Genomic DNA, 144179 nt, shown 5'->3' with positions numbered 1-144179 from the left:
TGACAGTTTTCTAGTATTTTAGATTTGGTCAAATTAAACTGACATGTGATGTTGTCTACATGTTAGGACATGTCAGTTCATGAACATATCAAATAATGTTTGCATCTCTGAAAGATTGCAGATTTAAATGTGAGACAAATTATCATCACATGCAGTGTCTATGTCAATGTAAACATACATGTACAGGATAAGTTTTGGGGTGTGTTTTGATGACTAAACTACCATGTACATATGTATAATAATACCACCAACACCCTCAATGCCCTCTCACCCCAATGGATCATAACCCTCATTCCCATAACCCCAATTCCCCTCACCCCAATTGACATCACCCCCTCCCCCCAAATCCCTGCTAACCCCAATTGACAACAACCCCAATTCCCCTCACCCAAACTGACATCAACACCCAATTGCTCATCATCCCTAGTTGACCACAACCCCAATTATCCATATCTCTATCCCCAAATAACATCACCCCCTCTTGTCCCTCATCCACAATTATCCCCCATCTCCAAATGACATCACCCACTTGCTCCTCACTCCCAATTAACCAAAAACCCCATTCCACCTCACCCAAAATTAACATCATCACATCTAAAAGTTGCCAGAATACAAATTTACTTTCTTCTACACATTTTCTAAATCTAAACATGTAGGTCTAACATTGAATATTATAATCAAATAATACTAAAATCTTAATTAAAAAGGTTGAACTTGTTTGTTCAATTAGTTGTTTTTTTTACAAAATGACAATCAACCTTGTTCAGACTTCAGATTAATTTCTGCAGACATGCGTCTGTGTGTGGATAATCTCTGTATAATATCATCAATAAAGTTAAAGCTATCCCAGTAAGACAATCACCACAAAGGTACGTACTCATCAAAATTAATTAACATTGGCTATTTTTAGACAGAGTTCAAAATTGAAGAACACAAATATAATAATATTTTCTGATTTAATATCTTTTGATTGTCATAGAATCCATCCATTCACCTGAGCCCCCAATACAGACTGTACCTGTCACGTCAAAATTGTCAGATTGTTTAAAAATATATGTTGGTCTGATAACCCTGGACTTTACTTTCTTCAGATCAACTAAAAGTGACTTTTTCATCAGCATCAACATACGATACCTAATTTGTGTTCAATTTATTCTGCTTTCTCTAAAGCAGGGAGGAACAATGAAAATGTCACTGAAAAAATATCTGGTTACTACAAAGATAATCTGGTCATCACATCTTTCAGCTTGTCTTCTTATACACGTGTGCCTGTATCTAAAACTAGATTTGCAATCAGTTGCACATTCCAGGGTAACAGAATCAGTTGTACATTCCAGGGTAACAGTTCACAGGAATACAAGTTACACTTAAAAATTCAAAACAGGAAGTTTACATCTTACAACAGCTGTATTTTATAACAGAGATCTGTAGTTAATAGTTGGTCTGGGATCTATGCCTCCTGTGAGTCCTAAAGGCCATTTCATGTCTTACAATATAACAACATAGTACATGTCTAATCAGAATAAGATATAGTGGATTCCCAGCTACAGAAAATTTCCACCCGATACTGCATCCTATAAATTGTTTTTTTTTTGCTGTGACGTATACTATAGAACCAGATAGCCAGGATCACAGACTTGAGAATTTATCACTTGGTATAAAATTTTAGACTAACATATTTATAAATATTGATGTTTTGAACGTGTTAAACACATGGCAATAAATTCTACAAAATACAGGTCATTTCAAATTTATTAAATACAACACGGGCCATTTCACAAGTCATGGTTTATATTTTAGTACAAGAGGGATAAATATTACTTAACTATACACATCTCAAGGGACCTATAATTTTAGGAAAATATTTGCAAACATTGAACCCCAGATGACTTACCCTAGTTTTGAGTCGCATCTTAGTTGTACTAGTAAAGTAGTAAACTCCCAGGTCATTTACAAAGGATGTCATCTCCACTCTAATTAGCCGTACAGTACCCAGGGACACACACAGTAAAGATTACAACAGCAACAACACCAGCTGCACAACACACTTCCAACAACATCAAATTATACCACCAGTGGTATAAGACATAAGCCATGTTTTGACATATATTTGCCATGTGGTGTTATGTTTTAATAACAAATATTAGTTTGTGGTCATTAAAAATAATACATGACAGTCTCTAGTTACAGAATTTAATATTTTCAATCCCTCATAAACAGACCAAATGATGTTGCTAACAATTCAACCCTTACAATACCAAGCTAATACAAAAACTAATATACATGTAAGTATGTACATTAAATCCATGCAAATCATTTCTCTGTCAGAAACAGTAACTCTTCACTTTTTAACGATTCTTCATATTTTTGCTGTTAGTAACTGTTTCAGGTGAGATTCAAATCAGTTAAATATTGTTTACTACAGAATATCTGAGAGTAGATGTTTTTAATATCTATTTTTCTCTTCAATTTCGGAGGATTATTTCACAAAATGTAAATAGGGAAATTGCAGGGCCAAGAGTTCATACAACCATTCAATATGCATACACGTACATCTGAACAGCTTGCAATTAACAGTTTTGGGGATTAACATTAGTGTGTATGATTTTTACAAGTAAGAATATAATAACTTCAGCAATGGATCTGGGTAAATGTAACCAGTAGCAATCATTTCTACTCCTTCTCTTACTAGATTATTCATTCTTCACATATTTTTGTTCCATTACTTCACTAAAAAAACTTAGAAAACAATGAAAAGAATCATGTCATAGTAATTGGTACCTGCCATCCCCTTGGCAATGTTTGACATCTGTGTCTGGAACAATGAATGCCAATGTATGTACATACATACATACATACATACATTACTGAAGAAACTGTGGTTTCCAACATACAAAGAAAGTCTAATCTCATTTCCCATGATGCAACAGTGGGACTTGGTGGATTTCCATATGATATTGCACGGGTACAATTTTTATTTGTGTGTGTATTTGTGTGTGTGTGTGTGTGTGTGTGTGTGTGTGTCTGTGTTGCTTTATTTGTTTGCTGTTTTCAATTGTTGACAGCAATTACATCTTACCTGATCAACCCACTTTCAAACACATTAACACATACATGGTAGAAATACATACATGTATATACTTTTATCCTGAAATTGTCAAATAGTACTTCTAATTATCCAAAAGGACAACAGACTTTGATACAGAGATGACCAGCTATACACACAAACGATACTATTATCTACACCTGATCCAAACATCATTTATTTGGAGACTTGTTTTGGACACACATTTTAAAGTGTATGTTTTGTTTGAGTTCTCTGATAAAGATCAATATGACATCACAACTTTGTAGTCTTATTCTGGCTATTAAAACTGGTAAGTGTGACTGTCTACATGTATGTTTGTGACAAGAAAGAAATCTCTGTCACCATTCAACTTTCAAAGAGATGATTACATGTACCTTTAATACTTTGTCTTGATGCCTGTAAACAAGTTGTTGCTACTGAAAGAGTTCTTGAAAACACAACACTATTCAAACCACAGATAGGACAATGAAATAGAATTTCAGAAAGGACTTGCAATGTAGTATTTAGCAAATGTATGTTATTTCAGGATCACCCTAGTTCTAACCATTGCATGGCTAACACTACTTTTTGGAATGGCCAGCATACCACATACAATCCTGGACTAGCAACCTGATCATCTTAACACTACACAAGAAAAGTCATAAAGTCAGCAAAGCCTATGTATTCACACGGTGTTATTGGGGAACACCATCCCTGGTTGCACCTCTTGTTTCATCCTCTTTGAAATACTGTTGACACAGTCATGAAAAGACAGATTTTCTTTGCTTTCATCTTTTGGTCGGTGATTTCTTTTGTTGTGGAAATGCCCATACATTAGTGTTCATGCTTCACTTGCTAGCTGACTTTGCCTTCTGTTTCGGCCTCAACTTGCATTCAACCATTTTGTTTAGGGTTATAAGTATTCATGACTACTTGTGGAACACACACATACTAAAAATTTGGAATTTCTCCACTCATGTTTACATACACAGCTCCATCCCACTACACAAACCCTTTGTCCTAAAAACCTCTAACTTTTATCTCCTGAACCATATTTCCTGTCAACATTATTTGAGGGGAAATCTAAAGAAAAATAGAAAGGTTACATTTACTTTGTTCCTGTAAAATTTCAGTTTTATTTTACAGTACATTTTCCTGTTTACAATGGTATTCATGCAATCAATAAGCCTAAACTTGGGCAAACAGCAGGAAAAGATTCATAGTAAAACTGTTCCCAAGGCTGTGTAGTCTTATACCTAACCTAACCTGACCTGAATGATATACAATTTACAGTGTGGTATAACACTAAATATTTGAAATTTGAGTGTCACTAGATTTTTCTTTAACATGTAATTTCTGAGTGGGGGTATCTTTGCAGTGGTCTATGTGGAGTAAATGTTTAGGTATCTTTTCTCATTTATTAGTTTACTTCTTCTTAAGTATGACATTTCCCTTCCCAATACTTGTCAAAAAACCATTCATCATTGCAGCAAAGTTGCACGTAGTTCATTTCAGTTCTCTGAAAATCAGTATTTTTCAGTACGAACACACTTACAATGCAACATGGTTATCTCGTTATTGGCTAACAAATAACAGCTGCTAAAATGTGTAGCAATGAAATAAAGTGAATTAGAACACAGTCACGTCACCTACAGCTGGTATTTATAAGTGCATTCTTGTCATGATTCACTAACAGAGAATTTTTAGGGAAGAATATCACTTCTAAAGTACATGCAGTAGTAGGAAGTAGAAATTAACAAGTAGTGAATCAAAACAACTAAGATTTCAATCATTATTTCTTCTCACTGTCACAGCGAGATGTCCTAATTTTGAGGAATATTCTTTATTGAGGAATAATAATATTATACCCCTGAAGTGTCATGTATACATAACAGGGAAAAATAATGATTCAATGACTCTGGGTTTCAAAAGTACATGAATTGAGGATGGCAGTGAAAGCCCCTCCCCCCTCCCTCCCTCCCCAGGGGAGTGAGGAAGGAGGTTGTGTGCTTGGCCATGATCACAGTATATTGCAATCCTTGAATCTCTGCCAGTACCCAAAGCACAAGGTCAGAGTAATGCAAAGGAAACAGTGAATGTAAACTCAAAATGATTGATTCTCTGTGAGCACTGTAACCTCAGTTCTAACCTACTTTCCTGGGGGTCTTTCATTTATTTACCCTTTTCCATTGAAGTGTTTGAGCCAAGGTCCTTGATCAGAGTTCAAACTAACATCTCTAGAAATGCATAAAGAATGCATACACGTGATCTTCACTAGACCTAAGAGTGGACAGCTAGTGTCGACAGCTTGAATACAGAAAGTAATGAGAATTGACAACGCTGCATTCATTTTACTGAGTAGCCATGCCACTGCCTACCTCATTAGCCAGGTACAGGTGCCCATTTACAGTTTCATTTCCACAACTTTGAGTTGCATATAAAAGCAGTGATTGATGTATACTCATGATAAAGTACATGTATGTAGACAATAAAGTCAAGTTTCTTGCCTTTGTAACACATACTTGAAATGAGAAGTCACTTTCATCTTTCACATTCAGAAGTATTTTGTTTTCCATTCTAGTAAACTATCTATAGTCATATTGATATTGTCTTTGTCAACTAAGACACATCAAACACTCTAGTCTAGTAAGAATCCCAGTAACGTTCACATTACTTGTACTGGAATATGATTTTATTAGATAACAATGTCCCTGAATGAGAAGTGAAAATCATGCATTAATACCAGTAATTTCACTTGTATGGTGCATGGTGCATCCATAATACATGTAATAACATCCATTATGTATGTAATAGTAATAATGAATTTATAATCCTGGAAAAAGTCACTTTGCCTGGGTTGGTCTAAATACATATGTATTTAGCATCTTGTGATGCCCGTATCCTGTATTCGTATTTAGATTTACATTCTAACCTTTATCCATCACTCAAATTCCTGGAAAATTACAACCACATCCTGGGTTGGTTTTAAATTAATATTCTTCTAAATATTCACCAACTCTGCTTGCCAGAAAATAACAGGCTGTAGCTTGAATCTCGTCTCATTTCTAATTCTAAACTCAACAAGCATTCTGATATTGACAAACTTCCTGGACTTGTTTTCATATTAATATTCAGGTCCATATCCATAAACTTATATTTTACCAATTTCCTGAACTTATCCTCTCATTCAATCATAGTAGAACACATGGCCATAAATCAAGTATCTCTTCAAATGGAACTCGTTTCCAGGTCTGATCTTTGAATTTGTATTCAGGTGTATATCCCTAAACTTTGAAATATAACTCCTTTCCAGATTTGGTCTCTGAATTTGTAGTCCAATACACACCAATGAACTTTGAAAATCAATGATTGAGAAAACAAAACCCCACTCAATGACTCATATGAGTGATAAAGATGATCAGAAAACATATGAGGAAACACACTATGTGTATGTGCTTACTATAGTAATAGTATGACCCTAAGTTTTCTGACAATTTGTAACAAAACCAAAATCTAGAAAACATACAAGAATACTATCAAGTTTCTATCATTATGACAACAATAATTCTACCAATACTGGCAGCAGTGCAAATGTAAAAGACAGAAATTTTCTTGTCCTTTATTAGTCAGTTGCTAATCTAGTAATCTAAAACCTGTAACCTTGGAGTCATTTCAAAGTCTCTGTAATTCTCGTATTGCATACACCTGTCATATATAAATAATATAGAAATTATTACTCTTTCGTGCTCTATACTACAAATACTTACATCTTCTCAGTCAATTACCCTTTGACTGCTCTGTAAAGTCAATGTCTAATCAGTCCGTCAAGGAGATCCAAAGGACACTAAACGCCATTTACAATGTAATGGACCCATGTATAAATAATAAAATATGGTGCCAGTTTTCCTCATTAAAATGACCAATGCAAGTTTGCATTCATATCGCCAGCAGATAGAATATCCATAAAATACACATTACATAGCTTGAGCTCACTCATGGGAACGAACAAATGTTTCAAACTGAGACAAGGACCTCCTTCTCACAATGGATACCCTGACCACCTCAACAGGCTCCCACTAGCTCCACTGTGTTTCAGCATAGCACAATGATTATAGCAAATAAAAGGAGGGGGACCTACAACATTGTTCTAATAAATATTTTTTTCATTTTTTGTTAATTTCTCCCTGTTGTAAAATATACCAAACAATTGATGGGAAATGTTCTAATTATTTAAATTATCTCTCTACTGGTCATGGATGGTACTATAAACCCAGATATTTCCACCACCAGAAAATTTTGCATTTTTGTAGTCTTCAGCTAGTTTTCAAATACTAATTTTTTTACTAATTACCAGACAGGTACATTGTGTTCATGTGCAAGAAGGCATCTTAGCGACGAGTTATTTTTGCGTTTTTGTTTTTCCTGCAAAATAAGTGAAAATATGTCCTTCATCACAAAAATTCCCAGGTTTACAGTATTACTAGTATGTTACTGTACACTAACTTGATGTCTGTTGTAAATTGGACATGACCTTCATTTTTTTACCAAATTCTAAAGTTATGGAATATTGATGTACAGTTAAATCTTAAGGTGGTAATGCACGCTTTGAACAGCAAGTACAAAAATAAAGTCAAGTCAAAAATGGAGACAAAAATCAACAAACGTATTGATTCTAATTTCAGGGACTGGGTCTTCAACTTGAATAATAAGCACCAATTTTTTCAAGGCTTCTATTCTGACATAAAACTATTAATAAAACAGGGAAAAAAAATTGACATGATGATTTAGATGAAGGAGATGAAAATTACAGGAATGCGCGTGATTATCAAGAAAATGAGTTTCTCATTTAATTTCAGTCTTTTTAGTAAATCATAAATGATGCAAAATGAGTTTTACATTTATGAAATGACAACAAACGGAAATATTTAATCCAGATTAAGTTTTGGTAACCTAGAGACAGAAAATGCTTTTAGTCAGTGTCAGAGTGAATTGGTGATCAGACTTCTAACATGTAATTGTTGTGGTACATTTATATGTAATGAAGAGAGTGCTCAGTGGGTCTTGCATCTGATCAAGTCAGTCTACAGCATAAGCCAGCTGATGTATTCAGACTGACATGATAAATTTATAATACATATCTTCAACCTCAGAAATTAAATTCATCTTCATCTGTTTATCAACAGACAATTCTTATTTCAATAAATATCATCTTTTATTTATATTAATCATATTACAGTGCATCACTTTTATGTGCAATGTACTTCTCTATATTAAGTTAATACAAATAAATGCCATAATCCTAATTCTTTCTTTAGTTACACCATTTATAAGAAGATTGACTGACAGAAGGTTTTATCTAATTACTATGCACCTTTTTAATCAAATCTCAAATGTGAATTTGTTTCAATTATTCGATGACATAAAGTGGTATATTTCTCTTGTACGTCTTTTACAGTCCGCCGTACAAATGACATCTCAGTTTATTCCAGGGTTCCTTCACATCTAAGGTTGTTTCTTTTTATCCTTACAAAACCAGGTTGATTTTATTACCACAAGTACAACAATGGATATCTCCATATATTATAATTTCTGACACACAGCTATATAAAGTGATGATCACAAGTGACAAGAGGCAGGACTTCAAGGATTCCATCTACATTGTACCTATTGTGTTGTGTTCACACATTCTGAGATCTGTTGATACAAATCTATGCTTTGATTGGCACCTTTTCCACAACAATACATGTAGCAACAAAGACACTTTAGTTCTGTTTTATGCACAACAACAACAAGCTTCATACTAACTTAATAGAAGTGCTCATGACTTCAAATATCCATATCATATATATATCACAACCCTAGTATTTCCACCACTACTAGAAAATGGTGCAATTTTACAGTCTTCAACGAGTTCTCAAGGACTAATTTTTACAAATAATTTTAGCTGGTGCACTGTTTATGTACAAAGAGGCATCTGAGTCACTACTTGAACTTCTTAATTATTATTTTTTTGGTTTTCTAGTGAAATAAAAGAAAATAAACCAGTCTTTACTGCAAATTTCCAGGTTTACAATAATATAGAGTACACCTTTTCATTTCATTACTATTCTATAGCAACAACAGGTCAAACATACATATTCTGCAACAAAATGAATATATTTCCATCAGTTCACATCCTCTCTTTATTTTGCACCTTTTCTTATCACCAAGCAACCAAATATCCTCTTCTCTAAGTAGAAGTAACAATTTCAATGGAATAAGGAATACAGTTGGCGTTACAAACAATGACTCCATCAACAAAACTTCCTGCCTTAATGGATCTGTTTTAAAAATAAACTCTGAAATATTGCCAAGATGAAATTCACACTTCTGATATCAGTAAGAGGCCATTCTGTTCGTACATGCCAACAGCGGCACCACTCTCCATAAATATAGTCTACCAGCTGGTATGATTATGAATAATAATCAGAGTATATTTTTACTTTTTCGTCTTACACAGCTGATCTATGATAAATTGCTGGGTGAGTTGCTAGCTTTGTAACAAATAGCTCCCAAGGGAACCTCACACTTTTTTCCCTAATACCAATAAATCTGACAGTGAAACTATGTTTGTTACAACAAGGTTACTGAAAACAACTATCTCCACATGTTGTGTATAATCTTCCATGTTTTTTGTCCTTTATTCTACCACACAAGTTTTACAACTCAAAAGCAAATCTGACAGCCTCCAAATAATTAATATGATATGTACAATCTGGAGAACACATTAACCTCCTACAAGTCCATGCTGTCTGATTAAGACATTAAAAGTCATCACCATGATAAAATGGGGCTCTGACCACGAACCCAATTAATTTTCAAGTCATACAGAGAACCCAAGGAAAAATTAATGATTTCATATCTCGTGACCTCGTCACTTTGTGAGACTGCTGTCTGTCAAAGTGGATGAATTTTTAATGCTGTGTGTACCCATTCTTTGGTTGGCAGTGTCAGTAAGAAATATTTCCACACGTCCCAAGTAATAGTTTATATTGTACGACTTATCAACTGTCCTGGGATCTATTCTCTATTGAAATCAAGACTATCAGTAGTTGTTTTACAAGGTTAATATTTTCACTGTGTGATTTGATTTGAGAAGAGGAACATACAAAATGTACATTGTATCAAGTGTAAAACAAGACACTTTCCTCCATTTTTTCCCTTTTCTGCGGATAAGACATAGCAAATAAAGAAACTTGCATTGTATTTAGTTATATAGTTATCGGCAAGGATTTGACACATTTATCCCACGTTCTGACATTAATGATATACACTATAATATCAATGGGGCAATCAGGATTACATAGGATCATTATTTTTCAATAGCTTTACCACACAACAGTTCCTCAAACTTGAAATTTTATTATAACCCGAGTCTTTAATCCAAGTTACCTCACGATAATCTGGAACCACAAAGACTCACTTTCTATCATGTACTAGTATATGGGGTGTCTTCTTGTCACACAGAAAATAAACAAGTTGAAACATGAGAATTCAGTCAGACTGTCAGTATTTTGAACCTTCATTTATGTGACAAACTATGCATATCCTGAGAGTAAATCACATTCCTTTGAAGCACTAGATCAGTGACACACTGTTTGTGTATCATTTTCAGTCTGCTTACAGATTGCAATCTCATCTACATTACATATCTTCTGTAGGCCTTACATATTTGTCTCTATTTTCATCATATTTGTTGTCTGTTGAGTATTTCATAAACAGAAGTGGACAACAAAATACTGGCACCTGATGATGTTAAAAATCTACTACATGGTATGACCAATCCCAGCTGGTGAGAAACTCCCATTGATTATACTGTATGCTGACCCTTACTCAGTTCCTTATCAAATAAGGAAGGAATTTGACTTCCGTTTTTGTCTGAGATGTGATCATGAAAATTAAACTGCTGTGACAACACACCAGTGTTATATTTAACAATAACAATGACTTTTTCTGTTGACACGTGGACGTTTCAATCAACAATATATACTACATTCATTTTTGTTGAAGAAAACAGAATGCTCATCTTGAACATATAATTCTTTGCAGCCTTTTGTTATGTCATATCTTCATTTTGTTTCACATGAATTGTGCTATCATAGGCCTTAATTAACGGTTCCCACCTCACCACACTGGTCACTATTTTAGTTACCTTAACCTTCAGTTTGACTCAGCTAGCTAAGTCGAATGACACACATCTGACTGTTCTCATGACTCAAGGAGGTCAGGCCTATCACTGCTATCATCTCCTGACAGTTAAAATCCCCCTACCCATTCTTAGGTCTCACATGTATGCCCTACCATTAAGAAATGTCATTAAAATACCACAAACACACCTATGTACACAAGACTTGATAGTGGTAAAAACCCTTGGCAATAATGTTACTTCATTTTTGTCTTTTCTTTGTTCCCATTAGCATTACAGTGTATAACAACTGGTTACTTCAATTACTTCATTACATTTCATAACTCGTCATTTACATTCACTTTCATTAAATTGAGTAGTCTGCGTTATTTGATGGGATATTATGTCAACATTAAACACTCATTTTAAATACTAGGTCATTCGCTCTTCAGCAAGGTTTATAATATATGTCATGTTCACATATGCAAGTGACCTTAGCTTATGAGCGTTCATACATAACAACATTGAGTCTGTGGTTGGTAAGCATTCTTTGAAATCGTCATCTACTACTGAAGTTCTACTTTTCAAATAACAGGGCTTCGAGTTCAGGAAAATATTTTCAAAGACAATGGTGTATGAACACATGTCAGTTTAACTAACGGTTAATATTGTATTTTGACGGTCCACTTGACAAACAAATTCTCGATTTGTACACAAACACCACACGGTCAATGTGCTCGATACTTCATTTGTTCCTCAAGTCACAGTTACAATGAACTCTACAAATATGAACGAACCCGAGCAACTCGTGTTCTCGAAGTCATAAAAAACCAGGAAACTCGGTTCCTTTTATTTTTTCGAAAGTAAACTTCAACTTGATGGTTTCGTTACTGAAATTGATGGTAACTGAAAGAAAAGAATGTTGTTTTAACGAATTATAGGCACAGCGTTCATGGAGGCGGCCATCTTGGATTAGTATTGGGACGCTAGTCAGAATCGACGAGGCGAAAAACTGAATGTACGATACTTACCAAGTCCGAATAAATCACTCCTACAACTCCAAGAAATACCCATAGACGAAGAAAAAGTCGCATTTTCACATTTATAGTAGTATTCCAAGTCCTTTGAGTCTAAACAAACCAAACGAAAAAGACGTAAAAAGTACACGAAAAAGTTGTCCAACTCGACAGCTCACGATGCGTTATCCTCTGTTGTTTCCACTTCCCACCGCTTCACTAATCCCACAAATCCTTCCGCCGCGCAAAGAAGTAACACGGACAAGGTGGCGACAAAACTTCGTTCTGAGCAGGTAACTCTTATGGAGTAGAATAAGGTGTAATTGTATTAAATTTAAGTATTGTGTAAGTAAAAGAAAAATTGCTTTTAGTGTGACTTTTAGTACGGTGGCGCAATAAGTGCTCAGGTCGTGACGTAATGTTATGCTTTAAACTTCCCCTCTTCACGGAATGTCGGCCACACGCAAACGGGGACATAACCTCGTGTCAACAAGCCGTTTATAATAAAAATACACATTAATTCCAGGTTCTGTTCAGAAAGTTTGACAGAAGGGATTTTTCTTGACGGCTTTGTGTTTGAATTGAGAAATATCAGCGATATTCAAATGTGAAAACCAAAGCACCAGGTACATGTAGTAGTGAGTAAAGGAAACTTGGACCCACCTTTATTTCGAAAAGGTGTGACGTCATGGAATAAATGACGCAATATACTTGAAAACAGAAGGGCAAGTCCCATTGAATATGTGCCAAATACAGAAGGGCAAGTCCCATTGAATAAGTGTCCAAATAATGTATCTGAGATTAGATACATGGGTTTTACCAGAATTATGGTACCAATCTCAAAATGTCTGAAATATTACATTTATGCTAATTATAGTATACCTGGTATGATATGAAGTGTTACTGAAATTTTGTTCTAGAACTTCTAGTATGCCGGGATCGGTCATTTTCTTTGGTCGGAGCTTGGAGTAATTATGTCTGTATAATTACTCCAAGGTCGGAGCGGGGTTTGGTAGATTGATAGGGGTCACCCTGTTTTGGAGGAGGGGGTCATCCTGTTTTAGAAATTTGAATGGGGGGGGGTGTCCGCTGTTTTGGATTGTGATGGAAATAGATGACCTATGCGTGTCTGTGAACTGTAGTATTTTTCACGACAGGGTATTATTTTTACAAATCAATATCGACAAAGTTTCTATGCAACAAGAATTACAATATGTTTTCCTATGTGTGAATGATCACTATTGTCAAACATTGCTTCCAGGAGAGAGTCCTAGAACCCTAGATGAGTGAGGGGGACTTTGATAGTCAACGAACAATCAGATGCATAATTAACCCTTCACCATGGCGTAGAATGCTGCCAACATTCGCCTTTGCTGTATAAATGCGCTGTCACAATGTTTAAGTTACCTTGAACATTTCATTCCTACGAAGGGCTTATAAAGATTACAATGCAATTGCTAATCTTAGATGAAACTGTCTTTTAATTGTAAAAGCCAAAAGGCTACAGATAACCTAAAATCGCTTTAAAAGACTTCACTTCGGGTAAAAAGAACCTCTCCAAATCTTCCCTTACCAAAGACACAGTCATAAGGTGAGCTGACCATATAAAGATGTCATTTAACTTTTTAAGAACATATTTCAACCCTATGTACATAGAATAGTTTCTGATACATGATGCTGTCTTGTAAAGCTGTAAAATTATTACCTGAAAGATTCTGAATAACCTAAAAATTAGTTTCTATGGATGTGAACATATCCCGTCTCACGCTTTCCCTTACCTTTTTAATTATTGTCAAAATGCTATATTTTTTATTTGATTTCAACACTAATTATATGGTGCTGCTGCCTAGTAAAGTATATACGTTGTATAGATATTGTAAAGTATACATTCTGAGTCACTATGACAATGAAATACTTGGCATGTCAATATAATATGGGGGGGGGTCATAACACAGGGACCTCAGGCTAAGTTAGCTTTGTTTACAAATACAAACAAACAAAACAAAACACAGACAGATAAATAAACAAATAAATAAACAAACAAACAAACAAACAAACAAACAAACACACACACACACAAACAAACAAACAAACAAACAAACAAACAAACAAACAAAATTATAAAAAGTAAATAAACTGATAAATGAGTAGATGAGTACATGAATAGACAACAACAAATAAACAATGGCGATTTGGTGACTATTTGGAGGGCAGTGTTTGTTTGTTTGTTTGTTGTTGTTTATTCATGTATTTATCTACTCATTTATCGGTTTATTTGTTTCTCTTTTGTTTGTTTGTTTTTTGTTTGCTTACTTGTTTATTTATTTGTTTGCGTTTTTTTTGTTTTCTTGTTGTTTGTTTGTATTTGTAAACAAAACTAACTTAGCCTGAGTTCCCTGTGTTATGACCCCCCCCCCCATATTATATTGACATGCCAAGTATTTCATTGTCATAGTGACTCAGAATGTATACTTTACAATATCTATACAACGTATATACTTTACAAGGCAGCAGCACCATATAATTAGCGTTGAAATAAAATAAAAAATATAGCATTTTGACAATAATTAAAAAGGCTGAGCTCCCTGTGGTCATAATATGGGGGTCATCATGTTTTAGAAACAAGGATGAATGATCAACTTGTTTTGTGTGTTAGATATAGAGGGCGGATACTTTCTGTCATTCCGATGGAAAAATTCCCACTACCCCCCACCCCCACCCCCCACCCCCACCCCCGTCGGAGAAAAAAAACAGTTTAGTAAGCTTACTTATCACAGTACATGTAGTTATACTTATCTCCGTTGTATCTACATTATTTCAACTGCATGTACTTCCAATTCAGGCAAACTTTTCACATAATACAAACTGCCAACAAACTTTTCACACAATAAAAACTGTCAACAAACTTTTCACATAATAAAAACTGTCAACAAACTTTTCACATAATAAAAACTGCCAACAAACTTTTCACATAATAAAAACTGTCAACAAACTTTTCACATAATAAAAACTGTCAACAAACTTTTCACATAATAAAAACTGTCAACAAACTTTTCACATAATAAAAACTGTCAACAAACTTTTCACATAATAAAAACTGTCAACAAACTTTTCACATAATAAAAACTGCCCACTAAACTTTTTGAATTATGAATGAAATTGTCCGCAATATCCAACGATTACACAAGGGCTCATACGCCTTAAAGATTGCACCTGTTCTTTAAAAAAAATAGTCCATACCTTGACCAGGTGTATCGCTAGCTGTGCACCTCTCTATTCAAAGCCTTGCACTGTGACCACTTCATTACAAAATTGATAACTCAAGGTACACTAGGGTTGCCATAGCTACAACAGAAAATGACCAATATTCTCAGTGTATGTGTAAAAACGTAAATAACTGTTCAACTTTGTACTGTAACTTTGTTACAGTATGAGTCCTTGCCTTGTCATATGCTACATTTATTGAACTTTCTCTCCCATCTATAAACAAGATGTGACCTGTTGATATTTATTTACTCATTCTCAATCCTCATCCATCTCGAAGTCAATAAACAGTAAACACTACTGCTCCTCCTCTCTCTCAAAGTCCCTCTTCTCTCCCCATCTATAAAATATGAAGGGGTAAAATAACACGGGTTCCTTGGTGTGTGGACTTACGCAATCCTAGGAACCCGTGTTATTTTACACCCTTCACATGTTATCGGCCAAACACGTCAATAGTATCGATATTTTATGATATTTATGATATTCAGGTAGACGTGTCCAGGCTAGAATATCCGGTCTGATATTTAGATATTCTGTGTATAAACGCTCAATACAAGTGGCGTCAATCTTCGCTGAAGTCGTATCAGTTGTATATTTTGCCGGGGTTTCATATTGCCATACATAGATACCACACTGTGATTATACTCTGGTGGTATCAGTGTTAACTCCTGTTTATTTTTAGCTTCCTTCGTTATGGTGCATTAGCCGTCAGTAAACCCAATCCTACCCTGTAAGTAAGAAAAATGTTGGCGTTTTCGTTTACAACACTACTGTACTGATAACCACGTAGTCTGTAATCCAGAACATTCCATGTAGCAATTTGATCTTATTATTTTTCATTTTTATTAATACGTAGTAGGCTGAAAGGTTAAACTTGGTAGTTTATTTGTGGATTGACGCTAGTTTACACACGACATGTAAATATATGATTTTTCCCCCATTCAGATGTTTATCTATGTTAATATCTAAGTCTGTCTGTCTGTCTGTCTGTCTGTCTGTCTATACTAGTATATTGTTGGCTTCAATAACAGACCTATAGCTATATCATCTTTTTGTCAATATTTCAAGTTTGCAATCTTTGTACCAAAAACTCTTTTCAGAAAACACGGCGTAGTGTTTAAAACCCCGTATAATACATAGGTTTACAGTCAGAATTTGTATAATTCTTTGAAATAGTTTTGCCTATTTTTTTTTAATTTTTAACATATTTTTTCGTATAGCATATATATGTATGTATGTATGTATGTATGTATGTATGTATGTATGTATGTATGTATGTATAATGGATTATATTTGGATTCCAATTTTATCATGCATTCTGGAATTCAATCATATATAGATTTTATAGAAAAGTATGTGTTAGATGATAATAGTACTATCTGTGATACGAGTGAAACTGAGCAGTTCAAACCCGAACTACTTTCTCTCAGAAGTGGCGCTACTAGAAGTGTGCTCATGCAACTTGTATAACTATATATGCATGTAGTCACTCAGGCTAATTGTCTTCAGCTTGATAACATTGATCTGTTCTGGTCACAGGGAAACGTGCTTCAATCAAGCATAGTTCCGGGAAACAAAGACGCACTGAGAGGTTCAAATTAGTGACGTCAGGGAGTTGTTAGCTGTCGCCATTGCTTATGAAGCTAACTGTTGCCATGGATACAATGTGACATTAACTGTACTGCTTTAGTTGCTACGATCATTATTTCGTTGTAAGTCAGAGTCTTGTCCTGGGAATCCTGTTGTGAAGCAAAGACTATGTGGATATTGTTAATAACAGAGTATTTTCCGAAAATGATCTTGGTTTTATTTTCATAATGACACTGGGCGTGTTTCAATGCATAATGCATTTAAAATTGTGTGGTTAAAATATGAAAAGAGGTGAACATTTACAGGGATAAAGTAAAATGCTGTATTTGGAAGTGTTGTAACTTTTTGTTTTACCATACATATACAGTGGACCTACACCATGTAGACACTGTCTATGGGTTCACTTAAACTGTCTTTTGTGCTATGGTCTCAAGTCTATTAATGGTCCCACCGTTCCCTCCCTACTGCATTACCCCGCGGTCCCATCCCTACTGCATTACCCCACGGTTCCCTCCCTACTGCACTACCCCACAGTCTCCTCCCTACTGCACTACCCCACACAGCCCCCTCCCTACTGCATTACCCCGTGGTCCCCTACCCTGCGGTCTCCTCCCAACTCTCCTACCCCACAGCCCCCCTCCCCCCACTCGCCCCTTCCACTCCCATACCATGTAGCACATCCCAATAATAGTTATGTTACAATAAATCTTTTTTGTATTTAATAACGTTTTTATTGGGCATACTACAACTCTTTTCATGGATAGAAATCTTTTACATTTTGTATTTTGTATACCACAACAGATACTTGATATGAAATACGGTATTATAGCACCACAACAGATACTTGATATGAAATACGGTATTATAGCACCACAACAGATACTTGATATGAAATACGGTATTATAGCACCACAACAGATACTTGATATGAAATACGGTATTATAGCACCACAACAGATACTTTATATGAAATACGGTATTATAGCACCACAACAGATACTTGATATGAAATACGGTATTATAGCACCACAACAGATACTTGATGTGAAATACGGTATTATAGCACCACAACAGATACTTGATGTGAAATACGGTATTATAGCACCACAACAGATACTTGATGTGAAATACGGTATTATAGCACCACAACAGATACTTGATGTGAAATACGGTATTATAGCACCACAACAGATACTTGATGTGAAATACGGTATTATAGCACCACAACAGATACTTGATATGAAATACGGTATTATAGCACCACAACAGATACTTTATGTGAAATACGGTATTATAGCACCACAACAGATACTTGATATGAAATACGGTATTATAGCACCACAACATGTACTTTATGTGAAATACGGTATTATAGCACCACAGCAGATACTTTATGTGAAATACGGTATTATAGCACCACAACAGGTACTTTATGTGAAATACGGTATTATAGCACCACAACAGGTACTTTATGTGAAATACGGTATTATAGCACCACAACAGATACTTGATATGAAATACGGTATTATAGCACCACAACAGATACTTGATATGAGATACGGTATTATAGCACCACAACATGTTCTTGATATGAAATACGGTATTATAGCACCACAACAGATACTTGATATGAGATACGGTATTATAGCACCACAACATGTACTTTATATGAAATACGGTATTATAGCACCACAACAGATACTTTATATGAAATACGGTATTATAGCACCACAACAGATACTTGATATGAAATACGGTATTATAGCACCACAACAGATACTTGATATGAAATACGGTATTATAGCACCACAACAGATACTTGATATGAAATACGGTATTATAGCACCACAACAGATACTTGATATGAAATACGGTATTATAGCACCACAACAGGTACTTGATATGAAATACGGTATTATAGCACCACAACAGGTACTTGATATGAAATACGGTATTATAGCACCACAACAGGTACTTGATATGAAATACGGTATTATAGCACCACAACAGGTACTTGATATGAAATACGGTATTATAGCACCACAACAGATACTTGATATGAAATACGGTATTATAGCACCACAACAGGTACTTGATATGAAATACGGTATTATAGCACCACAACAGGTACTTGATATGAAATACGGTATTATAGCACCACAACAGGTACTTTATGTGAAATACGGTATTATAGCACCACAACAGGTACTTGATATGAAATACGGTATTATAGCACCACAACAGGTACTTTATGTGAAATACGGTATTATAGCACCACAACAGATACTTGATATGAAATACGGTATTATAGCACCACAACAGATACTTGATATGAAATACGGTATTATAGCACCACAACAGATACTTGATATGAAATACGGTATTATAGCACCACAACAGATACTTTATATGAAATACGGTATTATAGCACCACAACAGATACTATGAAATACGGTATTATAGCACCATAAAAGGTACTTTATATGAAAAATAAGTAATAAATAAAATGATGTACTTTATATAAAAGGTAATTTTACCTCTCCAATTACTATTTGACGGTTGTCAAAACTTACATTCAATAGTATAATACACACTTTTCAGTCACTGTGATGGAATTTATAAGTGATAATGCAAGCATTTGAACGTATTCCCTGTATATTTCTAGTGTATACCCATACTTTATTTGCAATTATGAAATCTTACACGTTCTGCACCTGTCAAGCTACTGGGTTACATTGTTCGTTGTGAAATATTACACTTTCCTTACTGTTCCTATCTTGATAACCCGGGGGCATTCTTTCTGTAGAGTTGTTTGGTGGAAAAGTGAAATCAGAGACGGCCGGAAACGAGAATATATCCCCCGGAAATCAACAGACACGGCCAACAACTAAGATTTCTACTGTTCCCGTGTAATTGATCCGTCTTTACTTTCCTGCTTTCTATTAGACATTTGTTGAAGTTCTTTTACATGTAGATACAAATGTCTCACACCGACCGTTATCACATCAAAGTGTGTTGTTAGGAAATGTAAGACGGACAGAATACTCATGACCTTTCACCCTTCTCCGTCGTTCGTATCACAGCATCTCTTGGAATGTGTCTTCAGAAATGAGTCGCCCCTTCCCGCCATCAATCAACCTTTAGGTTTGAAACCTTATATATTGCTCAGTTTCGAATTGTTGTCAAAATGTTGGCAAGGCAAATGAGCCAGTTTCCCACATATTTTAAATGCACTTTATATTAGTATTTGGAAGCATGACATTTCTCATTTTCGAAATTTCGTTAAAATATTGGTTAGAGAAATCGGTCATCTTCCGGCCATTTTATACGCATCTATTTTTAGAAACGTGAAATATTCATTAACTTTGCATTGCTAAAAAGTTGGTTACAGAAATTGGTCATTTTCAGCCATTTTACACAAATTATTAGATATCTTTGTTTCTATTGGTTTTACTTTAAAAGTATATGACACTGCTTTACATGTGGTTTACATGTGGTCACAATGATACATGTATTTGTTTTACACATACCCTGTTATGTAGAGAAGGGTTTACTACTAGTCACGAATCTTACACCATGTTTATTTTTACCGTATATATATATCTGTAGTCGCTGGGTTTGGTTTTGTTCACTTCAAATGTTAGAGAAATAACTGACTAAACAACGCCATTTGTGAGTTTATCAATACTGTTACTATGCCATCGTGATTCCAGCCTCTGCAAGCTGAATGCAGGATTCACAACATAACCTCATTCCTATCAGGTCCCTAATTATACAGCCGGGTTTGACTGGGGCACAATCTTGGTTCACATCGTGTTCAAGGATTTCAGCCTTTCGAAATAAACGGCAGGGACAGGGCTCCGAGTCGAACCTGCAACATGCAACCTTCGGCTTTCAAGCTCATCAGTCTATGACAAAACCCCACCGACGTCGACTGAATGTGTGATCCATCCATAACAATGTCCACTTCTATAGGTACACTATAAGTACCGTACCTTTCATTCGTCACCCCGAAGCCAAAAATAATACTAAAAAGGTAAACACAGTGTAAACACCATGGCTTTGAAAGAAACCTGTTATACGATCGATTTGATCTTTGGTTTTATAACTTAAGTAAAGGTGGAGTGAATGTGAATTATTAAGAATGAACAAGCGATCATCGTGCAGTAGTTCTTTAGGGAGCCACCATTATTTACGACCGGGGGGGGGGTCGGCGGAAGAGTTAGGGTCCAGTCAAAAATTGGGGAGTGAAAGGGGGGGGTACTCAAAAACAGGGCAGTGAAAGGGTGGGGGGGGGGGCTACTCAAAGTTTTTGCTAACACAAGTATAGTTAGAATTTTTCAGTGCATATTGCATATACATAGCCCTTATGAAAATACATAATCCGTATGGAAATGCATACATATTTGACATATGCATGTAGTTTCTGAAGCCAGTACAGTGGAACATAACAATCTGTAACACAAATTGATCAAACCGATACTAGTACATTGAGTTCTGTTACATGAAACAAATCATTAATTGATAAGGTAGTAAGCGGAATAATCTGGTTAAAGAAATAAACACAGGAGGGCAAAGTCTGACCAAATAGGATCAACTAATCTAGAATATCATGGTGTAGATTATATGTCAGTCATTGATAGCATACCAGATACTGGGATGATATGGTGACTTGGTGAACTGAACATCTCTGACAGGTCTCATTGCATAGATATTTATAACTGGTAAATACTGATTATAAATATTAAATGCATGTTGAAAACAAGGAACAAAGAATATGGTAATATTAGCTAAATTTTAAATGCACAGATATACTAGTCTAGTACATGACGTTCTGTTACATAAAATGACTATTTAAAGTATACTATAATTTTTCCTAATTAAAATGGTATGTATCGTGTGTTAAGGAGGGGAGTACGAAACAATTTCAAGCCAGGCAGGGGGGGGGGGGTTACTGAAATTTGTTGGATTTTCAAAGCAATTCTCAGACCCCCACCCCAGGGCATACATAATGACAGCCCCCTTAGTACCTCGCTGCTTGAATTCGATTACATCTAATCAAGTCACGTGGGGTAGTCGAAATCAAATAGCGAAGGTCAAGGTACTGTAGTAGTGTCATCGTGTATGTTATATGGCCACGGTAGATTCTAAAACACATGACGAGTATATTTTACAAGTAATTCACTAGATATGCAATCACGTGTCAACTTCATGTCATATATCTGTTAGACTTGTCGTTTGTTAGGTCAACAAATCAATTGAAAATACCCCCTACACAGATGACAGCCCCCACCACACAGACCACACAGTCAACTTTGGACATGTTTATACGTAAATATTGATATGCACCCAGCGATGAAACTTGGCTGATCAAGTGTCTCTCAACAGGACAGGAATGTATAATATCTCGTGAACTTTGTGCATATAAACATAAAATAAAAAAAATGTTTGCAAATCCATGCACATGATTTAATACTTTTAACTAATAAATAACAACGATCTTTGATAATTCATTGTTGGTTGGTTGGTTGGTTGGTTGGTTGGTTGGTTAATCTTATTTGGTTGTTCTAACCTTTAATTCATTTACTTGTTCCAATTCTAGCTGTAAAGAACAACACCAACCAAGAACTACGTAATGCGAAATTTCTGTATCACGTGTCTCTTGGACAATCGTGTACTATCCTGACAGCACGTACTTACAAGTAAGTATATTGATGTGCAATTTAGAAGGGCATGAGACTGATAAGGAAATGCCCTGCTGAACTCAGAAGTGTGAATTGGCGTGAACGTTGTCGTGTATAACCAGTAGAACACACATACATAAACTGTGTAGGGTTGAATCATAGCTGATAACAAAATGTCCTAATCGTTTGCACAGTTCACTTTAAGTGCACATACTTGCCCAAGTTGATTGATGTTTTAATAGCTGGTAGTATGTAGGTAGGTAGATAGGTCGATAGGTCAAATTCAATCGATGGTTTGTTCATTTGTGAGCATATTGTTTGCTTGTGTAGAACATGGTACTAGTACTACTTCGGAAATCAATCAATCTATGGGCAAATTACGATAGATACAAACTAAAACTATACGTGTAGGGTCCATGTTACAACATACTTCTGAGTATGCTATCAATGGATGTTGGTGTAATTACACTCACAGTAGGGTGGCATCTTTGATAGCAAGTTCTGCTCAAGTAGCCACACATTCAACCTTATTCAGTGTTTATACTATCTTGATTACAGGGTGATTATAGCTTCATATCCATCTTACAATACTACAGTATGCGACAATAATATGTATGTCTTAGTTTGCCTATAGCTTGATTTCCAAAGTAGTCAATGTGACAGTCTATACATGATCCAGTCGTCGTGTGGGGTCGACGTCACATGACTGGATTTTATGTTATGAATGTGACGAAAACATGTAAAGCCGAATCTCATCTTGTGCCGTGCTGTCCTTATTCAAGCGATGCCACAGGAAAACAAACAATCGACCAGTCTGCGAGGAGCTTATAAAATGCTATCCAAATCGACAACAAATTATAAAAACAAACAAATACATACATAGAATATTAAAATATTAACAAAATAATCATACAGACACAAGACAAATAACGTGGACATTGTCAAAGGAGAAATGAAAAAATGAAACACGACTTCAACTCGTTGTGGAGATCGTTATGTACGTCATGATTAATATAGCTCACGTCTTCTAACCATTATCAGAGTCATTATGTTTGACCTCGGATGACCTTGCTCTAACAAGAACTGGTAGAAAGTTTGACCACGTCGGAAATTGAAGAGCGAATGGGTGAGTCTTGACTTGGTTGTCCTGGCAACGAACGTTGGTGGGAGACATTTCACCTACAAGTCAGATGTGTGTTTACAAAACGAAGTGATGATTGACCTGAATTGACCTCAATGGCTCCATTGCCTTGACCTTTAAAAAAAAACAGATGTCTGTCCGGACCAGAAGAATGATCATACGGATAATAGTTCCTAAGTATGTAATTCTTCTGACTCCACTGATAAGATAACACTAATGTGATAACATGGGAATTACTTTAATTCCTGGCATCTAAACTAGATCACAACTCGGATGGTGAGGCGATAATATTTTTTTTTTTTTATTTATTTACATAACTGGTCTGTCAAAACTATTTTACATATCACAAGCAAACTGGAAAAAATAAATATACATACAACAAAATAGTTACAGTTCATAAGAAATAAATATAAATTAATCCGTCAAAAAAGCACTGCCCCCGAATAAAAGTGCTTGTCATACTGAAAGCAAATACAAAGGTCAACAATAGTGCACTCTCAAAATAAGGCGATAATATTGACTATGCGTAACTTCGACTTATTTCCGACCCACAGGCTACTCTATCAAGGCCGAAAGATTAAGTTTCAGCTCGAGAGTAAATCCCCATTACATGACGAACGTCGGATGTTATTTTCGCTTTTATGAGGAAAGTAAGAAAACACTTCAATTGGGTATTAAAGCTTATCAACAACAGCTATTGACAAAGTCGAGTTGGACAACTTTATGAGATACAACACTTTAGAAAAAAGTGTCCCACTTGTATGATAGCTTCAAGAAAGTTTTTAAATGTAGTGTAGGTAGGTTGGCCTGTTCTAATTAAGAATACTGGAAGCCTAAATGATCAGTGAATTTACTTTTCAAACTTTGTTACTATGACCTCTTGACTGGCCTTGACTAATACTAATCAATAGTACCACAAATTAATTAAAAAGACAATTGCACTACTAGCTTTGGATAAAGATTAATTATGGTAATATGGAACAGAAAGTTTATGTCAATATATCGACAAAGACTCATCGAAAGCTCAATGCCAGAACTACTTGTGCGTCTCGTTGTACATGTAACCTCTGTAAGTCATTTGATCTACCATGGATGTATTAGGCCCTGACGATGCATCCATGATCTACCATGGAGGTCTCCATTGGTCCTATACCTCCATGGCGTTACCATGGTACCAAGCTGATGGACATTCTAGTCGTTGTAACCCATCAACATTTATATAAGTATTGTTACCAAGCCTGGTTCATACATTGAATACGAAAAACTAAGCTATCTTTCCCCAGATTTGTGTCAAGGCACCATCTCTCCCCAGATTTGTGTCAAGGCACCATCTCTCCCCAGATTTGTGTCACGGGCCATCTCTCCCCAGGTTTGTGTCAAGGGCCATCTCTCCCCAGGTTTGTGTCAAAGGACCATCTCTCTCCAGGTTTGTGTCAAGGGACTATCTCTCCCCAGGTTTGTGTCAAGGGCTATCTCTCCCCAGGTTTGTGTCAAGGGACCAACTCTCCCCAGGTTTGTGTCAAGGGCTATCTCTCCCCCGGTTTGTGTCAAGGGCTATCTCTCCCCAGGTTTGTGTCAAGGGACCATCTCTCCCCAGGTTTGTGTCAAGGGCTATCTCTCCCCAGGTTTGTGTCAAGGGATGAACTCTCCCCAGGTTTGTGTCAAGGGACCATCTCTCCCCAGGTTTGTGTCAAGGGCTATCTCTCCCCAGGTTTGTGTCAAGGGACCATCTCTTCCCAGGTTTGTGTCAAGGGACCATCTCTCCCCAGGTTTGTGTCAAGGGCTATCTCTCCCCAGGTTTGAGTCATGGGCTATCTCTCCCCAGGTTTGTGTCAAGGGACCATCTCTCCCCAGGTTTGTGTCAAGGGCTATCTCTCCCCAGGTTTGTGTCAAGGGATCAACTCTCCCCAGGTTTGTGTCAAGGGACCATCTCTCCCCAGGTTTGTGTCAAGGGCTATCTCTCCCCAGGTTTGTGTCAAGGGATCAACTCTCCCCAGGTTTGTGTCAAGGGACCATCTCTCCCCAGGTTTGTGTCAAGGGCTATCTCTCCCCAGGTTTGTGTCAAGGGCTATCTCTCCCCAGGTTTGTGTCAAGGGACCATCTCTCCCCAGGTTTGTGTCAAGGGCTATCTCTCCCCAGGTTTGTGTCAAGGGATGAACTCTCCCCAGGTTTGTGTCAAGGGACCATCTCTCCCCAGGTTTGTGTCAAGGGCTGTCTCTCCCCAGGTTTGTGTCAAGGGACCATCTCTCCCCAGGTTTGTGTCAAGGGACCATCTCTCCCCAGGTTTGTGTCAAGGGCTATCTCTCCCCAGGTTTGTGTCAAGGGACCATCTCTCCCCAGGTTTGTGTCAAGGGACCATCTCTCCCCAGGTTTGTGTCAAGGGCTATCTCTCCCCAGGTTTGTGTCAAGGGCTATCTCTCCCCAGGTTTGTGTCAAGGGACCAACTCTCCCCAGGGTTGTGTCAAGGGACCATCTCTCCCCAGGTTTGTGTCAAGGGACCATCTTTCCCCAGGTTTGTGTCAAGGGCTATCTCTCCCCAGGGTTGTATCAAGGGACTATCTCTCCCCAGGTTTGTATCAAGGGACTATCTCTCCCCAGGTTTGTGTCAATGGACCATCTCTCCCCAGGTTTGTGGCAAGGGCTATCTCTCCCAAGGTTTGTGTCAAGGGACCAACTCTCCCCAGGTTTGTATCAAGGGACCATTGCGTGTACAGTAAATCACATGCATGGTTTCCGGTTGTGACAGACTAATAGATGTATTGATAGTCCGAGTATCAAGATCGATCAAGATGAAAGCGTTTCTGACTGTACTGGTTGTACCACCTAGGTAGCTTGGTATCCAGTCGTGGTGGGATTTTGCTCTCAGTAGGGGGAACGAGTGGATTCCAGGCAACCACCAAGACTGTGGTCTTCTACAACTACTTCAGAAGCCCTGTCCTAGTCCCAAAACAAGTAATAGGTTAATACGATCTTAATGAATCACTTCCTGTTATGCCATCTGTACGATTACATTGTCCCTAAGTCAACCCTAGTAAATGTTAAGAGGGATGCTTTGGTTGTCATATGGGCCACTGTTTATTGGATGGAGATATCAGTTCTGCGTCATTAGATACGGGTTGAATAAAATCACATCCTGTGGCTGACCGCTTTGACCTACTTACAACAGACTAGGAAAACAAGTGACGTGTACATGGTGGTGGTACTATTCTTGTGGGTTCCAAGGAGTGGCATAGTACAGTATGCCCGGCCTATCCTGTAACATGACCAGTGTGCACGTGGAATTCATACCAATGCTACACCCACATTCAGTTTATATGCATGTTAATGGTACAACTCTTTCGTCGCAAAGTATCTCCACTGTGTCATTTCTCACGAGTTCACGTAGGCACTACGTCAAGTATGGAATGCACACTGCACTATTTAATTTTCAAAATGCTATGTGAAAATATGCGTTACCTGGTTGTAAACCGTATGGTATTGCTACTTTCCTGATTTTCTGAATTATTACCCAAATTGTTAATAATCTGACTTACTAAACAGAGACTGTTTACTATACAATATAAAGTTATAGCAAATGTAATTAGTGTTGTCACCATTGTCATACAGTACTTGTACTTGCTATTGAACTTGAAGTTATCATTATCAATACCAATGTCATTTGGAACAACAACAACAACAACAACAACAACAACAACAACAACAACAACAACAACAACAGTAGTAGTAGTAGTAGTAGTAGTACATGTAGTACATGTAGTTATTTATTTCAGTAAAGGCCCACAGTCCATCGTACAAAGACCACTTTACATGCTAGGACAGGACACAGGGGCGTGTAATATTTCATAGATTGTTGTTTTCTTATTGCTTAGAATGTAGTTTTCTTAGGAAAATATCGTACGAATCTTGCTGCTACAAATGTACCAATCTCTATACTATGAAGAAATATTAGTCTCTTCCCCTTACATGTAGGAATATATATTAATCAAAAGGTTGTTATATTTAGTCTGTAGACCAGGAAAACAACAATCTATGAAATATTACACGCCCCTGTGGGACAGGATGGGTAAAAAAAAAACTATAGCAAATGGATAGAAACATTCTCAGCTCGATACAAAAGTGAACTCCGATGTGGTTTGATATGTCATTGTTCGTACTGAATATTAGCATCGCTTCCGTTGACGTGGTCAGGAAACTAAAACATACATATTAGCAAGTAACACAATAAGGCCTAAAACGTATTCGAGAAAAAAATAACAAAATCGCAAAAATTGTGAAGTCTCACGAGAAATAGTGAACGCAGAAACTACCACCAACTTAAAAAGACACTCATACATCTGATAGTAAGAAGTAAATAACAGAGACCATTTGGAAAACAATGGAAAACCTGAACTAGACACACAAAAAAAATAAAATAAAAAATCGACCTACATCACCTATTCTAAAATTGAACGTAACCGGAACCACACAATTTTTTCATTATGCCTAAACCAGATCCCTTAGGTATGGGAACACATCTCGTTGTGGCGTCACTTTGTACGATGCGATCCAGTGAGTGCGGCGTAGCTGTGAGCTGTACCTCTCCTAGAAAGCAGAACTAAAGCCTTACATATGGGTTCCAATCTGCTGCTGATCCTGTCTTTCTCCACCCCCCCCCACCCACCCACAGGCTGTCCCCACTGTTATGTCTTTCTCTCCCCTCCCTCTGCCTGTCTGTCTGTCTGTCTGTCTGTCTGTCTGTCTGTCTGTCTGTCTGTCTCTCTCTCTCTCTCTCTCTCTCTCTCTCTCTCTCTCTCTCTCTCTCTCTCTCTCTCTCTCTCTCTCCCCATGTGTTGTTTCATATGGCAACTTTTAAAAATATTTCTTGCATAAAATAAACGACTGCATAGCCTTTTTGTTCATTTATTTAAAAAACTGTACAGTTTAATTTACAAATAAATGTACAGGTTAGAAAATACAAAAAAATATGAAATTGATTTTTTGCAACTCTGAGAATGGAAATGATTATATTCAGTGAAAACATCTGACTCTACACAACTGGCAAGTTATTAAGTCATGTGCAAGAACAGTCAACAAATAAATAGTTATTACCCAGGTGACGACTCCCGTCGCAAGGTATCAAACAGCTCGCAACGAAGTTGGAAGTGCGCCCTCTCAAAGCTTTAAGAGATTCTTTTGTTTTTACAACTTTTACAAAGTTTGAACGATTCCGGACTGATTGAACTTGCATTTGTCGGAATTTATTTGAAAACATAAACAATATCACACCCACCGTTTCTCAAAAATTGAAAATCATGGAAGATACTCTTAGTACCCATCAACATGCAAACTGGACAAATGTTAGTTACAAACTTTAACAAAACAGAAAGTGATTCCAATTTGGCACAAATCAAATATGTTGTTGACATCAATAAGAATACAATTGTGTCATTGGCAAACATAAGTATACAAACAATATTTGACATTTTTACAACTGATATTTGATATTTGTTCAGTATAGTATTTGAATCTGACTATGCCATATGAGTTCAATTCAGGTATATTTTCCAATCAAGTGAATTCAGGAATATATCTGTACACCTATCTATGACAAGTCAAAAGTCATGTAAATTTCTAACATCACTAAATTCTTAACCCTCATCCTGCAATGGCCACTGTCCTCTACACAGACTTGACCTGAAGAGGGGTTAAACTGCTATTTGGACGGATATAAATACTTTCCAGTGCAGTCAGCATCAGTTTATAAACTGATAAACGATAAAACTTTTACAGTAAATATACTAGCCTGTATTAGTTACCTTTTGTATAGATTGAAAGGTTCCTCCTTCTAATCACATGTTACTTTAGCTAATGATTAACAGGTACATCAACAGTAACAAACCATTTAGTATATCTCAACAACTAGTAAGTGAACTTGGTGTCTGATAAGACACTATGATTAACCATATTATGGTATATACAGTAATCCTGTGTATTTGTCAAAAGCTGCCATAACTGTGCATCAATACTGTATGGAGTAGTAAATGAGCATTTTGTGACTTTACAATGTACTTGTCTGGATTTGTTTTTTCTTAAATTATAAATTGATTGGAATTGTGAGATATTAAACAAATGAAATAACAGTTTTTGGTTGAATGCTCCAAGTTTGTTCAAGAATTTCAATCAATATCTTGTATAGGAAATGATCAACTTAGCTACCTATTTACTGGTAAGCTATACTTGAACTAATTTCTCTAATTTTGATTTTGATTAATCTATGACAGTGATATGTGAGATCTATGACCTTTCACAAATGCACTTTAACCTATGACCTTTCACCATGTGTTGTGTGACCTATGACCTTTCATTCATGCACTGATCTTTCACAGCCATGTGCTTGATATAACCCGTATCTAAGACTATCTCCATCTAATTACATTATGATAAAGTTAAAACTTGAAAATCTGTCAGTGTGAAATTTATGCAATGTACCTTTCAGAAAATTCATACCTCTGTGGTAGTTATTTGGGACAAACACTATTGATATGTTTGTAGATGATGTATATCTGGATTACTTTCTATCATCAATATATGTGGGTATGCTATTATGGGTGGGGGGGGGGGGTTACAGATCTGTCTTAGGCAGTGTTCTCCTTACAATGTTTTCACAAGAGGGTTGAGAGAACAGTTACACCATCTGTAATTGCCAATTTATAGAGACAATGGAAAGAGAAGATGGGTTCTTTTGTCTATGATCATATACTAATTTCATCCATATACAGTTATTTCAACTTGATATTAAGTGCAAAATAAACTGGTTTTCATCCATATACTGTCAGCCCATTTTTCCTGTGAATTGCAACATATACTGCATCTATATTCAGTTATCTCATCTCTTGGAGTAAACCATGACAAATACTGTGGTTTCCATCCATATATAGTTATCTCATCTCTTGGAACAAACCATGGCAAATACTGTGGTTTCCATCCATATACAGTTATCTCATCTTTTGGAGTAAACCATGGCAAATACTGTTGTTTCCATCCATATACAGTTATCTCATCTCTTGGAGCAAACCATGGCAAATACTGTGGTTTCCATCCATATACAGTTATCTCATCTCTTGGAGTAAATCGTGGCAAATACTGTGGTTTCCATCCATATACAGTTATCTCATCTCTTGGAGCAAACCATGGCAAATACTGTGGTTTCCATCCATATACAGTTATCTCATCTCTTGGAGCAAACCATGGCAAATACTGTGGTTTCCATCCATATATAGTTATCTCATCTCTTGGAGTAAACCATGACAAATACTGTGGTTTCCATCCATATACAGTTATCTCATCTCTTGGAGCAAACCATGGCAAATACTGTGGTTTCCATCCATATACAGTTATCTCATCTCTTGGAGTAAACCATGGCAAATACTGTGGTTTCCATCCATATACAGTTATCTCATCTCTTGGAGCAAACAGTGGCAAATACGGTGGTTTCCATCCATATACAGTTATCTCATCTCTTGGAGCAAACAGTGGCAAATACTGTGGTTTCCATCCATATACAGTTATCTCATCTCTTGGAGCAAACCATGGCAAATACGGTGGTTTCCATCCATATACAGTTATCTCATCTCTTGGAGCAAACCATGGCAAATACTGTGGTTTCCATCCATATACAGTTATCTCATCTCTTGGAGCAAACCATGGCAAATACGGTGGTTTCCATCCATATACAGTTATCTCATCTCTTGGAGCAAACCATGGCAAATACTGTGGTTTCCATCCATATACAGTTATCTCATCTCTTGGAGTAAATCGTGGCAAATACTGTGGTTTCCATCCATATACAGTTATCTCATCTCTTGGAGTAAATCGTGGCAAATACTGTGGTTTCCATCCATATACAGTTATCTCATCTCTTGGAGTAAATCGTGGCAAATACTGTGGTTTCCATCCATATACAGTTATCTCATCTCTTGGAGTAAATCGTGGCAAATACTGTGGTTTCCATTTATATACAGTTATCTCATCTCTTGGAGCAAACCATGGCAAATACTGTGGTTTCCATCCATATACAGTTATCTCATCTCTTGGAGTAAATCGTGGCAAATACTGTTTCCACTCATATTATCTGCATCCATCATATACTGTTTTTATCCCTTCACACCTGACACCATACACTCAGTCTTGTTTTCATCCATAAACTACCATCTTGATATTATTCATATTTACTCTGTCCTAACTTCTTCTCTGGACCTTTCTGTTTCATTTCAGCCTTGGAAAGAAATCAGAATTGATGCAACAAGGTAAGTGAAATATTGTATCAAAAACTTTTACAAAGACTTATCAATAATGGAGACTACAGGTGTGGACATATACTGTACAAAGTTGTAATTTCCTACATACCAGGAGAGTGTAAAATTGATTTATTACATCAGCATGTGTGTAATTACTGACATATAGCTTGTCATAATGTAATGAGCAATTTGTTGGCAAATACAAATATCCAGTTTGATTAGTTGAATTAATCTTAGTCTAGTATTAAGAAAGGAAGTCAAAGATTTGTGTGAGCAGACTCAATGTCTGGTATGATAATCAGTGTGCTGCCCTCTATGGCAATTTGACACACCACTGATACACAACAATCTATTGTGATACACCAACATCTGACATTCCTGTATCCCTTACTATGAGATGACTTTTACAAGCAAATCTATTTTTTTATCATGTGATCCCCCAAAAATGTTGTCCTATGTTCTTTAACAATTTGATCTATGAACAAGCTATGTTGATATTGGAAAACATAAGATTTACAATTATCCTCATTTCTCATTTTGATGTCAACAGCTTTTGTAACACCAGATGTATGTGCTAAATTAATTATAATTATATCATGCATTATTCAGTTTTAAAATTCTATCAACCTTAGATACTGGAAGTAGTAAACATTGATACAATACCAAATGAAGAAAAACTGTGGGAAATTACATTTACAAGTCAATATTTAGTTAGCTAGAGTTAGAATACATGACATATGATTATGAACAAATCTGTCAATTCACTTCATTTACTTGTTATTTTCTAGCATTGTATAAAGGAAGTACAAAAATATCAGTTACTGTTAAAATTAAAATATGAACTGCAAAGAATGCAAAATGCCACTTACTGAAACATGATAGTAGTATTTATACTTGCCTTTATGATGATTTTAACAGGTCTTAGCATTTACCAGGTGTGTATGTAAGTAATGTATGATGTATGTGTGTGTATGTATATAAGGTATGTATATAAGGTATGTATGTATGTATGTATGTATGTATGTATGTATGTATGTATGTATGTATGTGTGTGTGTGTGTGTGTGTGTGTGTGTGTGTGTGTGTGTGTATGTGTGTGTGTGTGTGTGTGTGTATATATGCATAGACCCATTGGTGGAGGGTCTATGATATAAGTAATGTGTGATCATGATGTATGTGTGTGTATATTTACAAGTAATGTATGATGTATGTGTGTGTATGTTATTGAGATCACAGCAAACAATGTTACCACGGCAACTAATTCAATCTGAAGCCAACACCAGCACACACTACTACTTTTAGACTGGAAAAACAAAATTGCGACAGCCAAACAGCAAAGTTATTCAACTACTTTTCATTGGCACCACAAGCTGTATGTGCTTTTTTTGTCAACAAAATAACACACTTATGCCTTTCACCCCTCTTTCTAAAGAGGACTACTCAATAAAGTGGGAGCCTGATAAGCTATTTGGTGGAGGGGGTGGGTGGAGCTATTTGGTATTGGGGTAGGTGGGTGGAGCTATTTGGTGGAGGGGGTGGGTGGAGCTATTTGGTATTGGGGTAGGTGGGTGGAGCTATTTGGTATAGGGGGAGGTGGATGGTGGTGGTTCATACCAACTACTATTGTGAGTGTAGTACACAACATTTAAAAGAAAACTCTATGGCAACCAGGCAGCATAACAACATCCTGAACTGGTACAGGCTGCTCTAACTTTGCTGAATCAAGACACACTTTGTGAGCTTTCATTCCTGCAGTATTTGCTATGTGCTATTTGGAATGAATCCCATGCAAAATCATTCATGTGTGATTTAAAATTTTTAGGTGTGTGTGAACATAAAATATGCAATAACATTGTACCTGACAAACTTAATGTGGATGTGCACAGAAATAAAATATGCAATAACATTGTAAACATTTCAGTAAATGAAATACACATCATCATAATATTTCATTGCATACTGGTGACACTGACATCATGTAAGATATACAGTACTGTGCAGGCATATCCAAAGCAGCCATATTGGCACCACTCCACATGAATGTGGTGGTGGCTAACAGAGCTGTATGCATGACATAGCATATCTTACACATTATATCTGGGCTATACAGTTGTCATAACACATTATACACATTGATAGTAAAAGTGATACATTCAGTAATGGTTCATGTTTCTATGACTGTACTTACATGAGACTCTGTAATTATCATTTTTTTTTTCAAAATTTATTTGATTAAGTCAAATCTTATTTAATTTAATGCTATTCTCATTAAAGGTATTTAAATCAAAGTTGTTATTTTAACCAAATACTATTCTCATTAAAACACACTTAAAACATAAATATATATATAGTAATATACATGCAGATATGAGATTATCTTGTTTTATTATCAAAATTACTTCTTTTAATTGTTACCAAGTAAACTCTATTAGTCTCAATCACACAAGGGGTCATCACTTTATTCTAAAACATTAGCAAACTGTTTACACTTTTAATGACAGTCGTTTGTGGTGAAGTATACAATAATGAAGCGCCCTCAACGACTATGTTACATTCTGACAAACACCAAGTTACAGGAGACTTGAGTGTTCTGTTTTATTAGCATTTAGACTGTAAGTGTAAGATACAGAAAGTAACACTTCATTCATCACCATTTTATGTGTGGAAATGTAACAAGAAATGTTACCAATAATTACATATCTTATAGTTTACTGGCCATGGGAAGCCTGACTGAATTTCGTGATAATTTCACATTTCTATGTTAACAACTCTTTAAAATTATTTACTTTTATAAGAATTAAAATTTAATATCTATGTAAAGTTATATATAAACCATATCTGGTTATAATGGATAATTGTGAGTAGTATTTTATTTTAAGAGGTGAAAGGCAGTGCTTATCATGCAGGCTGGTCACTTCAGATTGAACTTACCCAACCTTGGCTTTGTCTCCAGAACTCTGCCAGGTCAGACAACAGTAAGGATGGTTTATGGCGATAGGCACCACGTTTCGATGGCGAAAGTGACGGTAACAGTAATGATGTTGAAGACCGTAGTGGTAGTGGTAGTGGTGGTGGTGGTGGTAGTGGTGACACAATCCGTCGTGCTCGCTCAGAACTTACCATTGCACGGTTATGCATCCGTAATCTTTCAAGCAAGACATCAGTGTAAGCTGGGGTTAGTGTGTTACTGCCAGGCACTGCTACAGAGCCATCAGATCGTTTGGCAAGAGGTTTAGTAGAAATGTCTTCTACAGGAGGATTGCGATGGTGTTGATTCAGAAGAAGTGAGTCAGAAGAGTGGGGTTTCTATGGAAGAAAAGAAACAGAGGGAATATAGATACTTAATGGAATATCAACACTACAGATTACAGATTAGAAAACACAAATTCACACTTTATAACTCTATGGTATAGATCCTCATTTCAACTGTAATGGCTCTTCTACTTTGAAAACAGCTCCCATCAAAATAAATCTGCACTTTGCAATATATCCAACATAGTAGATAATGCAATATCATTATAAAACTTATATAATAAAGTTGTTTTGGTTGAAATCAAACTTGTGGATCAGATATGGTACTTTTACAGCAAGGAAACTTTGCATGTTTTGAGAGTGACACACCAAGTGACACAGAACTGTATAAGTACCAAATAAAGTGACACAGAATATTTTATAAATACCAAATCATTGGGATTTCAATCAGTTTTGAAATATGAGGTTTGCATATTTTTGGAGCTAAATATAGGCCTGCCATGAGTTAAATCAGTGATGTTTTCTAAATACAAATATTATCCGTTTTTAATAAAGTGAAGTTTATCATTGCAGTTGAAATGAATCATACCAATCATTATTACAGATGTAAATTTTATAAATTACTAGCACACTGTTTATTATTTTTTTTGCTTACTCTGCTTTACCTTTATGAGTAGGGATGAGCTGTTCTTTAACAGCAGGGGTGTCATGGTTGTGGCTTCAGGGATAGGTCTGGACTAAATACAGGAAAACCAACATAAAATTCTACTTAAAAACACACACACAAAACGAATTAAAACAACACTTTTGCACCAACACCAGGTGGTCTACATCAACAATGTGCAAATTAATTATGGCTATGCTAATATGCTAATGACTACGTACACAAAATGATAGTGGCTCACACGATTAGAGAGACTTAGTATATGAATTGTTTCTTAAACTTGTGGAGTGACGGATGTTGCTTAGGATGCTGCCTTGGTGGTGGTGGTGGTGGTGGTGCTTCTGACTTATCTAATGACTGTTGAGTAAAAGAACAAGAACAAGAAGTGCCCTTGGTGAAGAATGAGTAAAGCAAATAGTCAAAGTCAGCAGTTTCTATAAGGTATGCTGTGATAGGACGCCCTCACACATCAGTCAATCCCTCTCACCGGTGAGGGCGGAGTGACAGACGTATCTTGCAGTCACAGTTTCTACATAAAGCTGTTAAATATAGCGATTGTCCTAGAATTACTAGCTTAAACTTAACAGAGCAGTATGGATAATTATCACCATTTTTTTCTAATGTACAAGAACAATACATTCAAAACACCATATTTCAGCTAACCTCCTAGCAGTCAGTTTTGAATTAAATGTGTCAGAAGAGAATGCCAAGTCACAAGACAAATTGACGACTGAAATCATATGGCAGTACATGAAGGCGTAAACATTTTGACTGGTTGAGAATACCACCAACTTTCACTGTGAAACACTGGGAAATGATTTTTTCAAAGGCAGCTATAGTACTTTAGCTATCATGGCCTTCATTTCACATCCAAATCATGTTTCTGTATAGCACTCCTAGTGGCCAAACTATGCAATCTTTTGTTTTTCTGATAACCGGACTATGGCATACACTACAGATCAAGTACATCTGAAAGAACCCAAGTGCTTCATGACAAAGTAACATAGTTCAGAAAACAAGAGATGTGAAAACATTTTATAGGTTTATAATTCTTATCCATATTGCTCTTTGACAGAAATTTAAATATGCACGCAGCAGAGAATATCAAAGTGTGTAAGTTTAGCTTTGCATATTCAGCTCTTATTGGAAATCATAGAAGCAAAGTTTTGCAAAGGCTAAGCATTTGTATTAGCAAACTGAACAGTGTGTGATTGGTAGATGACCAGGTGTACTCAATGTGTTGGTGACCAGGTGTACCACACATACCAGAAATAATGGCTTTTAAATTGCTTTGGGCCAACATTTGTAAGGTAAGTAGTCATATTGAATTTGCAAAAAATATCATAGTTATAATGCTTTAGTCCTGTGGAGCTTTGTCAGCAAAATCTCACTGATATCTAGGTAACAAACTGTGTATTTTCTATTCGTAGTTTTCAATATGATAGACTCTGAGAAAGCGATTATAGTCATATTGCGCCGGATCGGAGTGTGGCAATGACTTAAGTTTAGATAAAACGTAGGGAAAAAAAGGCGTGAGCGACTGTCGACAGTCTAATTTTCTCTGAGTAGTTTTCAATATGATAGACTCTGTGAAAGGTATCTGTAACTTAAAAGTTGTGTACAAACACATGTTCTCTGTGCTCTCTCACTTTCTCATAACATTGTCAACTTATACATTAAGTCTCTGCAGAGAATTCTCAGTAACAATTTAACTTTTAAAGTTTTATCACATAACAATGGAAAATGACTGAAATGGTAAGTTTACAATGAACTGATTTATGATTGAAAACAGAAAGTGGTATATAAAGTAAAGAAGACAGACTTAGATATTAACTATTGCTATCTCACCTTGTTAGCCTGTACATATTCATTCTCACTATGTGTCGTTCTAACAGATCTCTGTAAACCAGAACTACTGAATACGTCTGCACTGACTGGTTTCCTCATTTGGTATTGGTGTCCTGATGGATGACTACCACCTGTACGTAAATACACATTATTGTGTTTACTTGTTGATATAGGTGGATCTGTCTTGGCTGGACTTTTCACTTTGGAGCCAGTCCGGTATCTGACTTGAGTTGAGCTGCTACTATCACTAGGACTTCCAGCATAGGGAGACATGAGTGTGTAGGGACTTTTGATAGAAGCTTGGGTCTGGTGGGGCAGTAATGGTGAGCCGCCATGCTTACAGCGGTCTTCATCATCTGTACTTCCAGTCTCTTCTACTACTGTGTACTCTAGGTGCACTGGTAGACCTCGTTGTGGATTCTGAGAAGCTGTGAATAAACAAACAAACAACAACAACATACAGTTTACAATAGCTCTCATTCATTATGATAATTTTGGATGTTGAAAAGTACAAAGGGTTGCATGGCAGCCATGTTTGTTGCTCACTCACTAGCTGAGTTTGTGGAATCAGCTTTTATATAATAAGGGAGTACAGTGAACTATAAACTTTTATATAATAAAGGAGTACAGTGAACTATAAACTTTTCAATGTCTCAATTGTTTGCCAGTGATATTTAGCAGCTTCCATTTTTGTGTGTATTTTTTCACATGGTACCATCTTATAATTCTTGAGACAATCAGCAACAATATTTCTGTAATTTAGAAACTCCCCAAAAACACTGACGCCCCCCCCCCCCCCCCCCCATGAAAAACCAAAGCCATATATTACACATATGTTTCTGTGTTGATATGTATTTCACATAAGGGCTTTCCACTACTATTCTATTTTACTTCTACACCAAAGAATAATGTCTGTCACAAAATATCAGTGTAAAACAAAGAACACAAAGTTTTGCCCGCCTTACGTGCATGTGTATATCCATGTTTGAATGAGAGCATAGTTGATCCATGTGATGTACTGGTTTCATCTAATTTAAACCTCCTGGCATTCTCCTCTTGTTGTTGTAGTGTCTTAGTCAAGGCAAGAAGTCGTTGAAGCTGTACTTCATCAGAAAACTGTAATATTCAATGAAGACAATTAAGAGTAAAGAAAGTCAACAACGCCGTGATGTATGGCGCCCTCTGTGGGTCATTGTAAGAAACTTCCATATATTTTGCGAATGTTAGAAAGGGATCTGAAATCAGAAGGCATCCATAGACTGAAAGATTTGTCATTGCTCTATATGATTTGTAACATAGTGATTTGTAAGAGTACCTGCAATGATGAATCTTTCCAAGAAAATCAAATCATTTCAGACAAGATATTATTTTGGCAATAAAGTACACATTAGCTCTCGCATCATTTTTTTTGCTTGCAAGTCTCATTTAAGAGACTGTGTTATCACTTGCTTTCGCTACTTTTTCCATCTTATAAGTTGTTATTCTATAATACTTGTGCATGTGTAATGAGAAGAAGAGAGGATTATGACAATAGTCTGGGATACCCCTTACATACAGCTAATTTCTATTATCAACATTGCTATGTGGTATGTGTTCAGCACTCTCTGCTACCCTGAGAAGTGTGAAAGGAATGAATAAGAAATACAGAAACAAGGACACTTAAGATTTGGTTAAAACTTGACAAATCCGAATTACATAGAGTGTGTAAGTTTGCCTACCAGTCATGCCTTAATCTAATCCCTGGGATCAGGGAGAGATATATAAACATACCCTTACACCAGAAGCTTCTTTGTCTTGTTTCTCCTGCATTAGTTTCTTCATTTCTTCCATCCTCTAAAAGTTAAAATAAAACTTAATGTTCAGTGCTCCCCCAATGAAGTGTTTTTAGTTTGTAGGCAAACATGATGAGTCATGGGTTGCTACATAGACCCTCCATGTTGGTGGAGGGTCTATGGTTGCTATCAATATGTAAACTCTTGCTCATCATGAGTCAAATTTGGTTTACAGTTACAACAGGGAGTGTTCACCAAAAGACTGTACATAAAGTATACATTTAAAGTTGATCATTCAGCAAGTTGAGGTTGTTTTACTCACATGACAAGAGCACTTTTTATTGATGAATTTCCCTAAGTAACTATCATGCTGTCTTTAGCAGTAAAAGTGTTGTTATCTATCAAATAAAAGAACAACCTACACTTACAAAATAATCAACTTTGATTGTAAATGTATATGTTACATATAGTCTTCTGGCAAATGTTGCCTGTTTTAGCTGTAGTTTACGAGGCATCAGGGTTCACACAAGATGCATTGAGTTGTACATACTATGTAAGCTCTTTAACCCATTCCAAATTCTGGTTATATGGTTAAATTTGGCTTATTTACATAATGGCAGAGTTCACTTGGAGGTAAAAGTGTCTACTCAAGTTTTGTTTGAGTATCCTTAGTTACTGGCTAGGTCTGTGTAGCATGGGACCCCAAGGTGCCAGTGTATGAATCTGTGTTCACCGAATGTGTTTGTGTAGCATGGAACCCCATTGCCCAAGGTGCCAGTGTATGAATCTGTGTTCACCGAATGTGTTTTTGTAGCATGGAACCCCATTGCCCAAGGTGCCAGTGTATGAATCTGTCTTCACCGAATGTGTTCGTGTAGCATGGAACCCCATTGCCCAAGGTGTCAGTGTATGAATCTGTGTTCACCGAATGCAAAATTATGCAAATCATTTCATCAAAAACAGCATAGACAAATTTTGTGGTACTTTGATTGTAAGAAGCTATCCTACAAAACTACATAAAATGGTGTCAGTCAATAAATGAAGGTTTTATAGATTACCTTGGTGGCACGTTCATCTATCCTCTCTTGTGAAAATATTGGAATACCATTGTTACTTCTCTTCTGATAGCGGTTGATAAATGTTGGATACTTTTTTAACATATTGACACATTTACCAAATTGTCCAGTCTGGAATATTAACATAAAACATGCAAACTGTCAAATAGTTACACATGGACATCAAACATAACAACTGTTGGTCCGTATACGTTATAGATCTTTTATTACCTGTCAAAGTAATACTGCTTGTGTTACTATGGAAACAGAGTGTTGCCATGGTAACATATACACTGGCATCTCTGGTGATATTATTACATGGTACATGATTACACTAAACTAACACACTTCCACTCAGATGGTCACATTTCAGTGTGTTTATACATCAGGAAAACAATTGTACTTTTATATGTAATATCATGTTTCTAACTTCACTTAGATACTGTCATTATATACGTTTTCTTAGAACTATTTTAAATCTTTCCTTATCTATAAATTATTACATATTATTCATAAAATACTTTTTCATAAATAGTGTAGTTTAAGAACAACTTCTATCTGTAATAACTAATATCAATTCTAAAATCAGGTTTAATTGGCCTATGCAATAATTTTTGTTTTTAAATCAATTTTCAATATTTTCTAAAAGAAATTATTTATATATCCATTTTTTTTTTTTTTTTTTTGGGGGGGGGGGGAGGGCTCAATAATGCAGTGGAATGAGTAATTCGGTAGTTGAGGACAGGGATCAATATTAAGGTAGTGGGCGGGGGGGGGGGGGATTGAGAAGTGTATAAAGTAATAGTCATTTGCTCAATACATATGATGTATTTTGTAATATCTTCACTGTTACCCACATATGATGAATCTATTAAAGTTTAGCTGAGTCTGAAACCAATTACTGAAATGATAAATCAATACTTTGCCATCCTTTCAATGGTACAGTATTAGCTTAGACAGTGCAATATGCTCTAACCACACACCATGTGTGTTAGGATGAAAGTGAATTTAAAACACACAACACAGCAAACAGAGTACTACTAGTATATAGCAGTATTGTCATTATTAAAAGTTTGATAGGCATAGGATCTGTTGACTTCATGAAACAAGTGCACTTTTCCACATGTTCCTGTTCCGGTATTCCTGTTACAAATTCCTTAATTTCTCCTCCAAGGAGAGAATGAATATGCCATTTTAATACACCGGGATTGTTCACAATATGCTGTTCACAATGTGCAGCTTTACAAGCTAGGCAGCTCACTTTCATCTTTATGCTTTTCTTGCTGGTATTCTAAGAGCTATTATTTGATTGACTGGACACAGAAACAGTAAGCTATACAAATAACATATACTATACGATTAGCAGGGTAAGAAATTTCACACAGGAACAAATCAATATAAGGCAAAAGAGATGAAAATGGCATCATTTCTCAGGGGTTACTTTAACAGTAGTTGTTTATATTGTTACATTGATAATTCCTCAAAGTCTTAACATTATCTAAGACTTTTTTAGAACATGAAAGTGTACAGATCTAGACAATGTGAATTTAATGTACATATATGACATTTCATATATCATTGTATCCTGATTCAATTATAAGTTTAGAAGAAATGCTACAAAAATGGCCAAGGGAACAAAACCAAATAAATAAATAACCCAAGAAACTGAAAATGATGCCATTTCAATCCATATTGCTGTAATTTTCAAAAAAATTAGTCCATAGAACAGCTCAATTCCACACCAAAACGCTTACCAGCAAATATTGTGATGTTGGCAGAAGTATGGGAAGGAAATTAATATGTTAATCAAAATTATCGTTAAAATATAAATAATAATATAGTACAGGACTGCACAGTTTAATAATCTTGATATGCTTTCTTATTGTATTCAGCATATCAAAATAAAACTTGATGGTTTTCACTTCTACTTTTATAACTTGACTGCTTGGCCATTTTGAAATCACATCATGACTGGTTTATTTCTTGAAAGCATCACACTTGTAACTTATACATCAGCTTTTGGGAAAATCATCAAAATGTTTATCTTTGGAGTATTTAATATACATCACTAAAAAACTCACTTTGAATGAGTGTATATGTTGCTGAATAGATGAAATGGAACTATGAAATTGCAAGGAGTACAAATTATGGTTGCCTAGGAAATAATCGTGGTTGCTAAGTAAGTAACTATGGTTGATGAGTCACTGTTACGGTTGGCAGGTGGATAAATATGGTAATGGATAACAATGATGCCAAGTAGATGATAATTATGGTTGCTAAGTCAATAGTAATGGTTGCTAGTGGACAAATGTGGTTGCCAAGCAGTTAATTATGGTAACTAAGTAGATGATTATGGTGATGCAATATCTATCAGTAGCCAAGAAGTAAACATGTTCACATTTGCAATGAAATCTTTCCAGGAGAATGTGATTTCCTGTCATATTCCAAAAGTGTTATAGCATTTATCTTTCAATTATCAGACATCTCCTGGTCTGTATTAGCTTCAGAAAAGCTACATAGCATTTTATCACTATTCTCCCAAATGACAAAGATGAACAAAGAGTGCAACTAGAGTGTGCAGTGTACTACATATAATACATGATAGAAGTGCATGAAGTAAAAGGAGAAAGGTGCAAAACGTGAGGTACTCTACATGTAATTTGGAAGATTCCTCAAGCTGGTGATGGTGATGGTGTTGGGGCTTAGTCCAGAAATCCTTGCTGTCTGTGCGAATCATTTCGTGAATGTCGCTTTCCTCAGGCAGTTCGAAAAGTTGGCCTTCAAGGAGCCGTACGTCGGTGTTGACGTTTTCGTTAACAGGTGGTGTAGGTGCAGAGAAAGTCTTTCTGTGATTTCTCATCACATATTGTGCTACATTGAATGGCCTTACGTCTAATCGGAAGTTAGTGGGTGCTGGGTTGAAGTCTCGTTTAGGTCTTGATGGGAGGCCCTCATCACCGGGGAAGGGCTCAAAGTTTTTCATTTCCACTACTCGGTATTGCTGATTGGGTGCTTCCACTCGTAGTCGTAACTGTTGTCGCAGGAAGTCAGATTGTGCTTGCAGAGAAACCCTAAAACGCTGCTTAGCAGAGTTAATAGAAATGGCAGACATGTTATGACTTACATGGACAAGGAGTTAATTAGTGTGACAATTACATTGTGACAATTATATGCAAACAAGTAAATTCTCACCGAGGGTGGATGCTGCATGGCCGCGGAAATAGCAAAGGGCAGCATGGAAACAGAATAATGTGTGAGAGGTGTCAGTTGGTGAAATGATATGGTTGGGTAAGTGATGATGTATTAACAAGTGTGTATGCTTGCACCCGGTTGCATTCATGCAAAGTTAAGCAAAGATATGATGCAATTGTTATAGTGAACAAACATACTATCATGTACAATCTTCTATTGAAGGCTATGATAAAATCTTAAGATGTTTTGAAAATTGTATTTTTTTTATCATGAGACACTTCAGCTAAATCATGGTATCCCTACATATATTTATATATATATATATATATATATATATATATATATATATATATAGCGGATCAACTTTTCTATATTTCGAAATGAACTGTACAGTGTGTATATACCAAAACATTGATGGATGTGACGACACACCATTATCTCTTAGGTCATAATAGTATCACACTAAACTAAAGTGTATACAATACTGATGGATTTCTGTGGTTTTTGCCCTTAATGTTCTGATGAAATACTCTATAAGAAGCAATGCCTTGATCAGACATAAACGCTATGGAATGAAAATAATTATAATGTGACTTTTTCAATCAGTGTTTGTTTGTACTAGCAGCACTATAACTCCACTGCACAATGCTGTTTTTAATGCTACATCCTTCATGAGTGATTACTTGTTACAAACATTGACACATACAAGGTGTTTATATTATTTATGTAACCCCTTCAATGATTCTATTTTGAAGGTATCAGTACATTCTAAGTAATAAACTTCACTGACAGATACTCATAACATTCTTCAAAATTCTTCCAACTTTTTGAAGTTAGAACAATTAGCAGCCTGAGAGTGTACACCAAATACACATTCCTTAAGAATATATTTAATATATCATAAAACCTCTGTTGAACCATATACTGGCAAAAGAAACATGAATAGTAAGTAAAGCCTAGTGTTCCGATGAACTGGCTGGACACACAAATGTGTTGGGAATTTTAGTTTGATATTTCAAGTTGTCTAAGTAGTCATCACTACAGATACTGTATACGTAAGTAAATAACAATTTCCATTCATTTCTTAATATCAAAGTCAATGACACCAGGATGAATATGACACCAGGTTAGACTGTAAAACCAAGACCTTCAAATATTTATGTATCTACAGTGCTCAGTAAACAATACTTTGGTAACATATACATATACCGATCTCATCTAGCTTATAATATATAGTTATGTAATCTAAGTTGTGTGTTCCAGATTTCAATACTACATGCAAATACAAATTGTCAAATTGTTGATATTTGCTATAAACACATGATGTGGTCATTAACAACACTACCTCACTATTAGCACCAAATGCCGATGATTATTCAGGATGAGTAGACTTCGAAATTATTTCAGTATTTTTTATATGTGAGATTTAAAACTTGTTTCAAACATTTTATATGTTTTATAATTTATCAAACATTGCTAATTTCATTATTACTAAAAAGGTTTTGTTCTCCATGTGTACAAGTTGTTGTAAATTAGTCTACTGTTTGTTAGTTTCTTGAAACTTATTTAGCGCCCCCAAGTGGCAATTCTTTTCAGTTACTTTGTTTATGTAATACTATGAGTTTGTCTATTTGCTACCTCATTTGTAGTTTAGCTTCATGTTGTTAAATCCATTTTCTTTAAACTTTTCTGCCATCAAACTAAACTAAGTGGTGTACATTCAAAGTAAATTGGTTCTGAACTGACTTAAAAGCAAAAGAGAATCATATTAAAATTAATACTCAGTTTTCTTGTGGTAACAGAAACCACCTATTTAATCAATTCAGTTTGAAACCATTTTTGAATTGATTCATATCATGAGATAGGGCTAATATATAATCTCATCAACATAACAATTACACTATTTTTATAGGGACCATGAAGTTCACATGCCATTAATGAATGTCACACTCAAAAAACAATTGTCTACCACAGGTTGTCACATACATATGTTTTAATCACAACCAGCTCTCAGTCAGTCACATACTTTATTCATTCATTAACAATGCCAAATTCTGGAAAGAATTAATATTCATACTGTAACTCTAAAAATTACTTTTCTGAACATTATCACCATTTTCACTGGTACATGCCAAATTCCTGAAGTAGTTGACATTCATATTTTGAAATTTCGTTCTCTGATTTTTATGAACATTTTCACTCGTATATATAAAAATACCATTCAGTATAATGAAATGAGAAGAGTAACTCAACCATGACTGGAAGTTTTCTGAACTATGATTCACTGGTGAATACAAACTTTGTAGGGAATTGATATGTTTTACTTAGCGTATAACAGGTAGTATTTTAGTAAAAAGACTTGCTTTGTGTCCATCTGCATCCCTGCCATCTGAAAGGTATACATGTGGCCACTTGTCAACACGTACAAGTTTCTTCAGTGCTATGGTCTGACAGGCCTGTGAGCATGTAGTCAACCTCAGACATTAATTTCACACACAAAATATTTCTTCAACTTTTCTATGACATTTAAACATCCATTTCTCAATAACTTTCACTTCACCAAGTAAACATGTTGAATAGCTTGCTAAAGTTTTAGCCCATAGACTATCATAGCCTTACTGTCATGTCTTTGTCTCAATATCTCACGATATCATTCAAACATGGCTTGAGATACTAAGACCACGACATGTCTCTGGCTTACCAAAGTTGTATACACACTATACGACAAGAAACTAACTACTCCTCAATTTACATTTGAATATTCTATAACACTATTGTTAATATATTGTACAGTTTGCCGGCCATTTATAGAAGTGTCTGAACTTTTTCTCATATGTGAATAATTTGATATGTCAATCAATGACTTTTCAAGTGAAATGCTCAATAATTGAAATATTTTGTTAGTGTATTTACTTGATGTTGAAAGTTATGGAGAACTGCGATGACAATGCAAAATACATACATAGTATGCATCAAACATTTGAAAACAATCATGCAAACAGATACACTGTGACCTCTTTATAAAAAACCCAGGTTTTTAGGATGTGAAAAAGTCTGTATGTGACATCGAATGTAAAACATTTATTTTATTTTGTTTTTGTTCTATATAAGTTTCAGAGATAGAGGTTACAGTGTACCCAACTCTCAAGACATATACATCTGTTCTGAGCTGTGAAGGGGAACATTCAACTTTTCTTGCAATCTTTTGCTTGGAGAATCAGTAGAGGAATTTTGCACAGATTGCAATAAATAAACAGTCCTAACAAATCACAACATATATAATCCCTTCATCATGTTCAAATCTCAGAATTCAGTATTTCACAACATTGCAATATCATGCAATCAATCTGTACAATCTGAAAATCCACATACAATCAATTGTTGGGTTTGACATGGTAATGCCAAGATAGTGACAAGACATAGCAGCAATGCTAGCAGCTAGCACACATAGCTTCATGTCAGCGTAACATTGTTACATTCCAATACACATGGCATGCAAACCTCATGGTTGGTTGTTAGGGTTTTAAATAGCACCTCAGTTACAGCACAATTCATGTTTATTATGAATTTTAATTCTATTACGCAAAGGGGATTTACAATATTTACTTTTGTTACGATATAAGTCACCAGTTATTAATATTACACATTTTACACTACTATACACAAATAGTTATCACATTTTGGGATTCTAGACTCAAATAAGGTAAGGGTGAAAGAAGGCAATAGAACCATTTGAGGGGTAAACTTATATTTTAGTTGAATTTTCACTAAGTAAAGGATGGGGGAGGGGGAGGAGGGTGTTGATAAGAAGGAGATACATCTTACTATTGGAGTAGCTATGTCAGTTGCTGGGGGGTCACGCTTTCAGTGAGTATTAGGGAGGGGTGGTTTTAGGATGACAGGTGAGGATGACATTTTATTTGTGTTGCTGGAGTTTTCAGTAAATATGTAGCTTTTCTTAAGTTTTTAAACAGATCAACAGAATTGTCATAACAAAATCTTCTTTTTTTCCTTACTATTTTGATGAATAAATAAAAGGACTATGTTATGACTGATGTAGTCAAGTGTTTATTACTGTTTCCTGTAAATTGTAACATTTTCACTTTCTGAAGTTACTGCAATACAATCTTTCATGGCTGGTACCCTGTATCTGTATGACATTATTTGATGTCTGAATTTCTAATTACTTTTTCTTTGTTTCCAATTATTATACATAAAGACCTGACTTCATGCTGTACAAGTCCTAAAATGGTACTCATGTTGTCAAAAACACTTCATTTTCTATCTTGTGAAATTTAAAGTATTTAAAGTGGTAAGGTTTGATCAAACCACACTTTATTTGTGAAATATTTCACACAGTGCATATTAGACACAAAATTTACAGTTAAGAGTTATCTTCAGTTTACAACTAAAATTTACCTTTATTTGTGTGGAGGATATTAAGGTAACAGCGCCCTCAGTGATGGGGTGAGGGAATGTGCAATTTTTAACACTTCAAACTTTTAATAGTTTTATGGGGAGACAACTTTTTAATACTTTAATTATATTTGACAAAGGCAACTTGGATGCAAATTTGCATACATCAAAGCAGGTAAAATCATATGTGAATAAAAACAGCCATCAATAAGCAGAATTACTGGGATAATTTATGCTATATAGCTGGAACACACAACTTGGCGGAATTTTTACCATCCTTAATCTTTATGCCTTTACAGTGGAAATTTTTTCATTCCTTACTTTTTCCTTTGCACACTTTTGCCATGCAATTAACCAGATAGCTACAAACATCACTGGACACAAAGTACTTATGACATGCAATAATTTCATACAATTCCAGATTTTCATGCATTCATGCTATCAAGACAGTCATATTGGTGTCTGTGGCATGCCAATATTCATTCAATAAAAATCACAGAAAACAAAGAAACATACAAACATTTGTGGTGTTGTTATAGAAGGAATGAGTAAGTGTGTGTGTGTGTGTGTGTGTGTGTGTGAGTGTGAGTGTGTGTGTGTGTGAGTGTGTGTGTGTGTGTGCGTGTGTGTGAGTGTGAGTGTGTGTGTGTGTGTGTGTGTGTGTGTGTGTGTGTGTGTGTGTGTGTGTGTGTGTGTGTGACTATACACATGCATATTCTGGGGTTTCAAAGACATTTCTTTTAGAGTTTTCATAGCTAAATTACATTATATGCTACGTTTTTTTTTCTACATGATTGTTGTGAAGGAAACTTTGCTTGTAAACAATCCAAATTTGATTATTTCATACTGTTTAATTCAGGTGGTTTCTTGACTAAAATTTTAAGTAATGACCTGTAGCATTCATGCTATATGTTTGTCTATATATAGATTTGTTTGCAGACGATGAGATAGTTCAGAAATGTCATTGCTTGCATGAGAAACCGGAGTCTGGATGATTATAAGTTGTAATACACATCAAATAGATAATATAGATCAAATTCATAATAAAACTTCATGTATGTAAGTAACTGTACTTAAAAACATGTTCATTTGTATGTGTTACTATTTGTGTGTGTACTGCACTGACATGCATGTATTATATATACCAGACTATCCCTGCAACATGCCATTTCAAGTTATATTCATTTTGATTGTTCACAGTAATCATATTTTAACACAATGACAAGATGTCTAAACACTTGTCTGGATGCTATGGAAATTTTTTTATACAAAACAGAGAATTCTCTGAATAGAACACTTGCACTTTATTCATCTGATTTGAAGCTATCCTTTGAAATCCATCCAAATTATCAAATGCAAGTAAATAATAGTAATTGTTTAATATTACATTGTTGCTGGACAAAGTTCATTTGTTTTATATGAAATTTGAAAATGCATTAAAATTTGCAGTCCAGACAATTCCTGTACTTAATCCTTACATTTGTATTTGTGACCACTATTGAATATTTACACAGTCTGACATAATAGTAGTTTCAGTGCAAATCTGGATATCAAATAGTGGTTTCATATTTACATGAAATAATCACATATCATATAGTTCATCTTAAATATTAAGGGTGTCTATGTAATTCTTAAAATTTGTTTTTGGTAATTTGATGGTTGAATTCCTACATACAACGTATCAAACTTCTGATGTCAAATTATTATAACATATTAAACAATGACTGATTAACAAATTATATATTAATACACACACACTATGTTAGCAAACATGTACTAACAATTCAACATCAGAAATTCATATCGGAGTATAAAGGAACTCTTAATTATACCTTTGTGTGTATACCTCCCCTTCCCTCAATACCCCCCCCCCCCCCTCCTATCATACCAAAGAGATTAAATAGAAATGGCATGTTGAGTACATAAGTCTGTATCTCTACCTGTTTCTTCTTTTGTCTCTCTGCCTCAGCTCCTGTCACTTCAGGTAGAGTTGTCTGTTGGTCAAAAAAAATCAAAACAATCATCAAAAGTTCTTAAAAGTTAATGTCCCAATCCTAAGTCATTGCACTGCCAGGATTACATAGAATCATTAAAGTTCTTAAAAGTTAATGTCCCAATCCTAGGTCGTTGCACTGGTAGTATTACACATACTTAGAATCATTCTTATGTTTTGCACCATTTATTTTTATCTAAAGCTCTGTTCCGATAACAGTCTTTCACATCTAGATATTAACCCTAATCCTGGAAAGTGGGCCTTTAACAAACATAACCCACATAATCCAACTCCTGAAAATTTTGTTGTTTTTTATATTTAAAAAAAAAAGCTTTCACTAATGTATAAAATGGGTCAAATGGGTATTTCCAGTTACAAAATCATAACCTTCAGAATAAAATTACTTTCAAGGAATTCACACTTTACATTTACACTTCACATTCTTTACTTGCATATTATTTTCATTGAAAGATATAATTTCAATGGTATTTGAATTTGTCAAAAAATCTATAAAACATCCAGTCAAAAATAATTGAAGTTCAAACTGAAATCAAGAGTCTGTGATTTGTTTGGGTATGTGAAAAGACCTGCAATGACTATTTTGGCACAGATTTATTTTTATTTATTCATTTATTCATAAACGGCAATACATCCAATAATTAAGTGGGTTTTCATGCAATTGGAAAATATAAAAGATACAGAATGTCAGCAGTTTGAAAAAAATAAATTCCATGCAAAAAAAATATAAAAACAAAATAAATTTAAAAGTACATGTATCATATCTTTTGTATATAAATGGTTATCAAATTATATACAATGGCTACTTTTATATAAAGCAGAAACTGTCAAATGTATTGCAGAGAGTGTTTAGGGAAAGGGATGAGATGCTGATTTCTCAGTCTGTATAAAGCAGTGATTGGTATCAACATTACAGAAAGGAATGATTGTAAATGTACTAATAACGTGTTAATACAAGTAGTACCATACCATAACCTTTAAAATACTGACATTACTACAGTATATACTATAACATAACCTGTGACAATACACCATTTAACTTTAAACCTTTATTGTAACATACTAAGATTGATAGTTGGTATGGGATATATGCAGTGTTTTTGATAAGGCTACTAATATGATAGATACAGTCTATGCAAGTCAATATATTGTTGTTTACGATACATATACAGTTAACAATATTTTTTGAATCAGTAAACCTTATTCTTCAAAGTTCAACATTCTTCGTTATGCTACATTTTGGTTAGATTGAAGGATTCATCATTGCTAGCACTAAATGTAGTTGTCACTAGTGTAAGTGACAGCAACGTGGAGAGCAAACAACAACGAATCTCTCAGTCTACATTATTGTAGTGAAAAGATAATAGTATTATTACAGCCCACATGTCACTGTGATCTATGGTTCATACTTAGTGCCTGTAGACAAGCCAAAAGATTGTCCACAGGTACTGTTCATTACAGCCCACAGTGGCTTGTGGTCAGTAGATCAATACCTGTAGACAGGCTGTCAGTTTCAAAATCTTTTATCAAAACACTGCATATAAACCCATATCATATCTATATATTTTGATATATTTTATAGTTATGAAATTATAAGTGACATTATCCACCATCACCAAATTAATGTGATTAATATTTCTATTATTTGATTAGCATGGATGATGTACTATCAAAACTTACAGACTGGGTTGGTTCCGGAGGATGACGAGTATCCTGGAAGCATGCATTAATTGTAAATGGCAAACCAAGGGGAAAACAACATATAGAGTATGGAAGAAAATAGAAAACATGATGACACAGGGACAACTCTGACATGTACAATGTAGATGATAATGTGATGTCATACAATACTGGGTATGATGTCATACAATACTGAGTATGTCAACAATATTGGTGTCAAACAATAGAGCTATGATGTCATACAATAGAGCTATGATGTCATACAATAGAGCTATGATGTCATACATCAATTTATTACAATGTTGAGTATGATGTCATACAATAGAGCTATGATGTCATACAATAGAGCTATGATGTCATATAGTACTGAGTATGATGTCATACAAATTGAGTAGGTTTCTAACTTGTCACCACCATATTATGTCTAAATATAATTAATTTTGTAAGTAATCAATTTTTAAGTAGGATTTTTATTTCAAAGTTTGTATAAAATATTGTAACAAGAGTGAACTCTTGAACAGAATGATGTTAATTAGTTAGATTTTCAAGGATATTTGGTTTGACTTTTCATGAGCAAAATAATGTGCAGTCTGTGATTTACAAAACTGATTTTAAATAGTACTGTTGCCAATACACATTAGAAACTTTGCAGTGATCTCATGGTAGACAGAATACTACATCAAGGGGTTGAATACATGATGAAATTAGTCTTAAATATGATGATGTCGATTGGTACAATGAATCTGAAAAGATACTTGAAAGTGTATGTAATGTATGTAGTGTATGTATGGAGAGAGATTAATTCTGACTAACAATGTAGAAGATACAGTCTACACATGATGTACATTTAGTACTAGTTATGTCATTTCATATCAGGGACTCATTATATAATAGTTAGTAAAACAACACAAACAAGGTCAGTATTTTGACTTATATACAACACCAAAAAAGGACAAACAATGTTGCAGTTGCCATGATTGTCTTTTTGAAGACAAATACTAGATGTAGAAGTTTTCCTTGAACTCTATAACAGTCTGTATATTCCATATTATCAATGTCAAAGTCATACTGTGTTATGGTTTAAGACTTGTATTGACATACAACTTACTGGCACACTTTTTGATCTTTTCTTTTTCTTCTTCTTTCTTTTGTGTTTTTTCTCACCGTCTCCATCAGTATCTTGAGGTAGTTCAGGTTCTATTTCACTATCACTATCACTAGAACTGTTCGTTATGAAGAGAAAATTAACCAAAAATGAATAAAAAGGGGCATTAAAAACAAGGGTGTTAGTAATTTAAGGTCAACTACTGTCTTGTGTGGGCATGGCTCTCTGTCCCAGTCATGCTGTCTGTCTCTCTGTCTCTGTCTGTCTGTCTGTCTGTCTGTCTGTCTGTCTGTCTGTCTGTCTGTCTCTTTCTTCTCTCTCTCTCTCTCTCTCTCTCTCTCTCTCTCTCTCTCTCTCTCTCTCTCTCTCTCTCTCTCTCTCTCTCTCTCTCTCTCTCTCTCTCTCTCTCTCTGTTTAGGGTAGTATGATTCAAAACAAACATTATCAAATTATCAATATTTGCAAAGATTTCCTGTCATTACATTTTGTGAATGATGATATAAATTTTGAACTTCTGTTATGACTTTGGTTACCATATTGTTTCTGTTAGTTGTAAACTTGTTATCCATGACAGAAAAAAGTAGATCTTCAGAGTAGATCTTAAAATTCAACTTACTCTGACTCAGCAAAGGCTTTAGTGACATCCAAATCTTCTAGTATTTTAATACATCCATCAATAGTTTCTACTGACATGTCATCAATAATTTGAATAGCTGACTGTTTACTATCAATGTTTAGTCCTTCTAGTAAGTTCTTTGGCAAGACAGCTTTAGGTGGTTCTCTGAATTTACTGTTCTCTTCCTCTCTTTTTGAGTTATTAGATCCTGAAAATGAACAAACCAGCAAATTCAGAATTATATCTTTTTAATATAATATATTCTGTCTGTGAAAGTGATTTCCTCAAGTTTTGGGTTTCCTTCATAGCAATGATTATACTGAGGGATGACTACAAAAAAAACATACATTGTAATTTTTTTTTGCTAGAAATTTACAGACTGTAGACCTTTATAAAGATTCATCTGTGTAGTCATTCCCTGAATTGTGTGGTGGCAGGTGATTAAAAGAATTACTGGTCAAGTCCCACTATGACAACTCTTTCAGTCTACCCACACTATCACTAGTTTTGATCAACATGTCTCTTTGTTTTGTTAGTTTTTTGCTGCTTTCAAAGTTTTAAAGGCAAAGAATTTGAATCCAGGATAGTATAAGTTGTTGTCATAAAACAGAGGAAATAAAATGAAACATAATGAGTCAGACACAATTACATGTAAATGGTGTAGACTTACCATCTCTCTTCTCATTATCACTATCAGAGTCACCAATTCTTAATGTGAAATCTGGCAGGGATGGAGGTAGCATTCCTCTCTTCTCTAGTATCTGATGTGTTAGCTGCCTAGTCAATTCAAGTATCAACTCTGAGTACAGACTGGAAGTCAAGCATACAAACTTAATTTATACAAATGAACATAACTGATTTAAAGTGCAGATATTTGTAGTACAAGATAAAAATTACCCAATAAATGCATATATGGACCTTAAATTGTGCACCATACATGTGTCAGAAGAAAGAGGACATACAGGTCTATTTTGTGTGTGTGTGACAAAATCTATAAATGTAACCCCAAGACATCATTTGCATATTATTTTCCTTTTAACCAACATGAAATGTATGTAGGATAAGTTCCTTCATTGTTTGTAACCCATAAATAACATACTGAGTATATCACAACAGATATATAATCACCATGCAATAAATACTGATTATGTCTATGTGGATTTGAAGTTGGTCAAAAGATTGGAATTTAGTATTTTACAAATTCACATTTAATACTGCAGTATAGTGTTCTATTACTTTTCAATGTAATGTTATTATATTACTATTGTTCTGTTTCTACAATAGTGATGATAGAGTTAAGGGAATTTTCCTTTGCTGTATCTATTTGTCTGTTTGGGTTACATCATGGTTAACATTTTGTGGCGTAGATGGTGGCTGCACATTTCACCTTCAGGGTATATATCAATCCATACACTAGTTTTAATCTCTAAATATCTAACACTACTTTTAGGTAAATGGAATATATAATCATAAATAAAACAGAAGTTTGTCAAAATAAATAATCTAACTAGTGTTTTCTCTCATATACATATTAAAAATTTAACTTTTTTGATATCATTGAATTTAACCAGTGCCAAAAAGTATAAACATCTTGCTGTGTGAAAGTTGAAGAGTTGCTCTATAATAGCAGCACAAATATTAGTAAGAGCTTTAGAAGGGAACATGAGCAAGAACAAATAATTGACAAAATACAGACCACTTGTGAATAACATTGAACTCGTTTGACCTTAGACAGTAAGATTCATCCGTTGTCATGTATGTAAAGTCAATTTTAATCACTTGTTACTGTTTAGCTGATGTAATAGTTAACAGAAGCACCAACAAACAATGAGTAATTCAGTCTAATTTGACCTGGATTGTCCACTATGCTTGCTAGACAACTGTATGAATACACCAGATACAAACTTGATATTTTGTAACCAAACAGATATATGCCTATATAGACAGAGGTAATGTGTATTCACAAGGTAGGAGAAGAGATCTTGTAAGCTTTGTTAGAGTTATTCATTGTGTTTTTCACCAAGGTGCCTCTACTGTTGTACTGTTTGTACAATTGGTGAAATAACGGAATACACTATAAATTTAAAATCGTGCATAGCATGCTATGTGGATCACCAGCAGTCCATTATCATTACATAATGTGGTATCTTGGTGCATAAGGCATTATATGCATTTACTGTCTAGCAATGTGTAAGTGCTTATTATTATTAACTTTAAAGTGGGATTCAATGCCTACATTACAAGGTTTCCAAGCAAATTATGGAATTCAAAATGGGAGGATTACCTGCGTGACTTGCCATCTCTATGATTTATTGAATGAACCCAACAGTACAAGTACGACAGACAAAAGAGTAAGAAAGACACACAGATCAATGTAATAATAGCAAGGAATGGAATATGTTGATATCAAAGCTGTGTAAATGTTGCTTATAAGGAGATAGGATTTGCCAGAGTTTCTAAACGAATTGTATGATGTATAATGTACAATGTAGTCTTGTTATAATGAAAATAAACCCCTCCCACAAAAAAAACACAGAAAATATTCATATATGGATGGGATTACACAACTGAATCATACTCATACTACTAATGCATCAAGGTAAACATTTGTTGACAAAGACTGAAGTGGGTTACAATCAAAGATTTCTCGCAATTTTCAAGTTTGTGTTAGAATAAAAGATTACTTTTTATAAATAATATATATGTTTACGAGACTATCATTTGTTTCATGTATCAAATATTCAACATAACACATGAAATACTTCCTAGCAAACCTAGAGTATATTACTATTACTAGTTTCCTTGTATATGTATTAACATAATAGTAAAAATACAAGTTGCAAGTATTATCCTACTGAACATCACCTTTATATTGTTGTTGCTGAACTCTCAACATTCATCTCACAATAAACAGCTATACTCTGAACTTATAGTTCTGTGCCTATATCATGATTTTAAAGACATGATATAACTTACCACCATAACATTACACAAATTTCATAGAATAATTAGGTTAAAATACAAACAGAACTTGGACGGATATATTCAATGTTAGTCTTTTTCAGCTATAACAAACAATTTATCTTAATGTTTATAAGAATCTAAAATGTAAAACCAGCCATAGTTACAATCTCACCTTTTGTTCTCCTTGGCACGTGAGTATTCCATGACTACTTCACAAAAGTGTCTACCCATGGCTTCAAAGTCCTTGGTAGTAAAATGACGAGGTGGATCAGTACTGTAACAGTGTAAGATAAAACACATAGTCATTAAGAATATCATAGATAGAGGTGTCAATTCAGAGTTATGAGGAGTTGTTTTCATAATTTGTTATAATTATTTAAGGTAGAAATACTATCTACCAACTGTTAACTTTCGCAGGGAATTGCATTGTGGTTATTTTAATTTAACGTAAACTGAAATTTTGCAAAAAACATAAATTTTTGGATCAAAATTGTATGACCTTTCCTATAATCATAGGTACTGTAGACATTTTGAGCAACAAGCTGTAAATAGATGAGATTGGGAACACAATTGCATTGTAATATGCCTTCATATAAATTACCCAACCTACATGAAGAAGGAAAACTAATTTGGGATTGGTAAATGATAACGTAAGTTACTGACGCTCAGCCAGTTTACAAAATTATCAACGTATATAAGTTTTTCATGACCAATATTATGTATCATGGCTTATGTTATTCAGCATAATGTGTTTTTGTTACATACCTGAGTAAGTTTTTGCTACCACAGAAAGTAGCTTCCATAGTGAAACTATTCATTATTCCCATTTGTCTCCACATTACAACTCTACCAGTAGACTCCTTGCATTTCTTTACTTGAAACTTACAGCCTCTGAATGAAAACTTATCTGGAGCCTACATGGTCAAAAATTAACATAATATTTAGTGTTATCACAAAGGTATCAAAATGTATATTTGTGATTTGGGTTGGGTTATTATTCATGGTACTGAGATGTTGACACTGACTTTGATTTACAACTGCTGATGGGGCTACATTGTACTTGGTTACTACTAATAAAATGTCATTAATATAGACCATCCTGTATTTTATTCACTGCTTCCTTTAACTTTTTCTGGACTGAATTGTTTCCATAGAAACTAGACTTTTCAAGCATAGCTCTCACAATCTCTAATGCAGCATACGATATCTACACTTATGACACAGTATAGTTGACAGCTACTGTTTGAATGAAAGCACACATTTTTCATGTATACATACTTCCTGAGAATGATAATGAACAGCATCTACTAAGTTTTAGTTGTGCATTTATTATTAATATCATCTTTAACAGTATTATAACCTTACAATGCAAAAGGTTTAATATTTTGACTTTAAATTACCTTGACAGACATCATCCATGGAAAGAGTCTCTCCTGAAGAAACAAAGCAGCTCTGCTTTCACCTTCTTTGGCTTGAGAATTACACCCGTAGATAAATACATTGTGTTTCCTACTATGTCCATGAAGATCACAGTAAACTACCAGCTGAAAAAAGACAACAAAACACACATTTTGATAAACAGATATTACATTTCTGATACCAACAGTAAACTACCAGCTGAAATTTAAACAGATATATCAATGGGTTTTCTTTCTTCAAAAGTATCAAAAAGTATTATGTTAACTGAAATATAAAAGTCTAGGTAAAATCTACCTGAGTTTCTCAAATGTTTTACAGAGGCTTATTATTACCAAAATATGGGTACAAGGCACAGAAATCGATAAATTTTACCAAATTTCCATTTTGTTACCATGGTTACAAAACATAACAAAATCATTGTTTAATGCATATGGAGTGGCGTATTCAATTATGTATGTACCCCAGCACAAATTCCCTACAGATTTTGTGCCTCAAATACTATTGTAATAACACTTGGAAAACTCAGTAAATTCATGCTACCTTTCTACCTCACACGAAATGTCATCTCACCTCATAATCTTTAGAGAACTCTTCCATCATGTTCTTGATATGCCATATGGTAGGAAAAGTCTCTCTCCTTGGATGTCTGTAATTTCTGTTCAGATCTCTGGCAGCCAGTGAGCATCGATAATTGCCAACTATCACACCATCAGGATTTAACATAGGAATGATCTTAAACACAAAGTTTTTCCTGAGATCCTATCAACACAGAGAACAGACAAAAAATAGTTTGATAATGTCAATAGAAAACATAGAATGACAGATCATGGTTTCCATTTATGTAACTATTTGCTATTCATACTTTTTTGGTGTTTATGTGAGGTACAAGAAAGTCTAAAGGAAACAATATAATGATGAAAACGGCACACAAGATACTAAATAAGGGATGTACTTCATTACAATTTTTTTTTTTATTCTCAGAACCATCATGATTATGGTATATCTCAGTCCTAACCCACCCCCCACCCCCCCCCCCCCCCAAAAAAAAAAAAAAAAAAGAAAAAAGAAAAAAAGAAAAAAAAAGAAGTTTGGAGAGTTGGCGACCAGATGGAAAAATCTAGGGTCTGAAGGCTGTTTTGGTACCAGTTTGGCAAAAAATGAAGGCACATGGAATATGATTTCCATTAAATGAAGAGAACACTCAGAAATTACGAGAGAGTTTGACACCCTTGTTGAGTGAAAATACTCTTACGCTATCTTATTTGCTTGTATCATACCTTTGCTTCAGGGGCATTACTTGTGATGAATTCAAGCAATCCCTTCATCATCCAACTTGAGTTAGTTTCACCTGGATGTACCCTTGCTGAAACAACAACTCCTTTCTTCTCTCTGTGTTTGTTCTTATCTGTTACAGTGGGGAAAAAGAGAACAAATTTGTGATGCTAAACTGAAAAATAAGTATTGCCATAGTCCATAACCAAATCTATAACTAAAACTTTCATCCAATCAAATGCTAGTGATTAATTACTATGCAAATGAAGCAATCTATTATCAAATCACCTCCATGGCTTTGTTCACATGACCATTGGAAGAAACTATTCTGGCTTACCTTCAGGAGAGGACACTGTAAGGAGAAAACAACTGTTTCCAGCTTTGGTTTCACACAGTACTTCTTTCTTCATATATTTCTTTCTGTCTGGATCTGTCATTAGACTGTCTATGTGTTCCTTGAGGTCGGTAAATGTATATGGGTAACAGTGGGCAAAATAGCAGGTATCATTGTCATGGGGAAACTCCTGTGTACAAACGGAAAGAGTGAAGTTTTAATCTTATAATAAACTGATTTTTTTATTAATATTTCACTTGATGTGATTTAAAATCAAACACTTCAAATATACTAAATGCTTTACTATGATGAATACTTTGATGTAACAATCTTTTTATTTATATCAAGTCAAAGTAGTTCGAAGGAGATTGAAGATTTTTAACATAAATTTCACAACTTTCATCACTTGTTACTAATGGGTTTCAACAAAACACAAGAGAAACTTACCATTTGCCATTCTAGTACATAATACACCATCTCTGGATGTAGCAATGGGTTTTTAGTCAGATTGTAATTCCTAGAGTAACTAATATGATGACCTGTCCTTATCCAGCCAGTACCATTCTCCACAGCACCTTTCTCAGAGTAAACGAGGGGTCTCATGCCTAACAAAGAAATAGAACAATTCATGAGACTCAGTGTACAAAATACAAGAAAGGAATCTCACTCTAAATTATAGAAAGTTTCTTTGTTCACTATCTCAGAGTAAACAAGTGGTCAATTTATCAATTTCTTGTTATTACATATCCAATTAGAAGAGCTCTCAAAAGCTCTGTTCCAATATTTACACATACATCTTACTTTTTTTTCACAAAACTATACTTACCATGATTATAAAGACTGTCTCTCTTGAGTAAATTGACTATGTTAAATTTATAGGTGACACCACGAGTGGCTCGTTGTACTCTGAAGTAATACCACTGAGTATGTCTGTTTGTATAAAGATCTGTCTTCAGCACCAATTCATATTCAAACTGTCCTCTGAAAAAAATATATCCGAAATTGGTTAATAACAACTTTGTAGTTGGCAAAGAGTGCACTTCAAAATTTACCAGCATTAATTTAGTTTAATACAAGAAAGAATTGTGGAATCTGTGATTTTTTAATCACAAAGAGAAAGCCTTTGTCAATTCATTTTTTTTTTATCTTACAATGTAAGGGGAATGGGACATTTGAATTGAAGTTTGGTTATAATAACATGCAAGTATCACAGCATGGCATACTTGGGGTATTAGTACACTTGTGGTATTTTCAGCAGTTGCATATTGACAAGCAAAGCACTCCAATGCAACTAATCAATTGTACATCCTATGTAATTAAGTTTTTTTTAAGGGAAATTTGAAGTTTAAAACGCCTTGGTTGCTGGACATAACCATTAATCATACTCTTCTGCAAGGGTTTCCAAATACTGCTGTTAGGGTTGATTGATTTTAAATGTGAATTATAATGCTTTTCAATACACTGTAGTCACCCAAATCCTATATACATCTAATCTAATATTGATTACTGAGTACTAACTGAAATATCATTTAATTGCTAAAAGTGAGCATGACTTACATCCTTCTGGCTTGTCTCAAATTGCCTGATTCAAATCTAGACTCAAACATTAAGCTAGGAGCACAACCTTCTGGAACATCATGAGGTACACTTCCCTTAGTTGTCCTCTCAGAATCAAATACTGATATGACACGGTCCCAACGTCTGCTAAACTTTGTCTTCTGATTATGGATAGTTTGTCCATGATGAGATACTGTCAATGAACAAAGTACATTTGACAAGTCAGGATTCAGTGAAACAGTATATAAATTTATTAGATAGATAGATAGATAGATAGATATAGTAGATAGACCTAAGATATACATACACATATGTAAATATACAAATATACAACCCACACATACACACACTTTATGCATACACACAAATACACACACACACACACACACACACACAAATACACACATACATACATACATACATACATACATACATACATACATACACACATACACAAAATATACATACAGACACACACACAAACAAACACATACACATACACATACACAAACACATACACACACACACACACACACAAACACATACACATACACATACACAAACACATACAAATACACACATACATTCTGAGGCAAAATTACATCCTTATGACTACAAACACAGGCACACTAATATTCAATGTACGGTGTGAAATGAAAGAGACTTTTTGATTTGTTAAAGTTACAGACTAATAGCTGATCAAAATTAATTTTATTCATAATAAACACTATGGTAACCATAAATACATTGCAGCAAAAGTTACTTCTTGGCATGTCAGCTGTAACATCAAACATGTGTTAAACATGATATGTGTTGTAAAAAGCTTTGTTATAATGAGGTGTTCCTGGTTACACAGAAATTCCACTCATCTTGAGAACAAATCTTTGAACTTGAAGTTAGTCAGATTACAGGTATAATAAAGAATGTTCTCTGTCACACAACAGTGCTATATGTTCTCACAGCTTATGGAAATTACAATCTTTTACAAGACCCAATTATTCTCGTCTTTTTGCAGGAAGGGGATACATTTTTTTTACCTAATATTAGATTTCATTATCTCCCCTGCACTAACCTGTCTACTGGCCAAATCAATGACACGATCTGCTACTGTTACTTGTTCACTATTTCGATCACAATGAGACAGAAGGATTGTCATTGTGAAATGTTCCTTTATCACTTGCTATTAAAACATTAAGCAAGTGATTATTAACGTCCACGATGACAAAAATTCTCTCAGTCTAGTTCAGTGAACAAGTGTAGTAGAGTCACATATTCAGCCAGTAGATATGCCATCTCTACACAGAGTTTAGTTTTCTGTGTGTTGACAATATAACCTGTAGTTGACAGATTACCTACCATACTTCAGTTGACATGTAGCCATCAGTAGGTAATTTATTTTCTTTAACTGAAATGTCATTTAATTACAAGAGGGCATTAACTGACAATCAACACACCATACAATCTAATCAAAACCAGTCATTGGAATTTTCTCATCCTAGTAACACGATTTGATACTGTTGCTTTAAAATAGTAACAAGGTGTCCAGACTGGTATACTTAACAGGACAAAAACAAGATATGGCATGGGTGGGCTAGCCTAGAAGTGTTCATTCAACCATGAAGTACTGACTAGAGTCTTGTAGTAAAGCCTGGGATCCAGACTTAGTCTAATCTGTAAGATATAGGATATGCACAGGCTGAGCCAGCAATATGAAAAGCGTAATTTTAATAGAGCTAGTTGTAGCTTCGAATTTCTTTGAGAGGTTTTGAGATTTAAAACCACAGGAGATATCATCTAGACTAGATTACAGCTGAACAACATGATATAGCTTACAGGCTATACTTAGTCTATCCATAGACCCTCCACCAACATTGGTGGAGGGTCTATGATCTATCTATAGACTATATATGTCTTCACAAGTATCTAACTTCCAAGCAAGTTCAAATACATTATAATTAAAAATACCAATAGTAATTAATCATTCTAATACCATCCCCTTCACTTGTCATAAACTACAACTATATACTGGATGGTTCTATTCTAGAAGAAGGTTGATAGCATTAAGACTCACCTGCATTTGATAGTGGTTCTGGATAACTTGGTGCAACATCTAAATGACTTGGTGTTGCAAATAATGGCCCGATATAATGAGGTGGCCAGTATGGTCCATGTGGCCACAAACGATAAGTGCACACACACTTCCTTTTTTGCTGTAGTGTATAACAATTATCATGATCACATGTACATGGCGTCCTTTCTAAGTCTCCTGTTTGAGTCAGTAGTGCTCCAGCAACATTGATATGAGGGAGCATTATTGCACTGAATGGCAGCTGAGTAGTGTCGTTACATTAACACCAGTACTCTAAAAAATAATGCTTTGAAGTTCACTTGTAAGTGCATGTGCAAATCGCACTTCTGGTTTGTACTGCTATGATTGTCAGAAAATACATGGTCTATGGTCTCGTGGTTATTGCAAGCCACATGTCAGTTTTCAACTAAGGTCAGTAGACATCATAGGTAGTCAGTTTTAACTCCAATATATGAAAGCCTTCCATATGATAATGGCTGTAGTACAAGCATCGTCTTCAAAGTCAAGTCAAAATACTTGAGATTCACAGTGCCGATAACATTACACCTGGATGTGATGGTTACAGGTCAATCCATGGCAGCTATTTGTAAAACGTATGATTATGAGTTACATGTACAATGTAGTAGCCAACACAATCACCTTCTAACTGTACTAATATGCAACTATAAAATGCCTAGAAACCAGTATGTGTTTTATCACTAGGAACAGAAACATTTACACAGTTACAGTTGCGTGCAACACACTTTATGGTACAAATACTGAACACATCAAATCTATTTGCTATTTATTCTACAGATTTAAGGATTAAAGTCATTTTTTGATTGGAAATTTTTGTATGAAAACGAAAAGGATTATGTTACTCACTATAAATACGCATGGCATTTTTACCTAACATTCAATAAATGGCTAGTCTATCTGCTTACCAGCTAAATTTATGACAATATGTCATTCTTATATAATACATGTATATAGATTAAAAAGCAACGAAGTAGAATAACAAATCCAGCCAATAGACAGTACAAGATTACCTTACCATACACAAGCCAAGTTATTGTCCTTGAACAGAAAATATGGATTATACCTCCTGGTTGTTCCATGTCATGACAACCTGTGTCTACAATACTGGTTCTTTGGTGCTTGAAATATGAGTCAAAATGTTCCAGATTGCCATTATTTTTATCTTGATTTGTTATAAATAGTGCTTGAGGAGATATAATCATATTATTCTCTGATACTTTTTCTTCATTCAGCCAGAAAATACTCCTGGCTATTAAGGATTTATCACTACTTGTCTAGCTACTTGTACACAAGGCCTCTTAGGTCCATTGTATTTTCCTTGACTGGGGCTATAGAAGTAAATTTTGTGAAAAGCGACGTCAGGTAGTCTACAAAAAAGAGGCTATCAATGGCTTTGAATCTCTTTGGGGTGAAGAGAGACGTTGAGATTTGAGCATCTAGATTATAGACATCTAAGTAGATTTGATAAACTTGAACCTATAACAATGGTACTATTTGTAAGGATATCAACACAATAAATGAGTTTGTTTATAGCTGTATTTCACAATTGCCAGATTAATCATTCTAATCTAATCTACTTAATCCTATTAATCCTATCTATCTAATCTAATCTAATCTAATCACACCTACTATGGAATTATCTGGATGGATATTCACTCCTAATAATAGCTGACATTCAGATATCATTATAATTCTGTACTGTAGATGAAACTGTGCTTAAATATACGAATGTTTTTGTAAATCAGAAGAACGTTTCAGTTTCTTCAAATTTATTATCATCCCATGTGTTTCACATGTAAATGCCGTAAGTAAACCATATATAAGTTGTTTTAATATTACTGTTTTAACTGTATTTTTTTGTGCTTTAAAATGAACATGAATCCTATAGGAATATTATAGGTCTTATAGGAATCCTATAAGAATACTATAGACCATTTCCGTAAGGGTTTGATCGGTGGGTATGCAATTCTCCGGTAATTGCTACAGAAGCAATTTGCTTCCGCACTCGAAATAGGCTGAGTACATTGTTCATCGCAGGACGGTGTTGAGGGTCATGCCAGTAATCTATAGAGCAGTGCACCGTCTGCAAGCAGGACTAATCTAATGCTAGGTACTCAACGAGCCCAAGTTTGAAACCAATGCCCACTACACTCTAAATGTAAAACACTTTCTTTTGTATATATACAATTTGCAAATGTGAACCATCATTGCTGTGCTAGGCAGACTAACAAGAGAGCCTGGCTAGCTATATATAATCAAGTGGTTCACACAGCTGAAACAGCTGAAACACTTTACATGCATTTCTAGCCTAGACCATACTCACTACACTGATACATGGAACAACTTATGGCTGCATGTAGTCAATTTGTTACCATGGATACCACTACATTAACGCTATAACAGCAGGTGTTTTGAGAGTTGACATTCAAAGCTCATTTTCTTCCAATAGTATATAAATAAAATCAGATTGTTCCCACCAAAATTAGGTATGCTAATGCATATTATACCAGATTCCTCTTTCAAAACCAATCTTGATATTAAATCTGATGCACACCATATAACATCAATAATATAGTTATCTGAGTAAGATACTTAAGATAAAAAACAATTAAAATTGTGGTATAAATTAATAATACATCATGCCTAAGAATTACCATAATTATGTATACCCTAATTCAAAACAATACCTTTACCATAACATAGATGATCCTTGTGCCATATACATCAATATTTAGAACCAAGCATACTATAGACTGCATTGTAAGTCATGTGTCAGTGGTCAAATTCAAGACTGTCACTGTGCAATGACATACTTCCACAGTGCAGGCAAAAATATGATCAGAAGTCCATACAACAGCTAGAAAAGTGTCCTCTTCCAATGCAATCACAGTAATGGACAATCTGATTTGAACACTGGAGTAATACTGTATCACCAAAAGTTCCAAGTTTAATACTATTAAATAGCCAAGCTGTCACCAAAACTTCAAGTTTAATACTATTAAATAGCCAAGCTGTCACCAAAACTTCAGCCTTTTCCTCTTAACAAATGTCACCACAAACTTGAACTCAGAGTCTCCGTAATCCAGCACAGGTCTAAAATATCAACTTGAAGTCAATCACCAACCATCCTATCCACTAAACGATTGCCGGTCTGGAATATGTAGTCAGAGTCAGAATTGGCATTTAGTAAATCCACAACTGTATTTCCCAAATGAGTGTTGGATGCATGTAGACAGTGTATGTCAGTATCCTAGGTGAAGTAATCTTACACTGTATTACACTTGATTTAAAGTAGGGTTTGTCAACTCTACTGGTTACTATCACAGCATCACTATTTGTTGATTTAGTAGAGAACAGTCCAAAGTCTACTGGTCTAGGTATTATACACACAGTGGCATGTAGGTTACAAAACTTATTATGTATGGGTTTAACACACAGTGGCATGTAGGTTACAAAACTTATTATGTATGTAGGTGGGTCCTAAAATTTATTACACAAAAAATCTATCAAATAAATACAATATTTTCATATTTAGCCAAGGACTTGCTGAAAAGTAGAATGTCACAGATTGACACTGCAAATTGTCTATTAATTGTTTATAAGCATGCGATCTTAACCAAGGACTTGCTGAAAATTAGAATTTGACCTGCAGCTTGACACTGCAAATGTTCTATTGATGGTTTATAATTATAATGTAGCTATAGTATAGTTTTTAGTCAGGGACTTGCTGTTAAGCAAAGTTTCACAGTTTGACACTGCAAATGTTCTATTTCTTCTATTACACTGATACCACTGAATTCTTCAATGACAATACTTATTCATCTTAGCTGGTTCTTTTGGATTCCTATACTGACAAGATACTGACACAGGGTCCAAAACAAACTAAACATGAACACAACAAAAGACATCTGCTACAAGTGAAAACTCATGAGAATGTGTACATGAATCTTAGAAGAGAGGTTCAGATAATAATGCTACGATAAATCAAACTTCTCCCTAAAAGTTGGAAGATTAAACGTTAAACTTACATTTTCCATGTTTGTGAGGTGTGAATCTCCCTGCACTGTATGTCTCCTACTTTTGTTGTTGTGGTCTGATAATCAAAACAATGCTTCACCCAATTTAGCAGATCCCTTTCATTCAGAGACATGGTAACAATGGAACATAACTGTCATTGTGGTCAGTCACTATTCAACACATGAGGGCCTAATATCTTAGGAATAAAATGCCCAAGGTTACAGTTGCAATAGTATTTTCTGTGATGATTAACTCGACTGCCTTGGATACCCATTACACTGTCCATTGATGCATTACAGTTTGAAATTAGTCACAAGAAACTAACCACTTTCTGTATAAAGGAAACCCTAAGAATGGCATCAATAGATCTCTCTTGGTTTGTTTAATTGGATAAAAAAAAATCACTTTTTGTTCTAGCTCTGAGATGATATACGACTTTGAACAATTTACATTGACTTTTGACATAGCAACTCTATTTATGCAAATATGAAAAAATAACAAAGAAATTCTATCATTACTTTGGTGTTAAACTCATAATAACCTTTGTTACTTAAGATCTTTGTACCCCTATGTACCGACTAGTACCAACTGTCATTCAAATAGAATACAAATGTACACAAGGAATGAAACAAGTTAAACTAAAACTTGAAAGTAGGTGTAAAAAGCTCAGATGGAAAGCACTTCTATAGACTTAGCAGGTATTCTGATTTCTGGACTCACAGACTGTAAACAACATTAATTTGATTAAAATGCTGATTATGGTTGCTAAGAGTGACTGGTTTCAGCTGTAGAAAATGTTCCCTTCAGGCAGAATAATGTATACACTTACAACCATGGTTGCTTGATTTCCAATAGCACAAGAATTAGTGCCAACTATTTAGTGAAAAACTCTTTCTTTTTTATTTATGATAACAAACACCACTTTATAACTTACCCCACATAGATAAAATACTGACAGCTATAATATACCACAAATAACTCAATTATCCTAGGAGTTGAATAATGACTGCCTAAATATATCCGTCATATTCCTGTAGTTCAACAGTGCAGTTACAGACGAGTCAACTTCAGCCAAAACACATTCTGCAATATTCCTGTACTTCAACAGTGCAGTTAAGGATAAGTCAACTTCAGCCAAAACACATTCTGCAATATTCCTGTAGCTCAACAGTGAAGTTACAGATAAGTCAACTTCAGCCAAAACACATGCTGCAATATTCCTGATGATCAATGTCCGTCCTTCACCACAGTTTGACTGGATAAATGTCTAAACTCAACAACTACACACTTTTCACTATTACAATGCTCCTACACTCAAACTGAGTAATCCACACTAAATGTAATTTTCAGCTGACTGGATAAAAAAATGGATCTTGCCGACACAGCGACAGCTTTCATTGCCCAGTAAAGCATACAAACAATAAATATACTTTCTGAAAGCTTGTGATTGAGGAAAGCAATTTACTGCATGGTATGCTTCAGTTGCTGCTGCTCAAATAAAGTTTAGACTATTTCAAATTAGCAAATGTAATTGTCAATACAGGAATAGCATTTGTTGAATTTGCTGGTATAATTAGCTAATGGGAAAGTTTGGGCATTCATGTATAATCATGTAATTTCTCTCTAGGGGAGTGTATATAGACAAATCTTTAGAAGAACCTGTATAGATGTGTACCCTGGAAATGACAAGGTCAGTCGTAATTGCATACACATGTTCTTTTTTATTGCAGTGTTACAAAACACTTTGCATTTTAATTGAATTTTCAATATACATGTCAGTTCTTCAGCAGAACACACTATAAATAATCTCCATAATGGGATTACAGCATGGAAAAAAAAGAACTTACTAACAGCTTTATTGGAATATCTTTGAAAGAGAATGATAAAGCTTTCCTTGCCTAATAGGATGGTTCTTTTCATATATATAGCAATGCTGAGCCAGCAGTGTTCCTTGGAAATATGACATTATAATTATGTAATGATTGAAATTATTAAATTGTAACCTTTTTTTGTCCTTTCAAGTTTGAAAATATATATGTGTGTGTGCATGTATCCTTGTTGTAGAGTTTTTGAATAGTTTCAAAGCTTAGCCCAATATTTTGTATTTTGTTACAGAAGTATGTATTTAGGAGTTGGGCTTGATTATAAATTGCCATAGTTGTCTTAGCAACCTGTATACATGATATTGATAGTAATGTGAATTTATAATATAGATTACACTGATACTATGGGGAGGAATGTGCAGGCAAAAATTATATCCTCTTTGTTCTGGAAACTGATTTTTGAATCACTAATTCATGTAAAGATTGTCACACTATATTTATTACCAAATGACATTCACATGTCACTCTACTTTGCTGTGACCTTTAACCCGATTTAACACTTTCCCAAGTAAAACTATTTGGAACAACACTAGACTTGTATTGCTGTAACTTCGCATATTATGTTAGCTTTTTTTTAAGAAGTACATTAATTACTAATCCCCACTTATTTATTTATTAATATCAAATCTGTGTTAATGTATTGTGATCTCTGACAAAAAATTTCAATAACAACAAGATATTTCTATTCTTTCACATCTGATTATACATAACATTAAAAACAGAAAGTACTTGACCTCAGTTCAAATTCAATACATGACTAAGGGCATGCCTATTACTTTTCAAGGTTTGAAGGTCTAGGTATGCCATAATAGTCAAGAGACTAGGTGAGAGTGGTCACTATTAACCTGAGTACATACTGGTGCTTCCATGGTTTACAAAACAGGGTCTTTAGGAATGTGGACACATGCTCACATACTGCTTTGTGCAATCTGCCGTTTACTTCAATGCCTTCAGTTGACACTTTGAAAATCTGCATTTAACATTTTTAATTTAGAATACACTATTTTTGAGCAGTTTTTTTTTTTGTACACCTGAGATTGTTGAAAGTATATGTTTAGTGCTTTGAATTAGATTCTGGTTGAACTTTAAGAACTGGGTGTGTCATCAAACCAGTCTAAACATCATAGAACACCACCCAACCATTTCTGGTAAAAGTTATTAAAAAGTGTAGATAATGGCATTTGTTGATTTTCATTTTTCTATATGATTAGTTTTACCTTACTTGTAATGTCCATGTACAAAAGTTTAGCACTAGCTGAATACAGCCTTTCTTAACAATTGGCATTACAGCTTTCTATTTATATTATATAAATAAATATATCTGAACAACAACAACAACAACAACAACAACAACAACAACAACAACAACCTTAATATATATCAAAAAAAAATTTAAAAAGGTTTGTATCATAATGTGCACAATATGAATAAAAATATCAATCCTTCACAATCATGTAAAAATGTTCTTTCAAAAAGTTGATTATCTTTTTAATCATTCCTAGCAAACTTTTCATACAATGAAACTATATGGCAAACTCCCCTTGGTAATGATCAGTGGTATATTTATGTTTAACTCAGTCCAAAAATGAAATGAAATATTTTCTTGTCTGACAAGCATGTAAAAAATTATTACCAAAAAAGTTGAACCATTATTTTTACATCAATGATATACAAGGAAACTACACAGCACCCCATAGTAATGATCAATGGTGTATTTATGATGTTAGTGTACTCAGTACACAGTATAATGAACTATTTTCTTGTCTGAGTTGATGACAGCTTGGACAGCTACACTACAAGTTACAACATTGTAATAGACAGTACATAAAACTTTCCACCAATGACTTGGAGAGTACCCACCTTCCTACACTATAACCATCTTATTGCCTTATAGGATATAAACCCTCTAATTCTAGAAACAAAATTGATCACAGTGAAATGAAATATAGCATACCTGACAACATTCTGAATTCTCAGTGCATTGCAACACTTCCGTTATCACCCAATAATACTACATCAACCAAAACGTGACTAAATTGGTGTGTGTCAGCCTGACTAAATTGCAAATGACAACATCCTTATCATAGTGAAGACTAAACTGGTATGTGTTGCCCTGACTAAATTGCAAACGACAACATTCCGTATGTTAGTTTAGTGAAAGTTAAATGGACTTACACCTGTCAGGTGTGCTGTTACCTTTGTCTTGTTACTGGACTGTTTACTTTTTACATTTATCTAGAATTGTTGTGTCATCATGTCTAACGAGGCAAATAACAAAACTAAACAACTTGACCAAATAAGCCATCATTTAGACGACAACTACATTCTTGCACTTTACTTGCAGTGTGTATTAAGGAGGGCTATCATGGAGTCTTACAAAACAAGCATTCACTTGGGAATGATGGATTGTCTGTAGTCTGTACACATACCTCTATCACGTGCATAGTTTACTTTCAGTGTTTATTCTATGATAAGTTCTGTAATGTGATTTATCTGACTCTATTGATGGTACAAGTAGTTTGTGACCAACTTTACTTCATCTGCTATTTACCTGTAACTATAATGAACACTTTTATTACAAACTAGTTATAATGGACTGGTGGACATCACATCCCCTTCCCCCCTCCCATCAATTCATCATCTGGTACCATTCAATTCGTTATCAAACATTTTTGGTTGTGGAAGTTATTTTTGAATCAACACTCATCCATTGATTGATTGGATGATTTATAAAAATGTTTATTTCTTGAGAATTCTAATTAATGCATAATACCATGAAAAAACCTTGAATGACACCCCCCCCCCCCTCAATTTCACTACACTAACTATATAGCCTGGCATTGCTGTTCAAATATACAATTTTTATAGCACTTTTCCCTCATTGTATTGTGTATTCATCTAACCCCCGTAACATGGACCTATAGTGGCACAACTGACTTTATACTTACTACATGGGAGCATACAATCCACAACCTCTATAAGCCAATAGCATTAAAGCCTTCAAATAACAACCCCTATCCTACCAGATCCCCAGTTATGCAGCTGGGTTGACTGGGCACAACCATGATTCAAATCCCCACCCTAGGACTATAGCTATTCAGAAACAAGTGGGCACAACAAGGCTCCAACCAGCAAAATGCAGATCATGAGATGCCCACTCCAACCATTTGACCATCAACATTCCATACAGCTGTTTGAGCTGAACATTCTGGGGTACTTTACTGTGTAACACTCTAAAGCCTTTTCATCTTAAAAAGCAGGATATTATAAAGGGTTACAATACACTAATAAGTAACCACAACTCGACTTTTTTGAATAATGCTTTTTTATGATTTCAAGATTAATATCACTGGTGTAAGATTAGTTTACTATACAACATCCGACAATATTTATACAGTCTGTATTTGTACTGGATGTCATTGGAACTGTTGACATTGGACATAAGTAAATTAACTTAGATGACACAGCTCCCAGGCATGATTACACTTGGCTGACATTCCTCAGTTTATAAAGCATTTAGTAAGTCTGTATCAATATTTGACATTGGCCAACACATTGAATGTCTTCTCTAGGTAACCTGGTTTCTACAGTATAAATAACAATTCTGTACAAACAGATGTTATACTTTACAGATATAAACTGACATCATTTATGTACTGTCTTCAATGGGTTGGATGATTTCAACCAAAGATTAGAACCTTTGGTAAAGGTTCAACCTTTTATGAGTCAAGTCTTGTACATCATTATCTACACAGAAAAGGAGTGCACTTAATTAGTATTCCCTTTTTAGTACAAATGTAGAGTTGTTATTATTTTTGTATTCATTTCCATTGCTATCCATTTCATACACTATTTATACCTGGTTACTTAAAACTATTGTGTTATGTATAACTATCAAGCTATCCTGACAAAAATCCCATTTACAGGTATACTGTATTGGCCTTAATTTTGGACAGCCTCATCATGTTTGTACAAATACAAATGTGTCCTGAAATCCTCACAATTTTAAAACTGTTCTGACACCGACAGGAAATCTCCTGAAACCATCAGACTAAGAACTTGTTCCAAATGTGAATTCATCTGATTCCATACCATAATAGTCACAAGTTAGTGTCGTCCTATGTGTAACTAAATTCAAACACGTTGCACCTGTGGTAGATGCTGAGAGTAAGACTGAATACCAGAGATATGCTTCTTATAATATATGCCAACAGTGCTATAGATGAAGGCTGACTCAGCATCCGTAGTGTGTAATGACAGTATCAAGTATACTAACATGTTCTAACATTTATCAAAACTTGTCTTAGCTAGAAAACTGTTTTAGGCAAACATAAAAGCTTTTGACAAATTAAAAGTTATGGAAGTTTACCTTTGAAATGATATTTGATCATGACAACCAATTGCAATCCATAGCAATCATGGAGCACCTTTTCCATCTCAAAGATTTTTGTAAGACAACAAATCCCCTGCTTACATCATTTCTTGTTACTTGTCACAAGTTAATATTCAACTTCATTGATGGCAGTGGAGTACAAGACTTGAATTTGAAATACTGTAAGTCTTCATGTATGTATTCTGTCTAGGTCACTGTATGTAGACGTCCATTTCAGCATTATATGCCGATGTCCTAGTGTGGATATGAACACAGAGTCCATTGAAATCTTGGACCACTTCAACCGTTATATTTGCTAGTCATTGAAGTTTACAAAATACTCCAAACACAGAATCCACTTTAACATGTCCAAATCCAAACTTTGCTTGAAAGAATAGTTGTGAGTAATACACACATTGGTAAATTCAGACAGCAAACATCCTGATCTGTAGAGAATGACCAAGTCTTAGATCTGACACTAGGATTGATAGGTTTAGAAATAATATTGAAAAGCAGCTTGGTTATATCAATGGAGACATAAATCAACAAAGCCTCTATATATAACACAACTGGTTGATAATAGCAACTCTGAAACCATGAATAGTTGGTGCATATGAATTGCAATCAACCGACACAAAGGAACATTTAGACTATTCAAACACAGAATAGAGGGGCAATCAAAACAGGATTTCTTAAAAGACATCAAATGAATGACAAAGTATTTCTCATATATTTTGATTACTAAAAGTCTAGCATTTTGTTCTCAATGAGTGAAATTGTATGATTTATTGTACATCAAACTGCACATGCAAATCACAAGAATATTAACATTAGCAAAGAGACTTGGCTAGCTGACATCACACAGTGGTTTGACTGGCAAACGACATTGCCGAGCCAAGTCTCTGGGCTAACTAAACGTAATATGTGTTATATACTTTGCCCAGGGACTTAGCTATTACGTTTGACAATACTAGAAACGTCAGTGTATGATAGTGAATAAAGCAAACTCTAGGCTATCTTGTAATTTGAACAAAAATGTTATTTCTACACAATAATTCAGATTAAGATGAATTCTTTACAATTTGCATATCAAATCTTTTAATCAATCAATGAAATGTAATGTTCATAAGAACATTATAACTTGCCATTTTAATTCCATTTTGTGACAACGAAGTCCTTACAAATGACATGCTAACAATTTGCTGGTTGATAATTTGCATAGAAAAGTTTTAAAAATCCATTTTAAAATAATAAAAAAGTAAAAAAAAAAATGAACGGGTGTAAAATGTTGGAAAAAAAGAAAGAAAAGATTCAATTGCTAACTACTTTGAAGAAAAGATGGTGAACATTTTTGCTTACAATAGGTAACCTATTCTATGCCCTATGATGTTAACAATTTATTCTCCAATTGAATCATATCAAATCAAATCATATCAAATCAAATCAAAGTAATTTCAAAAACCAAAAATTAATGACACTTATGATAACAAAAATTGCGTAAACTCGTCTATATAGACTGTAATGACGTCATCGGGTCTGGTAAGAATGTTGTTACTATACTGGATAGTGTATATATTCTCCTTTCTTATCACATCAAATCAAAATCAAATCAAACAAACTCCATGAACCAAAATTAATGACATTGCTATGACAACCAAAATTGATGACACATCTTGACATAATAATTCTTACTCACACTGAAAACTCTGATTGAAGTTTTTGTATTAGAGAGTGTAAATCAACAACTCAACATTTGGAAAATTTCTTAATTTTTTCAATTAACACCTAGCACCTGAATATTTGGGAAAGTCACGCACCTTAAAGATATCAATTTTGAAGAATATAAAGTAGGAAATAATTATTGGTGATATCAATTTTGCAGACTATAAAGCAAGAAATAATCATCATCTGGTGCTCTATTTCATAAATCCTAAAACCTCAATGTCATGGTCATTTTCATTTGACTTCTCAAATACAGGTTGGGCTTAACAACATATAAATTGGACCCACTAAGTGAAAACTCTTCAAACGTAGCCCTTGGGTTAACACCTGGCATATATTTTTAGCTTTCTTTCAGAAGGGTGAGAGTCTGTAGAGACTGGGAGTAAATAAGAGCCTATGTATGCTGTAGGTGAGTTAATAGAAAGTACTCAACTCAAACCACTAGGTAAACAGTCCTTGTGACACTTTCAATCAGATTTGAGGTTTCCAAAAATAACCTTTGTAACATAACGGTGTTGTATTTCCTCAAATCAGAGTTGCAGCTACAGCTGTTTAATACACAGCCATTCAAACTCATTTATAATTATGATAAATGTACATACAGATGAAATGCAATGTCTTCCAGTACTTTTTACATATAAAACATACATTATTTGTGATAAAACTGTGGACTTCAATTCTACAACTTTATGCAATTTTAAATAAATTTATGCTATATATTAAAATGTTGTAATTCTCAGACCTGAATTCTACCACCTAGGTTTGTCATAGAAATAATGGCTATTTGATTTCTTGGTTGAAACCATAATTTTCACTCCATGTGCTCCATATGTATAACTATACATGTGCATGAGAATAATTTGACCACCTTGTTCTATTCTGACCCTTTAGCATGAGGTAAAATGCTATTGCAGGTATATAGCCCTGGAATGTTTATATCATTATGCATTTTGAAAGTTAGAAGCATCATCACACTTGTTGACAAAAACAGTTTTTACTTGTAAATCCATTGTTTATAGCAAGTGCTACTGTCCATACAATAAACAGCATTGTATGGGGGGATGTGTGATGTATCTTGGAAACAGCAACAGATCTATTCACATCACTATTGCAACATGTATCACAAATTCAGGATTTAAAAAAAAATGAACTGTAGATGGCGCTCTTTGTGATGTAAGCTAGACGGAAGGATGCATTGCTCCAGTAGGGAAGGGTAGCGTAGTAAAGGTAGAGCAATAGATTATGTCAGATTTATCATTCCATAAATCACTTCATCACACGTAAAAATTTAGAAATGTGACGGTGTTGCTACTATGTTCTATTCTAATCCTACTAGTACTGTTTCTTTAACTCCACTGATGCTATGACCCCTCCCTATCAACAGTAGTATAATCCAACCTTTTGTGCTGGGCTATTACATTATGTACAGTGGGGTGATAGTTTGGGGCTATGTTTTACACATGGAATGGAAATAGATTCCATAGCAGAGTTGCTGTGGGGATTTAGCATGACTGATTGCACATATTATGGTAACATCCATTCACACGTCAATAGCTGTGAAGTGAACATATCATGGTTAAAATAGCAATATCAAGATAACAACTCTACTTTATTACAGTCTTTTGAACTCTGTATGTGTGTCATCAATTACCCTTGAAGATAACAGTTAACAGTTAAACTGTATGTGTCCTTAAATTACCCTTGAGAGTTAACTGTATGTGTGTCCTTAAATTACCCTTTGAGAGTTAACATGCTATGAATAACACATATCTTGTTGGACTTTACTAAGTCCAAGGTCAAGGTCAACTAAATTAAACACTAAAACTAAAATAGAGTCCTCGTAAACAGATAAAATATCCAGGACTTTATCTTCAAAGTAGTATAAAAGCATGTTAATTGTACCGTTTACTTTATTGCATCCCAATATGGATCAGGGGCTAACTACAAAGATATTAAGGACAGTAGCACAGAGTCAGTTTACACTGTGACAAATATCATAAACATTGCAGGAAAATACAAAGGAAAAACATTTTTTCATACAAATGTAACTGTTACAATTTAAGGAGTAATTTTAGCTACCGTGTACATTTTTTTTACGACAATTTTGTTTTTTTATAAGAAAAATACCCTTCCCTTGTTAAGTTACACAGTTTTAATAATTTCAATTACATTTATTCACTAAACTATGGAAGTGTATTTATAATTCATGAAGTGTGATTTTAATAGTGAGCCAGGGCTATGTAAATCTCTAAATATCAAGGTGTAATTGGATTGGACTGGAACTAAATTCATTTTATTAGGACTGTTGTGAATTCAGGCAAAACACTAGATGAATCATTCATTTCAATTTACAAATAAGTACATGATGAATAAAACATATCTATGAAACATGAACCTACAGCACATTCTACTTTTAAGTTTTAACAAGCTTAATAAATAAGGACTACAGTATACTGATAACACAGGCTTATGAAATATGAGGCCATACTATATGTTCACTTTTAAATATATAAACTGAATGAAACATACGCGTGGGAGTCATACTGAGAGTCATATTACACTTTCTACAAAAAAAAACAGGACAACAACGTTAAATTAATCAGTTCAGTCACAGACTCAATTTGACATGTATATACTGCCTAATTCCTGGTGCCTAATATGACAGAATGTCAGCTAAAATGAAACAGGGTCATACTGAGTCATTACACTTCTAAGGAAAACAACATTAATAACATATTTATTCACTCCAGTTGCTGTGTCATTTGCTATTACATATGAAAGATGTTTATAAATTATAGTTTCAACCAACTTAAACCGAGACAGTGATTGCATATGCTTACCCTACACTAGCTTAGTAGCTATGCCCTAACGTTAATCAGATTACATACTCAGCCTATATACAGCTTACAAAGGGGTGATGTAATACTAATATTACATTTTTCAATCAGTCTGATTGAAATACAACCACAGAGTACTACATGGTTACATGTCATGGGGGAATACTAATACTAGGAATTAATTTCTCAGACATTTTACACGTACATAATATCCGGCGTAAAGGACAGACCCTACAAGATGCACTAAATCTCCTTTTCAACATTCAAGCACATACACTGAATGGAATTATACATGTACTTTCCCTCCTGGTACGTGTGCAAATTAATCTATGTCCGTGTATCTTAGCTGTGGGGTACAATATTCCTCAGTGTTATATAAATCAGATTATCAGTCCTGTTTGAATATTTCATATACTTATACAGAATTTATGATGTCATAAAAATTGATCATAACTGTGATTTCAAATGGAAATGTTTTAGTAATATTTCATCATATCAAAACCTTGCACTTTAATAGTTGGATAATTTTCACATATTTTTAAATCTGTACTATTGCTAAATCTGGTGACAACACGTTTTTTACCTATCAGCTAACATTTCAAGTGAAAACATATTTCCTGTTTAAACATTCTATAAACATGTTTTTTATGTCATGAAAATAACATATAGAGTTGAAATTTATTGATCCGTGATCAACTCTGAAAATAATGAAAAACACATTTTCTACAGAATTTGGGATCATATTTTTTTTCATTTTCCGTATTTCAGATATTCCTCACAAAAAAATGCTGGACTTTATACTTCCTAACAAAATTGCTAATTGGTACTGTTATATGTTGAAAAAGGTGCCTTGAACTGTGTAACAGTGTTTATCGTACTCTACAAAAAGTGCACACCAACACAATACTCGTGTCATACTAAGTTCAAAGCATAAATAAGTACAGCTACACAGGAAGAAAAGTGCAGACACATTGGGTAAAGTACTTTCCAGGGTTCAATCAACTGCTTAAGGAGTCAGATACTGAAAAGTACAGCCTGTTTAAGGTCACTGCATGCCTACATGGTTGGCAAGGTCGTTTACGTACAAACCCTGCCATCCCTGTACAATAGTGTTGTAATCTAAACCATTCAGTTGCTATTGAATAGGACTGTGCATTCTGATACCCCTATGAAAAGTGAGTCAGTCGAAAACAGTTCAGTTGCTACTTTGGGCTATGGTCACCTTGATACCCCAAGAAAAATGGGCAAGTCTGACTCAGACTCAGCTGTTGCATGGTGTATTATCAGAGAAGGAGTATTTTGTTAGCATAGGTAGACTGTCGACAGTCGCTCGCGCCTTTTTTGCCCAAAGTTTTATCTAAACTCCGATCCCGCGCAACACTAGTCTAATCGCAAATTGAGGGCCGAAGGCCCGAGGTCGAGGGCCGAAGGCCCGAGCGACTGTTGTCCCTTGCCGCATCTCCCTTGCTATTACTTATTCATGATAGGTTACTATTACAGTTACCAGAAAACTCTATCACATTGTGTCAACAATTGCAGATTTGGACATTTCTTCTTGTTCGTCATATGTTATTCCTCTACTCTACAAAATAGAACTGCTTTGACATTAGATTTATTCCCCAATAATTGTTATTTGTTCTGCTAAGGAAAACACTCATGACCTAAGGGGCTTTATCACTACAAGTTGCTCGACAAGTAGTGTCAAAACCTGCAGGTCACACATACTTTCTGGTTGAATGAAGAAATGTATGGGGAATGATATACCAACAACGGTAATAGCTAGGAAATATAGGGGAAAACAATTACAATTTTGAACATTTTGACATGTATTTTGAACACAACAAAACCAATGACACAGACACACTTTGTCGTGACGTACAGACATGCATCGTTATGATGTAGGGTATTATATAAATTCCATAGTTTTTTGCTCAACATGGCTTGTGCATGGTATAATGTCTTTGTTATATTATAACCTGTGTAATTCATGGGATCTAACCAACTGAGTATTTCTGTCTTCAACTTTTTAACTCTGTACATTTGTTGTTAGCAATACACTTCCATATGGTATATAGTATGGAATATGTATCAACTGATCTATTAGTATGACAACATTGTTGTTTTCTAGCTGTTGAATGCATCTAGCTAGTGGGTTGAGTTTTAATGTCATAGTTTAATTATACATAAATTGTTTTTTAATTATAAATTTAGTAAAATTAGTTCTTGCCACAAACAAGAAAACCGGATATAGGGGAAAATTGAGAAACTCAGACATGAATTTACAATGAAAACATAGATATCACTTAATTTGAATAATGATGGTGTGATAATTGGCATCATTTACACTATGTGGTCCTGATTTCCCAAGATACCGCATAGTTACAGTCATGCAACTATCGACTCCATGCTCTGAATTATTATATAAAAGCACAAATTAATCATTCTTAACACTACAGAAGTTAGACCCTTGATTGAACTCCATACATCATGGTATTAGTATAATTACAACTTAGTTTTATTACAGTTTTATAAGATACTCAATACAGGCTGCAGATTTCCCATTAAATGGCACTACCATTCGTATAGAGTCATGGTCTATTTCTATGACATACATACATACATACATACATACATACATACATACATACATACAATAAAAAACGTACGTCTGTACGTACGTACGTACAGGATGTCTTTTAAGTTTTAGGAATACTAAAGGATTCCTACAGGATGTCCTGGAGTCTAGTCTAGTCCAGTACATTCAGTACAGTACAGTACCGTACGTGTTATGCAGTGCAGTGTGTAGATTAGTCTGGAAGATAATATGACATGTGCCAAACTATCAGCTATCACTATGATTGAGAGGCCTGATAGCCCTGAACAACATGGCATACATGATGTGTAGTCTAAGTGTTCATAGGCTACCATGTAAGTGTAGATGGATAGGGTAATGTCAAAAGCATATCAAATGATGGCTATGACTGATATGACAATGTGGTGTACCTTTTGATGAGAATATTATTCTAGTTATTAAATATTTACTTAAAATTTCCAGTTGCCATAAATAATATTGGAGTTCCTTCAAAATGAAGAGGAGCAGTGACAGATGTACAGATTTGAATAATGCATCAGGAGTGTACCATATGTTTATCACAGATATAGAACATGGCAACCTCATTGATGACCCTATCTGTCACAATTACAGTTATTGAGAAAAACAGCCTCACCTCATACGTAATGGAACATTCCAATATTGCTTGAACTTTCTCTGTATCATGAGTTTTGAATACATAAAACCATTTGCCAATAGAATCAAATTACGCCCTTTGATTGATTGAACTGGAAAACATGTACTTTTGTTTTCAAATCAATGGAATGTATTTATTGAGGCATACACTGCATTCTTAATTATAATTGAAAAGGTGTATTTTACAATAGGAGATCAGGATCAGCAATCAAATAGGTCATTTCATATATCAGTAATACAACATGTGTGCCTAATTATTCCTAATATCAATCAATCAATCAATCAATCAATTAACAACTCCTGCATCAACCGTCCCCTCCCCCATATAAAAATGAACTAGTCTAGTTCAGGGAGCTCACGCAAATTAATAGCTGTTTACAATTTATAACTGTGGTAGGCCATGTCACTATGGTGATTTCATATTTGTCCCGGCAATGAACACCCACCATGCAACCCTCCTCCCCTCCATAAAAATGGACTAGTCAATTCCAAGAAACAGACTGACACAAATCAATTGCTTTTAAAGTAGTAGCTAGGCCATGGTAATATATGGTGATTGCATACTAGTAATAAAACATGTGTTCCTAATTGTTCTGCACCCCACCCCATCCACCATTCCCATCCCCTCTGATATGATTTTTATGAAACCCCATCTATATATCTATGTCCTCACTAAATTGTGAATATTAATCTCCACTACAAGGTACCTGGTATTTCATACAGAATCAGATATTGAAAAGAACAGCATGGATTCCTGACTAATATTATATTAAAGTGACTCAGTTAGACCTTCCTACATTTAGTCCTCATCAAACTAAGATTGACACAAACTAAACAATGTTGCATGTGGGAGATACTGCATGGCCACTAGTAACACAAGTGGATGATAGCAATGCCTTGGTTATGTGGATATAGTTATCCTGTAATAAAACTAGACTAAGTGTAAGACACTGATCCAGAATGACTTTGATTGCAGGCTAATTGAGAACTTGCTATTAGAAATGTCACCCTACCGTGAGTCTAATGACATCAATTTTCTATAGTTGTTATCAACATGTTGAAATAACAGTTTAAAATTTGCGTATTAGTTTGCCGATAAATTAAATCTGCAATTGCTGTATGCAAGATGGAAGTGGACGTGAATCATTATCTGTATTATACGGTGACATGTAAGATGACACATCACTATCCCATCATGTCATTTCTCATTTCAAACACACTCAAAGCACTACACACACTCATTTTTTCATTACTTGACTTACTAAAAGCTTAATTGGATGTTTTCAGCTCATAAAATAGGTCAGTTTGCCTCTTGTGTTGGCACCAAATTATCATAATCATGGTCTCTGAGATGCAACTGTATCAAATTTTACATACTCTCGAACAAAAATACAGTACTACAATATGTCAGTTTGATCAATATCATCATAGTCTCTGAGAAACAACTGAAGCTAACATAGTAATATTTTCTAAAACAAAAAATATACTAGTTTGTTAGTTTGCTCTGTGATGAGTCTCATATATTGTTAGCATTATTAGGGGAGTACTAAGCAATGCTGTGATCTATGAAATCAGCCGAGCTGCCTTGCATGTGAATAAATAAATGAAAATCAATAAGAATGAAACTATAATTTAGGTTGGGCATTCAACCACTGATTTCTGTGTATGCATGCACGAAGGAAAATATTGGAATACAAACACAGTTTGGATGTATTGAAAGTGTATCAACCATACATTCTAATGTTCCTAAGGGAGACAGGTAATTTGATAGAACTACTTTCTACCTATGTTTTTATACTATGGCCATAATGCAGCTATCATTAATAGAAAATTGCATTTCATACCCTGGAGTATATTCCATAAATATTATATATTACTGTCTCAAAATGAGTGTGCGCACCTGAGGATTGGCTGGTAAATCCACCCGAAGTGACGAGAGCAGATAATTTTCACATCTGATGGCACTAAAAACTGTAACCGCCATATTGGGGTTTGTACAATTTTCATTACAAGCTGAGTGAATTATTTTATGATGGGATTTATTTTGCCAACATGATTTACTTTAAATTAAATTTAAAAAATACAGCGTCTTGCAAAAACACAATTTAGTTGAAATACAACTATTCTTGTATATTTTCCATCCGCAATCATTTACTTTCAAAACTAGCATATTTTCAGCGACTTTTAAATACCCTGGTGTCCAGTGGTTGAGAACAATAGAATGAAACTCGGATACATTGTCATGTACATACCTATAACAGCAGTATTGGCAATGACAAATCTATCAGTATAAGTGAACTGATAAATATAACCATTAAAATAAATACATATCAAATAAAAAACAAAACATGATGCGAGGTGTTGATGAACACTCGAACAAGAACATAAAATAATTTGGTAAAATAAAGTCTAATTAACCTTCAGAGTAGACAAAGTTGCAATAATTCATTTTATTTCAAGTAGATTTCAATAGAGTCTATCATTCAACATATGTCATCGTCGCAAACCACAGCCTGTTTTATGGCAACAGTCTTAACGAGCCTCCCACTATTATTTTGAAATGTAGCGGTAGAAATAATAACTCTGGTTTGCGACATATACATTGAGGTCATAGTTACCTTGCTCGGCTAGTGCAGAAAAATAACCTTGTCCTACAATGATCAACAGAATATTCCATTCTAATATGAAGGGGTCCTCGATCTCCTATTTCTTCAATTTTGATTGCCAACTATTTTAACAATGGGCAAGATAGAATCACTAAATGGTACTAATCTTCTTACTATATATAGCTAAATCTTAAATCTTAATGATAGCACAATTTCTGCACAATTTGATGAATGAGCCAATAATGAGACTCTCATTACTGTATCACCTTCCCTACACCAAAGTAGAACAGCTGGTGAAATATTAGAATTAGATTGACACTTAGAGTGATGGATCAATATAATACATTCAAAACTCATGCCAAGATACACAATGGCATTACAATATCTGCCTTATGCTACATTGTATTATTAACAAATTGGATAATAAACCTAAAGGTACAATATGTCAGCTCAGGTCACATCATTAGAATGCTAGGCCACCATCAGGACAGGTAGTCATGTATGTCAAATTATATAATATAAACAGAAGATCACAACCCCCTCCCTACATTATATCTACACAAGTCCCTCTCCATTAACTATTTCACAACCCCCCTCACTACATTATATCTACTCATGTCCCTCACCTTTAACTATTTCACAACCCCCCCTCACTACATTAATATTATATCTACTCAAGTCCCTCTCCATTAATTATTTCACAACCCCTCTCACTACATTATATCTACTCATGTCCCTCTCCATTAACTATTTCACAACCCCTCTCACTACATTATATCTACTCAAGTACCTCTCCATTAAACTATTAACCAAGTCCCCTCTAATTCTTTCTTTCTATTTGATATTGGGACAGTTATGCCACACTGAATATTTCTGAGTAAATAATGAGTACATTATGTCATCCATCATTTTCATATGGTTGATTCCAAATGCTTATCCCTTCACTTTAGAATGGAACATCTTAAAATGTTACATTAATCATTCTCCATTAGTTGATCTAGCATGACATCCATATACCCCCTCACTATGCAATGGATGATTCTCAGACATATACATCCTTCACATTGCAACATATGACAGCCCATTTCACCCAAACTTTACAATGGAAGAGTCCAACCTTTTTCATACACCCCTCATTTTCAAACTTGATATCCCTATTAGTGAAATGGATAATCTCATCATTCTTTATCACATCACTCAGAATATTACTCAGACTATGACAGGAGGAAAGCTGTTACAGTAAGAAGTGATCATGCATGAATCGATGTATTCAGAGGTCATATGTCTGCATCACAACATATTAGTCATGTAGACAATGAAATGATGGCTATGCATCCCACAATTTGTTCCCAATAATAGACTGATAGGAAGTAGTATTGTAAACAGAAACATATATTAACGTTATTACTGTAAACAGAAACATATATTAACGTTATTACTGTATCATGCTAAAACATTAATGGCGGAAAATTAAAATGAAGTTTTCACAATAAATCATCCCTATCAATAGAAACTATATAGTGATGTTAACAGAAACATAGATTATTTAGTGGTATTATATTATCAGCATTCACAACAGATATACTAATTACAGGACACTAGTAGACGTCTATTAGCCCAAGGGCTCTTATGTAGCAACTGTCTCTTGAGGCAGAAAGCTGAGGGAAATAGTCGCACATAACAGCACGAGGGGTTAAAATATGATCTACCAGTGCCCGAATATGGCCAGGCAATAAGTGTTTTATCTCATGCATATATTCTTTCCATAGTCAAAGCAAATATCTGGTTCCTGTGTAGCATGAATATTGCCAAAGGGAAAACAGAGTGCAACTAGTGGCCCCTGTATGCAAACTGTGGTCACTATGAGTCAATAGTCCATACCACATGATACTATCTAAGCCAATCACTGAAGGCTATATGGAAATGATGTGTTATAAACAGAAATATACATCATTATTACTACATTGTACTTTGCTAGAATTGATTGGATGCAACATTCACAGAAGAAACTTAAAAATTATAAAATTAACTTTTTAGAATAACAATCTATATTCCCTAAATTTAGGAAATTAATAGTGGTACTTATGATTAATACTATTTCTAGATTTGATTGGATGTAACTTTCATGGCAGAATGCCTTTTTTCAAGTAATATTTCATATAATCTTAAATTCATGACAAAAAAGAAAAGAAAAAAATTAGAACTGACATTTTACAATCTAAACTTCTTATTTGAAATTAGCCTGTCTAGTCAGACATAGACTGCAAAATACGGTGCAGTGCGCCACATGTTCTGCTAAAACATAGCATATATGGACCTTTGCTGGTTGAGTTTCTACTTTGACAGCAGACTGACAATTATTATAGTCTATCTGGACATAGAAATTATGTCTGAAAATCATAAACTTAAAAAAATAAAACCAAAAAATTAACCTTATCTAAGACAATAGAAATTATGACTGAAAATCAACAGTTTTTTATGTAGTCCTCCTTATTATTAAACTTGGTTGAATTGAGAGATTTGGCTATCTGACACAAAATACGAGCTTTCTGAAAGTGACATTGTCAAGATGATAAGTCTCTTGACTATCCTTTAGGTTGTGAAGCAAACCTCTTCATTCTTATCCCATATAATAAATAAATACACACACACACACACACACACACACACAGAGGAAGAGAGAGAGAGAGAGAGAGAGAGAGAGAGAGAGAGAGAGACACACACACATGCACCCACCCACCCACCCACGCATGCACGCACACACACACACACACACACACACACACACACACACACACACACACACACACACACACACACACACCTTGTACTTAATTCTGAAGGTATAAAAGATAATCTTCAAACTATAAAGCTGTAACAACAGACTATAAATCTTTGTTTCAAACTACATAATTGCCACAGAGACAGATACTGAATGTTAATCTTTATTCAAAACTGTAAATAGAGTAATCAAGGGTATCAAATTCTGTTGCAAGGCTACCAGGCTTTGGGGTAAGATATCTAGTCTTATACCTTTCATTTCATCTATGTGTGGATATTTTATTAATTTGTAACACTGCTAATATGGATGACTGTACTCTAGTATAAGCATCTAGATTATTTTAGGTATAATTTAATAATACCTAAATCATGTGATTTAGATAACTTACAAATCAAGATAACTTTAATACAACTGGGGCAGATCTTATTGTCTATCATTTGTTTCTGAATGTCAGGATTTGAACCACCACAGTGTACTAATCAACCCAGCTGCATAATTGAGGTCCTTTTATGGTAGGACAGATGGTAGCATTATACTGATTTGCCTGACTGCACTGGCTGCAGGCAGTACTTAGGAGTACTTAGTCTAATAAATGTATATCTGCATCCAGAGCTGTACTCTGCTCTGTAGTCTTGGTGTATTACAAACACTTCATTATCATTGTTAGTATTTTCACAACCTTGGATATGGTGTTTAAATACAGGAACGATTCTAACAAACTGGGGTTTTGGTTAGTTCAAATCATTTGACAACATGCTGTCTGTTTTCATTAGAGACAGGTTGAAAGTGTGTTTTAATAAGATTATGGTATAACATTCCAAGTTTATGGTATCTGCAATCTATTTGAAGTGGAATATATATTTTAAAATTTAAAATATCAAACGATAAGTCAACTTTATCACCCTATATCCATAATGTAAAGTTCCATTTTTATAACTAGCTGGGTGCTCACAGGACTATTTCATTATATCATGTAGGGGTTTCTTCAATCATACTTAATGTTGTATTTAGTCACTGACACACTGAACCTACAAGTGGCATGGGTCCATAACTAGATCAATTTGGTGACACACCAGAAGCACTCTGGGTAATTTGTCTCTTTTTCTGGTACAAAATCCTAAACAAATCAAACACTACCTCAGGTGATTGTCACCTTCCTCTGGAAATAAGGACACCTCAGTTAAGGTGAGGTCATTTGTCCGTTTTTCTAGTTCAAGAAATACTGTAACCCAACTTTGAACGACAATAGAATCTTTTATTGGAAGTAGGGACATCACTTTAGTTGTAAAACACTATTTGTCTGTTTTCTAGAACAAAAACGGTTCAAATAAAAGGTGACATGACCTTTTCATTCAAAACTAATTAAAGGGATAGGACAGATAAAATAGGGAGTAATCAAAGACTTATTTGTCTGTTTTCTAGAACAAAAACGGTTCAAATCAAAGGTGACACAACCTTTTCATTGAAAACTAATTAACGGGATAGGACAGATAAAATAGGGAGTAATCAAAAACTTATTTGTCTGTTTTCTAGAACAAAAACAGTTCAAATCAAAGGTGACACAACCTTTTCATTGAAAAAATAACTAAAGGGATAGGACAGATAAAATAGGGAGAAATCAAAAACTTATTTGTCTGTTTTCTACAAGAAAAGTTAGTCAAATAGAAGGCATCATCAAAACATGATGTAACCGTTGACTGGAAATAATGACATGACAGAAGGGTTCAGAAGGAAGTACAAAACAATGAGGTCTGTAAGAAATAATCCATATTTTGTACTCTGAGTTGATAAATCTTGTTTAAATTGATCATATTGTTTTGTTACTTCCAGTACTTGGTTCAAAGTTCAAAATCTGAAGTCTATTTTGTAGAGAACTATTCCAACCTAAGATTATATATCTGACCTTTCAGTGGATATTATTCTCTTGTGTGTTGGTTCCATCACTCCGTCAGTAAAACACAAAAATATCTATACTAATATCTATACTAGTAGCGTAAAAGGAGAGTTTGTTTGATTTTCAAGCACAAAACTATCAACATCAAAGATATGATAGGGACTGATTGATTGATTTTATTTGGCAAATAAATTTATAAAATATTTTTGCCGAGGACAACACAAAAAAGTTAAAAACTTATTTCAGTTATGGTCCTCTTTGTAATACATAAAAAAATATACTAAGGGATAATCAGAACAATGCCATCAATGGCATATACTTATATAAATGATATTGAAAATACAAATAACTTCTAACTGGAATCAGAGACTAGGTGGTGGTTAGAAAGTTAGACATGATCATGATGACCATATTCCTAACACCAAAACTTTGAAGCGACATAGAAAAAGGACTTCCTATGACGATTCCCTGGTCAACACATAAAGTGGAACTGGTTAGAAAGAACCAGAAATAAAGAACTTTGAAGTACAGTGCTAGTGCCTGCTCTGTAGGCATAGATAAATAAAGATTTGACTTCTATATAAATGCTGCTCCTAATGTTTTTAGTGAGCCCCTGATATAAAAGGGATGCAGAAAATAAATAAATAAATAAAATAAAGAGACCATAGTTGCTATAATGATTAGTGTTGACTATGTAGTGACCATACTACATATTATAATCATCCTCAGAGGTCAGAGGTCAGAGGTAAATTAATCTCATTGCAAATAATACCAGATGATTTGATAAACCCTTCTATAGCCCTTTACCATACTGTGCTCAAAAGATGTCACAATTATTACCCATGGCATAGACATATAATGCCACAATGGTCTTTTATACTTCCTGAACTCCCTTGTGGGAGCATATAATCCATTGTACTAAGCCTATTGTACTAAGCCTATTGTAGTAAGCCTATAGCCTCTAGTACTAGCACACAGATTAAAAGCATTCACATTGCTACATGTATACACATATAACATCATTTTACGTTTTTATTCAACTGTAATGAATTGGTAGGAAACAGTAAGACACTGAAATATGATCCTAATTGATCCTAATTATTAAAAAAAGTGAATTTCAAACAAATTACATCTTAAACAAGACCACCATGCTTCTACTGCATTTTTTGTATTCAAAAAAATGATGAAAAACAAAGACTGTATCCTGGAAAATCAGTGTTCTAGAAACAATGTCTGAGTTTCCTTCCTAAGTAGGAAGTGTACTCTAAAGTCTACCAGCACACTTCCCTCCAGACACACTTTTTTTATGTCCCAGTTTTAAAGAAGTGAAATTTGTAAACTTACACCATCAACATCTATTAACCTAAACCTCTGTCTGTTGTCTGTGTTCACATTGTGGACAGAAGACTCAGCCTGTGTAATTATAGATCCTGCCATTGGTGGCGCTATACTGATTTCTTTCCCAATAACTTCACCACTGTTACTAATGATTCTGTTGCCTGAACAAGATTTGTATACGATGCTGGATACTGTGTAATGGTCATCTACTCTACGCAACTGATGAACAATTCACAATGTATCATGCTTTATTTTTTCATCTCCAAATTAAACACTTATGAGTAGTATTTCAGTGCAACGACCATTCTTTTTTATGATATAATAATCTTTATTCATCCAAATAAATTCAGAAATTTGCTGGTCGCACAAGAGCAGCACCCTAGTGCCCTAGTGTTGAAGAAGCAGGAAGAACCAAAGTACCCTCAAAAAACCTGCATTGTTCGACATGGTCAAACTGAGCATCACCCTTCTTACATACAGACCTGGTTAAATTTTAAATAAAAATTCACATTGTGTGAGCAATTTCTCAATCAAACCAAAACTTGTGACATGGCGCATATTAAGCAGCACAACCAAATGTATTTTCTTCACAACATTAAGTTTATCCGAATCAGTAAGCATTTCTTCATCAAACTAAAACTTGTGTCATTCCAACTAATAGGTGAAGAGGCAAAACATCACAAAAACTTTTCTTCATGCCATCATTTTTGTTCACATAAATAAACATTACTTCATCACTTCATCAAACCAAGCATTGTGTCATTGTATCTCAGTGCATTTGCAAAACATCACCATGTGTGCCTTTTCTTCAGGACATCACAGGATGGGCTGGGCATGGTAAGCAGAGGTAGTAGTAGTAGTAACAGCTATTGACAAACAGGTAATACTCCAGACTTTGAATATGGTGAGGAGGTACCATAGTTTCCCATCCTTATCATCTGTTTGATGTCAACTTATCAATTGTACATTTTGTTTTGTTGCTATGTTTTATCTCTGGAACACTAGGTAGCACTCAATACTACATGATGCTACAATATATAATCATGGTATAGTCATAAAGCATGATAGAGAGAGAGGTGTGTTTTATTTAGGATTCAATATTTCTACTACATGTATTTGCTTTTTATAATTTAATTTGTGTGTCTGATCTGTGACTGCCACCAGTTACAGAAAGAATGAAACCACACAAATTGAAGATCTAACTCGGCCTTTCTCTCTATCACATTTTAATCAAGTTATACCATGATTCATGTTGTAAAAGTGTGTCCATTCCTGTAAGTGGTAAAAAAATCATCCATATGTACAGCAAACACAAACACACACACACACACACACACACACACACACACACACACACACACACACACACACACACACACACACACCACATACATGCATGCAGTGACAAACACAACGCTACACTACACAAATACATGCATATACACATTATTGTAGACACATCTTTAAAACACATTTGACAAACACCCATCCCACAAACCTATGCATAACCATACATGTATATACATAAGACAAGCATACAATATAGACAGGTAATAAAGATAGAAACACACATTCAATAGATTGACATAAACATTTGACAAACTTGTAATGCATGTATCACACACTGCATTTCCATTCATTCTAAGTATCATAGAGTTGAAACTGGTAGAGATTTTCATTGGAAATCACTGGAAGATGATTCAACATCTAGAAGTCCTCAACAACAATCACACAAATTGATTGTACTTACCATCATCAGACAATGGTTCAGTAGTACTATCGGGATCACAGCCTACATGGACTGGTTTTGGAAACAAAGGTCCATGTTCTGATGGCCAAAAGGGACCATCATTGGTCAAAATAATCCCATTGCAGTCTATGTATCGACCGTCTTTCAGTTTCTTCAGCTTTGTACCATCCCTTGTCTTGCCTCTCTTCAAGGCATCACGAAAACCCATCCTAGTGTAACGGTTGAAGAGTTCTCTGCGTATTGCACGTTGAGTGAGATCAAAATGATCTCTGTCATGGCCATCAAAGTCAGCAAAATCATCGTCATCACTACTGCTATCATCTAACTTGCCGTTGAGGTCAAAGTTCACACGGTTTCTATGTCGATCAAAGGATCCTTCTAAATGGTCATTAGTGATTCTAAAGCCACCGTTCCCTGTGTTTCCTGAATCCATATGTTTGTGACCATGTAAAGGATATGAGGTATGGTTGTGTTTGAAGTGATATCGTTGTTTATCATCATCATCTGAGGTATTTCTGTAAGACACTGGTGTATCATCACTGTATCTGTACCTAGTTCTAAGAAGGTCTCTGACTCTAGAGGGCCTCCTTTCTGAATACTCTTTGCACTGGTCTAATGATAAGGTGATTGGAGTCTGCTGGTGCTCTCTGTTGAAAGAAATGAAAACGAAAATGAGTCTGTTGTATGATAACTCTGCCTAGTCATTTATGTCTCTAAAACCTCATTTACACTGAATCAAATTAATTCCTTACAGTTTATTATCATTTATACACTGTTTACTAATATATACACCATGTGCTATTTTTCATAGCCAAGTATGCAGCTCAATTTTCAATCTTGCCTTTTGAGGGCACGCTATAGTAGAAGGATCCCACTGACAAAGTTGGGGTACTGGTACAGTAGTCAAAGAGCAATGTTGATTCTGTTTACAATAAGTACATATTGTGCATCTGTTTACTTTTACTTTCTGTTGATGTAAAATAATTTCTAACTTGTGAAAATGTGAATGCAGCCAAGCCTTTAGTTGTAAATCAGTAACCAAAATATTTCTTTTGAAATAATATTCAAGAAATGTTTGAATTTCAGCAGTTTTATTTTGACACTCAACTTGGAATAGAAAGGAAGATTCCTTCTTCACTATTTCCAGTGAATTGCGAAACAAAATCTAATGAAAACAGATGTTCAATTTAGTCAAATTTTCACTCAGCCATATAAATCATTCTACTATAAATATCAAATAAAAATCTATACAAGTTTTTATTATTTCAGTATTAGTGATTGGATATAGCCAACTTACTGTTTAAGCCTGTTTCTATATCTTTCCTTGGCTTTTTCTCTATTCCTTCGCATTCGTTCTAATGGTGGTGTGGAAAGCGCATCTCTGACACGCTGTTCTAATTCTTCTTCTATCTGATTTCTGATACTTTCCTTCCATGATTCAGGCTCTACAACACAAAATAACACAAATTTAGTTTAACACATATCCATACCATAATATCATTTTTTAAAAATCTTATTTCTGAACTCAGAGCATAAATAATTTATCTTGTATATTTCAGCTAAATCATATGACAAGTCTATTTCAATAAACCGTATAAAGTCTGAAGAAGGCCGAGTGATTTAGTCACAATGTACTAGGTAAATTGTTCACCTTCTGGGTTTGAAACTAATACAAAATATGATTCCAGTGCAAGGAACGATGTTTTTTGTTGTATTTATATCAGTTGATATGAAAACAAAATAGAGCAAACATTAACATGGGTGATTTTTATAAACACAGTATTAAAACATTATTTTAATCTTAAATTTAAAGTTGTATGGAATCATTATCATCATTCAGGAATGAAACTACTTTCTTTAATATTTACTAATTTTGCAAATAATTGGCATGTACAACAAACCACAACTTTATAATGGTATTTTCTGGACGATTTAAAAATTCCAAAAGTTTCAAAAGCCCTCCTGAAATGTTGGTCTACTATATAGTATATGAAAATTGAAATGCAAGCGTTAATATAACTGAAAATTTCTCATATAGTGCAATGATAGATAGACTATTGATTGGTCACTGTATATACAATAACTCACATGATTTTCTCTCAAAATCACATGATCAATCACAGGAAGGACACACAATCCTCTGACAAATCATATGATTGTTTATTAAACCTACTGAGCAATCATGTGACTTATGCACAATCTAACATTAATCATGTGATCTGAAAGTATAAATCAAAATTCTGCCATGAAACAATAACAAGTGCAAATGTGACTTCAATACTTTATCAGTGATTATAGGCCCATATCAGATGATTAATATGGGGTGGGGGTGGGGGTGGGGGGGGGTGGGGGTGAAAATCAGTTGTTTGGGTGAAAAACATAGCTGTCTGGCAAAGCTATAGAAAGAGTTCTGAACAAAATAATTATTCTTAGGCTATTTAATCCTTATCGCTCCACTGATAACATAACTCTTGGGTGAAAAACTGGTATTGAATCATGGCTGTTTGTTGCTGTTTTCCACAACTTAATATTTCTTGTCATGTCTGTTTTGGTCTGTTTTCCCTATTGCAGACTTTCTCATGTCAACACAGACATTATATAGTCCAACTCTATACTATAATGGTCTGTTGTTTGATTATTTAGCCACTGTATTGAGTATGAGGTCTCTCTCTATGACAACTTTACTGTCCACATAAAATTGTGGTCTTTGAATCTTTCATCAAAGTACAATCTTTACAATAGACGGCATATACTAAGTACAATCAGGTCTGGGCAAATATAAAAACCCTAGAATTCTAAAAAGTGGAACACACATAGAATAGAAATGATGTACATAAAACCTGGGTGAAAAGAACACAATTAAGAAAGCTAGTACCCACTTGTTGAATGTCTACTGTTTATTGTGGCTTTTTTCTTTTAGTTTACTTTCTTTCAAAGTAATTAAGGTCTTACTGTGTACAGTGTCAGAATATTTCTGACCTAGTTAACATCAATACTGAAGTTTACAGTAAGCTTTGAAAGTATTTTTTTTGGTTTCCATTTCAGTCATACTTATCTGCATTTATTATACCATGTCGTATGAAATTGTTGATGGATTATCACATTAATAATAATTATTAAAAGCCAGTGCCAAATTAGGATTAAGATTTGGGTACACTATGAAAAACATTTGTCTGACAAAAACTTTTAAAACCATTGGTCCTGAATGAAAGAATGATCCTATTAAATTCCTATGGCTGCTCCACTGATAAGATAGTAGTAATCCAAGAGTTTGGGATTTGGAAATGCATATTTATGTAGAGCACTAGTCAGATTATCAAGTCGTCCGAATGTCTGGAAAGATACAAAATATGGGTGTCATGGTACAGAGTTGTGCTCACATTACAAAAGTTGGATCAGTACAGTGACTGTGTTGGGTTGCAGTGTTTAAAAGTTTTAAACTTAAGAGTGAGTGCCTCACATTATGACTTTATGTCTTCACCATTACTACGGTGGTGTTCACATGCACATACAAAGCCAAAACTTCATGTGATATCTATCAATGTTACATAGATATTATGAAATGTCCAGTAAATGCCTTTAGGCAATGGTGGTGACACAATTTTATAACTCTAACTGGGTTCAGTGTTCCACTGTCATAATTACTTTAACAGGTCCATGATATGATACTGTGATTAAATCAGCCCGGTCATAAAAAAAACAACCTCCAATGTGAACATAACTGGGACTGTCAGTAGGAATACCAGGATTATACCATTATAATCTGAAAATCTCCAAAGACACAAAAACACTGGGGGTCTTGGTACAACAACTATTAGCTAGAGGTTGCCAAACATTTTACAAGACTTTAGGCATTATTGATTGGTAATTGATTGAACACAATGACATCTAGTGAAATGTGCATTTGATAGTTTTAATTTATGAATTGTAAAACAATTATACCATGGTAACACAGCTTTTACTGAGACCTTATCAAAGGTCACATGGGTTAAATGACATCGGTTTTATCATGTATTTAAGTCTTACTGCAACTATTTTACAACATGGATGATAAGTTGAATTCTTGACAGATTACACTGATGAATAGTTATAATGTATACAGTATTGATCTGTTCCTCTCTTCAAATTTAGGGCATGTGTACAAAGTCAGACACATATTGAACTTTGCCATGCCCACACTTTTAAACACTACAATAAAGTATATTATAATTTGTGGATATTCACACATTCCAACCAAACACTTCAGATCAGTCAACCTTTTGGTATTTAAATATGTTTCTTTTCTGTATGGTCTTATTTTTGTTTCCTAGCAATCCAAACTTTGTGGTTATAAAAAAAATTCAGTTTTAATCCTCTAAATCATTTGGGGTCCAAAATACACAAATCAACACTAGTTACTACAAGAAATGTAATCAACTTGTAAAAGTTAAGTTAAGAGAAGTTTCATTGCCGGAGTGAAATAGTGGATACATTTAATTAAAAACTATTTAGTTAAACCAAAATCATTCCATTTGTACAAAGTTATTTGTATTGCAAAATAGTCATTCAATTTAGCACTAATACTAAAAAACAAAACAAAGCAACCACCAAGTGTAAAAGTTAAAATTTCTGTGATGACAAGTTTCATTACAGTAAATAGTAATTAGTTACTCTAATAAACAATATTACACATTAAATCTTATAGTCAGTCTAATAAACAATGTGAAAAACTACTCTGTACTCAAACTTCTTTCAGTTTACATTTAATCTAGGAAGAGAGCTGTTTGGAAAACAAATCATAAAAATATCAAAATAGTATAATTAATATGTTTGTTTAACTTTTATAATATAAAGCAGATCTTGTTTATTACTTGTTATCTATTTTATATATATATATATATATATATATATATATATATATATTTATCACTTGGATCTGTTTGTATTTCTTTTTTGGAATATTCTGTCTACATTTCAAGTTGTGATATAAGCAAATAAAACAACACACACATGTTGGAAATAATTATCATTAATTACATAATGATTACCAGAATAACTATTAGCATTACATCTATCATTTCACATCAGAAATGTAACCTTAATCTACTTCTTTCAAAATTTATCTGAAAATTACTAATTGTTCTGTTTTTGAATTTGTTCTGTTCTTTATCCAGGCACTGCAATTCAGAGAATAATTTTATTTTCTTAATTTGTTAAAAGTTTTTTTATGTATGATCTGATAACATTTTATTCAAGTGATTGAAATCAAATAAACTTTTACCCATTCATAAAGTTTGTCTGAAAAAATTCATTGATTTCACATTATATTTTGTGATTTACAGTATCACCAAAAATGTATTGTTCAAAGTCTGGAAGAAATAATGTTGATTATAAATGCAAATCATACATCCTGAATTTTACATTATGCATGAACATTTACAGATCAGAACTTCACTTCTTTTCTTTTTTTTCAAAAAGAGCAAAAGTAAGAAGTACATGAAAAGTGCTCCATGAATGACTTGAAAACTGAAAAGAATTTGTCAGAAAATAAATATACAACATACAACATACTTGAAATGTGAAGTGCAGAGAAAGCTTCACATGTGGTATTTGTGGAGGACATTAGGACAACAAACTGTATTTAGTGTTACCAGTACTACTACTACTAGTAGTAGTAGTAGTAGTAGTAGTAGTAGTAGTGTGTACATAACACTGTGTCACAGTGTGTGTAGCTAAAACTACAGTCCTTGATGTCTACACACAGAACCAAAACAATTCAAGTTTTGTGTTGTCATTATATAATATTGTTGTTGGTTTAATTTTTGACTTCTACCCAAAATTTGGCATTGAATTAAAAATTACCAGTAATGGAGTTAAGTACAACACAAATCTTAACAATACAAGTTTCAGATCATTTCAAATACTTATTTGCAACCTATTTAAAATATAATGGTGACTTAGACTCAAATAATTTACTATGACCATTTCTCAAGGTTTCAACAGTTTTATATTAATTCATGGTTGATTTTATCATAGCTGGGCAACTTTTCAAAGTTCAAGTTTTATCTAATTTGGTTTTAAAAATGGATGCCAGACTTGTTATTGAAATCAACACTCTATATGATTAACAGGTGTGCATAATCAAAGACAATGTTTTTAATTAACATAATGTGACCTACGTGACTGACAATGATTATTGTGAATAGTGGACATAACACAGTGTAGGATTGTTAAGTTGCTAGCTAATACATACATACATACATACATGCATACATACATACAAAACAACAGAGCACACTGCACTATGTTATGTGTTAATCAGGCATGAAAAACCACCACCACCGCTTTGACAAGTGGACTTAGTACCCTTGATGTGACAATTACGGAACACAGGTGATCAACGTGTGCTTCACAAACATTGGAAGAACTGAAATTTCCAAACCGCTTTCATCGAGTGGGGACAGTTCCCTCCTTGATGATGACACCACAAGTGGCCACATAATTCAGCTAAAACGATGACATGATGAACGTACAGGTGGGGTAGTAGAGTAGAGAGATCCACGACATACAGACAGATTCACAAACACTAGCCGCACAGTGACTGGTAGTAAAGAATAAGGCATTAAAGCATTGTGAACATAAAATGAAATAGCCCCTGGCAACAATGTTGATCAGGAGACGAGCCAAGTGTATAGAAATGAGACAATAAATAAACTTATAAAGAATACTTGACAATTGTTCTGTTAATTCTACCATGTCCTCCCACCCCTGCACCCTATGCGGCTCCTTCCAAAAGAAAGCCATTGGAGTGAATCATTCACAACTGGTCACTTGAAGGCTTATTATTGTCAATTCTTCTCCCCTTAAGAAAGAGGGTTCAGGCTAAGGTCTTCCACGGTTCTTCTAGTGTAAGAAATTGTAAAGTCTTTCCCATGGCGACCAGCACGACTTTGTGAGTGACTTGTACAACATAGCATAGATAGATCCAAATTGGTACACCACTATTATTATAATGAATAATGATGTTTTACTTTGCCTGCTGACTTTTAAAGTCAGGCTGAAACTATTCACAGTTTTTGACATGCTACCAACATTCTTAAGTTTCTAAGCTATGTCTGTGAAAAGCAAAGTCTGGTAGTTAGGTATTTGTCACACTATATCAACTCATAGTATACTATACAAAGAAGAGCAAAGCCATGGTACATGGTCATTGTTTACATGGCTATGTGGTTTGAGCTACTCAGTAACTTCCCACCTGCTACTACTGTGTGCTTTTCAACACAACTATTGTGTACAATCACCCTGCAACAAACAAGTATAATGGGAAAACAAACTAGCCAGCATGAGACTTGTTCTGTGGTACTCTCAATACAGGTATTGGCCCAGTTGAACTGACAACAACAATCAGAAGAGTACTACTATTGTATAAAATGTGAAATTCTTCAATACAGATTCTACAGTCTAGACACTATCTAAATATATACCATAGGACGTCCTTCTCAAAGGATTACACAATGTATATTCAAGAATTTGTCATATTTATTCTATTTATCATATGTATAATTCTTAAAGTTAAATTCTTATATCTTATATTCTCTTCAGAAGTAATGCTTATTTCTTCTGAGTTGTAAATACTAGTACTTGGTTGTCGTTAAACATTATACCATTCAGTTGTCATGAAGATGAGGTTGCATCACTATACCAACAGAATTTTTGTTATTGAAAATGTGTCCAATTTTTTAAACTGATGTTTTACCTCTTAGCAATAACTTATCAATGTTGGTTAAATTAGGCATGACAACAATGATTATGCTGGTTCCCCTTCAGATTTTTTCCAATCTGATTTAAACAGAGATATACAAAAAAGTTTGGATAAAGACAAAATATTTGTTAAAATTTGATTCATATTCACAAAGTATGGTTAAACAAACTTTATTGTATTCTAAAATAAATATGTAAAATCTAGCAAGTTTCCTACCTAGTTTCCTCATTATTTTGCATTATTTTCTAATTTTCATTTTATCTTTTTCTTACATTCTGATTGAAGTACTGCTATGGTAGGTGTTAACAACACACTTGTGAAATGGTTTGATTTCAGTTATAAATTGATTACAAATGTGTTCGATGATCTGATAACAACCAACTCTACAAAATGATCAGTTTTTGACACATTAATTTCACTCCCCTTTCTGAAAGGATGACTAAACTTCTTTGTGTTTATAGTAGATTTCAGTATAACCTGAGTTGATGCTTGATTATCTCATGTTGTTAATGACTAAAGGTGCAATAATTATCACACTCTGTCCTACATGTATTATTCCTCCCAACAGACTTTGGAAACCCAACATTTTATGTTTATAACACATTCTTACAGAACACTAACGTAGTTAATAAAAAATTTACAGTGATTAATTAATCATATACACATCACCTAATAACAAAAAATTCAATATAGGAATTCATCTGTTTGAATAATTTCATTCACTGTGTAGAATTCTTGACAAGTTATTTTCAACTATCAGCTGTACATTGGAAGTCTCTGATGAAATTAACTTTTGTTAGGGATTTATCTTATATAAATAAATAGGTGTTTTTTTTAACTGTGATAAGAAATTTTCATTTATAACTATGCATTTAGTTGTTAACATTATGTCTTAGGCACTCCTCTGGTCTTTTAACTCTATAAGTTGCTACGTAAATGGTCACGCTTTGGGAGGTAGAAAATACAAGAAACAGGCTAAAGGGTCAATAACAATAACACAAAATAACTCATTGTTACTCTTTATCGTCTCTTTAACATTTTGCACCTAAGTGGGTTCATATGCAAATCAATAGATGGAATTTTGCTTGGGGGAAACAAAACTTTCTCATCCAAATCACTTCACTGAATTTAGCTGGAGGGAAACACATTTTTTTCAGGCAATGTTTAACTTTGTAATCCATCCCTTTGGATGTATAGTATGCTTGGTTTGGTACTCGGTTGAAAACAGATCAGGGATCAATCGGTTCTTTACAACAACATTTGCTGTGAATGATGATAGGAGGTGCTCCTTGCATACATATAAATCAGAGTTTTAATGAAGCATACAACACAACTATTGCTAGATCTACTGAGAACATCAATTTAAACTTAGTACTAAGTTATAGTCACATTTAAGGGCAGTAATTTTGGAAAATACAATCATTTGTCTTAGATTCTATTTCCGTAAAGGCTATATGTTTTCCGGAACTCTATACAATATGGGTGGTCATCACAAGCGTTTCTGCTTCAAATGTTTGGGGATCCCAATGATATTAGGGAGAATTAGGTAAAAGTGGATGGATTTATCTTGTTCTAGTATAAGTTGGGTAGATTTTACCTGCTTACTGCCCTTAACAACCCTGGTAAAACACCTGGGGAACTAGCGTGTAGATTTTACCTGCTTACTGCCCTTAACAACCCTGGTAAAACACATGGGGAACTTGTGTGTAGATATTACCTGCTTACTGCCCTTAACAACCCTGGTAAAATACCTGGGGAACTTGTGTAGATTTTACCTGCTTACTGCCCTTAACAACCCTGGTAAAACACATGGGGAACTTGTGTATAGATTTTACCTGCTTACTGCCCTTAACAACCCTGATAAAACACCTGGGGAACTTGTGTGTAGATTTTACCTGCTTACTGCCCTTAACAACCCTGATAAAACACATGGGGAACTTGTGTATAGATTTTACCTGCTTACTGCCCTTAACAACCCTGATAAAACACGTGGGGAACTTGTGTGTAGATTTTACCTGCTTACTGCCCTTAACAACCCTGGTAAAACACCTGGGGAACTTGTGTAGATTTTACCTGCTTACTGCCCTTAACAACCCTGGTAAAACACATGGGGAACTTGTGTATAGATTTTTACCTGCTTACTGCCCTTTTAACAACCCTGGTAAAACACGTGGAGAACTTGTGTAGATTTTACCTGCTTACTGCCCTTAACAACCCTGGTAAAACACGTGGGGAACTTGTGTAGATTTTACCTGCTTACTGCCCTTAACAACCCTGGTAAAACATGTGGGGAACTTGTGTAGATTTTACCTGCTTACTACCCTTAACAACCCTGGTAAAACACCTGGGGAACTTGTGTAGATTTTACCTGCTTACTGCCCTTAACAACCCTGATAAAACACGTGGGGAACTTGTGTAGATTTTACCTGCTTACTGCCCTTAACAACCCTGGTAAAACACCTGGGGAACTTGTGTAGATTTTACCTGCTTACTGCCCTTAACAACCCTGGTAAAACACCTGGGGAACTTGTGTAGATTTTACCTGCTTACTGCCCTTAACAAAAACATGTATAATCATAAAGCAACTACATGTACCTGTTTCACTTTTATTAAATTTCCCATCTTTCTACACCAAGATCTCAGACCATACCAAATGTATTAAATGATACTGAAACACCCTCCAAGGAACAAAGAAAGCATTTCTCATTTCACATGAGGTTTATTATGACTATGAAGTGGTAGCCAATGGTGATTGAGTGCTTCATTTGAAACATTTACAAGTCAATTCAAATGAGTACTATAAATCAGGTCAACAGGACAAATGTCCACAGGAAATGACTAGTTTACTGAAAGATGTTTTTGTAATCATGATAGATTGATTGATTCTAAAGTTAGGACAAAGCAGCAACAGAAGAGTCCAAGACAGAGCTATATTCTAATCTATATGCCCTTGTATATATTACCATCAATTTATGACTGAAAAAAGAAAGAAAACATATATTGAATACCAGCTATAGAGGGCGCTGTGCTAATTTACAGTTTGGCTGTAATGAATGGCTATCTCCACCTGGGATATTAGTTTTAGGCATAGTATATTACTTATCCAATACAGAAAACACTTTTACAGGAAACATTTAATAAAACTTTAATTTTCCTTTTGAACTGCAACTTGCAATCCCTTGAATAGACATTAGTAGAAGTTGCTAATTATGGCATTTATTGTATTAAATACTGTTCTACAGGTACGGCTACAGTATAGAACTCTCAAAATGCTAAATCATTGCTACTGCAGATTAATGCACTCTAAAGGTAGTACACAAATATTTAATCTAGTATGTACATATTTCTCTCACTGATATGGAAATTCAACATATTTTTAAGATAAGATATATGGTAAATGTGCATGTATGGTGTCTGGAGACTAACAGTATACCTTACATAAATGGGTAACCATGACAATGTAAAAGTTTACATAAGCATTTCTCACAGGATATTAAATGTCACATCATATGTACAGTTTACCGTTTGTCCTTCATTATTGTCCCAGAAGATGTACACCCTATTCATGTCTTGAAAAAAGATATTCGAGTTTAGACTGACTTATTGTTCAGACGATATTTGTGTTGCTTAGAGTAAATGGTCAAAGTTTAACAAGGCAAGTACATCAAGATTCGATCATAATGCTTTCATTGGCAGCAGACACAAAAAGCCATGAACTATTTGGAGTGAAACGCTGAAAGGGTAGCCCAGAGATTTGTCTATCTGACTTGACATACTGGCTTGACAGTATATAGTCCAGAGCCTTGGATATCTGACTTGACCTACTGGCTTGACAGTATAGCCCAGAGACTTGGTTATCTGACTTGACATACTGATTTGACAGTATAGCCCAGAGACTTGGCTATCTGACTTGACATACTAGCTTGACAGTATAGCCAAGAGACTTGGATATCTGACTTGACATACTGGCTTGACAGTATAGCCCAGAGACTTGGCTATCTGACTTGACATACTGGCTTGACAGTATAGCCCAGAGACTTGGTTATCTGGCTTGACAGTATAGTCCAGAGACTTGGATATCTGACTTGACATACTGGCTCATCTGGTGAATGACATTGTCAAACCAGACTTCACAGTCTAGCTGGGCTACTGAAAGCTGAGATAAACAAAAAGACTGTATCTTACCTCGAATTTTCTCCTTCATAAGTTTTTCTTGTTTTCTTTGGGCCAATTCTTCTACTTCTCTATTCATGACTCCTCCCAGTCTGACTGGGTTTAAAGGTGGGCTTTCGGCAAGTGAAGTTTTACTTCTTTTATGATGTACCTTGTCACCATGTCGTTTCTTTCCACCTGACGAGTGACTCCTCACATGCCTATAACTCTCATCATCTGAGAGTCTGTCAGTAACTTGTGGCATTTCAGCAGTCAACATACTCGTTATTGTAAAATCATACTCTTGTTAACGTCACTAGACTCATAGCTATTCAAATTTAGATTGTCTGTAAATTTCACTGTGTACAAATAAAGTCTTGTCCTCCAACAATTGATGACAAATCTTCATTCTTCACTCAAGCTCTCGGAAATAAATCCAAACCCAGATGAGCTTCTACAGTACAGATTGTCATTGTTCTGCTCCTAACAGTTTCACTTTCTAATCTCAATGCAAAAGCTTACATTTTATACATTATAGTTTTCTTCGTCTTCAGAAAGAAAGTGTACATTCCTGTGATGACGATCGAGACTTGATATTTTGTATTAGATTAGCATTCACAATCAACATATCTTAGTAACAGTTCCACATGAGGTAACTCCTATATCATGTCTAACGTTGTGTGAAATCACCGGCTATTCCCAAAGGTTCAATGCCTGTAGATTATGAAAAAGAAAAAGAGATGGGTTTAATATAATCATAGTGTGTTAATTAAGAAATGTGACGCAGTAGTGATCTCATGAGATAAAACAAAAATTGATGTAAAAAATACTTTGAGTGTTTTTTGCCAGGTTGATACGAGAGATTGAATTATTATGATAGCTTTCTAGATCGGCTTGGTAAAAGTTAACCTTACTACATGTATATGTAAAGAACCAAATGCTTATTGTAGCTGTCATTATAAAAAAAAATAACATCAGAAAAAATCCTACACAAATATTAGTATATACCTTACCTAATTTCCTATTTGGATTTTAAAATATGTGTAACTTGAAGTATATTCACATGGTGAAGTATACACTGACTATGAGTAATCACACAGAATGATAAATTACCAGGTATTATTGAGTTGCATAAAATATTGTGCACTAGATATTCCAATTTTGCTTTCAAGATATGAACTTTTAATATGAAATGGGAAATACATTAAAGAAAATAGGTGAAACACTTAAGGAAACACAGCATGTTGTATTACTAAATTCATGTGACTAAAATTAGACTACTTATTTCAAAATGGATAATTTCAAGTGAAAAATCAGGTCAGCAGCTGGATAACATCAAATATTTCAAATGTAGTTTTTGGAAAAGGTCATGAGAAAATGTCAATTACATGAATTAATGGCATTCATGATACAGTATTACAGGTACATGTAGGTATGTATACCTGGTGGCCAGACAAGTGAATGAAACACAAGGAATCTAATAGTATCAAGACACTGAAGACCATCTCAAATAGCTATTAGATCTCAAATGAACTATCAATGTCAAATGCTGGACAACAATGGCAATTTAAAATCACTTGCAGTACAACAAGAGCTCTGCAGTACAAGACAATTTTGAATTTCACTGTTTGGAGAAAATGTAAATTTCAAATTTGAAATTATGAATACTTGCCAGTCAGGGTCTAGCCTAGAGACTTGTTGCTGGTTCATGCCATGGTGGCTGATCACTAGATTTGACAGACAACAACAACTGTCTGGGCTAGTTTGGGTCATTTTTCTGCTTTGGTGGAAACACGAGGTAGATTTTCCAAGTAGTTACAATGGCGTAGCCTTAGACTTTAGTTCCCAACTTTAAACAACAACAACAACACAATGAGTAAACTGTTACAAATCCTGAGCACACTATACACACATCTCCCTATATCCTCATGGTAATCTAACTATTATTGAGAGAAAGCTTCTCTTTTACAATTCTATTGAAACTTTAAAACCTGCTTGTACAGACTAGTTACTTAAGGTGAAACCCAAATGGTTACAATGTTACAACCACTTCAAAACTTAATTGGTGTATTCAGCAAACAATATACACCTTGCTTTGTTCTGAGGAGCTTTTGAACTTTACACAAATGAGTCTGTTTGTGTACATTATTTGAATCATCTGTGGAAATTCAACCAATTAACAGTGGTGGATCCCTAACAACACATTATTCTGTATTGTATCACAGACAAGTAACATGTCTGTGGTTGTATAAGGCTGATACATCCCTAGCAACATGTTATTCTGTGTTGCAAAGGCGATTTATCACATCATTAAAACACAATTTATGCACAAATGACAAAGGTTACCAGATAATTCATGTCTCATCAATCAAGCAGCAGATGTGACAGTGTAATTTTCAAGTGTAACTACATTTTCTATTTGTATTGTTATTATATAACCATTGTTATGATTCAGTCTTGTCACAGTCAGGGCTGGTCAGAGTACAAGTTCCTCTCTATCAACACAAATGAAAGTCTGGTATCAACACAAATGAAAGACTTAATAGTCTGAATTTCATGCCATTTTTGTCATAAATTTTAGGATTTTAAATTTCAGCAAGGAATTAGATCTGGAGAGCCTGTTTACATTGCAATATGTGATTTTGCTTCACTGTTTGTTTACATCACAATCTGTGATTTTGTTAAATGCAATCTCTCTAACCACTTGTACTAGTAACAGAGAGCAATTAAGTTAGCCATGGCAGTAATCAGCATGCCTGTTTATAGATATTTCCATATTCGCTATAAGTAATTTATGTCGCTTTTAAGAACAACCACGTAGAACACAATATAATGTTAGGTATTTATATTACATTATTTTTACAAAATCAAACCAAATCTGACATAAGTATGCAAAAACATTGATTTCTCTAGATTTTAGGACAATATTCCTCATAAATGTCTTGTAGTCTTTAGTGTGTATAGAAGTTTAGTAATCTAGTTTTAGATTATATCTACTAAATTTAAGTTGATTTGTCACTCAGTTCATCATGATTAGTGTAAATGGACAAACAACACAAATCTTTACATGTAAAAATATATAAAATGTAGCATATACTACAGTATACATTTATATTTTATATTTATAGTTTATTAGAACACTGAACTGATGGTGTATCGTTCTATTTCATCAGTACACAGATATTAAGTCAGGTTTTCTGATGGTGTATCGTTCTATTTCATCGGTACACAGATATTAAGTCAGGTTTTCTGATGGTGTATCATTCTATTTCATCAGTACACTGAACTGATGGTGTATCATTCTATTTCATCAGTACACAGATATTAAGTCAGGTTATCTGACTACTTTTATCTTGCCTTTATCCTTTGTTAAAGAATGTTAATTCAAAATGTCAGGAGTGTACTTTTTGATCAGGACAGTTTTACTCATTTTATACTTTTGCACTCCTATATAGTATACGTACATAGATATGCATGTGAGCGTTATATAGATGACTTCAATATATTAGTCTGAAAGATTCAGTCGTTGCTCTGTTTACTGTAACCACTCACTCACCAGTGGAAACTACATAACATCTACAGATCTTTAAGGCATATCCTGAATATACAGGAAACAAAATACAAATCTATCTTACAATCTAATTATTTTGTGTGTCACTCTGAGCCTGCAGGAGAGATAGGCAGCGGATCAAAGGTATAACTCTTAAGTTAAGACCATGAGTAAATTAATTCAGAACCTTACCTACAATCGTACCTCTCAGCATATATTGATGAACGTTACATATTCAGACTTACATGTATATATCAAGTTGAATCACCACAACAAAGGTGTACATATTTATAAAGTGTAGCTGGGTGATGTAGCAGCATAATACATTCCCTCAGCAAAATCAATGACAGTATAGGTCTGTATGCAACACATGTACAACTGACAGATGTAGGAAAATGTTATGTCTATGTATGTTGTATCAAGTAGCATAGCTAGTTGCAGTGTTGTCTCCGTCAATAATTCACACCTACTGTTACTACTAGAGTTAAATCAACACTGCCATACCAGTGCTGTACAAGTTCTACTGGTTAACCAGGTTAATGTTTTTAGATCATGATTTGTGGCTTTCTTTAACAACATAGCATGCATAGTGATTGATCTGTCTGCCTAGTTGTTTCCTGTGTGCACTCAAAAACAGCTGCTAACCATATTGCAATTTGATTAAGATAAATATTGTATTTTCAAGTTTTCTACATGCAAGGCATAAAAAGAGGAATTTGGAGGTTAGATTCTCATTTCTACATGACCCACTTCAGAGCTGAAGTAATACATCAACCTACTGATTACTGCCACACTGCCAGCATATTTCAAATGGGGACAATTTGACGATGGATTTGTGAACATTTTACAATAGTGTACGCTGTTGGGCACTTTTGCCACTGTTGTGATGTTAAAGGTTGTATGTTTACCTGGTCTAAATTACAAAGTGCACTGCTATCTTATCACCTAGTGTATTACAGTAATTAATATCAATCTTTTAATTCAAAACTGTACTGCATCTAGACTACACAAAATATTAGAAAGAGCTTGGCAATATTTGATTTTGTTATCTTTCTCTAGCATAATTTTCAAAATTCTGATTTTGAAAAACATAATTTTTATTATGTGTGATCAAAATAAAATACTTCAGTGCTCAGTCAGCTTCAACTTCTATACTTGATAGTCAGATATAGCCAAGTGATTTGTTTTATAGTGTACAATTTTCTTTTGATTTCCATTGGTATAACAGACTTTTATCTTAGAAATTTGGCAGTCTAGATACAATGTTAGTAAGTAACATATGCCCTTTTAAGTTTTACTACTGCTAGTTTTGTATTTAACTTCTATGCTTGGTAGTCAGATTTAGCCAAGTGATAGTGGTTTCAGCTACAATTTTCTATTGATTTCCATTGGTCTAACAAGACCTCATAAATCTATTATTTTAGATACTACTGTATATGTTTAGTAGTCTTAGTGTCCTGGACTACTACCAATCAGATTTAGCCAAGTGAACTGTTTCAGCTACAATTTGTACTGATTTCCATTGGTCTAACCAGACTACCACCTCATATAAATCTAGTAGTCTAGATACTATATGTTTAGTAGTCTAAGTGTCCTGGACTACTGCCAATCAGATTTAGCCAAGTGAACTGTTTCAGCTACAATCTGTACTGATTTCCATTGGTTTAACAAACTACCAATTTATAAATTTGGTAGCCTAGATAATATATTTAGTTGTGTATGTGCCAAGGACTGTAATTTTGAGCTGCCATGTACCTTATATGTTGAACACAGTCCATGTTCTGTGAGTATTCCCATCTACAATATTATGGTTCAATTTTACGAATCAACTATTTGGTAAGATTTTAGTGTAATTTGTATCCATCAAGTAATGCTTATGAAATGTATGTTGATTAGTCCAAATACTTTGTTATCTGGCTCGACATACTGACAAATGGCCAGACAGTCATTCTGGGCTCAGTGTTACATGTAATTCATTGAAAGCAAGTAAAGTAATCACAGATTGATACAATTTTTTTTTCAAGAAATTCTATAGCTTATTGATCAGCCTGAAATCAATGTTATCTTATAATAGTTGGTAATTTTGAAATTATTGAATTACTACTAGACTATAGAATCATATACTATTCATAAAAGAAGCCAGGGTAACATGTATACATTACACAAGTACACATACATATTAAGCAAATGTTGCAGCAGTAGAATTCTGACTGCCCTAACTTCTCTTTGCAATATTTGACAACATCTCAGCTACATGACATACAAGATCAACAGTAACACGTCAGCAGCATTACAATTTGAAATTCCATACATGTATATCTACTGTAACAGTAAATGCAAATTTGTGCACTTTGTTTTGATCTATTTGCCTGTACACTGCACACACATTTCAAGTATATACTGGTATTTGTAATTATTCTAAAATTAGCTTGCAATAAGCAATATTGTAAATATTGTAAATATTGCCACAGAACATGATAATATTAGTTGATATATTGAAATAGTATTTGTGTGATTAATGAAAATCTATATAACTTTAAAATACCTGCTCTCCAGTTTTTAATAGCCCTTGAAAAAGACTGTCTGTGCATAGTCGAAACGTTGGAATTCAAACAAGCGACCTATCGGTCAGAATAGCTCCGCTGTTTTTTTTTTAAATTTAATTTTTTATTTTGGTGACATGTAGAAGTGGTTCAGGTCTTCAGCTCTTCAAGTCACTATGCAGTTTTGTTTTAGCGATGCAATAAAGTGGTTAGTGGTTTCATATGATGTCTCACTATAAAACACATTTTACACAGAAGTTGGTAATGTATTGTACTTTTATACCATAGTCACCATTTTATAACAAAAATCTACTGTTATGAAAAATTGCACAAAATCTCTGAAAAAAATGACTGGGAAATGCACACAAGAAAAAGAAAAAAAAGAGGATTTTGAGGTTGGCTATAAGTAATTCCAGTGTCTTACAGCTGTAACCCTGGAAAATTTTAATGAAGAATGAAATAAACTAGGGATCTAAAATAATTTTGAGGCAATTTGAATTTGAATTTTCTAACAAATTTACAAAGTCAACAACATTCAACTTGTTCTAGTTGTGGTAGATATATATAGGGAAGAAATGTATTAATCGCCATCTTAGTTTCCGTACGGCGACAATCTCAAGTACCCGGAAGAGAGTCATTCTCAGCCATACGTTACAGTGGTAACACTCGTTCATGTTCGGTTACCTTTCACAAAGAAAACACAACGAAATGGTTGAAATGATCTTTTTTTAATTTCTTTTCATCACAACAACAAAATCTGCGTGATCAAAAGTGTTGTAAACTAAACCAGAAAGAATTATCGGACTGGCTAAACTTCCCGATGAACTGGAAGGTCCTACTACTTCCAAGTAAGCCTCGGTACGTGAGAAAATCGTCTCAAACTAGCGATACAACTTTCAAAATATAACTTGACATGTCTTCATTTGTTAGAGTTATACAATTCAAGACGGGTTTTCACTCGAAAACAACAATTCTGTGAATAATGACAGTGACACTCTGAACGCAGCGATTTCTCGGACGATGTTACCACTGTAACGTATGGCTGACAACGACTTGCTTCCGGGTTAGTCCCTCGTGCATACGGGTGGATTGTCGGCGATTAATACATACATGTACATCGTCTGATATTTTAATTCACAGTGTTTTTTGTGACCGGCGCCTGTCAGCAGACTCTGCCATTTTTTTCATCATTCCATTGTATTTAAACCTTGTACTTGACATTTCGCAATATTTATAATTCTCAACAAAGTACCTCAACATGCCTCACTTCGCTCGTACTCAAAGCAGCCCCGCACGTAGTCCTGCTTGCATACGGAGGAATTCGGGACTCGATTCTGACAATTGTCCCTCCCCCTCCGGTGTTTAGAGTCAAGTCAGTAATACAGACTCGTGCACCCGAGGACTACCCCGCGCGGTATGATCACTGACACTGATGACATGATGAGAGAGAACCTTTTCGGATTTACATGTAAAACGGGGAAAGATACGCAAAACCTAATGCAAAGTCTGAAGCCAAATTAAAGTTGTAATTATTTTAATTATTTTTACTTGCCAAATATTTGCATTTTGGAAAGGCAAGACACGTTCATGTCGTTTAACTTTACATGTGAACTGTCGGCCATATTTAAACTTCAACCGCGGCCGCATGCCTGGCATGCCCTTCCTTACGCAAGTTGTCTGAATTCTGGTTCACTGTCATTCCAAATTGCACGACAATATAGAATTAACCACAAGTTACATGTTATCTGAAAACATCACACTTTTATAGTGGGTCTGAAGTGTGATTTTAGTGAGTACTAAGAACGTCCTGTGTTGATACTCAAGATACTTGCTGTGGAAAATCGCTCGGTCGAATGAGGTCATCTTCAGCTTCTGGTCGAATCAGGATAGAGTATGCAAATGAGATGTTGCGGATTGGCTGATAATCAGTCTACAAGATCGCCATATATAGTCATGCTATTTTGCATATATGAATATTTATGATCGAATCGTTCCTAGGGAGATGTCTTTAATTTAACCAATCACAGCTGTAAAATAATATTCAGTGTTCTATGAAGCATGTAAATAACGTGATTATTGACATTACCATACAAAAACAATTGTAGAAATTACAAATATTGAGAGAAAATTACAAAATGTACACAAAATATTCTCCTACATCTTATTGGTCAATTGACAAATGATTGACAGTTAACGCTCCCGATCGATGAAATGATAGTCACTGAGCTCGAGCTTACAATAGCAGACGACACTTTTAAAGATAAGGTTCAACAATGCAAACGCATCAATCTTTGTCAAGCCTTGCAGCAATTATTTTAGCCTTTTTATTTTTAATTAGCATTATTGTGATCGTTGTGTTTGTTGGCCATGGCCCACAGAAGAAATGTAAAAACCCGTTCCATGAAAGGTGGAATAGAGGTTCTGAGCGTGAGAAAACCGGGGTTGAAATAGCGAAATATGTACGGAAGGACTTTCGCAATGCCTTCGCTAGACTTGGAGTTCACAGGACAGCTAGTATCTGCACCAACTGCCTTCGTATGGCTGCAATGCGACGGGAATTTACGCAGCACTTCAATAATGTTGCGGAGCGGAAAGTTCAGGTATGTACAAAAGAGGTTGTTTTTTATAACTCTGAGGGCGATGTATATAATGACCTCTCACGTTTGACCGATGACCTTGTGCTTCCAAGTTGCTGAACGACATAGCCTTTGTTGTGAACTGATAATATGTTGATACAGTTGATATCTGGATCCCACTTGCAATTTGCAGTCTGTCTCTGTGTTGTAACATACATGTAGTCAGAAATTTTCTTTGTACTGACCGAGCCTCGTCTCGTGCGGGATCCGGAGCAGTCCTGTTTGACGACCGTGGACGGGACACAACTCTGACAAATAACAAATGTAGTCCTGCTTGTAATAATTGTGAACACTGACAAGAAACATTACAGACACTGTCAGAATTGAGTCCCGACTTATTCCGGTTGCAGGACTAACAAATTCAATGTCTCTAAACACGGAGCTGAGAACGAAAGGGACAATGTCAGCATTGAATCTCGACTTTCAAGTCTGCAAGCAGGACGAGTTTCGATGCAGCTGAGCAAACTAAGTTTACTTCTATATTCGTGGGAGCTTTTTTTGTAATGATGATTTGCTCGTGTAACAGTAAATCAAATATGTATTATAGTTCTATAGACTTATGTTGACAGTCAGTGTATAGTTAGCAAGTGTAAAAACTTTATTGATGATCACTACATTTGTAGTTGTTTGACGACTCGTTTAATAATTGGAGACGCGGGGTGACACACCTACGAGTGGTATGTACTATTTTGTGTATTTCATTTGTGTGATATTTGGAATTGCTTTCTTCACAGGCTGATCGCAAACGAAAGGAGACCCATGAAGAATCTCCAGCTACATGTATAGACATCGACTATATTCATGATATTACACAGTCACAGGTTAGTCATGATATAATTGGCTAAGTAAGGTCAGGCAGCTAGAAATCCACATGTAGATTACAGGACATGCCTGTAACAGACCTCCTGCACCTCCTAAAACAGGGTATGTGAAAAAAGTGATGTTATATAGGGTCTATAAATCTGGTAAGATTTCATAGCTGTACTAATAGACATGTGACAGCTAGCATATTAGATGTAAAATTATGACTATTGTGATCTGTTTGAAAAATTTCATGTACAAATGCAGTTACATGGTCTGTACATTTCTGTACATCTTCTCAGAGATGTTTTCACAGTATGAGTGATGTAACTGGTCTGTTGATATAAGTATGTATACTTATCAGTTTGTATTATCTAAGAATATGTACCAAACGATATATTAGTGTTTTAATTATAAACAGTGAAATGTTGATAAAATAAGATCTGCTAATACACTTGTATACACAATCCATGTATACAGTTATATCAACACAGATACAGCAACATGTAGAAAAAACATTATACTCTAATAGAAAATGATCCATCCTTGATTTTTCAGTAGACTTTTGAATAACAATGACTATGTACATGTGTGTGGGAGTGCATAACACCCCAAAACGAATATTTAGATTTGAAATGAGTTACTAGTACTTTTGTTTTAAAATACTAATACCCAACTAGCAGTAATTGTTAATTTCACTAATCCCATACTTCCAGTATCCAATTATCCATAGAGTGCATATATATTTCTTGATTCTCACTAAATTCCCAATTCATGGGTTGATTTTTGCTGTATGATTTATTTAGTGTCCAAGCAAAGGATGTTCATCTATCCCAGGTCATATTACTCGTACAACACTCCAAAACCAAGCTATAGCTACGGTAACTCCAATTGATAGTCACACAAAGGTAAGATGCTATTTGTGTTGCATATTATTTAATATGTTACTTTATTGGCAATGGTAAAAATTTTAAAATTATACGAAATTTACATGATACAGTACACATTTGCTGAACATGTTCACAACAGTATTATATGTTGTTCTTATAATTGTAAAATTGAATAAATGAAATCTATGTAGTGTTTTTAAGTACTGCATTTATGATTGACGATGTACATTGTGTACTTCATTATTATGGATGGCTGATATAATATGCATGTATTTGTAACATCATGATATTAACAAATTCAATGAATTTTTTTTTTTAAGTATAATGGTGTTGCAGATACAACTGTCGTATTTCTGAAGCAGCAAGAGGTGGTACACTTTGTCCTGAAACAAAGGCAAGTCACAGTTACTGCTGTACATTGCATATTTTATTTTAACGAGTAAGCTCAGTTGGCAGGATCACGCTTGTTCGTATTCAGGGGATGTGGGTTCGACTCCTACATCCCTATATGTCTCACTTGTCTCTCCTCATTTTTCATTACATACATACATACATACATACATACATACATACATACATGTATAATCTTGAAGGACTGGTTTATGTAATTAGTTCCAATGTATACATGAGCGAAAGATACACTGATATGAAAGCGATTACATGACATAAAAATGACATGAATATACCAATTTTCCATCACTTGAACATGTAACCTGTAACACATGTAACATGTAGCACATAGGCAGGTATGAGAAGAATGAGATTTGTCACTCAGTATCTATGGGCCTCTAAGTTCCCTCAGAGAAGAGAACACGTCCCTGTAATTTTTGTTACTAAAGAAGAAAGGGCAAAATATAACAAACTAGAATCTAAATCTGTGGCACAATTAAAGTGTGAAATGCAATCCTACTTGTCAGTGATGTCTCCAGAAAGAAGAATAGAGTGGGATAGTAAAGTAACTAGACTGAGTAAAAGTAGGGTTGTTAAATCAACATGGTTAAAACCTGTCACAGAAATCCAGGATGCAATAATTAATGAAGTGGGGGAAAGTGATGGTAATGTAGATGGTATTTCTGAGGATGACAAGTGAGACAAATATTTGTTAAAGTGAAGATTAAAATTATCCAGTGAAAATGTAACTATTTTGATGCTACAATGTGAAGTGTATCTTTTCATGATTACAAATATATATGTATAGACTCTGATAGTTTAAAAGATTAAAGTAGAAAAATTAAATTTAGATTACATTAGAGTTGGTTTCTATAATATTTAATGCTAGATGTAAGTTTCACTGTTTATCTCAGCAATAACATTTTTGCATTGTCTTTTTCAGGTATGGTGTTTGGGGTTCCACCTTTCATATACGAATCATAAATCTAAACATGGCTGATTTGGAGTAATTAATTCATAGAAATAATGAACTGTCAAGTTGCTCTCTACATCTTTATACAAATATACCAAAGTCAAAACAAGACAAATGTCACTGTAGTACAAATTAACACATGACACTGTGTTGAATAATTTTGTTGTTGGTGTAGGTCTGAAATACCATTATTAAAATAATTGGATTGTTTTTAACATTTTCTGTCCATTTTGTATTTGTAGACAACAAATAAGCATGAGGGCAAATTGACATTTCATGTAAAATTTCAAATTGAAATTGTCCAGTTATTAATGGTAATGATGCATACATGTGTTTTTTATAAAACACACATACACACACACACATACACACACACATGCATGCATGCACACAATACATCTATTCAAGTAATTGGTCGAGTAGATAGCATATTCAGTAAGGAGTCAGTTGTTGTTTTTTATCTGTAGCTTGTTTCACACATTTTTGGAGTTTTTATATATCCAACTGATTCTGGTAGTACCTTACAACACTCCTACTGAAGGCTTACATACATGTTCATACTATGTATTGTATGTACGTATGTATGTATGTATGTATGTATGTATGTATGTATGTATGTATGTATTATATGTAATACTTGTAAATGTTTCAATTCAGAAGTTTTATTTGAAAATAAAATTCATTGTATATCATAATTCATCGTCTATCATTTTCATTCCCTTATAGATACATGCTTGCTTAGACATAATTTGATTGCAAGTTTGACTAGAAATAACGCCCAATTGTCCATCTAACCATCCCTTACCACTCAACCATCTACCCATCAATACCTATTTAGCCCAAACTCCATTCCCCAAAATAGTAAATAATGACAAACCAGTAGTTAATTGTGACAACTGTGTATATAAACAGTTGAAGGTCTTAACACTACAAACAAGGAGTATGTGTAAAAAGAAATTAAGACATCAATTACAGTGTCCTTGCTAGTATTTCTAGTTTTCTCAGATCAGAGATAAAATATTGAATTAATGAAATAAGTGACACGAGTAATATATTGTGCAAGTGACATCAAAAAAGACAATTTATTGTTTGTCTTTTTGATATCATGTTAGAAAAGTGATGATGATCCCATCACACCAAACAAGTGAGAAATAAAGTAGTCTGTGACAAAAGGTATATCAATCAACATAATAGGGGTATCAAAAGTACAATGACATGTTTTGCAAATTAAGTATATTGCCAAGTAGTGCTTCGGATTTGTTTTAGAAACAGCTGTAAGTTGAAAGACCAAAGCATATCTCTTGTTAAATTAGAAATCATCATTAACACACCCACCTTAATTTTACACACATAACCAACCATTGAATCATAGAAATACATCACGTGACCAAGGTTTGCCTGAAGTCACAAACATGTACGTAATGATCTGTCAAACAAGTGATGATTGCCCCCCCCCCCTCCACGCCAAAACCAACGACATCAGCAAACACGAACTAGCTACAGTATAGTCTCTGTATGTCACAACGATAACGTAATACTATAAACATATGTGTTGTATCCTAATCAGCGTTTACTCAATAGCACACTGGTGACGGTAATCTGTGTAGTTTACCTACCTGTGATGTATTCAAATCAAAATTCAAACTTCGAACTCTACACTAAGTTAACATTTTGTGAAAGTGCACAGAACAGCTTTCATAACACCATGAAACCATGTAATTCACATTTCTACACATACACACACACACACACACACACACACACACACACACACACACACACATCACGCATTGATTACGGTAGTTCTCTTTTTGGAGGATGTGTGGCCCTGAAAAGGGCCGTTTTGATTTGGTTTGGTGTCTAGGGGAACAAGACAGGAAAACTCTGGTTCAGGACTATGTCCTTTGCCCGAGTGACGTCCTCTGTCTTCACCATGAAGCCGGCCGTACACATCTGAACTTTACCATACCGCCGAGAATGGAAGAAACAACGGCCCTTTGGCTTCAAATAATACCGTCCATTTGAAGCTAGACGTGCATCAATCACTTTTGCTAGTAACTGAGCAGCGTCTCTCTTCAAATGGCCGAGTACTTTTTGATGTTGTTCCATTCCATTCTCGACGATACCGCAAGCATTCGGATCATGCACGTTATTCAGTTCATGGATGATGTTGTATCCTCTCCCTGGCGTTAGTTCCCCCGAATAATGGTGCATTCCCACAGCAATTACGTTTCTGATGATGACTTTCGGCATCGTGATTAAAACTTTGTTGTGGTTTTGCTCTGGTTCAGCAGACGATAAGAAAAACAAAAGTAAGCGCGCCTATTTGCATAACCTATGACCCAAACTTTCTGTGACGCTGATTGGTTAAAATGAAGAGTAGAACGTACTACTTAATATTCATGACTAATTCCTTATATGGCGATCGACTTGACTGATAATGTAGAAGGGTGCAGAATTGGATTTGAAGTTTACAACCCTGTTTCGAACAAACGCTTGTCATTTGGGCGCCCAATGCGTAGAATTATGACTATAGCACATATTACATTGCTTGTTTGACGTCAATAGTGTCTTTTGAAAAGTGGCAGTTTACTTAAAGTCTCGTCGACTGATTTCCAATATGGCGTCGGTCATTATGCTCATTAACATATTCATTTTTTTTTCAAATTACAAAAAAAAAATCATAAAAAATAAAAATGAGGATGTGCTGACTTGAAATTAACAAATCTGAGTAAGCTACCCCCTGCGCATCAACACGCCAGATATCAAAGCAATCTAATAAGAGGTTTTCAAGGAGTTGATGAAAATGACATTTTATGAAAAAAAATCATAAAAAATTGAAAATGGCACAGATCAACTTGGCATGAAAAAATCTGAATAGCCTCCCCCCAGGGAACATGCACACCAAATATCGAAGAATTCCGACCGTCACTTATGGAGTAGATAGTAAAAATATAAAAGTTTGACGGACACCTATGATTCACTCTACTCTCTATACCTCAATACCCACCTATACCTAAAGCTACGCTTTCAGCTTTCGCTGACAGCGGAGCTAATAAAGCAGAAGTTTTAACTAGACTTGGACTTATCCTTTTATTCAAACTCAAGATATGCCATACTCAAGTCCATCTGTGTTGAAAAGTTCATCATACCATATCACAGTAGTTGGATTGATACTTGTATGTACTAAGAACTCAACTTTAACACCTGCTTGAAAATTTTACTTGAATCCCCACATTAAATGCTGCAATTGGCGTGCACAATTTATAAAGACCAGTGCACAACAGAGTCATCAGATACAAAATTCTGGTTGTTTTACATCTGGTTTACAACTCTACATCAAATACCTTCACTATTGATTGTGAAGTAGCACCTATTGCAAGATTGTGTAGCATGGATTAATACAACAGACTGATTGTTTTCAAATTGATTCAGCTGAACATAGTTGGTGACACTGCTTTGATCTGGTGCGAATTCCTGGCCCTACAATCTGGTAGGTTTCCCAGCAACTACTGTGCACCTGTCTGCTATCACTCATGACATTATAGTCTCTGCATTGTTTTGTCTGAAAATCTACTTCAAATTACCACTATTTATAACTTTATTCTCTTTGTTAAGTAGTTTCATATATGTTCAAAAGAAAATCAAAATTCAAAATTTGTGCTAGATTCCATGGAAAATAAAAATTTGACAATACCTTGCTCAAGACACAAACTCTGAAATGTTGCATACCCCAGTATTTACACAGAATGTAAACGTTCAAATTTGTTTTGAAAGCTTAACCTATGAGAAAAGGATTAGATTAAAATTGGTGGAGCTGATTCAATTCCAGATCTCAATTTTATTAGAGAAGCCATGGTATTAAGAGCATCAGCCATCAGCCACTGAACTCATCCTTGAGGGTGCCATTGTTTGGTTTTTATTTTGGATGGAATTTCAGGCTTATTAGGAGACCTGCTCAGGCATTACTGTAGGTATAACTATAATAATACTTATTACTATGACTACTGCCCAATTATTTTGTGTTCGTGCATTTTTTTTTGTAGTTTTCCATTTTTTTTAAAGAATGTTGACATTCGGCCAATTCATCAGCTATTAGCATCACTTATATCTATCATATGATATGCAATGGTGATCTCTATATTCCTGTCTCCTTTATTTGCCTGTGTACTTTATCTTTATATGTATTCATTTTTTTGTTAGATCCAGAGAACTTCTATATATTTTTATAATTTTGCCACCAAATAAGAATTTTCATAATTATTTACAGTATATGTAGTTTTTTTGTTATAACTCATATCCCTAAATTTGTCTTAATTTACATGTAAGTCTGGTCTATGGACTTTCATTAGTTCCTAGGGAATTATTTACATGGCCTTCATCAGATTTTTTTTCTTACTTTCAAAATTTGTATATTTCTGTTCTCTTTTTGGTAGATTAAATTGAATTTGAATTTGAATCTGAATTTGAACAATAAATGTATTGTCATGATGTACTGTAACATAAGTATGTAGGTATATAGTGCATCAATAGTCTTGCATGTACGTTGTTCATTTCCTTGGAAACACTTCAAACAGGATGATAGTGAGCAACTCAATTTTGTCTTGAAGGTTACAAGACAGAACTGTGACCCACTGTCTCCTCTTACTTGGCACAAATGTATGTTTGCTAAAAAGCACCATGTGTCCTTTCCTTATACCATCCTCAGGGACACGACATCCAAAATATTGCATTCCAAGTGTCAAATATGCACAAATAATGTATTAACGTAACTGTGAAGGGCTTGGGACACAGCAAATTAACAATGTCTTGTCTTAAATATTTCAGTTAGTTAGGTGCACACTCCACTACTAGCACTAGAGAGCTTTGCCACATTCTTGTATGCACAACTTCTCCATTGCCCACGATCTCCTGATATTTTCTCTGCAGTTAGCAAGGGTAGTCCAGTATCTTTCAGGTTTTTTTTCAGAAATATTTCAGAGTTCATTTTTGTTATCTTATGTACTCAACTATAACATTTTACACAAATAAAATAGACTTACCGACACAACTATTCACTTTACGGCCTATAAAAAGATGCCTAGATACAATCATACTCTGATGAAATGTACTTGTATGATGCTCTATATATTATGCAAAACAATGATACAGCCTAACTTTGATATTCAACATGTACATTAACGTTAATCCAATTCTAGTGTTATGTCAATTTGCAAACAATTCTACCCAGAGCTGCATTCATGCTAAAAATGTATTTCAATGGTGTGAATTGTTTATGAAATATTACTAAGAGTGTTTCCTGTAAATTTCTCATAGTGTTTCCATTACATCAAAAAATATTGATTTGCTCTTTGATTTGTGTATTTCTCCTTTTACTACTGTTATTTCTCATATTGTTACCATAGTGACATGGATTAGAACTAGTTTTGGTACTCTTAAAGTAAGGAGGGTGTTATCGAACGTGAACAAAAAATTAGTAAAATGGAATTCACAATATATATTGCTGGTGATAATATTGATATTAATATAGTATTTAAATCATAGTCATCAAAACTACACAAAATTTAGAAATCCTGAGGTCAACAGAAAAGAAACTTGTACTTTGATGAAAATAATTGCAACAATTACAAATGGTCATATACATAATTAAACCTTTTTAAAACTAAAGTTCACTTTGATTTACAGATTTATTTTTCAAGCAGACCTTAGTTTTAGGACAATATGTACTATTTATCTCCTCGCCTCTTATTATTAATATTTTTGGTATGATCAGCCACTTTTCAGTTTCAGGATATCTACATAATCAAAGTGTACATTTCTGTCAAGTTCTCTTATTTCAGCAAGTACATGTTTAAATTACTATTTTAATGTGATAAAAATCCACCTTAACGATTTGATTGATAGCTTCGTTACAAGGCAAACATAGAAACCTAGTCAGGTATTGATTTTTTCTGCCGCCTTCAATGTCTGATAACCTAGAGCAATGTATAAGTCTATCCATACACAGAAAAGTAGGTATGGTCAAAAGTCAAAGGTCAAAGGTCAAACTACTTGTTGAGACCAAATCACATTATATTCATACCCATGTTTTTACCTATCCACCTATTTATTTATTTATTTATTTATCTATTTGTTTATTTGTTTATTTATTTATCTATCATACCCCTTTTGGATCAGGGGCTTACTTAAAGTATGTTATGAGCAGCACTGGCAGTTTTGAGGCTAAATTCTCAGCATATGGCCACCAATTAATAAAAGCAAAAATGCTAATCCTTAGATAAGTCTTGAATCTATGGTTACACTGTCATATTCTACAGTCAAAACAAATAGTTAATGGTGTTATGATGGACTTACAGCCACTCTATAGATCTATATTTGAAGATGTGTCATAGGGGTTTCCATTTTGAAATGACAGTATAGAACAGGGAGCAGCTGGAACTTTACTTGATAGCCATTAGTACAGATTCAATTTTCAAAATGAAAAGATTTGAATCCCTTGCTGTGTGAATGGATGAATTTTAATACTAATAATTCACTAAGAGCTATCTGACAAAGACATGCAGTCAGTTTAAAGACCACCATTTCAAATGTAACAATATCATATTACAAAATATTCTACTTGTCTCTCTCAGGCTATGAACTGGGATTATCAGTCCCTAAACTCTCTTGCCAAAAAAAAAAAAATCCTGTATTATACTACATACATGACTAATAGCACTTCTACTACAGAATCTATTCCATGTATGTACCATCTTTTTTATCTCAATATTATTAGACAGTATTCTGAGATCTTTTCGCAGATAACATGACATTGATTAAATTAAAGGCATACTTATCTTTTTTCTTCAAGTTTAGTACTGACCCAATGACATTTCTATATTAAAACCTAGCTCATGTAACTATTTCATACCATTTCTCTTCCTTTTCAGACACTCATAGAATTGTTGTTATACAATCACATTGTTGAATTCAAGGCACAATTTTTTTTCACTGGATTTTGCATTGACTGAATGGCATTTCTATATCAAAACCTAGCTCACATAACTAATAACTATTTCATACCATCTCTTTTCATTTCAGGACACTATTCACAGAATTTATTTTTTAAGTCTAAAATTGTTGAATTCATGGCACATTTCAATTTCTCTTTAGTTTAGTGTTAACCCAATGACATTTCATACCTATTCCATACCATCTCTTCTCTTTTCTAGACACTATCCATAGAATCTTTGTACAGATAACACTGGTGATTCCACAGCAAACTTACCTTTTTCCTCTGCATATATTAAGCACACACTGAGTCAGTGAATAAATAATGGTTTCAGTTAGCAGTTAGATAATTGGATATTAATCATCAGGTTCCTGTTGGGGTGATCTTCTTTGCCTGTGATGTCTTTGATAGGTTGTGATTGTCAGAATCCTTTGTGATGATTGTCAGATGCAGATTGATTTTTTCATTCAATGAATCACATCAATTTAGTCTCTGAAATAATAACAAAAGCAGGAGTGTTAAAGGCCAGGGTTTCAATCCAGGTTCTTGTAATAATGTTTCTCATCAGTGGATCCATTAAGATTACACAGGATCATTCATTTGTTCTGCATTAACTTTTTTCTATGGCTATGCCAGACAATTATTTACCAGACGTAAATTGAAATGCTATTCCAAACTGGACCTTCAAAATAATAGTGAACATTACATGATATGATTTTGCTTTTATCTACACCATCTATGAATGCATACATTTCTGAATAGTTTCAGTTCTAAGGGCCTTTTTCAAATAAAATACATGAAAGATCTTTCCCTCTGTTCACGCTATTTTTTCTTTTAAAATAACAATGAAAGAATGAATGAATGGATGGATGGGTGGATGGAAAGGTGGATGGATGGATATGTGTGTGTACGTGTGTGTGTGTGTGTGTGTGTGTGTGTGTGTGTGTGTGTGTGTGTGTGTGTGTGTGTGTGAGTGAGTGAATGAGTGAGTGTCAGTGAGTTAGTGTGAATGGATGCCTGGCTGGCTGGCTGGCTGGATAAATGGACAGATGGATGATGGATGGCTAGATGAAAGAATAACTTCCATCTTGTTCACTCCTTGTTTTTCCCTTTACATGTAAGTGAACCAACACAGGGAATGACATTCCTTTTATTCACACCATCTACTTGCCTATAGTTCTAAAGAACTGAACACACAAAATGACTATCGTTCTGTTCACGTTATTATTTTCCATTTATGTTACATCCAGGGTACTATGTTTTACATTCACAGTAAGTGTCAAAATGATCACGTTAAATAACATAGAAAATCATTCAAGTCTATTATGCTTCCATCTATCATTAAATCTCTTGAAGGTTGCTCCTAGCAACGTCCATTATCAAGAGTCTTTGTGTCTAAGTACTTCACTGTTACCTTACAATGTACATGTTGAATATATCATGCATTTCAAATGTATCAGTCTACAAGTGAGTGCATTATCTAATTAGGAGAGATTTCCATGGGTACTGTTGATGGAACTAACACTGGTAAAAAAATCACTAAATGTCCATCTAATATATTTAGTGGTTTACACTTGCACTTACAATTTAATTCATATTTTGCAATTTAGATTTTAAAAAATAGAAGGAATAAACACACCTCTTTTTATATTAAGTGTGTTATCTCATTATGAAAGATTTCATGAGTACCGTTGATGGAACTAACACTGGTAATAAAATTACTAAATGTCCATCTAATACATTTATACTTGCACTTACAATTTAATTCTTATTTTGCAAATTTGATTTTAAAAAAGAACAAATAACACATAATTCTTTATATTTAAGTGTGTTATCTCATTTCAATATTTCATGGTTACTGCTGATATATCTGATACTTTTATAGTTGAATGTACATTGTACACCTTAGACTTTTACAATTACCCTGTAATTCTTATCTAATAGTCATTTTGATTTCAAAAAGAACAAATAACACACAATTCTTTATATTACATGTTATCTCATTATAATAGATTTCATGGTCACTGCTCATAAAACACTTCTATTCACTGAATGTACACCTTAGACTTTACACTGACAATTACAATTTAATTATTACTTAGCAATTAAAATTTCAAAAAAGAACAATAGTGAAACATGTCATTTTGTATGATTGTCTAACTTTTTAAGGGCTATAGTTAAATTATTAATATATAATTCTTGACAAAATCTTATATTTCTAAAATATTTACATATCTTACAATATTATTATAATGAAGTATACTACTCCAGACATGTTAATATATCTTCATTTATCATACTGACTGTTGATAGTTATTTAAGACACCATCAATCTGCCACAGATGATAAATGTAATATTACTTTCTATAATTTTATCTCATACTTAATTATGTAATTTTTCAAAAGTCAAGATAAATCATCCTAAATATTTATTATGACTGTTATATATGTAACAATAATTAGGTGCTAAACAGTTGGAATGTCCACCTCTACTTCATTTTGAATTCATCAATGACACTTCTTTGATTGCTTGCAAAAGTGAAAAGCTATATTTGTAAGCTTTTCACTAAGGTGAAAATACTTCCACAAAAACTTTAAACTATTCTAGTACAGTGTTCAATAAAAGTCAATGTAAGCCTCTGAAGGCATCAAAAACCACCTCCTGGTTGTTAAATCTGTTTTTATTCATTTTAAAACTATACATACTGGGAGTGGCTGAAACTGGAATAGTTTTTTTTAATTACACAACCACAATATATTCATAGAAAATCATTAAAAATTCCAATAAAATTAGACATTGTCCATGTTGATTAGAGGACTATTTTATCCAAAAGTAGTACATACTGCCTGGTAGACTCTCTCACAGTCCTCGGAACTTCGCTTTACTAAAATCGACGCTAAATGAATTATTTTGTATGTACCGATACCATCTACATAACGTACTCCATCGTACTCGAACAACCTTGTACTGGTTAATTAGCTGGCATCGGTACATACAAAATAATTCGTTTAGCTTTAATTTTAGTAAAGCGAAGCTCCGAGGGCTGTAAGAGAGTCTAACTGCCTGGTTAAAATTGTGATTGTATTGGGATTCCGATTTTCAGGTTTGGACCAAGAAATCACTTTGATTGGATTTATTGTACCATAAATAATGATTGTGTACAGTTTAATACACAAATACCTTTACTCGCATGTGATTCAATACTTAAAAGGTGTTCAATATTACAAGAAAGTCATACAAAATAGTTCCAAAAAACATTCCTGTTGCAGCTTTAATTTTTGTATTTTGTAAACATAACCGGCAATAAGAATACGTTTGTGACATTTTTCATACATTTAGTATTCCCAAAAAATAAAATACATATTTTCAAAAGGACTAATGGTTTTCATACGTCGTCAAAAGGTTAGTGTTTCAACAGTACTGATTGCTCTCATTCATCATGTCTGTGTATACTCAATGTGTCTTTATTGAAAAAATATCAAAAGGTATACTATATAGCATTTAGGACAACATGAAATGAACACCACAACACAGTGTAAAATTTAGAGCTTTCATAGAATTCAGGCTCCCTATGGAAATGGAAATATAACTGTGGTGGAGGTTTTTAATGAGAATGGAGGTAATATCAATTTTTCCTCAAATATGCTTACAGAATAATAACACATGGGTTGCAAACAAATTGCAGCCTGGAATATTCCATCTATATAGTGTTGCATTTCCTGAAGTGCATTTGTAAAATAATAGCGTTTTTCCTAAGGATGGTAAGGTGGTACACTCTCCTTGGCTTTTTAAAATGGTTTGACAGGGAACAGTTCTATTAATACCACATTTCTTGTTTTCCATTGTTGGGGTGCTGATTTTTACAGAAAACAGTAGAAACAAGGCGAGTAACATACATTCTTGATTACTATAATTGAGACAGCGTTGTATGGATTACATTTTGTATTGTCTACATTCACATACAAAAATACAGTATATTTCCTAGGTAGACGACCTTGTCTCCAACTTAATGGAAAAAGACTATGCTGCAATTATTTTCTCTAGGTAAATTGAATCAATTCATACATTAGGAAATTCAAAAGTCAAGTTTCTGATTAAAAAATACCTATTTGTAAATTTAGCCTGAGAACTAACGTCGTTAGGTTTCATTAGAATATCACATGGTAAAGAAATCAGATTGATTTACAAAATCAGACAGTTTCCTATACCGTATTATATACAAAAAGTCTCTGGTGTGAACTTTAGATTTGGTGATCTGACTTGAAATTGCAACTGTCAGATGGCCTCGAGTCTCTGGCCTACAACGTAGTTATACAAAGCTTGAAGAATCAGATCCAGTTACACACTGAAGAAGGACAAACGATTTTTTCAAAACATGTCTGTTTCTCAATCAAAAAGTGGAAGAAAGATTATGAGAATTTGTGTATGAATCATAGTGCTTCCATGATGAACATACATAGTGTTATTCATGAAAAAAAACATTACAATTTACATACCACACACAAAAAGACAGTACAAACAATGTGGAAGCAAACATATCTTTGATGAATTACATCAATACAATGGTATCTGGATGACAACTCCCATATTTTCAGTTGGAATATGGTCACAGACTTGTAGATAAAATGTAATATCATGATATATCATGAGCCTCTGATACAATTTGTGGAAATCAGAACAATTTTACTACCCTTAACAAAAGCACAGTATGGTGATAAGCTACAGATAAGCAATATTATTATGGTAACTGGAAAACAAATCTCAGCTTCAATATTGCAACAGATAATAAAAAGTAATATCATGATATATGTTTATGAGTCTCTGATACAACATATGGAATTCGGAAAAATTTCACTACAAAAGCAAAGTATGGAGATGAACTGGTAATACCTAACAACTAGAGAACAACTCTATATCTTCATTTTACAACATGCATATACATTACAACAAGACTGTACATAATAATTTGTACCTACCAAGTGATAGCTGTCCACTGCAGTTATGTTTACAATGTCAACAAATTTGCTGGTAATTTACATACATGTACTACTACAGGAACCAACAAAACACACAATGGGTACTACATCATACAAGTAGACTTGTTTATCATGATGGGCTTTTGCTCTATAAAAAGTAAATGCCACTGCTTCCCTCGCTACCATAGCAACGGCACATACATTCATCATGGAAGAGCACTTCCTTCTTCCTGCAACTCTGATATATAGTTAGTTACTGTAGCATACTATTAGTAAGCTGATGCAGAATAATAAATATACTCATAATATGTTTAAGCATCTATAACAATTGACACTGGAATATGTTACCCATCTTGGTTCATTCCGTATTATATGCACCTATTTTACTTGCAGAAATATGTCTGAGTATTTTTTAACTGAATAGAATGATGGGAATAAGCCTGGAGGCATACATATACATACTCATATATGTTTCATCACATGATTACAGTTTCAAACACATTTCATGTTATTATCCTTCAAGGAAATCCATAAAATGTCATCTAAGTCTTTTTCCTATGGAAGCATGTTCAACAACCAATCTATTAAAAGCTGTGTATACAATATCTATTCTACCAATGAATTAAAACAATTTCAATACATGACTGAAATTTTAGATATTTTATTGATTGCTATCCAGTATATAAATAGTGTATGTCATTGTCACTTCTAAGACATGGCCAACAAACAGTTGTTACTTTCCCACCAATAATATTCAGTATCCTGAAGGAGACCACAAAGTATCTATCACAAACCAATTATTGCACTTATTTGCCTGCTTATTTTCCCCCCAAAGTTTCCATTATTGAATATATATATAATCAGTTTATTTACCTGAATATGAATATAAATATTATAATATTATGTCTATTAAGTATATCATTTCTAAACAATTAATTCATGTTACACATTACATTCAATGAATAATGTTAAAGTGATAAGTTCGATATTCAAATAATTATGGATACCAATTAACATATACCAATATTTTGTAATTTGTATTGAATGTACTCTTTCGGCAATTCATCTGGATATACTTGCAAAACAAGAATCTACAGAATATTTTAATACATTTTTGCAAGCTATAAATTCAAAGAAACAGACACAGACTATAGACTGCAAACAACATAACATTGTACTGTACAACACCATGATTCTGTACATGCTATTTTCAGGAACTCGAAACCATCTATAAATCATTTTGCTGCCTGTAATGATGTCCACATATTTCTCATTTCTCATTTTCTCCTGATGCCAGGCATAGTGGTAATTTGAATATTGTACAGCATAACCTGTAACATTTGCTCCTAAATTTATAACCAGGCCGTCATGTTATTCCATGATTTATATTCACATGGATATGTGTTAGCCCATTATCAAAACACTGCCAATTTATGGCTCATTATTTTTACTTTGCAAAGTATACATTTATGAAAGTTCACTTTCAATTTATTGCCAGGCAGTTACACTTTGTAGTTAATACATGGATATGTGTGAGCCCATTATCAAAACACTGCAAATTTAATGGCTTATTATTTTTACTTTGCAAAGTATATATATGTGAAAGTTCACTTTCATTTTGATTTGAAAACTGATAGAAGGAAAGAAATGATTAAATGAACAAAATACAATGTATTAAATATTTCATAGAAGTGAATCAGTATCAAAAAGATTGAGTAACAGAGAGTACAGGCACATATCTTAAATCATCACCTCTTTGTCAAGGCCACCTACAGAATTTAAAATTGATGTTTATCATCATTTTAAAACCATATACATTTATCAAGCAAGTCATTTTAATTAGTGTAGAACTTACTTTTTTTGGTCATATCAAGTCAAAGGAACAGTGAGGAAAAAACTATTTAATTTGATGACAAAACCTGTTTCATATTGCCAGCAAGAATTCCTCTGAATTGACAGCAAGTCTACTATGCGCAAACAGACAAAGGGAAGCACCAAGTCATCATTAGATCAGGTCTTTTTTGAATTTTGAATCGACTATACATATTGCTTTATTTGTAAGACAATCATTCATCATGGCATGTAAAGTATAACAGATGATTTGTAATTCACAAGATTCCAATACATCAAGAAACTGACAAAACTAAATACTAGTAGTACCTTTTTGTTAATTTAAATCAACAAGTAATTGTTAGATTATAGAACTGACAGATCAGATTGGATAAATAACTGAATGATTGATTTCAAGACCTTCACTTTTTGTTGTGAGAAACTTCATTCAACTTTACAACTGTCCTTTGGGATACAACTTGTGTACAGTAGTCATACTCTGTTTGTATTTGTTCCTATCAATTGTCCGTGTCTCTGTATATGTTATGGTTCTGTCCTTGCCAACAAATGGGTTGTCCTTTCCCTTGTATAACATCGTACAGGGTTATATTCAGAGAAAACAGTATTTTTAGTTTAAAAGTTCAAACTTTGTGAGTGCACTTGTGCCATCTTCACTTGTGTCTGTTTTCTTTAATCTCATAGATTAGTAAAGCACTTAAGTACAAAAAGAAAAGTAATCTCTATTCAAATGAACACCTTTTGTTTACATGTATGTAAATACAGTAGCTGCCTCTCAGGCAAAACCCCTCATAATAACCTGGGGGTGAATGGCTTAATAAAATACCTGCAGCCCTATTAAGGCTATCAAAAAGCTTGGCAGTAGTATTATCCAACAGATTAGAACTAGGTACAAAGAATGTGTTCAACTTCAAGGAAGGGGTATATTCTGATGTGAAGAATTAAATAGGCTTGTTCAAAAGAAGAGTGGCATTGACATACGACATTCTTGTACTCTTTCCACCCGTAGCTAGGTAAACACTACACAGCTTCGCCAAGATTCAACACTTTTGCTGTGAGTAACTGATACTGTACTTTCATTTTCTTTCATTCTAATTCCTATATAAATTATTTGAATTAAAGTTGGCACATTAGAAACATAATAAACACTTTTAATGATAGAAGTTGCAAGCATAATAGCTCATTCACAACACATCAATATTATCATGTTACATGTAAACATAAACAACGCTTGCATTAGTAAATACAAATTTGTGAAACTCTCTGAGTACAAATGTAAATATAAGTACATTTCTATAAAATACAAGTACATTACCTAGTGCTGTTACAGTATCTGGTTGCTGGCAGTGTTGGTTTCATAGCTATCGTACCCATGGTTACGTATGTTAAAGGTATACAGTCATGTACAATTTCTTGTCAATATTAAGGATCTTTTAAAAATACCACAGAAGGCTAAACTCTAGTTGTGTGAGCTTTCAAATTTGGAATCAATGATGGTTTTCATTTAAACTGTCACGATGTAGTTACTAGTAGTACTTAGTCTATAGTGCTATCCTTCATCCACTCCTTCGTATCTCTCTTATCATGTTGGCATCCAGACTAACTGGTACTTAACTTCTTAAGTATAGTATTGTATATGAAGTCCTTGCTGTACAACATACATCTGTATGGTGAATAGTGGATTCCTTGTGACAAGACATACAGTCTGTTGATGATCCAGCCCTAGCTAGTCCTCGCTATACAACATACTATGTATGGTGATGTCCTCTCAATGTGGAACACAAATGTAGTATGAAGTCCTTGCTATAGTATAATACTGTACAACATACATCTATCTATATCATGGTCAGGTCCTTGCCACAAAATATACACATGTATGGTGAAGCCCTAGATAGTCCTCACTATATAACATACAGATGTATGGTGACGTCCTTCCTCTCTATAGATGCCATACAGAAGTGTTAATTAGTCCTTGCTATGCAACATACATCTGTATGGTGAAGTCCTTGCGACAAGACATACAGACTGATGTATGGTGATCCAGCCTAGCTCGTCCTCGCTATACAACATACAGACGTATGGTGATGTCCTCCCGATATAGTATATGGCATACAGAAGTATGAAGTTGCTATGTAAATGGTTAATTCCTTGCAACAAGAGATACAGACTGATGTATGGTGATCCAGCCCTTGCTAGTTCTCACTCTACAACATACATATATATAGTCAGTCCTAGCTGTATGTATGGTACATACAGAATGTAATTGTATACTGAATTCCTAGCTACAGTCCTTACTACACAACGACGTAGAGAAGTGGACAACATGACGATATGTCAGTCTACGTGTCATTGTGGTAAATGGAAATATTAAACACAGCTATACTCCATTTTGTGGTAATTTAGCAGTCCAGGAATTCCCAACAATTACAAGGTGATTGAATAATACGCCAATATTAAAACATATAATATGATGGATGGGTGAGTGTGAATGCAGCCACCTGTAGTAGATGGGTGGTTTCCTATGTGTAATTTTCTGTAGCCATGGTAAATAGTAAAAAGAAATGTCTCCTGGCTATACACGTTTAAGTGCATTTGACGACACGTTATTGAATTATTAATTAGTAGGTCTTTGAATTATAACAGTGCTATACATAGTACTGGTTAGTACTTGAATGTCTTCAATTGTAACAACTTAAATATACTTAATCACAATAATTACTTCATGAATAATAAATATGTTGATTCTTGTGCCATTCTCATTTTACTTCGTATTATAAGTTATTAAGGTCCTTCTTTGTTTTATCTTGGATATTAGGTTTTCACACAGTTGTTAAGGTCTCTCTGTTTTTATGTTGGACATTTTCACTGTTTAACCCTTCATGCATGATGCTTATTCTTTTTTTAGTTCTGTAAAGTGCATTGAGGCTGTTGCATAATGAGCTGATAAGAATGTACTATCATTAGTAGTATTATATTATCATTGTTGTTGATCCACAAGAATGAAACTGATTAATGCTCTGTTTCCTTCACAGTACTATAGCTGAATTACATGTGTGAAATTAACTATAGTTCAATATAAAGAATCAAACAAACAACAACCACCATTTCATATCATTAATTTATAAATGTACAGCCTCAAACTTGGTATTCAGCTTCTGCGATATTGTGTGATCGTCCCTTACTTTAGGTATATTAATTTCCATGACACAGCAGTGGCAATGAGTTGTCTCCCATGAGGATAATAGCAATTAAATGTATGTCCTTTGTAAACTCTAACCTTATCTACTAATTGTCCTATAAAATCTATTATTATAGGCTAGTGAAATTAGTAATTGTTAAAAATACATGTATCTGATACAGGCTATTCTGTCACAGTTTTGGTACAAGGTAAAGATAACATAACACCAGTATTAAGAAAACTAAAATGTAAACATTTCCCCACATTTAACTCACACAATGCTAGTGGCACCAGACATATCATACATTTTCACCAATATGCAGACCAATTATCAACACTTGACCAGTAGAGTAAAAATTGACAGTTATATTAAAAGCTGACAGTTACATTAATCACTCTGGATACTTTATTTTGTTTGTATAATTACTGTAATTGGTCTAAAACCAATTTATTATCTGTACTTGGCACATAGAAACAATTGTCAATGCTTGGTAGAATGGCTGCATAGGGATGTACAATAGAACATCCTTCATTACGTTATAACAAAACACAAATACATTGTATTAAGAGTTGGAAGTAAGCCAATGCATGGTTTTAGATGGTGTTACTAATGATAATGATCAAATGTCATATGGTGGAATTGGCTTGGGTCAGGTTTTATCATTTAACAAATTAGAGTCAATTTTATCTTGTGGGTAGTTAAAAACTGAGCACAGGTATCGTTTTAGGCTAAAGTTAGTGTAGAAATGAAAATAAAATAATAACATACACATTACAACGCTCACTTATTTTAGGAACAAATTAGGAACAACATTACACTGGTAGTTAACAATGCAAAAAAGGCATGGTAAACGAGACTGTGTTTCTAGAAGCTATTCATTGGGTTTGAATCTGTAAATATCTCTACCTATATATCTTTATCCCCATGATATACTTACCTTTGGGCTAAAGATATCTTCAGATTCTAATTCAACAGATAGCTGCTATAGACTAAATTCTTGGTAGCCACAAAATTGTGCCATAGTCATTTCATTATTTTCATATCTGAACACTTGGTGGAAGCTCTACATGTGATTGATTAAAAATATTCAACAAGTTGGATGATTAGCATACTAATTTACCAAGACGAAGCAACTATGAAACCACCAAAAACATAGTGCACACTGTACATAATGTATATAGAATTGCTGATTCATTATAGCCTACACATGCCAGCTATACTTTGACACCTTGTCTACCTTGACAAATTGTACATATTAATCTTATTAAGTTGTTTCTATTCATAGACTGAAGATTTTTTATATCACAAGACAAATATAATATTGATGTTATTTTTTGAAATAGGGAAACATTAATTAATAAGACCTTGATATGTTTATGACGGGATAGTGATTAAAGTATTGCACAACCTGTCAAATACAAACATCAAATATAAACAGAATGCTATTTGTTTTGCACAGATGTTTTAGAAACTAGGGGTTCATAACATAACATTAATATATCAATGAACATTTTATGTCACTGATTTTATAAATATTATAAATAAATATTTATAAATATTTAGTTTATACTGATTTTACTTTATATTTCACGTTATTAGACTTTAATAAATTTTGAATTAAGAAAATTTCAAGACTACAAATTACAAGTGTCATTTTTAAAATTCTTTGACATGTTTTTACTTTTTGCTGTCTGAATGTTAGAATTATAGAATTTCATGATTCTATGGGTTTTTTTGGACAAAACTAATACAATACACTGATATCATGATGTACTTGTTAGCAAAATAACAACCTACGTGTACTGCATATGTGTCTTGATATGTTTATTAGCCAGTACAAGACCGATAAGTGCTGAACAACACAACCTATCTCACATCTACTCTAATAGGTGATCACAGGAGCCATACAAATTTCTATTTTTTGTACATAACATATATTCGAAACAATTTTTTTTTTTTTGTAAGAATGTAGTTGACAGTTACATTTAATAATAATTCATTATGTTTTTGTTAATGGTAGTTAAGTAGGTGAGTTTCCCAGTCAATTTTACTAAGGTTTCCTGACAAAACTATACTGTATACAGTATACAAAAAAAAAATCTATGCTAGTTTTCCTGCATATCGAGATTTCAAAACCTTAGCAAAAACGTTGGCAATTCTTAACAGTTTTTCTTTATAGTGAAGTACATTTAAGATATTGCAACATCCAATGACATAACTTTAAACTGTCTCCTTTTTCAAACTCAGACGATATCTCAGACACACTACAATACACAAATAAACTTTTTATTTCAATAGCTAGAGGCAAGGCAGCATGTCAAGAAAGTGGTGGCATGGTTGAATAAATGAACTAAACCTACATGTTTATTTGTGCTATTTCAATCACCAGTCAAGAATCAGTAACAGACTTTGATCCTTACATGACAACATTTGACTGGAATTGAAGCACACTGACACAATCAAAACACAGTAATATTTTACTGTAACTAATACATAGATATGAGGCATGCACTAAGTCACATGTCAACACTTGTGTGCTAAATCCACACTGTAACGATCTCATTCACCTGGTCTGTTTCTGACAGAAAATACCAACTACAAGGAGGTGTTGCTTGCCAATGGCTTCATTAAACATGACATGAAGATGACTGGTTTCTCAACCACTGACACAATGCACGTATACTGTAACTTGTCTCAAAAACAAACTCAACATAACAGTAACGCAGTAACCTATGTATTTCTTCTATTACAACACACGGTTTCACAGCCGTGCTTCCAAATCAGGCGACATTTACATTGTACACTGTATAAATACTAACTACATACAGCCAACACAAAATTCATGTACATACTATTACTAGTACAAATGCTGTACATTTCCTTACATTGTAGTATACTTGTCAAGCGTATAAAACTGACACACCAACACTGATAAGATCACAATACCTGTTTTACACGATAGTTCTTGACATTAGCAAAAACTGGTGTAGGAGTAGCAGAACAGATCATACACAACATACCTGTTGCTTGAAACAAGCAAATCCCGCTTTAGATCGTTACAGCAGACAGCTTTGCCGTGTCTCTGCATACAAACATAATGACATTCAACACTAAGCTATTTGCAGTTGTGAATGGCTCTCTTATGCTGACAATGTGCCCTCGGGATTAACCCATGTGTTTATGTAACATGACTATTCTTATGCCTCCGACCACACTGGATAAGGCTTTAGTTGCTATAGTAGCCATAAAGACTAAAGACCATAATTGATTTTCTATAACGGAAAACTTCTTTTCATTTCTGTCAACGACTTTACCCGTAATTATCTGACTACTGATATACAGTAGAGTTCTATGAATAGGATCACCTCTAAGATGGTAGCCAGATAATTCAACATAGTTAAATGTTGACACTGTTTTGACAAGTCATTCGTCATACAAACTGACAACAAAAACAACAAATTAGCTCTAGTAACCTCCATTCTGCTCTAGTAGGTTCCACTAGTAGAATAGCTGTCCATTCAATTTTATGAATGTATATTCATATGCTGGTGACATATTATCAGAAAATGTATGAATTTTCAAGGTATTAATAATTTTAACTATTAATAGGGAAGTTAAATATTTATTTCATTTATCTATATAGTACTTTCTTCAAAAGTTCCGTATTTGTTAAACCATGACTTAGCCATGCTGTATATATACTATATAATTCAAAATAATCTTCCACGCTAGAAAACTAGAAAGTCAATCACAAAATAAATATCTTTTCTAGAGTTAAAACTTATTTCAAGCAAAATTAAACAAACCAAAACAGAACAAAACCAAGGGGCCAAAATACTTCACTTATTTTTTAAAGAAGCTAACTGTTAGGGCTTATGAGAAGCATTAGTTCTTGCTAGGATCCCAATAATTGGAACGTATACACAATCACTTGATCTACAATCACAGACTCTATGTGTAGGGTCTAATAATCATTATCAATAAATGAACATGTTGCTTTCTCATATTTTTGACCCAATCAGAGTGAACCTTTCAAAAAGCTTCATATTATACTAAATTTTAGGTGATTCACATGAAAAGTTTGAACAGTTTCCCTATTCCTGGAAACGTTTTACAAAATGAATTACAATCTTGCCACCTATCAATGTCGAAATAATTTCTTCTGAGTAGAGCTATCTAATGGTATTATTTATTTATCACCTATTTCTTAAGTTTATTTACATAGTCATTTTCACACCTAAGTTAAGGACACAATGTTTCATAAATAAAGAATTCATTCATTACAAATTTAAGCCATGATATAAGTTGAATGAAGGCTGGGTCAATTTAAATTCTGAAAAGTTTACAGGGACATAGCTTTCAACTGATTTTTTTAAACCATTTGCATCATATGGTAGTTATGACATTATATGGTATCATTGGCAATGTTCAAACCTAAAACACTCACACACAGAGCTGTCAGTGTGAAGTAGCATGCTAGATGTCAAATAAAAACACAGCTATTAACATATAAATAAGTAGGCAAATCCTATTATTGACTTACAGTAAGTACTTGAATTAATTAACAGATGATAATGGGGGTGGGCATTTCTGTAATATACTTTTTATTTCCATTTCAGTATTTCAGTTAATTAAAACTGGATGAAGTCTGGCTGGCAATGTGGTTATAATACCTTGCTTGGGATAATAAAACTAGTAATGAGGTTAGCTTCAACTGTGCATAAAACAGATTCACACACAACTTTTTGTTACAGGTTTTTCTGAATAATACTTTAGAGATATTCAACTATTGTTTGTGAAAATGCTTCAATATCAAACCCTCTCAAGGAAGTGAGTCTAACCCGTGCTAAACACAAACTATTGAAATGTAAAAATGAAAAAAATAATTGGAATTGGAATTAAATGTGTGAAATGCCTAAACTACACGTTAGTGGTTAATGTTTGGGAACCTAAATATAAATATTGATAGGGGAACTCCCAGTAAATAACTGCAGATCACAAAATTTGTAATGTACATGTATGATAATATGTAACATTTATAAATAACCTACAAGAGCAGTAATAAACACTAGGTGCAAATAAACCTCACATGCATTTCACACCACAAGAATTAGTGTGCTTTTGCTTCAGAAAATAATATTAACTTGACACTACAGCTGTGTTGTGTTCAACATTCTAACCTTGTACAAACTAATGTTCTGCAATCAGATACACTTCCACCATCATGAGTCAGTTAACTTTCACTTGTTGTATACATTAACGGAATGTATACTACAACTTTACTATATATGAAATAAAATGCTCCTTGATAGATCACAGTGAATATTGACAGCGTATTACTAGACTAGTCTGACAACAAATATACAGAAACTAAATTTCAAAATGGATTTTGTATACAGCCCCAATTTTCATACATCCTCAAGAATTACTAACATTCCTACAGTATATGCCCTTCTCATGCATCAATGTACAAACTGTTTAAAATTATTTAATCCAAGATATTTAGGAGGTTTTATTTGGTGGGTGGGTGGGTGGGTTGGTGGGTCGGTGGGTGGGTGGGTGGGTGGGAGGGGGGGGGGGAACGGTAAAACCTTAATCTACCAGTTATTTTTGTTTAAGTTTTTGTACAATTGCACAAGTGAGATTGTTTAGAAAAGGGCTTTATCACAAGTGCTTTCTTTGGTCTAAGGTCAATATCTTATTTGTCTGTCTGTCTGTCGTCTGTCTGTTTGTCTGTCATTCTACGTATGTGTCTGTTTGACCGGTTCAGTAAAACTTTACCATTTGTTCACTTTAAAATGTACATTTTTGAAGAATTTACAATATAATACTTACATAACTGTCCTGTTGAAGAAACTTCTCTCAAATCAACTGGTGACCTGAAACTTAGCAGGTCAATGCAAAATTTCACAGACAACCTCCTGTGAAGTCCAATAGTAAACAAACCACATAACAGCACTACGTAAACATGAGGACTGTCACTGACCTATGGGGGACTTGCCAACACACTCACTGGTTAGTTGTCAGCTAAAACAGCTAACAGCACTTCATAGGATCATCAGAGCATCCCTGTAGGGGTTTTGTGCTTTACAAAGAAGGTTCTTTTGTAGAAAACACAGGCTTGGCAAGACTTGGGTCAAACATATAAGCTTGTGTGCGTATTGGTGTCAAGATACCATATCGTGTTACATGCACTGTATTATAAACTCAGTAAGAGGTCCTTACTAATCCCATGATGCATAGGTGTGGCATGATGTTACAAAACAATCTAACAACAGGCCAAGGAATATATACGCATCTCCCTAGCAACAAAAAAGAGGGCATCTTTCCCTCTATTTGATCTGTGTTATAGACATTAAATATTCATTGTTGGAAAATTACAATGAAAGTTTTACAAACATATACAAATATTAAATTACCAATAATTTCAATTTTCATTTTAACAGTAGTTTTCTAATCACATCTTTAAACATTGTCACATTCATCTGGTAGATAGAAATAGCAATAAGTTCTATTCTCCATTCTTTGAATAAATCATCAATACATATTAATTATTAAATTCAATTTGAGAAAACTGTATAATTGCTTATTCTGACATTTGACGATTCCAACCCAGTCTTTTCAAAACTGCACCAAGAAGGAAAATTCACTAAAATGTATCCATATTTCACCATTTTCACCAAGTGATGAAGTATTGGCAGGGATCAGAGGTTTGGTATCTCACAAATATGAAAAGTGAAAATAAATGTGATGATAATTGATATGTACCCAAAAAACTGTCATTTCAGTCCATAATTTCTGAATGCATTTGACAAGTATACAAAAGATAATAACAAATAATTAACTTGCTTCACAATCTAAAATTCACAACAATGTCTCTAAAATGCAAATATTACAGATGTTGAAAATCTATCTGATGAGTACAAAATACACCGTATTTGTTGTGTTCATTTGAATGGACTATATTGTAGGTCACAACATTGTATGGTAAAATTGGGGCTAAAGTCATTAAAACTGATGAAATATGGGTGGGATTAACCTTTTAACCTTAATAATGTGTTTGTAAGTTTAACCCTGCTTAGTATCAAATAAAACAATTTAGGTACTGTATGATCAGAGTCATTGGGAATAATCATTATCTTACAGTTTAACCACACAAGAATTTGCAGATAACTTTTGAATAATTCATGTATATAACTTACTAGCCTGGGCCCATATCCATTTCAAAACACATTTCCTACTCTCCAGGAGAGCACAGACATCAAGCTATAGGGTTCCTACATGTTCATTTTGGTTAAATGTATTTTTCATCAACTACAAATTTTTTTTCAAAATTTTTATTGCAATGGTTCCAAAACTTTCACAAAAGAAAATGTGTTATGTGTTCATTTCCCGTCTTTGATATTACAAGTCAGTAATTCTGATTCAAATAACTCTAACAATGTTAACCGTTTTAAGGTTAGCTTAGTGACTTCATTGTTGAATGGTCACGACAGTTGTCTTAGTGACAAGACAATCCAACAGCTTAAGATATTCAGCTAATGTTAACTGGACAACAACTAAAACATCACATAATATAAACTATACTAAGCTTGGACTTTATAATTTGTTGAAAAGGGGGATGTCTCCTTTATCAACATTTACGTTGAAATCTGGTGAGTTATTAGCAACAAAATATGACTTGTGACCTCGTTTCATAGTCAACAATGAGAATCTGGAGATGCTATAAAACCACTGAAAAAAGCAACACAAAACTGAATTTTATGGGACTGCATACCAGACCATGGTACACTAGGTGTTTGACACTTAAAAGTTGAAGACTTGAATAGTGTAGCTAAGTTTAGAATGTAGGTTTGGTGACATGAGATAAATCACTGCATGGCATCAAAGTACTTGCATGCCTTAGAAATAAGTGCCACACATCAAAATTCTAGTCCTATTATGATTGTTATCCAAGTTTGTGGAAAATATGAGTTTGTTTCAGTGGTCTACAACTGCATAGGAGCACTATATGTTGTCAAAAGATCTGTTGACTTTAGAACACATACTCAACAATACAAAGCACTGCATGGCGACCACTACCCTAAAAAAGTCTGAAAGAACAAAAGCACACTGAAGTGTCACCTAAATATTATTATACAATAGTTGATAAAATCATACAATAAAGTTGATAGATTACATGTAGCTGCAATATGCTCTGTTCTGAACAGGATGGGTTTATTTATAACTCAAGCGCTATCATATAAATCACTGTGTATTGTGTCACCCTACAAAAGTACAATAAGGCAAGAACACAAGTCACAATCAAACTAAAAAGTAGTGGTGCAAGTTAAACAAATGATCATGTGCATTATATGCACTGGTAGTCTAAATCTGATATTCTGTGGCACTATCCATGTCATGTATCACTACACTATGTTTTCAAAGCAGTGACACTAAATATGAGGAATGGTTGTGGATTGAACCATGGCAGTTAGGGTCAAGGTGGCTAGTGTTGCATTGTTAGTAACCATTCAGATCAACAAGTACTTGTCCTTTCCCTGTATATTTCTAAAATCTTGCAACACAGAGAGAGTAACTGAAGGATGAAAGCTGATACATCACAACAATAATAAAAAACCCACCTGTACGATTCAAAGTTGTCTGTTCATAAAACAAACAAATGAACCACGGCTGGCTGGTTACCTTTCAGTCGATATATGATATATATCACGGACTGTATAACAAACACTTATGAGAGATGGACATTTGCCCAGACTTTACAGTTAGGGGCAGAGCAACAGTTAGGGGGCAGAGCAACAATCACTCTATACATCTATATAAACGGTATACGACCAATCAAATCACACATCTAAGTGTTATGCTCTTAGCCTTGTCTTTGATGCAGCCATGCCATTTAAGTACAGTCTGCCAATAAAAAAGAATTTCAATTGTTGTCAGGAATGAGTACGTCAGAATCTACTATTATGGGAGCAAACATAAAATGGGAACAATCAAAATGATGTCCTCTCTCCTCAGTGATAACAAAAACACAACAAAGGGGAAGCATACAAGAAAACTCCAAAAGCAATACCATATAAGTAGAGATATATAATAGAACAGTAAGTGGAAAACAATTTGATTGTTTGAATAACTGAGCCGCCACTGCTAATCTATGCCCCAAATAACATGGAACGTGCTTTGACAAAGGTGTTCAATTGGTAGAAATACTTTTTGTATGAAAGGGAAGCACATTGGATGTTTACTGGCATTCACAGATCAAATAACATCAGCAGAATCTATTGACAATACTTTCAATTGGCTATTCTCCTTCAAGTTATACATGTATTAAATGTCAAATAAATCCCTTTTCTATGAGCAATGACATACTTTTTGAAATATGATGTTGAAATATTCTCCATCAGGTAAAAGGTTTGGTTTGTTAAAGTTCAAAATTATGTTTCCTTTGATATGTAAATATATTTTTATCAAAACACAAATGAATGAATACATATTTCATGTGACATGTCTTAGTTACCTATCAGTCTTAATTAATGATAGAAACAAAAAAAAACTCATAAATTACTCTGAATAAATTTTGACTAGTACGAAATATATTTGTACATTTGCAGTAAAACAGTGTAAATTATAATACGGTTATAGGTTTGTAGTATAACTACAATGAAATTCAGGTGTCCAGTATGAAAGGCATAGATACCACTGTGATTTTCACAATAAAGACCCCTGTATATAAACAATTCCACTCTTTGGAAAGCCCAATTCAAACAATCAATGCCTAGTTTGGTATACACATATGATAACAGGAGGTAGTAAAATACAAGGCCAATATCTAGATCTAGACTGAGTAAAGTTGACCTACCTAGAAACACTATTTATAGACAATCTTGCAATACAAAATCACAGTTGTGTCTTTTCCTTTCACACTTGTCATTTGAATTTTATTGTAATAATAATAATAGATTGTAAATGTAGATGTAAATTTTCAGTGTCTGGAGTATTAACAGATTACAGATATACAGCACTCTTTAGGCAAAATCAGCAAACAGTCGTTTTCAATTTATCGTTCCAAAAGTAACTATATTGTACTATCCAATACAAGAGTTACCATCCTAAATGAATAACTGAACATAATTCTGCATTGGACCACAAACACATAAAATGTGTAAAATCATGCAGTTTGAGTAGGATAATTATTTATCAAATGAATGAAATCCACTTTTTCTTGTCTACAATGTTTTACAAAAATTTAAAATGTTGAAATAAATTTAAAATAGTTTGGATCAGGTGTGATTCTAATAAAATTCACCCAATTCCATGTACACTAACGAGATAAATGAAATTCATTATTAGTTGAGACCAACACAATACAATGATAAGACTGATATTTGACATTGGCCAAAACACTTATTGGTTGTTAATTAATGATGGCAGTCAACAGACTAAAACCTGATATGGTTAACTCCATAAACCTGCAATGATCTCATCAATGTCAATATCACTGCAATCTGATATCACCACCTTGATGCACAAGTGCATGCACTGGATTATCTTGACAAGTTTTCAACAACTAAGGCAGGTGCTACACTGTACTCCTATAAAGCCTCAGTCAATGAGTTCCATAGTCTGAGGCAATGGTACTACCATGACAAATGAAAATATCTAGAAACGATACGTTTGCTTGAAGTGAGCCCTCTATCAGATGTGAGTCATTTATTTGTGAAACTCATTTATCAGATACATACATTGTAATTTGTATATATATAATAATATATATTCATTCTGTATATTTCATATGTTCTAAATTCATATTGTCAGTCAAGTAACACATTATTATGTTATTGATTCGTTTCATGGTAATTTCAAAGCAATGGTAACCTGAAAAAACACTCATGAATACTGCTATAACCTATACAACATATTGATGTGTCTGTTTGGCCAACACTTGGGTAACACAAACTTGTGCATAATTTCTAAATTTTCTTTCTTCAAATTCATTAATTTGAAAATATCAATGTCAGAATTCTGGCTGAGTAGAATTCTATGGCAAATAATTGCCAATTTGTTGAATAGCAAATTATGCACCTCCTTCCAAAGTGAATAAAAAATTAATACTATTAAAACTACTTTTATTAATATGTTATTAGGATAGGGTATTAACCTATACAGTGAAAGATAAACACATAATTCAATATGGTTGACAGGCAAAATAATGATCAAGGGCTATAATGCATGCAATGTATCATTTGAGAATTGTCACTTCCTAGAAACACATGGCGTGAAAGTTGGATAGTTGCTTGATAAAAATATAGTTGGCTCAAAAAGACTTGACTGTGAGTATAATTTGTTTTAATAATCAATGTGTACAAGTCTTTATTCAATATTCCTTTTGAAATAATGCCCTCTGTACAAATTATTCCATCTTCCAAATCAGCCTCTATATTAGCCTAGTAATAGTATCCAGTCTTGTGGGACTCCAATTATGATGAGAGACAACAGTCAAAATCCACAGAATTTTACATTTTACATAACATCACCTCTGTTCTACAGACTGAAGGTCATTGTTACATTTGTATTTCATATCTATGACTACCAGTC

General features: G+C 34.3%; 2 protein-coding genes across 11 annotated transcripts in view; both read right to left on the bottom strand.

Annotated features, from left to right (window-relative positions):
- Positions 1 to 12661, bottom strand: part of LOC144444613 (syndecan-4-like) — a 79558-nt gene extending 66897 nt beyond the window's left edge. Inside the window, exon 1 of the mRNA XM_078134098.1 lies at positions 12263 to 12661. Coding sequence (XP_077990224.1) covers positions 12263 to 12325 — 63 coding nt within the window. The 5' untranslated portion in view covers positions 12326 to 12661. The remainder of the gene's footprint in view (positions 1 to 12262) is intronic.
- Positions 12662 to 32017: 19356 nt separating this feature from the next.
- Positions 32018 to 141335, bottom strand: LOC144444443 (uncharacterized). Of its 10 annotated transcripts, XM_078133856.1 has the most exons (28): positions 141209 to 141270; positions 138420 to 138505; positions 122857 to 123072; positions 103840 to 104520; positions 93211 to 93358; positions 91914 to 92560; positions 61359 to 61551; positions 60628 to 60782; positions 60249 to 60406; positions 59805 to 59991; positions 59473 to 59600; positions 58766 to 58954; positions 58177 to 58320; positions 57542 to 57690; positions 56949 to 57050; positions 56097 to 56114; positions 54483 to 54622; positions 53813 to 54020; positions 53200 to 53314; positions 52092 to 52124; positions 50341 to 50394; positions 46348 to 46440; positions 40796 to 40924; positions 39736 to 39798; positions 38931 to 39081; positions 37966 to 38393; positions 35322 to 35507; positions 32018 to 32180 (listed from the first exon to the last, which is right to left on the bottom strand). In XM_078133856.1, exons 4-28 carry the CDS (start codon positions 104084 to 104086, stop codon positions 32124 to 32126), a joined length of 4122 nt encoding a protein of 1373 aa, XP_077989982.1. In that variant the 5' UTR covers positions 104087 to 104520; positions 122857 to 123072; positions 138420 to 138505; positions 141209 to 141270; the 3' UTR covers positions 32018 to 32123. The 10 variants fall into 10 exon arrangements, with proteins under 10 accessions (XP_077989982.1, XP_077989983.1, XP_077989989.1 ...); XM_078133857.1 differs by lacking the exon at positions 138420 to 138505 and having other exon boundaries at positions 141209 to 141335; XM_078133863.1 differs by lacking the exons at positions 35322 to 35507; positions 138420 to 138505; positions 141209 to 141270 and adding exons at positions 36119 to 36190; positions 135605 to 135694.
- Between the last annotated feature and the right edge of the window lie 2844 nt (positions 141336 to 144179).

Source organism: Glandiceps talaboti, chromosome 13 (genome assembly GCF_964340395.1).
Source record: "Glandiceps talaboti chromosome 13, keGlaTala1.1, whole genome shotgun sequence".
Classification (NCBI taxonomy): Eukaryota; Metazoa; Hemichordata; class Enteropneusta; family Spengelidae; genus Glandiceps; species Glandiceps talaboti.
Note: the sequence above shows the minus strand (reverse complement) of the source record. Positions and strands in the feature narration are given on the sequence as shown.

Coding starts and splice junctions, on each gene's coding strand:
- LOC144444443 (XM_078133857.1), bottom strand. CDS start 104,086: ATGTTGACTGCTGAAATGCCACAAGTTACTGACAGACTCTCAGATGAT. Junction 60,407..60,627: donor AGACAGTCTTTATAATCATG/GTAAGTATAGTT, acceptor TTTCTTTGTTAG/GCATGAGACCCCTCGTTTAC. Junction 40,925..46,347: donor GGGATGCAGATGGACACAAA/GCAAGTCTTTTT, acceptor TTAATATTCCAG/ACTGGACAATTTGGTAAATG.